Source organism: Lytechinus pictus, chromosome 18 (genome assembly GCF_037042905.1).
Source record: "Lytechinus pictus isolate F3 Inbred chromosome 18, Lp3.0, whole genome shotgun sequence".
Taxonomy (NCBI): Eukaryota; Metazoa; Echinodermata; class Echinoidea; order Temnopleuroida; family Toxopneustidae; genus Lytechinus; species Lytechinus pictus.
In genome coordinates, this window is record NC_087262.1 from 13,554,808 (window position 1) to 13,698,986 (window position 144,179).

The 144,179-nt window shown below is 36.7% G+C and overlaps 7 protein-coding genes and 1 long non-coding RNA gene across 15 annotated transcripts in view; 6 read left to right on the forward strand and 2 right to left on the reverse strand.

Moving 5' to 3' along the window:
- Positions 1-8,286: 8,286 nt before the first annotated feature.
- Positions 8,287-24,987, forward strand: LOC129281927 (uncharacterized). The gene is made up of 4 exons (XM_054917852.2): positions 8,287-8,299; positions 9,284-9,476; positions 22,606-22,781; positions 23,055-24,987. The coding sequence occupies exons 1-4, from the start codon at positions 8,287-8,289 to the stop codon at positions 23,279-23,281; spliced, it is 609 nt and encodes a 202-aa protein (XP_054773827.2). The 3' UTR covers positions 23,282-24,987.
- A 9,277-nt stretch (positions 24,988-34,264) lies between these two features.
- On the reverse strand, positions 34,265-38,257 carry LOC129281939 (uncharacterized). Of its 2 annotated transcripts, none has more exons than XR_010296502.1 (4): positions 38,210-38,257; positions 36,312-36,413; positions 35,776-35,895; positions 34,265-35,286 (listed from the first exon to the last, which is right to left on the reverse strand). It is a non-coding gene; the product is annotated as an uncharacterized LOC129281939 (long non-coding RNA). The 2 variants fall into 2 exon arrangements; XR_010296501.1 differs by having other exon boundaries at positions 38,206-38,237.
- Positions 38,258-44,800: 6,543 nt separating this feature from the next.
- On the forward strand, positions 44,801-57,389 carry LOC129281486 (synaptotagmin-15-like). The gene is made up of 7 exons (XM_054917417.2): positions 44,801-44,804; positions 45,354-45,505; positions 46,869-47,021; positions 47,985-48,155; positions 54,201-54,327; positions 55,873-56,055; positions 56,555-57,389. Exons 1-7 carry the CDS (start codon positions 44,801-44,803, stop codon positions 56,680-56,682), a joined length of 918 nt encoding a protein of 305 aa, XP_054773392.1. The 3' UTR covers positions 56,683-57,389.
- A 7,400-nt stretch (positions 57,390-64,789) lies between these two features.
- Positions 64,790-77,770, forward strand: LOC129281485 (uncharacterized). Its single transcript, XM_064113455.1, has 5 exons — positions 64,790-65,342; positions 69,277-69,451; positions 73,790-73,887; positions 75,752-76,291; positions 77,525-77,770. Exons 3-5 carry the CDS (start codon positions 73,858-73,860, stop codon positions 77,768-77,770), a joined length of 816 nt encoding a protein of 271 aa, XP_063969525.1. The 5' UTR covers positions 64,790-65,342; positions 69,277-69,451; positions 73,790-73,857.
- A 26,952-nt stretch (positions 77,771-104,722) lies between these two features.
- Positions 104,723-116,208, forward strand: LOC135153074 (carbohydrate sulfotransferase 15-like). 2 transcript variants are annotated; one of them, XM_064112927.1, is made up of 5 exons: positions 104,723-104,802; positions 111,370-111,680; positions 112,301-112,445; positions 113,736-113,971; positions 114,709-116,208. In XM_064112927.1, the coding sequence occupies exons 1-4, from the start codon at positions 104,724-104,726 to the stop codon at positions 113,927-113,929; spliced, it is 729 nt and encodes a 242-aa protein (XP_063968997.1). In that variant the 5' UTR covers position 104,723; the 3' UTR covers positions 113,930-113,971; positions 114,709-116,208. The 2 variants fall into 2 exon arrangements, with proteins under 2 accessions (XP_063968997.1, XP_063968996.1); XM_064112926.1 differs by having other exon boundaries at positions 113,736-116,208.
- A 526-nt stretch (positions 116,209-116,734) lies between these two features.
- LOC129281484 (arylsulfatase B-like) lies at positions 116,735-130,170 on the reverse strand. Of its 6 annotated transcripts, none has more exons than XR_010296434.1 (10): positions 130,008-130,170; positions 127,632-127,923; positions 126,985-127,171; positions 126,176-126,372; positions 125,448-125,655; positions 124,809-125,058; positions 123,223-123,431; positions 121,323-121,462; positions 117,365-119,573; positions 116,735-117,004 (listed from the first exon to the last, which is right to left on the reverse strand). XR_010296434.1 is itself a non-coding variant. In XM_064112933.1 (10 exons), exons 3-10 carry the CDS (start codon positions 127,911-127,913, stop codon positions 119,448-119,450), a joined length of 1,599 nt encoding a protein of 532 aa, XP_063969003.1. In that variant the 5' UTR covers positions 127,914-127,923; positions 129,305-129,488; positions 130,008-130,100; the 3' UTR covers positions 116,786-119,447. The 6 variants fall into 6 exon arrangements, 4 of the variants coding, with proteins under 4 accessions (XP_063969003.1, XP_063969001.1, XP_063969002.1 ...); XR_010296433.1 differs by having other exon boundaries at positions 123,214-123,431; positions 130,008-130,108; XM_064112933.1 differs by adding an exon at positions 129,305-129,488 and having other exon boundaries at positions 116,786-119,573; positions 130,008-130,100.
- Positions 130,171-134,014: 3,844 nt separating this feature from the next.
- Positions 134,015-139,836, forward strand: LOC129281378 (peroxiredoxin-like 2A). The gene is made up of 5 exons (XM_064113456.1): positions 134,015-134,197; positions 134,610-134,744; positions 135,751-135,865; positions 136,378-136,660; positions 139,294-139,836. The coding sequence occupies exons 1-4, from the start codon at positions 134,015-134,017 to the stop codon at positions 136,527-136,529; spliced, it is 585 nt and encodes a 194-aa protein (XP_063969526.1). The 3' UTR covers positions 136,530-136,660; positions 139,294-139,836.
- Positions 139,837-140,985: 1,149 nt separating this feature from the next.
- LOC129281166 (cytochrome P450 2F3-like) overlaps positions 140,986-144,179 on the forward strand; it is a 5,804-nt gene continuing 2,610 nt past the window's right edge. Inside the window, exons 1-4 of the mRNA XM_054917108.2 lie at positions 140,986-141,418; positions 142,450-142,761; positions 143,352-143,533; positions 143,844-144,179. The exon at positions 143,844-144,179 is cut by the window's right edge and continues 127 nt beyond it. Of these exons, the coding sequence (XP_054773083.2) occupies positions 141,052-141,418; positions 142,450-142,761; positions 143,352-143,533; positions 143,844-144,179 (1,197 nt within the window). The 5' untranslated portion in view covers positions 140,986-141,051. The remainder of the gene's footprint in view (positions 141,419-142,449; positions 142,762-143,351; positions 143,534-143,843) is intronic.

Here is a 144,179-nt window from a genome sequence, read left to right on the forward strand (position 1 = left end):
CTCTCTCTCTCTCTCTCTCTCTCTCTCTCCATGTCTATCTCTCCCTTTCTCTTCCCCTCCCCTCCCAAACCCATCCCTCTCTCACTCCTATCTCTAGTTTGTTCCATACGTCGAATTCTATATATCAATATAGGACAGTGCGGTAGCAAAGGGGGCAGGGACGATCCCCTTTATGATTTTTTGCTCCAAGTAATTCGGGAGCGATTAAAATTGAGGAAGAAAATGGGAAAAGGAGAAATAGTGTGAAAGGAAAGTTATAGGTCGAGTTATCCTATAACATCACTAAAGTTCAGTTTAGGAAAAATATGACATCGCCCTCAGGGTGTCTTGAACCCCCTCCCCCCCCCCCCCCTCTTCAAAATATTCGGGTACCGCCCCCTGTATACGGTAGTATCATTTTGATCGTCAGTTGAAGTGCAATTTAGCTCTATTCACCCCTCCCATTCTCCGTTCATACATATCCTTTTGCTCAGCCGCGTTTCGTGCAAGGATGAAATTAAAGGTAAACATTCGCCTTTCAGCAAAATCAATAAAATTAGTAGAAAGGAAAGTGAAGAGGAAATAGAACGCCCATGATCTTCAAAGACGCCACTTTTCTCTCTTTTGTGGCTTTATGAAACTTCAGTGATTGACATGCTCGTGTGATCAGTATGTTTGCTATTCTCGGCCAAGATTTTATTCATTTTACGTTTTTTGTCTTCTTCCTCCTCTTTTTACCAGAAAGGAAGGCTAGAAGGTATGGATGACTTGCATTCTTTGTGTGACTAAGTATGTAGATATCATACATGTAAATTGTCAGTGAAAAAAATAGAAAAAATGAATTAAAGTTTACATTTGTAAGGCCTAAATTCGTTTTTTTTTTTTTCGGTAGACAGTTGTACACCACATCATGAAAGTTAATTCCTGGAACGTAACTATTTTTCTCTTTATTTTTTGTTTTGTTTTTTGCATTGGGGATGCAATATATTCAAGAAAATAATGTAAACGTGAAAGCAAAACGGCCTAGGTAATTGCGATTGGGGAATTCGCATTTTTTAGACAACTGCACCTTCCGGATGGATATTGTAGGGATAAAATATAAGTAATTTTTGTAAAACTGTTTTATGTGGTCTATTCAATCTCCATGAACAATAGAAATTTAAAAGTCAAATTGCCAATGGGTGTCCCCATATTAACCAGCTATACTTTTGTAAAACGCCTTAGTACAGAAATAGAATGTAAAATATTGTATTGGGATTAGATGACACAATGTAGCATTAGAGAAATTAAAATGGATGATCTAGCGTTTACGATTCCAGTAAGGTAACTGACAGGACTAAATGATACACTAAGTTTCTTGGACGAAAGTTTAGCGAAAGTGATATAAACTTTGAATGGTGTTTATAGAACCAAGCCGTTAAATAGTTTGGTCTGTGACTGTTAACGGTCCGGTATTATTGACAAAACGTGGTTGTCTTATCGCAGATGTCACGTTCTGGAGATGTTGTCTTACAATCCTACAAATATCACAATACTTGATTTAATTAATGCCATTGTAAAGTAGTAGCGATACGTGATGAATACCAAAATAAAGCTGAGAGTATCTGCCCATGAACATGATAGACAATATACCTTCAAATGAAGATTTATCTAATACTAGTACTGTTACATTCCTTTTTTAAAGAATAGCAAAACGAGCATTGTAGACAGAGCCGAGACAGCACTCTCACACAATAACTACCACGGCGTTCTCCTGTTTTGATAAATGTCAGATCTTATTGCCGAACCTTCTGCATTTTGGCGGGAAGATGAAGAGTATCTTTCATTCTTGGTCGTCTGCTTTGTAAACGGAGGCGGAAATGAAAGAGACAAGGGCTGTACAGCTGAGTGTAACGAAAGTGTACTTCAAATAAATGTATTCATTTTCCGCATTGATATAAAGAGGTATCTTTAGAAAAATGAGCAGTGCTTTTCGTGTAGGCCTACAGGTAATTCTTAGACCACTACATTTTACAGTGTGAGGTATTGGATCCGAGATATAATGTTTCACTCTACATCACTTTTCATAAAAGTTGCCAACTTGTTCAATGATGGCCGAACTCGAGCGTAACGTGATTTTACTTATTCATGCACTATCTAATTTTTTGCATAATTTTAATGAGCTTATGACTTATACGTAAGTCCTACATATGTTGTTTCCGTGTAATTGGTAACATCTAGTCCACGAGAGGGCGCCATACCCGTATAAAAATATATTCATGGACAGGCTGGTCATCATATTCATCGAAGGTGGACCGGCTGGGAAAATACACAGATTTCGATCATATCACGTGACGCGCTATGTACCAATTGCGCTTGGCTATCTAATATAAGCTCATGCTTGTCAAATGGAAACCATTTCCCTTTTCCTCTCATAAATTAAAGGGATAGAAAAAAATATTGCTGAGTTCCCATGGACATGTAATGTGGCAAATGAGTGCCCAATCGATATAAAATGTGTATCGAAAAAGCTCGGATGTCGTGTCAAGAAATTCAGTAGGAAATACAACTTGAAATAGTGTTAAATCGGAGCTCGGTATATTTAATGGGGAAGTGCATGTTGTAGGTCCTATTTGATATCCAGGATCTTATTTTTTTTTAATAAAAACTGCATGGATGATACCCTGAACTTTGAGAACTGTATTTCGATAACCATCATCCCACCCTCCTCTTCCTCATCCTCCTACCATACCCAAACGACATTTACTTTAACACTGTCCACGTCAAGCCATTGTCCATATGACCATGATTTGCAGAGGGAATTGAAAGTAGGCATTTTTCCGCTGTCTGGTGCCTGGGTGTACATCCCTTGACACGTGAAACATGAGATTTTTGGAGTTCAAGTCAAGTTAAAACGCCTTATCCTTTTTCACTCGATTTTCTTCGCCATCTGATTAAATTGTTGCAGTACGATTGAGGTCCTGATAGCACAACTTCTGATTTTCAATTGGCAATGCACAAAACATTTAGTTTGTGGCGGGCATGATATGCATTTGAAAATGGTAATTTCAGTCGTCAGTGAAATTTTTGAGTATTCGAAATCATAAAGAAATATTTTTAAGACCAGTACATGTAGTTCTCTTTTGCAAATAAACACCGATCAATTTCATCCGACCGTTGTTATTTGTTCTTAGAACCATGCATAACATATTAATGAATCATTAGAGGCTTTCACACCAAACCTACCAGGTATTTTCGGGAAAGATTTTTTTGAGTTTGTTTAAATGTCCAACACATTTTATATTTAATTTACGGGTAATTTGTGATCGGATGAGTGTTTAAAGGACCTATTCTAGCTCTCGTTCCCGATGTATACAACCAAGTTTGTTTTTGCGGTTCTCTTTGATGGCATCCATGGTGCCCCACCGGTTGCTCTCTCATCCCAGTATCGTGTACTAAATAATGAACAAATTTATGATTGTGTTTATCGGGAGAGACTTGAGGAAGCGTCGAGCGCACACACTAGAGACCCGAAGATTATATTCCCATTACTGGTGGTTTATTAAAGACCACGTCCGCTTATCTTATTAAAGAGGCCGCTTCTCTTTGCTCCTTGCCCAGGTCGCCGTCTTTGCTGGCGATTTTGCTGCATAAATGATGTACCATTTCATCTGCCAGGGACGGCTCATGCGTAGGCTGTAAGGGCGTGGAGTGGATGTTTGCAAGAACTTTGGAACTCCTTCGGACTTATCGGAACAAGTATTCACCATTCCTTTCCCGAGATCCCCATGTTAGGTTTTACGTGATATCCGAGAGACTTTTAACCTGTAATATATTTGAGGCATCAATTATAATAGTTGCCTTTTTAAGGGCGCGCTATATAGTACCCTAGCTTTACTACCAGCTGCAGCATGTGCAATACGGGATTGGTGCATTCAACGATACCCATTTACCTAGCCTGGGTTGACTGCAACACAGTGCGGATTAATTTATTGCAGAACCTGTAGAAACCCGCACCTGTGAAAGGGTGGGGGGCTGCAATTTAACACTGAATCGAAAAAAGTTAAACAATCTTTGGTCATTATTTTAATGTTTCTATACTCTCTAAAAAAATGTTGATTAAAAATCCCCCAATATTGGCTATAAAGAGGAGTATGCACGTTCGTTGGGAAAAGATTTGGTTAAAACCATGCTCCGTTGGTACAGATATAATATTTACATTATGTAAACGGTGCGCATTATTTTTGGCAATATTATTCTCACCAACCATACATCATTGCTTGCCCAATAATTTGCTACAAATTTTTAGAGTGAAATATCAACCCTAAAGTCACAAATTATGCCACACGAATATATAAAGGGTTTGGTTCATCAATAAAATAAATATGAATACTCTATAACATCCTGGCTTGTTCAGGCGTCGGGTCGAGGACACGTGTCTAGCCTTCTCGTCAGTACAAAAAACCATGATCCCGACAAGTCTCATCGATTTTAGGGCAGCTATGCAAAAATATTGTTTGAACAAGTGTGGCAACTCGGTGAGCAGGTGTGTAATAATGAGATGACGAACACATATGCACCCACGTTAGTATCATCCACCTCTCAAACAGTTCCTCTATCAAAATGTAATGATACAAACATTATTTGGCGCTTAAAAGAAGAAAAAATAACTGTATTCTTCTCAGGACTCTTGATCATTATCAACATGATGTTCTTAAAAGACCAGGAAATTCTTATGAATTTGAATTCGGCTACCCTACTGACCACTGATATGGATGTATGATTGTGTTGATCCGAGCGCAGATCCATAGGGTTACCAAGTGGCACGTGCTGAATACCCCACTCCTTAAAATTTGCCCCGTATTCAGGGATTGCTTTTATTCAGAAGAATCGAAAGACCTTCTGTGTCATATTCTTTGACCTCCTGGATGCACTCCTGGACTGTATAGGGGACCTTGGAACATCCATATCGACTCCTATTCCGTTCTGCACTGTCAAGTCACTTCCTGATGCGAAAGGTTAACGACATGTATAGTTAGAATTCGCAGCTTTAAATTACATCTTGATGTTGAAAGTCGTTATAAAAATGGCAAACTATATACTAGAGGGCCATTGCAGAATCAGGGGTCATTGATTTACATAGCTCTAATGATGATCGTGTAGGGTAAATTCCTAGAATCCCATATCATCAATTACAAAACTTAGTAATATTACCGGCTTTCGGCAGAAGTTAGAATAGGACTCCGTCTTACAAAGGGATGCGATAAATTCCTATCGAACACATTTGCGGTTTGATATCAATTTGCTTATACATGTATATTATTTACACAACGAAAGATCCGCATTAGTATGATTTAGATTTGAATCTATCAAAACTCTATAAGGTCGTGTCCCAGATTTATATTTCCTAGTAGCGTTTTTTAGCCAAACCGTAAGTGAAAGGCAAAGATCGTATCTTCAACGTAATGGGATCAAGAGAAAATGTTATGGTAAGAGCACGAAGCTCTTATTGGAGAAAAACTGGGGCATGGAAATAACGTGATATAATGTTGTTTCTGCAGTCTGAAAGCACTTACTGCCATGGCAACTTAATTACACTTTAATTATAAATGGTATATTTGAATAAATCTCGCACCGAAAAGCCAGCCTCTATTCGAGTCTGGAAAGCGATCCGTTATCCTCTTGTTTAGATGTAAAATAAGTGGATCGTCAAAGCGAATGCTACCCATACTTCTTTTTAACCACTACTTAATTATGGGTGGAAAATTGCACATCAATTTTATCAACCGTTACCGATGACAAAAAATTCATGTTCCCGTTTCCCAAACATTGGGTATTTTTGCACTCAGCTCCATACAAGGTATTAGAGTGCTCTCAATTTAGTTTTCAGGGACTACACAAACAATGCCACTCATTATTATTATGCCCATCTAAGATCTTAATCCCAGGTTTCGTATATTTTGTGTTATGACGTTAGTGATCAAGATAACATAAGTTTGAACAATGTAATGCTATATTTATGTTCAACAACATCATTTAGAAATATGTTTTCATTTATTCTAGTTTGGGAAAAAAATCTGCCTTGAAAAAACGTTTCATCGTAATAGTTATTCACACGATCTTTTAAAATGATGTTTCGATTTCAAATTTTGACAGTTACACATCTACGGTAGATAGTTTCAAGTTACATGACAGTAATATTCAAGGTCCACGTTTCATTTCATTTTCTTCTTCTTTTTTTTTCATTTCATATAAACAACATCAGAGCAAATCTTGGCACATTAAACAAAATAAAACCGTTTTAATGAATTTATGAATTTCAGACTCTTGTTTGACTATCAAGCTTCAGAAGAATTCACCTCTTCGATACTCTTGTGACCTTTGCGTCTGAAGCATGACTCCTACGTGGGCACGAGGCTGTCAATATAGGCTCGTAATCACTAGCGAAGCGCTACGATAGTAATACCTTAAAATGAAGTCTCTGTGGCTTAGACATGGTTAGAAATGTCATCAGTATGATCTGGGTATTACCTAAAAGTGGCGATATTACAAACGTGTTCCCGAAATGCCACGTCGTAATTAGGAGTGAAGTTAAACCAAATGTTGCCATGCTAGTAAATCCAGAGTCTTGTTTGTTTCATAAAGCTAGTCATCAGAAACGCACGACTTTATGCACGACATGTGACCTGAATCTGGTGTCAGATCAGGCAAGTGTTTCATGGAAAGACTTGTCGAGTATTTTATCCGAAAAGTTTTACTTTTGTCCGACAGTTGTCAGAGGAACTGTGCTTCTCAGCCAATCAAAATCAAGGAAAGTTGACGTCTCTGACAACTTTATCATTAAAAAATTTGATGAAACGCTTTTCCGATTCTTAATCATTTTGAAGCTGAATTCCGATATGAATTTTTGTGCTTACTTTGGCAAAAATGCCTTGGTGCTACAGGAAATTAGGTCCCGTTCTTTTTTTTTTCGTTGAAGATTTCCCAAGTTTTCATGATGTTGACACTTCAACTACTGCAGTAAATATAAACTTGCTGTCTACGAACTTTTTGGTGTATTTTACTTATTTGTTGTGAATTCTGAATTCAGCCTACGTCGTTCGATCCCCCGCAGATACGAATTCAATCTTTCATGGTCAAAATGGAAATGAAAAACGTATTTAAGAACACAATCAATATGATCATCCTCAAAAGTTCTCTAGATATGCTTAAGACAATAGATAACAAATGCAAAATGGATTATTGTCTTTCCTACCCGTGATTTGCTAACTTATAAATAGAACCACCACGGTAATAAAATTTCACTTGGACTGTGAAACTTCATATGTCTTTTTCTCGTCGCTGCCAGAGGATACGTTTTAATTACACAGGATGAAAAAATATGATGTCTCTGTTGCTTGGTGTTTTCTCCTTGTAAGACAAGAAAAACGGAGCCCGCGGGAAGGTAGTAACCTGAGAGCCTCGGATGAATTTATGAGCATCACTAAGATGACGTTCTGATATTCTCCCGTCATTTTTTTTAGAACCCACACTCCTTATCTTCGGCTTACTCTTGAAGTCTTCGAGTATCTTTTGAACCTTCCATCAATCTTATGCTTGCGATAATATTTCTCTCTATATGGATGCCTGTGATTTTACACTGTAAAAAATGAAGTGCTAATTTAGCACTTACAGTGCTTGTATAGTGACTGCACTACCAGTGTTGATTTTCTAGTTCAAATTTGAACTAGAAAATCAGCACTAGTAGTGCAGTCCCTATACAAGCACTGTACGTGCTAAATTAGCACGTCATTTTTTACAGTGTATTTGCTTTATTTATTGTTTCCCTTATCGTGAATGTAACTAAAAATTCAAAGAGACATTCGCCATGCATTATTTGGAAAAGAAAATTTACAAGATTACTTTGTGACATGTTTAAATGCATATTCATCCATTAAATTTTGAGTAGTCTTGTTTTATCATACTTATCTAATATACATGTAGACTATCTTATAATTATTTTGAAACCCATGAAGCTTTATATCCATTAGACCTTACCAATAATGTACTCTTCACAGAGGGAAATAACACTTTGTTATTTTCTACACTGCAAATTGCAAGCCGGACAAATAGTATAGCAGTTCTCATCCCTCCGTTATAAAACGTTTGATCTCATCGACCTCCAATCCTGATTCTATTTTCTTGTTATATGCCCTATAACTTTGACAGCCTTACTCAAATCTGATTTAGTCTTCCCTGATGTATTTAATTTGAGAGTTTGGGTTTGTTTTACTTTGTTTATTATGTGGTAAACCAGGGGGTAATACGAGCCAGAATATTTGAGCCAAGATGGGACCGCAGAGTACGCGAATGGGATAAGCTTACCCCAGTCCTCGCCAGGAGGCACCGGGCGTGAAGGGCGGTAAAACGTATATTAACAGGGGTTTGGTATCAACGATGTCAGATGCAAATTAAACATATCGATTTCCATAGTAGTCTATGAAGCTACTGTCACACCAATGAAACCGACTCTGTAGATCGATCAAAATTATTGCGTTAATTCGAGTGGCTTATAATTGGTCGGGTTGGACTCGGGTTTCGATGGTGTGGCTGGATATAAAGACAGATGCATAAGAGGGTGGATGAATTAATAGGGATGTACTTGCTAATTGCAATATCTTCTAGAAATATTTTTTTTTTTCAAAGTGCTTTTTTAACCGCAGTCGTTGATGTTCTTGTCCTCGTTGTTGTAGAATTGCCCAACATTTGACACCATTGTCGATAAAATATCAAAGTTGTTCAAAAGTTGCTTTATACAAATATATTGCATTCCGATGGTTCGGGCATTATCTGATTTCATTTTATATGTGTGCGTGTGTGCGTGTATGTGTGTGAGAGAGAGGTGGGGGTGCTTGTGTGTACGTAAGTGGGTGTTCGGATGTGCGTCCTATCTTGTTTTGGACAGGAACTTCACTCGCTATCAAATGCTTGGGTAATGAAATATGATAAGCTTGTAAGAATGATTTTAGATGCCAAAATAGTATATCTCTCACACAAACTTATAATCCGTTTCTGTTTGTATATGTATGTTTTTTTATTAATATTGATTGATTGGTTAATTGATGTCATTGGGTTTTTTCATTTATTGATTGATTTATTGAATTGAATGTTTGTTTGATTGATTTATAAAGGTTTATTTAATTTGTCAAAATTTTTAACAATAAAATTACAAAGTACGGAAAAAACAGAACTTAAAAAAGATTATCTTAAATAAAAAGTATAAGTGACATTTAAACCTGACCTCAGAGACTAACCATCAATTCTCTTGTTCTTTTTTTCTTTACAGTCCCCGTTGCGGGCATCATAGTCGGATCCCTCTGCGGCGCCGTCGTCCTCGCCGGTCTCGCCTTCCTCCTCTACCGCGTTTATAGGAGAAAGTGTGGGGCGCGGATGCGATATGAAAGATTAGGTGGGATGCAAAAGCAGCCGGCGCCGGCCGTTCAGATCGACGGCAAAAGTCTGGCGACGCCCTCTGTAAGGTATGTATGGTTAGTGTCCCATTTTTGGCGTGATCAGGTTTGCCACTAGACGGTTGATGGTTACAGACCATGTCTATACTGCTATGGATGATTATAATTACTAAGACTATAATAGACGTTGATCCACCCCCCCCCCCCCCAATAAAAATGTATAAATAATTGAATGAATAAACAAACAAATAGATAACTAAATAAATAAATAAATAATAGTAATAAATATTAAAATAGCAGCAATAAAAATAAATGATTAAACTAATAATATTTGAATAAATAATCAAAAAATAAACAAATCAATAAATCAAATATAACCCAATAAATAAAAGTAGATAGCTAGAGAAAATATTACAATTAATGCAATAGGTAAAAAAAAAAGATGAATACATAAATAGATAAAAAAGTATTTAAAAAAGTGGACATTCATGCGTACGATTGGGCTTTTAAGGCGTTTCCGCCCTCTTATTACAATTAATTTGGAATTAATTTAAACAAATAGCTATTACAATGGAAATTTGAAGCCCAAAACGCTATCAACATGATCAAAATGTCTGTTACATGATCATTAAAAACAAAATTTTGAAGTGTATAGTTTTCAACATTTACCCCTCATCTGGTCATTGTGAAAGACAGACTTAAACCTATGAAAGTAGTTATTTTCAAAAAAATTGTTGATGGTGACTGTGAAGATAGTGCTGATGGTAATAATAATGATTAGAAATAAAATGATAATGATAATAATGATAATATTTACTAGGAAAAAATAACCATGACAAATGAATATATTACGTTCTTGATATATACTCAAACGTTCTATGAATTAAAAATTTTACCTTATATTCTACCTCACGTTTACCCAACAAGCATAACTTTGGTTTTGTTCTATTATTTTGCATATACGCATTGCACTTCTTTTCAATCCTGTTTACAATCTACACTGTCATAATGTATTTTTTGTGACGTGCAATAGTACAGACTGCAAGAAAGGGAAATCGTATTCTGAAAGCTAATTTATAAGAGATATATGGCGCTTTTAAAAGATTAGTTGCGTGCCAGCCAAGCAAGAAATCAATTTCGTCAATTATGAAAAATTCAGTCGCAAGATGTCTCCAGGCAATGGCGACAATCGGCAAAAGTGCAATAAATATTTTCACTGGTCGAGTAAGCTGGAAAAGAAAAGGATAAGGTGGAAACGTCAGAGCGAGAACATTATACAGATTAAATCTCTTCTGAGCACAAGGACGATTTCAAAATCTCGAAATAATATTTTTTAAGAGGATGATGAATATCCGACTGTATGGTAAAAATGATATTTACTGCTTAATGTTTCAGATATAGAGGGAATATTACGGATCTTCATTATTTTGTGTGTATTATAGTTTGTTATTACGTATATAAAACCATTTAGTGGTGCAAGAAAAGGCTAGTTTTCTTCTGCAGGAGTCGCCTATATAGATGCAATATCAAAGCATATTGCGCGATGCACCAAAATCCTGCGCTCATTACTGATGTGCAAATTTTAATTTTGAGAACAGAAAAGTGAAAGTATATTTTTATGAAGTAATCTGGCTATCACACCGGTTGCTGTTGTTGTTTTTCTGCCATTTGAAGGTCAAACCATCTGCTTTTCTGATCATGTGACCTTTTCGGGGTGTCCGCAAGTCTCTCTTGCCCATCTTTTTAATAACCTTCAGCAAACTTTAATAATTTTCAAGAGCTGCCTCAAGAAGCACAGAAAGGTCCGCCATCTTAGGTTTCCATTCCTACTGTTATTTTTAATATAAAAACTCATATATACATCGATCCACGCCAGTGAATATGTATTTTTGTTTTCGTTGTTTCAAAGAAATATCGCCCACTCGCCGCTTACAAACAACCTACATTTTCACACCTTGTATAACGCCAAATAAGCCACGTAGATTAATAATTGGTTGAGTAGAATTCTGCAAAAAATAAACTTGATATTTCTTTCGTTTATTGAAAAAGCAAGTTGGCCTTTTTCAGTTGCTACTTTTGTTTTGTTTTTGCTTTTTTTTTTTGTTGGGGGTGTCAAAATATACTTGCCTCTCCTGTCGAGGTACGCCATCGCATAAACTCACATGATCATACAACTACTACTACTACAGTAGTAGTAGTAATAGTAGTAGTAGTAGTAGTAGTAGTAGTAGCTAGTAGTAGTAGTAGTAGTAGTAGTAGTAGTAGTAGTAGTAGTAGTAGTAGTAGTAGAAGTAGTAGAAGTAGTACTAGTAGGAGTAGAAGTAGAAGTAGAAGTAGTACTAATAGAAGTAGTAGTAGAAGTAGTACTAGTAATAGTAATAGTAGTTAGTAGTAATAGTAGTAGAAGTGGTAATAGTAGTAGTAGTAGTAATAGTAGTAGTAGTAGTAGTAGAAGTAGTAGTACATGTAGTAGTAGTAGTAGTCGTCGTTCTAGTATTAACAGTAGTATTAGTAGAAGTAGTAGTAGTAGTAGTAGTAGTAGTAGTAGTAGTATTAGTAGTAGTAGAAGTAGCGGTAGTAGTAGTAGTAGAAGTAGTGGTAGTAGTAAAGTAGTATAGCGTGGAACTTGGAATATCAACAAGCATTGAATACCCTTTAAATTCGGTAGGCAATGTTTTTTAATCACTACAGTATAGAGCACGATATTAAATCAGTAATTAATATCATATACACTTGCGCTTTCAGGTTTTTCATGCGAAATAAGCGTGGAATACATGCATGCAATATGAATAATAACCATATTTAGCGGGCAAAAGGGATAATTGGTAATCTTACGTGTAATGGTCATGACAGTAAAGAGTGTTCCTGCGTGCAACAATCATGTCAAGTGCATGCTGAATACAGTAGCCTACAAATATAAGGATATTTTCTTCTCGGCCTGATGCAGTCAACTTGTCTAAGACATTTTTTTTTCTTGTTCTCTTTAAATCCTAACAATAATGCACTTGACGATACCCAAAATCTTGCCTTCCTGCATTATTTGAATATTTTATTGTTTCCTTATCTCTTAATTTTCCGCCATTTTGGTGCTTATTTGAAGCTTCCATTGATTCATAATAGAGGGACGCTTCGTTTTTGTTTGTTTTTCTTTTGCAATGGAGGGGGGGAACAGCCTAAGATATTTTTCAAAAATATTGTTACTGTTGCGAATTCCCCCTAAGAAAAAGATGCGCCAAAGTTTTGCTCGAGATCCTATAATTGAAATTTCAAAGGGCAGAAAAGCCTCCAATTGCAATATTAACGATAATAGTCATTCGTATCATTTGCAAAACAAAATTTTTATCATATCCTTTTGCATTGTGCATTCAAAAGATCGAGCGCCTGAATGCAGAAGGCCCCATTTCTTAGACTTAATTTTATTGATAATAATAATGTTAGTTTCATTAGGCGCATAATAATTGATACTAATTCTTTATGCGCTTTACAAGAAAATGTATGAAACTAAACTTTCACGATGACGGTCTCCTACGTTCATTAATTTTTTTTTTTTTGTTATTAAAATGTGTAATTTATTATCACAACGTTATTTTGGATTCATCAAGTATTATGACTATATTGTTTATAATATGGATTATTTTGATATTTTGAACGCAGTAATAAAATACATGTAAACAAACCTATATACAATCTACAGAAGCTACACAAGTTCAATAATAACTTAATAGCTTGCAGCATGTATACGTCTTAATAACATTCATATTGGTACGACTCGGCAGAGGAGCGAACCCATGACCTTCCCATCATGAGGCGGGCGCTCAACCACTAAGCCACAATGTCCAATTCGCAATTCGCCTTGGTTGTTTAGCTACCTTCCATACCAGTTTTTTGCCAATAGCTCCCTCCACATTTCCGCCCTCACCCAACACTGCAAAAACTCCGGTGTTGATTTAACTCTAGCCCGGAATCTATATATGTCCACACCAGAAAAGTATTGAAACAACACCAATTTGGAATCAAACCGATGCCGTTTTAATACTAATTGGTGTTGTATAAGCACCTATCTGGTGTTAGACCAAAACGAAACTGGTGTTGTTTAACACTTCTATGGCGTGGACATAATATAGATTCCGGGCTGGTTTTAAATCAACACCAGAGTTTTTGCAGTGTAGAAAGACTCCTGCTTACGCATAGATAGATAATTATTGATTCTATCTCCCTGGTAATAATTAATCATTCAAAAGCAAATGATATGATTTCATTACTCCTCCGCTTTATCGAGCGCCCTGATCATCAACGATAATTGGACCACGCTAGGAATTGCGCTTCACATAAAAGTACGTGCAAGTTATTAGTGGCTTGATTATGTTAAGAGAAACTGTGTAATTTTATGGGGCCCGGTACTGCTTGCGCTGTGTTCTATAAACCAGTTAACTCTATTATTGACTTCTTCTGTTTAACTCTCGAATTCCCGTGATTTCTATTATTGAACCTAAGTTTGAATTTTGGAAATGATTCCATTATTTTGATAAAGTTGAAATAATATCTTATAGTGATTTTAGAATCTTGTTGTATTGGTGTCTTCCTATACAATTAAATTTAATTAAATCATTACGAAGGAATCGTAAGAATTAGATTGGATATAAAGCAAACAAATAAATGCAATTAAGGTTGCAAGTTCTAAAACCAAAGAATCCAAAAGAAAATGCAAAACTGTAATACAAATTAATCAGTTGGTGGACCAAGGGGGTAGGGTGAGGGTTGAAACAACACACCACAAACACCATTACCATCAATAAAGCGTTTTTAAGATCCAGTCATCGTATTTTTATCTACCTGCATGTACAATGTCCACTCCCTAGGGAGTATTTTCATTACCGAGCAGTGAAGGTACTCATATTGCAAAGCTAACGCCATTGACACTCACCTCTCACTGTAGTAGAGAGTTGTAGTGTTGATTGTATCCTTAGTATACGACCTCCTAGTCATATGATCACACAACCCTCTGGTGACTGTTTCATTTTCATCGAGTGGGAATTCTTCCGATTTCAGTTCCATCAATCCATTAAGTCTAATAGGTCAATCAGATTTTTAGAAAAAAGGTTCGGCCGTAATCTCAACCCATTTTCCCGAGGCTAATCCATTTTTTAAAGGTCGTTCTTATCCCCGTCTATTCGATCCATCTTAATCTGTAATTATCTTTCAGAATCCCAAAGCCTGTTCTATAATCCCAACCATCTGAGGGTCAGAAGAAAATCTATCATTTGTTTTCAAAGACCGATATCAAGAGTGCGCCCTCAGATAAAATACGTACAATCAGTGGCGTACCTGGGATTTTCCACAGGGGGGGCAAAACCGTCCGCCAAAAAATTTGACAAGCAAAAAAAAAAAAAAAAAAAAAAAAAAAAAAAAAAGGTCTTCGATCACAAATAAAGGATTTCGTACCGGAAAAAAATTGACAAGCAAAAAAAAAAAAAAAAAAAAAAAAAAAAAAGGTCTTCAAGCTCGTCAGGGGGGCATTTAAGGTCTTAAAGCTCGTCAGGGGGGGCAAAAAGGTTTTTTCAAGCCCGTCAGGGGGGCAAAGATACGTTTTTGCATGGGTTGTGACTCGTCAGGGGGGGGGCAGAGTGCCCCCCCTGCCCCCCCCCCGTAGGTACGCTAGTGCGTACAATCCAATGTTAAGGCCACAGAAACAGGGGTGAGGGGACTTCAGCCCCCCCCCCCCCACACGTACACTTTTGGTTGTGTATGAAAATGTAGAAATAGACATTATATTGTTTTTAAAGGTCAAGTCCACCCCCCAAAAAAATGTTGATTTGATTAAATAGAGAAAAATCAAACTAGCAAAACGCTGAAAATTTCATCAAAATCGGATGTAAAATAAGAAAGTTATGACATTTCAAAGTTTTGCTTATTTTTCACAAAACAGTGATATGCACAACTCAAATGAGAGAGTCGGTGATGCCCCTCACTCACTATTTCTTTTTTTTTATTGTTTGAACTATACAAAAAAAATTTTTTTTTTGATTTGACAATAAGGACCAACTTGACTGAATCATATAGTATTAAACAATGCTGATTGCACATGTTCATTGAGGAATTAATCGTTGTTTTACTCGACAATGAGGTGAAAAATAGAGTATTCCCTATTTCATATAATATAATACAAAAGAAATAGTAAGTGGAAGACGTCATCAGTCTCCTCATTTAAATACCCACCAGGATGTGCATATAACTGTTTTGTGAAATCAAGCAAAACTTGAAATGTCATAACTTTCTTATTTTACATCTGAATTTGATGAAATTTGAAGCGTTACGCTTGTTGGATTTTTCTCTTTTTATTCCGATAAATTTTGTGTTGGGGTGGACTTGTCCTTTAATGGTCAGCCCACCCGGAGCCCACCCCCAATTTAGAAACCCTTCCGCGGCCCTTGTGTTTATAGTATTTTTCACATTTTTGCCATAAAATAATGCCAATGTATGCTTGTCACGTTTTGCCCTGACTTGTTGTTATGAAATTTGGGGGAGTGGAGAGTCGATATTTCCTTTCCTCTGTTCATATCAACTCTTGCCGCTTTTGTTTCTTCAAACCATGGGTCTTCATAATAAGGTAAAAGGGGCCAAAGGGGTAGGCGATTATTTCAGGTGTCGTATTCTTGTGGTTAAAGGACAAGTTCACCCCAACAAAAAGTTGATTTGAATAAAAAGAGAAAAATCCAACAAGCATAACACTGAAAATTTCATCAAAATCGGATGTAAAATAAGAAAGTTATGACATTTCAAAGTTTCGCTTAATTTCACAATATAGTTATATACACATCCTGGCTGGTATGCAAATGAGGAGACTATGAAGTCATCCACTCACTATTTCTTTTGTATTGTATTATATGAAATATAATTATATTCTAATTTTTCTCCTCATTGTCAAGTGATACAACGATTAATTCCTCCCTGAACATGTTGAAGTAGCATTGTTTAATACTATATGGTTCAGTCAAGTTCCTTATTGTCAAATTTATAAAAAATGAAATATTGTGTAATTCAAACAATAAAAAACAAAAGAAAAAGTGAGTGATGGACACCATCGACTGACTCACCTAATTGTGCATATCACTGTTTTGTGAAAAATAAGCGAAACTTTAGAATTTCATAACTTTCTTATTTCACATCCGATTTTGATGAAATTTTCAGCACTATGCTAGTTTGATTTTTCTCTATTTATTCAAGTCAAATTTTTCTGGGGTGGACATGACCTTTAAATTACTAGTACCCATATTTAAAGATACGAGAGGTTCGTATGTTCAAAATCCCGCAGAGGCACGCTGTTCTTTAGCATGTTTAGCAAAGGATTATTCTCGATTGCTCATGTTTATAATATTTGGAATAGGTGGCGTCTGACAGGGCTGCTGTTTAACAAAATAACAAAACGCGCATTATTTCTCGCGACTGAGGATCAACATATATGTATATCTTGTATTATTTAAGTGTCAACCTTAGAAAGTGAACATGGCCTTTCACCTTTTCTAGTCGCAAACAACACAATTTGTTTCCCTTTAGCTGTGTAGGCATTTGTTCTGATTTTTTTTTCCTATTTATAAGTTATACATGTAAAAAAAAATCTGTCTTCCGGACTTTAAATACATTTTTTCAGACCAAACAAGCTTGTTGACAAGCTCCTTAAATCTATAATTTCCACTCGTGAGCCAATAAAGGGCTTCCGTCTAATATAGAATGACCGTTTCGTGTAAGCATGGGAACAGCTAGTATCGATTTCGAAGCTCTCCAAAGATTTTGTTTGTCCCGGGTCTTTTCCAGCAAACCACCTGCTCGTAAAATCCATAACACGACAGAATCTTAAGTAGGAAAACTGTCACATTTTATAAAAAGAAGAAGGATAAGGAGGTGTAGCCCGAGTGAGAACTAAATGACTGAGAAAAGGAAATAATGAAAAATGACTGCAAATAATCCCTTCCTCATGTTTTTCTTCATGCTCTTCAAGTGCTTTGTTATAAGACAATCCAAATTCTCACACAATTTCTCGAAGTTTATTTTTACCTCCGTTCCCCTTTTTTCAGTTTTCCTTTCCCGTCTTTCTCTGTCTCCCTCCTCTCCCTTTCCTAATGTAACTCGACCCTCTCCTTCTCTCCCACTCTCACTCTTGTTTTTGCATCCCCAATTCTCCTTTTCTCTTATGTCATCTAATTCTCCTCTTTCCCCTCTTTCCATCCCACTTCTCATTCGCGCTCTCTCTGTCCTCTATTGTTTAATAGAAACATCTAAAGTGAAAATATCATGTTTCATCAGAAAGTCAAATTAAAAAAATATATATAAAAATATATATCATTACATTTCCCACACACTCACCATGATGATTACATTTCATATTACATGCATTACATTATATGAATAGACTCTGTTAAGCAAAATGTATACTCTTCTTTATAGAAATATCCTGGGATACACTCGAATCTTTTTTCAGACTATCTAGCAAAGATATAGCTAATTCAATGACGTCAAACACTAATCATGAGAGAAAACGCGCGTTCAATCTTACGAAAGAGTCATATTTCAACTTTCTCTCCATTTATCCCCTTTCCCTTTTCCCTCTTTCTGTTCATAAAACTTGCTTTTCTTTCTTCATGAGGCGGAAGGCCATCGCCGATGGCTTTCAACACGAAATAGGTCAAGTGATCATGTGCTTGAGATTTCTTCCTTTTTCCTTTTCTATCATTTTTCACAACGACGGTATTTTTGTGTTTCTTTTTTCCTATACCTACGTGTGAGGAATCGCACTAGATGCTATACGAGGAGGGTAGTTATCTTTGCCGAGCTGTGGAATGCTTTTGGGTGTATTCACGCGCCAGAGATGCTCAGCCTGGTGTTAAACTGCAGGCAATGCAGCAAAGCGTACTCTATTTGCTGGTAAAATAAGCACGCGTATTTATTTACCAAAGGCATTTCTTGTTTTGCCTGCTTATGGCTACCTTCCCTGTAGTATACATGACTTTTGTATGCAGTCTCTCCAATATTAACGGTGATACAGGCTACTGCGCATACCTCCTGAAACTATCATTAGATCTGGGGCCTGTCTTACAAAGACTTACGATTGATCCAATCAATCATAGCTCTATGGAAATCCATCAGTGTCATAATTTTTTCTAAGGAAATTTGCAAAATGTCCTTTGTAAACCATGGAGAACACATCAAATTGTCAAGAAATCAATGAATTTATGGATATACATTCATATCTAGAAAATATTTTGAACAAACATGCATTTTTACATGTTGACTTTGCTAGCTTTCCATAGTTGCGATTGATCAGATCAATCGCAACTCTTTGTAAGACGGGCCTCAGGTCTCTACTACGTGTTATTTGTCTTTGATGATGTTAACTTTGGCTGGTTATAAATGTTTCAGGTCATTGGCCTTATACCTCAGTCACATTTGCTGTACGGCGGCCTGATACGGCGAGTCGAAAACGGCCGTATTATTCATTCATAACAATATGCAGGTATTACAAAAATGTTAAATGTTTTTCGACTCGCCGTACGGCCACCGTAGAACAAATATGACTGAGGTGTTAATGCCGCAGTCACACCAACGAAACCGACCCTGACAGACCAAATTTATTACGTTAATTATCAGTGATATACAATCGATTGATGTGGAGTCAGTCTCCTTGGTGTGAACGTAGCCTTATTGGAAGATGTCTTCATGCCTTACCGTCGTTCCGTGTTTGATAATGGTTTCTTCGATTTCCTTTATCTATTTGCTTTATTTTCGCCCAATGTCTCTAGTTTATCTCCGTAGTTTATAAGCCTGTCCTACACTCTAAAAAAAAAGTTTACCCAATATTGGGTAAAATGGGAACATGCATGTTGGTTGGGTAAAAAGATTTTCTACATTTTACGCAATGTAGCGTTCAAATAGCCCAATATGTGGTAAAAAATACCCAGCAATCATGCATGTTCCCTTTCTACCCAATATTGGGTAAAATTTCAATGTGTTTTTAGAGTGTATATCTATATGTCTACCTTCTCAATGAGCCATAACCCCGCTCAACCTCTTTACATCTGTCTTATTATTCACTTTTTACAATCAAGAAGCTGTTCACTCTGAATTTCACATAGACCATTATAGTCCGTCTTTTCCATTTCTTCGTGTTTAAAATTTCTATTTTACCACGTCCCTCTCCCCCTCCACCATTCCCCATCTCCCCCCTTCCCTCTCTCACCCCCTCTCTATCTCTCTCCCATTCTCTACCTCTTTGTTTATCGATGGCGCCCTGCCAGAGTTGGAATCAGCTGGAGACGCCAAAATCTGTACGACTATTTATTTTCATCTTTAATCATTGTAGGACTACTTGGATTTTCAAGGTTATAATATCAAGAGGATTTCTTTTGACTAGTATAAAAAAAATCATCTGAATTGTCGGCACGCTCGCTTTGCTCACTCTAAATATATCCGAATCACTTCAGCGTATACAATTTTTATTCAGCCCCCTTCCAAAAAAAATAAATTATTGCCCCATCTTTCAATTCCCTTTCTCACTTCCTGCCATTCCCTGAATATCCTTTTCCTCATCCACCATCTTTTCCGAATCGATTGTTCCTTGTTGCCGTTTTTCCCCGATGTCTTTTGATAAATCCTCAATGTGATTACCCTAGACAGAATTAATCTAATTTTGCGAGAGATATCGGAAAATCAAGCCTCGTGGCGACTTTCTTGCAGAAATAAATCTCCCCAATGAATCTTTATCATTCGCTTGCGAGACAAGGGATTGTATCGTCAATTAAAAGGGGTTTAAGGGATTGATGTTCCAATATTTCGCCAGCATGTACCTTGATACATTCCTTCAAGAAAAATAGGGTGTGCCGTATACGGCGCCTATCGTAGAGCTAGGCATGGCGATGTCCCCCATAATTAGCTGCATTCGACAAGTTCACGGAAATTTGGGTAACTTGGGGGCCCGTTGCACAATGAGCAAGATGAGTTGTGCCTAATTGCAACTCACACAATCAAACGCAAGGCCCAAGGGCACGCTTTCGGTTGGTTGAAAAAATAACTTGCAATCAAACGCGTTTTCCTCTTGAAAAAAACACACACACACACACAAGCGCGCAATGAGGATTGGCAATAAAACTATTCCAGTCCATGGAAATGATTTTTTAATAAGGAGTGCTGTTTTGGAAAAAAAAATTGACCAAAAAAGGGGGAAAAGTGTTTCACTACAAAATGAAGATGATTTGGATCAGGACAAATTCGACAAGCAAGCCAAAAAGAAAATAAGGTTTCCATTATAAAATAAAGGTAATTTTGGTTTAATTCATTTCTTTATAGTAGATTTCCAGGTGTGCTGTCGATAGTGTTTAACACAGGCAGCATGCCCAGGACCGTAAACTCTTCCCTTCGTTAACACACACAAAAATAATTATCACTCGTTTTTCACTCCTTTTGGTAGTGCCGTAAAAAATACTCAATTTGGCGTGAATTTAGAGTGAACATACGAATTATTTAAATAATTTTAACTTAAAAAATGAGTGATATTCACACAACAAGCAAAATTTACTCTTAATCGAATGATCAACTTCCCAAAAGGAGTATATTTTTCACTCGATTTTTTTTTCAAGAGAGAGAGAGAGTATATAACCAAGGCCTCTTGGGTAGTTCAATTGCATTGTTCACGATTCATTCTCGGTTTCTAAAGTCGATAAAAGCCAGGTGCATTCACGGGAGATACAAGACTCTTACTTAAAAGAAATCAATTTAATCTTACCTTTCCGAGCATTGCACTTAAAGACTGGATCGTTGAGATACCAAATAGGTGTTGGCGAGGCCTTTACAGATATCGACGCTCACTCTCTTTTTCTACATCTGGTGCTAATAGCACGCATTCAGCGCAGAAGTGATCTCTTTACACTCAACGAAATCACTGTTTACGTTCGAAGATGCTGGTTGTATACTTAGTCTTTTCATTTTCAAGTAATTGAGTGTTGTGAGAAAGTTGAAAGCAATGGAACAAAGGTTTGTTTCTTGCTACACCACACCGGCCAGCCTTAGATCAAATCCTATGGTTGTCTTTTCCGATCCCAACTGTTAATCCATCCCCGTTTTATAATATGATTACTGATTGTGATAAGCAGTCAATTGTTAATTACAGATAAAATAAATTAATAAGATTAATCGGCAGGAAAAAATACACCCTCATTGCCGTCTTGGAATCGTTTTCTTCCAAAATTATCCCTAATATTTATTTCAGGTGCAATTTGACTGTTCTTAGGCTATCATGTCTATAGGCCCAGACTGCCAGAAGCACCACCTAGAAATATTGTATCTTTGTCATCAAGCCGTACAAGTGGTGTTGACGACCCGTCGCGTTATCGATTCTAATGGCATTGAACTTTATCAGAAAGGGGTAGAAAATAATTAATATCAGGTGGCATTACATATGTATCATTTTGTAATGATCAGTTTCTCACAGTCCGTGTAGAAACTGTATACACCATCCAAGTTATCACATAATTGTATATTTTATGTTTATTCTATTCCAACACGGTTAAACACACTTTATTGGCATTGCTCCTTTGACTTGGTCTTTTAACTATCATCAACCTCTTTTCCTGGTATAAAAATCTCTAGAAAATTACTTACACAATCACCTCCCCCCCCCCCTCTCTCTCTCTCTTTCTCGTGATCCTTTACTCTGTAGCTCTTTACGGTCGGGTCATAACTCCTGACCAAAGAATTTGACGTGTACATTTGCTAAAAAAAGAAAATTAATTTCATTTCCAGTATTCCTTCGAAGCATTTTCCCCATATTTTTCCCGTTAGATTTCACATATTGTCATTCTCAATTTGTTTTATTACGCCACCATTTATATTTTTATTATTTCCAAACTTTATATCACGCTGATTCTCTTGAAAGTAGTCAACTCTGCACCCTATTCCGACTCGTGGGCCATTTTAAAAACCCTCGTCGGGGACATTGTCTTACTCTGAAAGTGATATCTATGTTGCAAGTGACTATTTAGTGGTTACCGGGGTACAAATTCAAAATTCAAGATTTATTAATTCCGTTCGAAATAAAATACGCGTAAAAAAATACCACGCTGTGTTTTTTTTTTCGTGTAACAATTCTTTCGTTCCACATGTACTAACCGATTGACCTTTCCATAAACCACTTGTTCTCTCTCAATTGCAGTTTAAAGACCGTACCATTCACCCTTCCACCTGCCCCCATCCCACGGGAGCGCATCGGGGGCTTCACATTCCCCCCTCCGGCCTCACCCATGCCTGACATGCTGGACCAGCCGGACATGAGAGGATCGGCCGAAAGGAGGCCCTCGGTCACCATGGAGCGGAGGCCGTCCTACGCAGGTAACCATGACAACGTATTAGCCATTCTGTGTTTATGGCTCACAAACTACAGGTGATGTTGTATTACCTTAAAACATATTCCGCATATCAAAATGTTTTGTTTTATTATTTTTTTCAAAAATTTCATTGGTAACGATCTCCACTTCTTTATGATAACTGGTTGTATTTACATTATACATATTGTCAGGAAAACAAACATCGGTGATTTAATTTACAAACTATTTTTACTATCCACCCATCTCCTTTGTTTCATTCTGATTTTTACTTATCCAGGATGCCAAGTCCCCATCATCAATCAAGAACAGCAAAAGGTCATCTCTTCGTCGTCGTCGGCGTACGATCAGGAGATCGATGGACGTCGCGATAGCGTGGGTACCCTTAGCCTATGCAGCGCGGATTCCACCGAGGGAGGTTCCCCTACCCACAATACCAGTTCACCCCGGACAAACTCCCGCAGACCGTCCGCCACGGATATCATGAGTCCGCCAGTTGGTAAGTGATCAAAGAACCCAATTAAATCACATTCACACTCATTTTATATTATAGCCCTCAGGCATATGACGTCATAATCTCATATCGCCCTCCCTCAGAGGATATAGGAGTACGCATGCGAAGCAATGGCTTCAGCCTCTAAGATGGCGGTGAGATGACACCATTGTATAAGGCCTAAAGTCACTCCAAGGGACCCAACACCAAACTGACCGATGATAAGCCATTGAAGAAAACGTAAAAGCTTTGATCGGTTTATGGTCGTTTGTTTGATGTGACTGCAGTATGAGCTATTTCAAACAGGGCCGTTTCATTAAGCTTTGCGCAATCAGGGCGGAATCATTTCGTCCGCGGAAAATTTGACAAGCAAAAAAAATGGTCCTCACTTTCAAAAGAGGAGAGTAAAAACGGCAAAATTACATTACAAATTTTGAATACATCTCTAAAAAGGGGGGCACATCCGGCCCTTTGGATCCGCCACTGAGTAATTTGTAACATGAAATATGATGTCGAACATTTTGCTTATTTTGACAAGTGAAAGTATTTCAATTGAGCACAATTGGATTTCACCTATTTCACTTCATGTATTTGACGAATAATGTTTTTCTCATTCACATTCCAGTTCATGGAATGAACTTGATTGAGAGTGAGATGATTTTTTTTATAGGATAAATTTGTTGGTAATAAGCTCTGGAATGTAAAACGCAAATACTACCAAACAGATATCTAATGTAGATATGAACTTATTAATTTCAGCCCAAAAAGTAAAGATTATAATGTTATACTTTAAAATGGTGGTTCGAGTTCATGGGATTAGCAGCCGATCATTCCTATGTGGAGGGTGTGGCAGGGAGCGGAGGCAGCAACAATGCAAAGGGGGCAAAGGTTCTGTTAAAAACCCCATCCGGTTCCTGAATGACGATTTTGGTGGGTATTTTCTTGAAAAAAAGAGAATTTTCTTGAAAAAAAAAAGAGAGTTTGGGGAACCTCTCCCTCCTCTCCTCACTCCACCAGTTCATGATTAACTTTAGCTTTCCCTAATTGTTCCATTAACTCTTTCCTATCTTACATTCATAATTTTGAATGCGTCACAATGCGATTATTTGGCGTTTTCCATTGCGGTAGCTGCAAAAAGTTGTATTCTTTCTGATGGAAAACATTGTGATTACATACGAATTACCTTGCCCAGCTCTCTGTTTCCCATCCCTTTATTAACTAAATAACTAATGCATAACCCTGTCATAATATCATTAAATATCGTTGAAGGAGGGAACATCGTGGCCTCGTTAGACCTTTTGAACTTTACCGCCGAGCACATTTATTGCATCATGAAGGCACATTAGACTCTCAAGGGCGTATTTAACCACTTAATGAAACAATTTATTGGAAGATGATACGATAAGGCTCAAACAGGGGCGGTACGAGAATACGCTGATTAGAAGGGGACGAACTAAGTATGAACACATAATATTTTTTCTCAACTGAATCGGGGTTCGGTGGCAGAGCGTCCTTGGTTTGATTACCGGTCGAGTCTTACCCGGGACTTACCAAAGTCTTTTTTCTTTAAAATTTGACCCATTGCCTGTCTGGCGCTGGACGCATAAAAATGGAGAACGTTAATGATAATAATCTTCTGAAGGGCCCCTGGAGATCAGTTCATAACAACTGAAGTGGCAACACTGAAAAGACTGACCATTGTATCAATAATAGGAGTGTATTTACACGGCCTAGTCATGTTTAAAACTCTCCTTTCTTCTTCCTCCCCTTTCCTTCCTCTTAAATATTTTTCCCCCCTCAAATTCAAAGACGGGAGTCACCTCTGGGCACAAAGCTACTTGGGTTTGGACCCCTATTGTATAAGCCAATGTAGATAAGGAACATGAAAAACAAGCTAAGCAGTGTTTTTGTTCGTTAAAAAAAATATAATCGTTTCCCTATACCCGCTATTATAACAAGAATAGAATTTCACGTAGTTTTAAGGGATTTTCAATTATGTATTTGCTCTGAGAAAATTACATGCAAGTATTTGCAGTAGCCTATAGACATTCCAGTGGAGATCACTTGAAGAATTCGCACGAATACTCCACAATGCCCATTTGCTCTTATATGGGAATATTGCATTTAGAAACTTCAGAATGCAAGACTATGAAAATTTCCTGTATGAGCCAGGACACACTTGGGTAGTTATCTTAGAATATGAGGAAATTTCATATAAAAGCAATAGTAAAAATATAGAACTGTATATCCGAGATAATTTCATCTCTGTTTGGGGGATTTATTTTTTGCTATAGCTGGCATCTAGGGGGAAAGGGGGTTGACATGTGGGAATGGAGAACAGCAGTTTTGTGTTAATTTCACAAAAAATAATCGCAATCTAGGTTACGTAGTAATCATAATGCTTCATAATATGAACAGCAAACATTTTTTTCCCAATATTTTGGGCATTATACTAAATAAAACTAACAGTGCTCACATCAAAACAAACGATCCATGATAATACGATAAACTAACCAGATGAACCTCGACCTGAAAATAATCCAGGCTAATAGTTGAAGGAAATAGGCTTCTTTTCGGCATCGTCAGATCTATTTATTACGGTACGCCAAGACTCAACCCATGCGTGTACTGCAGTATACAGAGCAACCGATTTTGTTTTCATATTCTGTTTTTAAAAGAGGTGGTGATGACGTAGGTTGTCTGAGCTTGTGTATGTCTTGCATGCCTTGTATATCTTAGCATTCGGAGAGGTCTTCTTCTTACCTTCGTCTTCTTCACTTGTCGTATTTTGAAGTCACCATTTTTCGGAGCCACACAATTTGCACAAAAAGTATACGATATCACGTTTTCGAACAATCTTTGGTTTGACATTCACTTACAAAATGTTGCGTAATTTCGGAAGCGCGTACCCGGGTGTCGCAAATGTGGTCTCAAAAGATGTGCAAGACTTGAAAGTAAAAGGTCTGCGAGCGGCGCGGTTAGAAAATTTCGCGCGGAAAAATATTTTGCGAATTTTTGAGGGGATCACCAAGGCCCCCCCCCCCCCCCAAAAAAAAAAAAAAAAAAAAATGTCCGAACTTTTTTAAAAATAATGATCAATGACATCGCATAATAGCTTGTCTGGATCTTGGCGATTGACTTGGCGATTGACTTTGAGGTTGATTTTTACGATTGATTGCATAGATTAATGTGTATGATCAATCGTAAAAAATCACCTTGACGAGCAATTGCTTAGTTGTATGTCACAGGGAGACAGGAGCTGCATTAGCCAGTATGAACAGTGGTGTAACTACGGGGGGGGACAGGGGGCACGTGCCCATCGGCTGGCAAAAAAAACCAGGGGAAATGGAGAAAAAAGAGAGAGAAAGAAAAAGAAACGTATTGAGGGAAGAACAAATTATAAGATATGATGAGATTATGTGATATGTATGCTGTCCATGAATTCCTAAAAGATAATCTTAAAAAAAAAAAAATAGCCCTGTTTGGGGTCAATATACATGTAAACAAAAAATATCAGCTCGTGCTTCGCGCTCGCATTGTTTGTTTGGTGAGACAAGTATGAATCATGATTACAAACATTTGCTTATAATATTTTTTAGGTATGAATAAAAAGAAATCTGCTCGCGCTTCGCGCTCGCATTATTATGATCAATGAGATACATTGAGCACGCTTCGCGCGCCAAATAAGTGTCTCAATTTTTTTGCTGGCGCCCCACAATGCCGTGACCCGCGGTACGCCACTGACTCCTAATATGTCGAGAGATAACGTTGCAATATCATACTCGAACATATAGGATCAGAACATTCTAGCTTCTAGTGCCCTGTCAGCATCGTTAGTAGAGCGGTACAGGAATCATTAAAAACATTACACGGAGCACTGGCTTTATCACGCCTTTTAATGCCAAGGCCATTGCGGACCGGTTTAATTTCAGTCGACTCTATCACGAATGCAGATGAAGAACACGCTTTTATCCTTTTCTTCTGTAAGACAATATCCTTCTCGGCTGAATATCGCAAAAGAAATGGAATACATGAGAGAGGTTTCCATAAATTATTCAGTTTTCATTAAAAGTGATTTATGGCAATGTCAAAAGGACAGGTGGAAGGTGCATCCTGATTATCAATGAAGACACTCTCTTTTTTGTATTCTTGATGCGACTCACAGACTGGGTGCAATGAATTCATTATTATGGCTCTTGTTTCAGAAAAACCTTGCACGCCCCCATACACAAACAACTAGACCGAGATTAATGAAACAAGGAGGAGAAGAATTATTTTTATTAAATCCATATCGGTGAACCAGTTGAGGGGCTTTCAATATTGCTCGTGCGATCGTTTGCGATCATTTGGTCACAATATATGTTGCACAGAATCGCAACGGTTGTAAGCAGTCGCACCAACAATATTGTGAAAGGGACTTTTGGGGTTGACAATAGTTCCGCCTGGTAGTCATTTAGTTCCTTCTCATGGATATTCTATGACATTATTTGATGTAGTATTTGATACCAGTTACAACCCTAACTCGTATAACAATATGGCTGTAGGAGATTTCAGAACGTGCAATTCTATTCATCTCTTCATTTGCATTATTTTCAATGGGGTGGTAATTTCTTATATCAATAAAATTGAATTGATATAAAAAATAATAATACCTTTAAATAACAACAATATTAGCACTGGCGCGCACGAGATCAGTAATATGACCCTTCTCCTCCCCACCCCGACCATGCCCATCCTCTCCCCCACACATTACATCCGGATAATCACCTTCAGACTCTGGTAGTACTCAAATCGTCTATAAAAAATTAAAGCAAATTCTTGTTAGGAGGATGTATTATTAAGGTCGCGTGACTGCCTCCTTGTCTAATTTCAGAAGTGATTTTTTTTTCAATTTGTCTATTCGTGGCCATGGTACTTGTTGCCATTCTTTTTACGCCTGAAAATCCAATTAATTCTTATGAAGGATATTTTCATGTTAATAGAAATGACCCAGAATTCTGAAATAGAAATTATTTTATATTACTCTTGATCTAGATAATCTAACTTTTCACACCTGCTTTCGCACACTCTAGTTTAAGGCCGCAACTGAATTAATTTATGCTTGTCCTCGTTTTTCTTCTATTTCCTTTCTCCTAAAATAATAATAATAACAATAATGATAGTAACAATAATAATAGTAATGATAATAACAACGATGATAATATAGGTATATTTACCCAGGGAAGCCACTTTAGTTCTGAAAACTGTTTTCCCAGCGGGCCCTGCTATTATTACATGTATCACATCGGCTTTTGCTGGGCTGCCTAGGCGCTCAAGCATTCAAGGAATTTCTTCCTACCAGGTACCCATTCACCTCACCTGGGTTGAGTGCAGCACAATGCGGATAAATTACGCCATGACTGGGGTTCGAACCCACGACCCTCTGTTTCAAAGTCATGACCTCCTATATCGGTGGTCATATTGTTATTTCTACTGGCCGCCATTCCTCTGGTTTGAAATCATTGTTTTACAGTGAATTCACCTTTTTCTATTTTATCTGGGTTGTAAGGTCCTAATTGTTGCATATTGTGTCTGTGATGTGTTTAAAAATGGGTGCCTAAAAAATTACACATCAAGCTCATTATCTAGTATTTCAAAAATATACGAGTGACCTGAATCACCATCACAATGTGACATCATATACTACATGTGTTTAAAATATTGTTTCCAGCAGAGAAAGTAATTTGATTCTTTTCCCCCATCATATATTTTGAGTGTCTATGTGATTACCTTTTCCTTCTTATTTTTAAATCAATATGGGGAATGGTGTAATACAACACACGTCAAAAGTTTTTTGGGGGATTAGAGAGATAAACATCATGTTCATGATTACAATGACTTAAAACAGTGCTTCATGTGTCTTATTGTAAATCTAAAAAAATCAGCATTATGGTGAGATTATGAGATATGTATGCTCTTCATAAATTCCTATAAAATAATCCTTAAAAAATAAATGAATAAAAATAACCCTTTTGGGGTCAATATACATATATACAAGACTTTTTTTTTTGGGGGGGGGGTTAACAAGACCTCTGTAACGTTTTGCCTACCAAATGTCTTTAATACTAAAATTTGATGATTATACTTCAAATTCCTTTTTATAATAAACAGTTTTCACCATTATTCACTGTGATCATATACATAGATTTTAACAACTACTCTATCCTTTGCTTACGATTTAAAGATGTATTCCAAAAAAGGACTTTCCTATTTTAAAATGCAACATGCGGTGATTGATATTGGTGAGTACCATATAATCTACTAATTAAGGAAGTACAGTCACATTCGGCTGACCTGTACAATGTTTGTGAAAATCTACAAAGTTCCAATGAAAATTATCGGATTACAGACATCAAAACTACGCCGAACATAGCTGGAACTGGGACAGAATTATCGATAAATAAAGCAGGAGGTCTTTGCGCGACAAATAGCAGATTTACGACACCGATGGCCTTTAGATTTGTATTGAAATATACATATACAATATCTATTGAACCAGATGCTCCTCATTTTCCCTATGCATATAGTCTCTGAGGATGACTTGAAACGCTTCCATAAAATGCCACCATTCTTGAATTTCCGCAAGAAATGTGTCTCGCATATCTCGACAGCATTTATGCCCTCACCTTCTTTTAAGACATTATCCTTGTTTATGTCGTCTGATTTCACCTGCCTTACTCTTAATGTTCCCTTCATCTACTTGACTTCAATTTCAGGATTGAAAAACAGTGACCCTGCTCTTTAAACCATTTTCCCTATCTCGGATTTGATTGGGACGAGATTGAATTCCCTGAAGAGCAAGGAAAAGTAAAATCAGTTTCACTGAGTTATTAAATAGGATAGGTTTACATAAGGTATAATGTATACTCGTATTTCACCTGCTTATAAAAGATATTCGCTTAAGGACTGCAGGATATAGAGGGGCGGTGCTGTGGTATTTTAATACGCGGGCAAAACAACCAATAGATGACGTCATAATTTGTTCATGTAAATAACAGGAACAATATGCATTTATGCGACCTCGACCACTCTTGTGGATATCTTACTATCTTTTTAATATCATTTTCTTCTCACCCAACCCCCCCCCCCCCTCCTCCTACTTTCTTCATTTTCACTATTTGAAAACTTATATGGGCGGTCATCCTTTACATACTGGTTTGGTGACATACCTAAAAACAAGATATCGAAATAGTGGATGTGTTTAGACAACTGTTGGCGTGCTGAAAATTTAAACGTGCGCTCGCATAATCAGCCCCCCCCCCCCCCGACCCCTCATTGCTATCGCTCCGTTTTACTTTTTTCCCCCTAGCAGTTGAATCGAACATGCCCATATTGTATCATAATGTATTGATCAACAATTATGCCCAGTTCCTAGTTTTATGGGCCAGAGTTTCTGCATTTATTGCATTGCCAAAATAAATTTCCAATACAATGTAACAATTTATAACAGAGGAGCGATAACAAAATTTCGATATAAATGCAAAATTGTAAGCATGAGATATTACAAAAGAAATGAAAAAAAGTGCAGATACAAACTATTATACGAAAAATCTAATGCTTGAGCCTGGCAGACAAAAAAAGGCTGGAAGTTTCCAAGACTAACGTCTGCCTTGTTTAACCTGGATATCAAGCCCCAGTTTCTCTAAATGCGAGGTATAGATTACCCTTTTCACATCTTCATGCATACTGCTGTATATTCCCTTCGCGTTGGATGCCCCATTGCCTTCGTAACCGAATCCACCTTTTAAATAGGATTTCTTAGAACGATGATATTCTTTCACCGTCTGCAACCACTTGGAGGACAGAAGCACATAATAAGCCTATATCATTTAACATCTACCTCAGACTACTCTTGATTATATTCACTAATTGACAACGGTAAGGAGAGCGAGAGACTGGGATAGCATTTCATGAAACAAATAGTCAATAGACAATTTTGCTCTGAGCCAATCATGCGCATGGGTTTCAGTAGCTTATAACATAATATTTGTTTCATGAAATGCTCCCAGGTGAAATAGTTTTCGCTGCTTCTCTCAAGGCTTTGCAAAGGTGGATATAAATGAGGTACAGGAATTTTCGCTGTCTCTCCCACCGAGCTAGGTGTCGCAAGGGTAGCTAGAGATTTGGTACAGGAATTTTTGCTTCTTCTCTCAGGGATCTGCAATGTTTAATAGCTAGAGTTTCGGGTTAAAAAATATTCGCAGCTTCTCCTAAAGTTTGCAAGGGGAAGCAGTAGATTGGTTACGAAAATTTTAATTGCTTCTCCACTATAATTTGGTTCGTTTATATGGGAATTACCAATAATAGTTGGTTGTTTTTAGCTCACTGAGAACTTTGAAAAGAATTCGGATTGTCAAATCGGAATATAGAATCGTGTCATTTCTGTAAATTCCTCTAAATGTCTATCAACCTACGGTTTAAGATAAATTCCATACTATTGCAACATTCGAAATCGAATCAGGAATATAGACGGGGTTGTTTATATTCCTATGAATATGGAAATAGATCCGCAATTACTTTCTTTGACAGCATTAAAATTGGGTTTACGTACGCGGTATCTCAGGGGACTGATTCCTTCGTGAGATATGAGTTTAAGTGGGGCTCCGCAGTAACGTATGACAGTCAATTAATGGTAATTCCATGCATCTCTGCCAGCTACAGACATAAATTGTTATAGATGGGACTAAATAAAGTGTGTCAGTTCACATAAGAGCTTATCACCCGATAGGGAACATGACAAATCTCAGCTGATATTTCAGATTGAAATGAAACTTTCATCTGGGAATCGCAATCCATTGTGCAGTCGCAATCGATATTCTAATAGAAAATGTCAGAAAACGATGCCACATTATATCTATTAATTTCATAAGATGGGTCAGGGGGGTAGAGCGAGGTGGAAGTCCTTTTTTTCAGGAAAGTAAGCTATGAAAGATACTGCAGTAGAGTGCATCATGCCACATTTGACAACCGCTCCCTCCCCCACACACACACGGTTTATTGTTTCGTATAAAGTCATTTCAATGCAAATTTATTGAATGTGATGACGAACAAAAGAAATAGGAATTTAAACTGACCATCCCCCGCACACATACCCTCACACACTCATTTGACACTTTGTATCCTCAGATGCCTAGCAATCGAAATCCTCACGATTACCCCCCCCCCCCCCTCCACACACACACACAATGGAAAGACCGTGCACATGATGATGATTCCTAAATCGAGATGCCTTTGGAGACCATTCTTACCCAAATTTAACAGGCCTCTATTCATTGCATGAAACTAAATAAATTGATATATACTTGTATGGGAAGACAATTCTGCAAATATATGTTCCTTTGTTAGGATGAGGCACGCATTACACCCCAAACAAGCCCCCGAAGCTACCGCCATTTTGTTTAATCCATTAGAAGCTAAAATAAGCCCTCATTAATATTAATTTCGTACGATGCTCCCTCGTCAACTGTGGTTTTGTACGTGTATCAGACAATACGCACATCAGCGCAATGACAAAGGTCAACTTGGCAAATTCATTAATGTATTCATTTTGTTACGCGCTCGTGACGCGAAGGATTCAGCGAATCAAGCAAGCGCAAATCTGAGACGATACGTTGCGCTCTATAAAGTATCGATATCACAAGCGATATCATTCAAAAACAAAGCATTGTTTGTATTGCGTCTTATAGGCCTATGTTAATTCTAAAAGGGAAGATGAAATAAAAAGAGTAGATCAAGTCTTGATTAGGTAAAGAGGTCTCCATTGCCTTTGCCATTCCCAAATTGTCACATGTTAAGATATACAGCAATCTTAGTTTTTAACAAATGTAAAGAATCAATATTAATTAATCAATATTAGGGGGGCCTACATTATACAAGCTCTGCTTTTCAGTTGGCCCTTCATCCTTTTCAATTATTTATATTTCGATTTGATAATTGTCTATTGCAATTTTATAATGTTGTCAATTTTTGTATGTACTTCAAATGTGATTATATGTTACTTTGTCAATTGTATCATAATTGTAAATATGAAATTGAAAGTGGAAAATAAAATAATTGAATTGAAACTAGACTCTAAATAGCCGGCAGAGGCCGCCGAACGGATCAAAGGGGGCTGTTGCACTGACCCAAAAGTCTTGTTTTCTTTTTTTTTTCTAGGGGGGGGGGGCGGGTGGGGGCAGAACATGGTTATTACAATTTGATGGTAATTTTCACTGGTTGAGTATGGTTACTGAAAAAAATAACTGTCACCACTAATAGAGTACATTTCTTGTTACAAATTTCGAGAAGCAAAAAAAAAACTTTTGTTCAAGGTATAATACGTAAGGGGCCGGCCCCCTCATGGATCCCCGTGCCTGTTTTCTTCATCTGGCGTCCGTTTCATAATGAATTACAGCTATTTAAACATCGCTTTTATTGTGATTACCGTGGTAACCTAGATTATGATTGGTTATAGCAGTTACCATCGTAGTTACCTACGATGGTAACGGCTATAACCAATCATAATTACCATACTTCTAACTCATGATGAAACGGGCCCCAATTTATTATGTTTAATACGTTTCCTGTCCCCTTTATTCTCCAGCATTTCTTGCTCTGTTTTTCCATTTGATAATTTTCCCACTCACGTTCTTTTGGTGCCGCCTTTCTCCTACATATATTTCCTTCTTCTTTTCCCACTTGTTATCTGTCTCCTAGCTGGTTTCCATAAATCTCATCTTATTTCTCTTCCACCCCTTTGTTCCTACTTCCCACCATTAATGTTCTCTTACCCCTCCCCCTCTAAATGATCTCTTCATATGTGCCCCTCCATTTCTTTCTCATCTCTTTTCAACCCCCTTCTCATCACTCTTTCTCTCGATCTCCATCTCATTTTGAATTTTGCCAATTCCAAATCCCTTTCATTTTAGCTCTGTACAAATACTATATGAATACAAATGAAAGACATGAAGGCATTTTCTGGTTAGTTGTGAATTTTATTAATAGCCAGAAAAAATATCACATTATCAGAGGATTTAGCCTTACTTTTTTTCTTAAGCGTATGTTAATACTTTGGATCGAACGAAAATGTTTTTTGTATGCAGGGGCAGCGATCCTGGGGGGCACATTTCCCCCTACTTTTTGAAGCACTGAAAAGTGCCTTTAATTTTATGTAAGAAAAATGCCCCCTCACGAACGTGTACTGTGTCCCTTTCACCTGACGAGAACCTGTTTTAGGTGTTACCAAGTGCTCTTCCTTGTATGCAAATTTTTACCAAAAAATGCCCCCCCGAACGTGTTTTGTGCCCTTTCATCTGAGGGCGCGTTTTATGTGTTAAAAAGTGCCCCCTCGCCTTCTTGTAAGTGCCCTAGCTTTCTCGAATAACTGCCCCCTTTTACCAAAGAAAAGTGCTCCTAAAGAACTTGTTCTGTGCCCCTTTCACCTGAGGACCCGTTTTATGGTCACCATGACGAGTGCCCTTTGAAACAAGAAAACAATAAGGAAATCATTTGTGCATTAAGTTTAATAATTCATGTGAGTGGGGGTAGATAAGCAGTTTCGTACACTACAGATGGAGGGGGAGGGGGGGGGGCTTAAAGGACTCTTGCCCCCCCAAAAAAGGGTGAAATATATCATTCTGAAGATTTTGTCGAAATCTATCACAAAATTGGATTTTCTTTTTAAAAATGTCAAAATTTTGCTCTCTCGCAACTTCTTAAAAATTTCACATAATACAGCATTTTCCCTGTGCCCCCCCCCCCCACTTTCAACTTCACTTCGCCGCTCCTATTTGTATGTTTATAGCTTCTCCTTTTGCAATCAGTTTTAATGAAAATCAACAGGAAATTTCATACTTCATGAATTTGGGGTTGTGATAACAATAAATAAAAAAAAATTGGACTTGAAAAAAAAAAACTTTTCCATCTTTATCAAGTGCTTCCTAAGCTAAGTCACTCTTCAATTTGTTGGATTTCTTGAATGAAAACATCTGTTACACCAGTCCTGCAGATTGAAAAAATAGAGAAAGAAAATCAATGAATTTAAATTAAAATTGTCATGATTTGTAAAACTTAAATGTTTTAAGAAAAGTAAGACTATACATACCGGTATATATATTTCTTCATCACATAACATAGGAAATCTTACTTCTACTAATTATAAACTTGTACTTCTACAAAGCATATCACTTAAACCTGTTCTATACAGTTTACATACCACTCTCCATTATAACAACATGTACTCTATAAAAAAAATGTCAGATATTTCCTATAAATATTAATATATGAACTAACATATATAAATTATATATAATAGTCAGAATTAAAGTTGATATGTTTTGTTGCACAGAATATTTTGATCTGCGAATAAAAACGACACCTAACTATAATCTAAAAACAGAATTGAAATGGTTTTTTCAAAGGCAGGTCTATTTGTTGCCTAAAAAAATTGTGAAAACCCCCCATTATTAAAAATAATCACTAATTAACTCACTCATATAACTGCTGTAGGTTGTATTTCTCTTTGTGGTCCTATCACTGTTCTATTAGGCCTACTTCACCAATTGTTTATCATCATCAATCACCTCCATGGAAATTGTAGAGCTGCATCATCCTATTGGACAAAATGTAAAATAATAAGATTTAAAAAAGATTGTAAATCTACAAATATGAAATATGAATATCACACTAAAGAATGAATAAAATGAATTTTATAAAATATAAAACATGAAAAATAAATATTGCTTTGTTTATAAACAAATAGGAAATAAAAAGGCCATTTAAATAATAGTAGATCAAGGACATGACCTTATTTTATAAAGTTGCCCAAGGTACATAACTTTTGGCATTGGTTCTATTTTAGACTCGAGAGAGTCGAGAGCCTGTATATTTAAGAAGTGTATATTCAGTATAGATCCTACCTCTTAGCAGTTGCTAAGGTTATTTTTATTAAATGTAAACATGGTTAACATTCATTTCAATGCATGTAATGTATCTGTAATTTTGTATGGGTTAGTTTAACTTTTATACCTGGATGAGAATCTGCAAAATGATGCATGCACTTATGATCATCATGTTTAACCATAGGTACCGGGTAGACCTCTACTGTTTTTCTTGTTCTTCAAACTCAACCTGTTTGTGAAAGAAAATAGAGAACAATAAGTGTCAAGTGATCTCTTTCATGGCCGTATGTACACTGATTTTACAGAAAAAAACAAGATTTTGCAGAAAGCAATAACAATCAATCTGTAAATTCATAAAACAGGAATTTTTCTACAGAACAGGTCTGTTTAAAAAGGGGAAAATGGTGTTTTATTTAAGGAAATTTGTAAGGTTCCATACACCAAATACGAATTTCCTGTAATTTTACATGATATGATGTAAGATTATGCAATCTGGTAAAATTACAGGTGTTCTCCAGACTCTGCTGCAGGAACTTCTTAAATTTTAAGGATAAATTTTCTAACACTGTAGGGGGAGGGGTTTGGGTGGGAGCTGAAATGTGAAAACCTTCATAAAAAAAAGAATTGCATGAAATCCAATTTAGAAAATGCAAAAAACAGCCCTAGGCAATATTGGTTGCTTCGCCTTCGGGCCCTCGCTTTCTGAATTTCAGGTTTCTCTAAATTTTTCACATGTCTGCCCCCCCCCCAAAAAAAAAAAATCTGCATCTTTTTATTCCGAATCATAATTCATTTGATTTTAACAACATAATTTCATAATCGCATGCACTAGGTCTAGATCTATTTGTAAAAAAGTATAGATCTAGTCCAACCAGAATCAGTGCTTCGTGACAGCATTCATGTATCTAATTTCTAAATAAGGTCTAGATCTAGACTATCGTCTTTTATCGATAAACTCTCGATCTATCTATCTAGACCTAGAATGTAAAGCTAACCCTTCGATGACTTTACCTAGATGTATATCGATTTAGAAATTTTTGATGTCTGACTTTTATTCCTGGCTAAACCTTCACTGCCATTGTTGACCGAGAGTAGATCTAGATCTCCTTGGTCCACTGACAGTCATACTCGTACATGTAAATGTAGTCGTTTAGGCCCAGACCTACAACAGCCCAGACCTACAACATCTAGGGCTAGGCCTAAAATTTTAGACCTAGATCCTAAGCCCTGGGGGTACGCGTCGAGGGTTGGGAAAGTAAAAGTTAGATGACTAGATTTGAATTAGGTAGGCCTAGATCTACTACAAGCATCGATGGATAAAAATAACATAAACTGATGAAGTAAAATTAAGAAGCAAGACTAGGCTCTGTTAACCATGTTAGAAATTAGATCTTGATCTATTGATAAGAGTAAGACAAACATGCAGAGCAGCATGTTATTTCTAATACCGAGTCTAACTATATATTATAAATAACAATAAGAATTAAAATGGGTGGGGGGCTAAATGCAGAAGAAGCCTGAAGTTATGCAAAATAAATTTGATATCTGAAACTGACGAGAATCTAGTGAGGATTGACACAATGATGACAGGCATATCTTCTTCCACACTCCGCTTCACAGTTTATTCCTGACTGAGTTTCGATCTACTGAAGATAGATGCAGATCTCCCTCTAGATCTAACGTTATACAGTGTACAAAAAGAAGCTTCATTCTTCTTGTTTTAATCAATCGTGGGCTCCCGGCCCGATTTTCTCTCGATGCCCAGCCGGCTAGGAGCCCGTACAAAATACATGTGGTTGACACAGCGGCATAACCACTGAAAAGCAACATACAGGCTGCACTGGGCCGGGCGACGATGACAATCTAACTTCAATTTCAAAGACCAAATTCTGCTTTTCTTTAGCAGAAGAATGATAGCAAATTCTCTAATTAGTTAAAGAAATAACCTAAGATCACAAAATACAGTGTGAAATGTGTAAATAGTCCACTGAATTAATGTGGTTATATCAATTTATACGTACTCACCGGAGTGTTCGTAGGTCCATTTTTGTGTAAAAAGAAAAGTTTCCGAATGAATAAATTAGATGACGTAATGAGGTCAAATGAATAATTAATTCTGTAACACGATACCACTAGTATCGATGACAAAGAATCGGGGAAATCGCGTATTAATGACGCTCCTAGCCAATGAAAAGGCCGGATTATGAATATCTTCATGCTCATGAATGTCAATGAGGGCTTATTTTTGTCTTCAAATGATCGCGGTAGGCGGAGCCTAATCTCATTTGTTTTGTGCTGAACGCGCACGCAGCTTTCGGTCTAGTAATATATTATAAGGTCTTTGACCCCAAACCTATGCTACAGCCACACAATCGAAACGGGCTTCCAAACCGACCCATGGTGTGTCACTGGAAATAACGTAATACACTGTAAAAAAAATAATAGGTAAAATTTTAACCAGCACGGGGTAAATATGTGTCCAATCAATTTAGGGCAGTATTTTACCCAATGCGGGAGCATATTGCCCAGTAATGTTAAAAAGATATGCAGCAATTACTTTAGAATGGGCAAAATTTTCATCACACCGGATAAATAAAAATGCCAAAAAGAAATGCCCAACGTTTGTTGGACACATAATTATATATCCTCATGGAGGATTTTTACCCAATTTTTTTTAGAGTGTAGATTTGGTTGGTCTGAAGTCAGTTTCGCGATGTGACTGTGGTATTGACCTTTATAAAGTTAAGTAAGCACTTATTGATTCCGATCTTGCTTAGTGCCGAGGGCAGACCGTAAAACTAACACCTCCCAAAAACATGTTTGCTTTTATAACTACTGCTCCGTGCTACAGCCACACAGGTGAAACCGAATCCAAAGCTATGACGTCATTATCACTGAAATACCACCGGTTGGTCTAGGCCTCGAGTTGGTTTCGTTGATGTGACTGTAATGAATCCTTTTTTTTTTTAGATAAAGGAGTGCAATGTAACCTGCGATTACCATCTGCTCATAGTTTCACTCACTTAATAAGCTACTTAATTCATAAGGAAATTAGTGGAATATTAGTGGTCCCATGATAGAACCTTGTGGTAGGCCAGAGTTATGCTGCAGCACGTAATATGCAGCTTTAGATTGCTTAAAGTTTTTGACAACCTAAGAAGATTCCGAATGCCGATGTATACGTATGCTCTGTTAAGTGCGATACTTTTCATTCAATGCAAATTAAAATAGAGTAATACTAAGTCCATAATGCATTCATTCATTACTAGACAGCAAATAGATGAAAAACATGAATAGGCTGTACATACGGGAAAAGAAATGTGGCATTGAAAAGAATCAGTAACTTCTACTCAATAAATGCTTCTATTCAGTCGAGCAACGCACGTTATATATAAATAGAATACAATTTACTGATTGCAGGTCAAGGACTTCTTTTGACCAGACTCTTGGTGTATTTTTCTTGATATTTCCTATGGCATCACCGGCCTAGCCACTTAAGATATCTGTACAAGTCTCATTCATTTCCATTATTGTTGTACAGCAAAATGACACAATATAAATTATGTTATGTATTACATCTGTTAAAGGTCTGTCCCACCCAAATGTTTCAGCCAGCATATGCCGACTTGTTGTGCGTGTGGGCAGTCGTTTTATCCTTTATTCACATTTCCTTACTGTAAGCATTCCGATCCTGATATCAATAATAGTGTATTGTTAACAATAAATATCAAGAATTCAAGTTCTGTATTAAAAATCGTTGGTGTGTCTGTTTGCTCATGTGACGTTTGCTCCGGTCTTAATATCTCAGAGTGCACAGGGTTAGACAGAGCTGCCAAATAGTACGATTTTGTCGTATTCCGTACGATTTTTCACTTGAAATACGACACTAGGATTTTTATAGATAAAATACGATTTTTTTTGAAAATATAGCTATGGCAAGGCTCGACATTACAGAAATACACCTCGGGCAATCATTAATGAAAAATGTTAAATTTTGGTGGCCCGAATCGGGCAACCAATAATTTTCAAAGTAGCGCAATTTTTCCTCCGATTTTTCACGCATTTATCAACTTTATACAGTTCAAATTGCAACCAATTCATCATGCGCCCTTTTTGTTGATCTACACACAAATACACACACACATGACAGTACATAGCCTTACCGCTATAGCATACAGTAGCTATTATCCTGCCGGCCGGCTGGCGTGAGCTTTGCATGAAACCACAGCAGCTACATGTAGCTATCTGTGCGCTAGCAGCTTATTCAGATTCGGGGAGCTACGATACGAAATGTTGCTGCTAAGAAATCTTCCACAGAACTTTGAAAATCTATGTCAAAGTCACATTTTACACCAATGAAATGCCCTTCTACAGTCCAGATTACTCAAATCTGGTGTAAACTGATTATCTGCAAGCATTAAAAACAGGAATTATGACCTCTCTTTTGACTCAAAAAGACCGATTTCCAAATGTGTTAATACACATAAAAACACAGGTGAGTACATCACAGTCCCACATGTGCATTTGTATGTATGTTGATACTTGGTTTCTTTCGAAGCTGCGTCTTTTCTAGCAAAAAATAAGCAGACAGTTTCTTTCTTTTTTGTTTATAAATGACTTCTTAAATCACTCTTCATAAAGAAAATACTTTGGGAAGGCATTTCATTGATATGAAATGTGAATTTTTCAAACATTTTGGCAAACAAAGTAAAGGACTTTTCTCACACCTTTTTTCCAGATATAACTTTTACAGTTTTTTTTTTTTTTTTATTTTTTTTTTTGACAGTGGTTAAACCATATACCCCTTCCCATTGAATATGCCTGATTAAAGAATATGTTTCTACTAAAAAAATAATAATACAAACGAAATAAAGGTTATAAAAATAGAAATGTGTCATCCCCAAAAGGTGAGTGAAAATTATTTGCTCAATTGGCTTAAACTGTTGCTACATACAGCTGTTAAAAAATATTTGTAATGGCTTCTCATTTTTTCCCCTTTCACCATTTTTATTAATTTGTTTTATTAATTTTTTTTTAATTTTCTTTTGTTTCTTTTTTTTCTTTAATTTTTCTTTTTTACTTTTTTACTTTTTTTCCTGTTCTGTTTTGGTGGGGCCACCAAACTTTAATATTGGGCCACCAACAAAAATAATTTGAAGGTTTTGGTGGCCCGAACGGGCCACCACCAAACGGGCCACCACCAAAAAAGTTAATGTGGAACCTTGCCTGTCGGATGTAAAAATTACAGTGAGCACAACAAAATAATGAGATGTATAGTAGGAAAGTACACGACGGGTATGAATAGGATTTTTTGCCTAAAAATAGGATTTTTGGGGTGAAATAATAGGATTTTTGGTCAAGTGTGGTTGGCAGCTCTGGTTAGAGTTGAGATTGCAATAGATTTTTGGTTCAGAAATAGATGTTTGGGTTCAGTTAATGATTAGGAATTATCTAGTTTCGGAGGTTGGGATTCATGTTTGGCTCAACGTACTGATTGTCCATCGGAGCAATTGTCGCCAGAGGAAATGTGATAGAACCAAAGGCAATTCTTGATTTCAAGGAATGGGGTTAAGAAAACGGCTTGCTATAGACTCGTAAGTCGGCATACGCTGGCTTAAAGTTTTAGGTGTGACAGCACCTTTAAATTGACCGCTTCAGTCAGCACGCTGTGACTGAGGCCAGACTTGCAGCCAATGGAACTCATTTATTCTTAAAGTGAAGTTCAAATACATGCATACAAAGACAATAAAATCACTACTTGGTTAGGCTGCAAGATTTTTTAATCAGGAAAAAAAGACTTAGGACGTGTAAAAAGAAAGATAAATTAACATTTACCATGTTTACAATTGAAAGTATTAAGAGGCCATAGTCTACTTTAAGTCGTAGGCAATTATACGATTGCCATGACATCAATTCGATTGAAACCTAAGTCTACATAGGACATCCAATGTGTTGATTACTTAGTCTAATAGATTCTGATACGCTGGATTACCAAAGTACAGTTCGCAAAGTTTGATCGTTCATATGAAAAGCTATGTTATTATTTTTTGTTACTATTATTAAAATCTTATCACAGAAAAGTCTCGCATTGTTAAGGAGGGCTTACGAGAGCAATGGGTACTTGATTGAGATGAATTATGCAAGAGTCGATTTAACATCAAATAGATTTTTCATCCTCTCGTCAATCGCTGTCAAATTGTCATGATTGTTCGTTCAACTTTTCATGATTCTAGGCTAATATGTAATATGTATTCTTATTCTCTTCATTGTCTGGAAAAAAAAATCTGCTTTAAAAAAGGATTTAACCTTGGGGGAACCACAAAACATTGTCCTCCCATCCTCTCTCCATCCACCCAGCCCTCTCTCGCTCTATATCTATCTTTCTTTATATCTATCCATCCATCTATCTATCCATCTATCTATTCATCTATCTATCCATATATCTATCCATCTATCTATCCATCTCTATCTATCCATCTATCTATCTATCCATCTATCTATCTGTCAATCTATCTTTTTATCGATCGATCTTTCTATCTAAATCGATCTCTCTATTGTCCATCACTCTCTGCCCCCCTTCCCTTTCTCTTTCTTCCTCTTTATCCCCTTTGCTCTTTCTCTATCTCCCCTCTCTCTTACTCTTAGGTGTTTATACCTCCATGTACTTTTCTTTCAGCTATGGCGGGTTACGATGTACAGCTGTTCTCGACACTTGAAAGCAATGCATTTGTTCTGTAAGGAATCGAATTAAAATATAAATAGCAGGTTAACTTAAAAACAAATAAAATCCTCGTCTACACCTTTTCACTGTATGCAAGATATTACAATCATTTCTATTCTGATATTTCAAAACGTCGGTAAGAATGTTCAACCTCGGAAATCCTAGCTCCTTTTTATTAATGATGATGATGATGAAAATGTTGATTTCGAAAATCATTTTGAAACAAAATCTGTAATGGTAGTAGATTGTTTAACACATGGAACTTTATACCTATTCTGAAATGGTAAAATCTCTGATATTATCAAGTAATCATGGCCATTCGCAACAGTAAAGAAATACATCGAGCACGCAATTATCTAACACGATCCTCGGGCTTTTACGAGTTAAAATTTTCAAAATCTTTTTCAATCTCCACATAGGCGGAGTAATAAGAATATATAATGCAAATGAAATTTATATGTTACGGTTTGTGATCTAGTATCATCCTCTCCATCGATTTACCAAATTGAAACACAAAAAAAAAGAACTAAAACAATGGAAAGAATTTTCTATTTGATTTAATCTCACCCATTCACGTGCATTCGATCACGCTTGCGTGCCGTCTAGGTCGTTTTATTATTTCTAAAATGGATACAACACACAAACGAACTGTACGTGGGGCCAACCGTTTTATTTTTTAAACTTAATGATGATTTATGAAGTGTTCCATTATTCTATTAAGTATTGCATCTCATTAGCAACACACAATTGCAAGCATTCAATTTATTTACATAAGAAATCACGTATTTTGTCAACAAAACAAAATTCTTGATATAAAGAAATTTAAGTAATAAAACGGCTTGAAATACGCCAAGTACGTCGGCATACACTTGCTAAAACGTTCAGGGGCCTGTTGTTAAGAATAGTTGCAATCAAACTCAAATTCTAAAAATCATTCATATCTTGATTTTCAACCAATCAAAAGCACGCATTCGGGACTTACGCTTGATATTTTGACTGGCATTTAATCACAACTGTTTCTGCAACTTACCCCAGGTGTGACAGCCGCCTGAGTGAGTGTTGAAGTTCTTGTCAACTGTTTGCTGTTTTGAGCATGATCCTAATTCGAACACTGAATATTTGTTGCCATTTAATAGACTGTCAGCACGGATAATACCTAAAGAAGAATAAATGAACTGGAAATTATTCCTGCATAGTATGATAAGGGAATTTAAATTGCCTATTATCCTTTAAAATTATTCGAAAATAAGATTACAGGAAATGCACTTTCTCGATGCACTCCACGGCGCCTCTGCTTTTCGGAAGTACATAATCCGATGATAACATTGAGGAAGTGCTTTAAGCATGTTCAGTGGTTCGTAAGTCGTGGTAAACGTCACTGGCGTACAAAAAAATAGAACAAGGAATCATTATGTAAGCAAAGGGAAAATTGTAAAATATTATATAATTCCTTTAATATTATGTCAAAATTTATCACAGAATTGTAGTTTTGTTTCAAAAAGGTCAACATTTGCTTTAATCATGTTCTAATCGAATAAATTAAAAATTGGGGATGCCTCGTAACCGGTTAATCATGTTTATACTCCCTTGGCCTACAGGAAGTTGGCCTCCTTCTGATACAGTCTCCTATCATATGTGCTGAACTCATTTGTTCTTAGATTGCCGTTTGGTTATACAATTTTTGATCTAATACCCACTTTGTAGTCGAATTATCCTATAGTCCCAGTTGGCATGGTTGCTCAGTTTGTTTTTTTACTCCATCTTCTGATTTTTTTTGTTACTTTGTCTCCAGGGTAGATCCTTGACAAAGCAGAAAAAATCAAGTAGAGATATTTGATTAGTTCACCTCACCCCTATAGACTAAGTGGTGTTGGACTCAGTAGATATTTGACGAAATGGGTATAGCCTATTTGTAAATTATACAGAATGTTAATTGGGCTACATGGCCATCATACCAGTGGTTAGTAGACGAACTGGTTGTAGACGAAGTAGCATTTATCGTAATGAGGTAAATTGGCACCGGCAGGAAGTAATTCCTCAAAAAGGCTGTGAGCACCGGAAACGGTAGACTGGCTGATAGCCGGGGTAATATAGGAGCGCCTTGAGCGCCTAGCAAGGTGGATACGTGCGCTATACAAGTCCTATATTATTATTGTTATAATTATTACTATTGTTGTTATTATTATTATTATTGTTATTATTTTTATTACTATCATTATTATTATTATTATCATTATTATTATTATTATAACTATTTATGTGGGGTAAATTCAAGCGGAAAATAGACGACGCGGGTGAAGACCAAATTGACAATTTGCCTTCGTAACCACATCTTTCTAATATTTTAATTAGTCTTATCATGTTTCAATAACTCGTCGATATTAATGTATGTCTTTGTCTCTTCTCTCTCCCCCTCTCTCTCTCTCTCTCTCTCTTTCTTCCATACAGGTGCCTTCGTACTCGGTGGTCTGAATCCCGAGCTCTACAAACTTCAAGACGAGGAAGAGGAGTCCGATTTCGCCGACGACCATATCGGCCGGATATGGTTCGCTGTGGAGTACGAGCTCGAATCCGAACGCCTTGTCGTTTCTCTCATTAAGGTATGATAGTATAAAATAAAACACGTCATGGAGGGCATAAGTATGAATTTCAAATACGAGGTAGCTTTGGAATAGTTCTAATACACCCGAAGCAGAGACGAGGGTGTTTGGACTGTTTTACATGAACAAGCGTGTGAAAAATAATGTCATCTGCGAGCAAAATGAAATATAAAATATGCTTGATAAAATAGGTACGTGGATTCCTGTTATTTGATAAACCATCCTAACACCCCACCCCCCCCCCCCGGAAGTAAAATGACCGGTCAATAGGACTAGCCGTCATTAGTACATGTACCAGTCTTTAGCACGTTTTCCTGGAAGCAAAAATAAATGACTGGTCACGTGATGTATTTTCAGCCTATCCTTTGATTAGGATCCGTTTTGCCAAAATCAAAATATCATTTTAAAAAAGGCAAAATTTTTCGCCAGCTCCTCACTTTTTAGAATTATTCTTACATACGCAATGTTGTGCCACCTATACATTTATGGATTATTATACACCTCCTGTCAATAATTAATATACATTTTTTACAATCTGGAAGGGGAATCTAAGCAGCCGAGTTTTCGAGTAGATAAGATCACACTTTATCACGTGAAAGTGAAGCATGTCGCGCCAAGGTGGAACATCACGAATACAGCCACGTTTCCCTTTGTTTAAGAGTTCCAATTGATTGTTCCTACAAACCAATAACGTTGCAATAATGCCCTGGTTTAAAACGCTATCAATATAAGAAGCGCTATATCACGTGTCCCGTTTATGTAGTTAATAATATTATTGTTTTGTAATATTATTATCATTATCACTATCATTATTATTATTATTTTTATTATCATTACTATTATTATCATGATTATGATTATTATTATTGTTATTAATATTATCATTATCATTATTATTATTTCAATCTTTTCTAAGAAGTGTATTTAATTTTTTTAGCAAATTTCTCGAGTGAATCCTAAGTCAGATAAATAAGGCGCAAGATATTGCTTTATAAGTAGTGGAGAATTATTTAAGCAGGAATATTGAAGAAAGAGTTGTGTAATTTGCGTTTAATTAAATTAAATTGAAAAATACAAGCCATAATGGTCTTTCCAACTGGTTGAAATCAGGGGAGTGTTAGATGGAATGACTTGTCGAACGTTTTACATGTTCTTTATTCAAAAAGTCGCGTTTTATCTGACAGTTACCATAGTAACAGTGCTTCTCAGCCAATCGAAATGAAGGAAAACTTGTCAGACAAAAATGTTGATGAAACGCTACACAGATTGCGTTCCACCGTTGCTATTTCTTCCACGATACCCAACGTACTAATGGAAAATATAATTATCCGGTTTCAATGGGTTTTTTTTCTTCAAAATCCAGTCCAAAAACTTACCCAGCAGGACACTAGGCAGTGCCAACCAGTGCGATCCGCTGGTGAAAGTCTTTCTGCTTCCGGAGGAAAGACGTCACCTCCAGTCAAAGGTCAAACGGAAAACTTGCAACCCCAAGTTCGACGAAAGCTTCGTCTTCCAGGTATGTAGTGTTGATTGTATTATTCACCCCACTACAAGGTGATAGTAAGTAATAGTTACCGTTGGTTAAAGTCACGTGACGATTCCCTGCAGGAAAGAGCACCGTGTCGCAGTGTGTCCACAATGTGGATGCCTCAACAGTGTGAATGTTCACAGTGTGATCACAAACGATTAAAGTGATCTAATTTTACAGACACCTCTGTAGTTTAAGTGTGCACAATGTGTTTACAGGGTGGACTGTTTGAAGATGTGATTCACACTGAAATGCTCTGATTTAACTGTGTAACGATGGTATCATAGTGTATTACACATTGTATTTCAAATTTTGAAAACACTTTGGGACAGATTGAGTAACAACGTTCTGAAGAGAAGCTGAGATAAGATAGCGTATATGACCATATCGCCAATAAAGTGATAGTTTTCCAAGTAATGAAGAAGGATTAACAAAAAGGGGTGAATGAGAAAGAAGGTCATGGCCCTGCATGGGAAGTGGAGGTGCTTTGGGTGACGCACCCGAAAAAAGTGCCTTGGGGGTGCTGCGTGTATTATTCTCCATATGCAGCACCCAAAGATATACTAGAATATGAGTACAAATGGAAGAATGTAACCAAAATGAAAACCTTTTTTTCTTTCTTTTAAAATTTACATCAGCACCCCCAGTAAAAAAATCGTTCCCAGGGCCCTGAGGAAGGCTATCATAATTAGATAGACAAAAATCACAACATCTTTAAGTCTTCTTGCCCCCCCCCCCCCCCTCCTCCCTCCCCCATCACATCATATCCAATAATGAAACCTTCTATGTAACTTGAAAATCATAAGTGAGAGTTTCATTATTATTTTAAGTCGAGCAAATCACCCTTTTCTTGAATTCTTCGAGATTTTGATTTTTCAAAAAGTTAGCGTAGTTAATCAATACTTTTCTGTGATTTTTCATATTGAATAAGAAATCTCTCTTTGATCGCAGGTTACGTTCAAAGCGTTGCAGCAGCGCACCCTTCGTCTCTCCGTTTATGACGTAGATCGCTCCAAGAAGCACAGGCTGATCGGCCACTGTACCTACCCTCTCAAAGACATGGACTATGAGGCTCATCAGAAAGTTGTCATGTGGCTGGATCTGGAGAAGGAGGTCAATGAGGTAGGTGAAGAATATCAGTGGTTTTGACTGACCATCGTTATAAGCTACCGAAATCCTTAATATTTATTGGCTTAGAGCAAATTTGTCAGTGAAAAATCACTGCCAAGATGCTTCATGAAACACGATGTGAAGATTGTTCTTGATCTTGTTTTTTTCGTCTTCCATTAGCCTCTGGGAACGACAGAGTGCTCCTACAAGCAGGGATAGTATATGACTAGACTTACAAGTGGTTAGGCCTTCAATTAAGTTGTGTAATTGCAGGAAGGGCTATAAGGCTGTAGAGAGGGAAGAAGGGGAAAGCTATTACTTCAATTGGTCGGATGACAGTGGTTTTGAAAACCCCAGAGTACCGACTCGCCTATCCCCGTGAGCATATACCGTTACTGCGCCCTCACCACATCCACCCCATCCACACATGCAACACACACACAAACACACATCCTCATGCACTCATATCATCCTACAACCAAGGCGCCTACATGACTGCAATTTAACAAAGCAAAGTTTTATTCAAGCAGCTGTCTCTTCCCGAAGAAGCACAACAGAGACTACAGCTGGAGGACAATGATAATAATGAATATTACATTTTTATCATTGATTTTAAAGACTTTCTCTTCACTTGTCTCTGCTACTGCTGGCGATTGTTTTTATCTGTGTTTTGGCATGCTTATTGTAATCTTAACAGTGGATGCTGTACATTGGATTCGAATCGTCGAACCTTTGATTGGTCAGGTAATTAACCACTGTAGCACGATATCTCAAAGCGACTGACTTGAATTATTTTCACATCCAAAATCGATACGGTACAAATTTGATTCCTTGATCAAGATGACAAGCCCTTCAATGTATTTTGCCGATATCCAATTTCTAACTTTCATCACAATCTGTCGTGTACCTCTTAGGAACTTTATCTTAGAGCACCTTTTAGCTCAGGCATGTTGAGTGATCTCGGTACCTTTAGTTCTTTTTAGGATTAACGGATGAACATAACGTGTACTTCAGATTGACATGTATTCGATACACTTGACAAATGGCGTAGGACGTCGGCTCGTTTTGTAACTGACTGGAGCCTTTGCGATCTTGAGTCTCGAGTAGAAAGATTCTCACCCGGCCATTGAGCTGTGCAAGCTCTACCAGGCATGAAGTAGCAATGACGTCAAGAAATTAAAGATTTCTGAAATAGTGCGGCGGAAACATCTGCAAGTGAAGAACATGATAGATACACTTCTTCTCTGAAAGTGGCAAGGTTAGACGTGGGCATACAGACGTCCTTGTGCTTTGAGGGTATACCTAACGACGTGTGAGCACTTTGGTCACTTAGGACAAGATATAAGCCTTTGGGGCGTATTATCTGGTTATGTCACGCCGTGTTCAAGCACCACTACACAACTAGGCATGTAGTTTAATTCATACATAGCGAGATATTGGCACAATATAGTTGCATAATAATGCGTGTCCAATTGTATTAAAATGTATACTCACATAGAGTCTAGCATTTTAATTGCCCAAAAGAGTGCAATTGTGGAACCCTGTAACAACGGCAGAAGAAATTGAACATCGCTATGCATATGTCACAGGCATCAGTTAATGTAACAAATTAATTTTCTTGTTTTTTTTTATCAGATGTCGATTTTATGCTTTCGATAGGCTTTATTGTCTCTTCACTCAATAAACAACTATAAAGTATTATGGGGTGAAAATATAAAACATTTCATGAATGTTTAATTTTTTCAGCTATTATATGGCCATGTTAGCAATTGTACTGTTTACGGGTCAAACAATTCATGTGATTTCCGACTCACAAACTCATTTGTCCTTATCATGTGCAATATTTTATGGACATAATATACTCGATGTTGAACCCTCTTTAGTTGAAACATAAATAGAAATCCCTTCTCCCAATAATTTTATGCATTAAATGTTCCCACGGCGCCATTCATTTTAGATTACTCATGAACCTTGGAAATTGAATCCATTTATTGAATTATGGATCATTATTGAACCGTCCAACGCCGGAATTCAGCCCATTTCAAGTCATTAAATGTGCATGAGGACAGAAATCCCTTCAATTGCACTGACCTTTGGGGAAGATAGGAAGCGATTAACAAGTCCAGGCTGCGTACTGGATTCGATTAGTGGGCGGGCACCAGATGACATGGAAATGATTTCCCCGCAATCTCTTTTCTTCTTCCACCCCAAAGTAGTCTTTCCCACTTCCCCCAATTTTTATGGCGCGCAATTTCTGACGTAGCGGTTGATCTGGACGGACACTCGCTTTAAGGTCGAACGCCGGTTTTATAGCTAACTGTCGCGTAGGACAGGCAACACCTTGAGAACACTCTCGGCAACGGGATGTGCCCATTGCCAGGCTTCGCCAACAATTCGAGGGTATGATCAGCAACGGCTTACTGAGACAAACAGTTCCTGGAGGCGAAAAAGAATTATTCATGAACACGTTCAGTGAATCGATAAGGTGCCCCAGAAATCCGGGCTTCCTCCGGAGAAGATCACCTCGGAGATGACAGTGCAATGCCGACAGTTACACCACCGAAACCGACTCCAAACCGATCAAACTTATTACACTGTTTAAAATGGCGTACCATTGGTCGGTTACGAATCTGTTTTGTTGGTGTGACTGTACATAGCAAGCATGAAGGTGGATTTATGGACATAGTGGAGAATGATGGAGCAGAAGAAGAGTGTGACGTAAATGCATTTAAACAGGGTGAAACATTGGAAAATACTCAATTCAATTTCTTATTCCATTTCCATTCAAACGTAATACAAAGTAATATAAATAAGGTACAAATCAAGGGATTAACATTAAAAAAAACACTTAAAATAGAGCCTATGATTGTGGAAATGGGGATCAAAGTCATGCCTGTAAAGTGAGGATCCTGCTTAAAAAATACTGCCTGGGTACTAAAAATCGTTTATGCGTATACAAGAAAGGGAAAAAATTGGGGGGGGGGGGCAACCGGTGGAAATAATAAAAATAATAATAATATCGGCATATTTACCCAGGGTAGCCACTTCAGTTCCGAAAACTGTTCTCCCAGCGGGCCCTGCCATTATTTTTTTTCAGACCGGGATAATCGGTATTTTGAATTACATACCAGGGCCCCGTATCACAAAGCTTAGCAATGATCGTAGAACATTTTTCTACGATTGATTGCATTGACTACAATGTACAATCAATCGTTAAAATCAAGCGTACGATTAATCGCTATCCTTTGTGTTACGGGACCCAGATGCCGGTTGAGTCACACGAGGAGGCCTCCGCATTGAAGAAAGTGTTGCACATTAGACAGAATAAAAAAGAAGAAGTAGAGAGGAAGGACAAGACACATAATACGAGACAAGACATGAAATGTCAGGAAAAAAAGAACATGATAAACAGATAAGAAAAGAGAGGAAAACTCAGTAACGAAAGGGCTGACCACTGACTATTTTAATCTGGTGAAAAAAAATCACACTTAGTAAAAGCATGTACCCTAGATTTAATGAATTGAAGTTAAGTCGTGATTAATTTGGTTGTGAATAGTGACCAGTGTAACTAAAAATTAATTATTAAATAAATTTAATAAGTCTGGATAGTCATTCAATGAATGTGTACATTATGTTTAAAACGATGTATATCAAATAATATGTTCCCTAAAAAATAAACTGAAATTAGATAAAATAATTCAAGCTCAAGAAAACATGTATTTCATTACAGTTACAAAACAAGTTATATAAAATTGTATATTATGTAAGGTTGGTAACACGATATTTGGACATAGATGACATAAGTGATCGTTATAAGATGAACTGATATCTACAGTCAGGCATTCAAGAATGTACTTGTTTCACCATCGATTGGGAATGTTGGATTATCTGATCATGGACATGAAAATTAGTGAGATAATAACGCTAACAATGCCTGCATGGAATGCATTAGACATCTTAGATAGATACTGAGTGGGAAGTATACACCACTAATGGGGGCTGTGTTACTTTGTGATTAGCTTTTCCACTGTAATTTGTAGAGCATTGAGTTGACTAAAATAGTGGGGATAATTGCATAATGTTCATGTCATCCTAGATAATGATTCAGACCTTGCACAATAATTGACAGAGTGTTTTCCAAGCAAACTGGAAAATGGCACAAAAGATATGGCCAAATCATAATGGAAATATTCATTGAAGGAGTTCACTCAGAGTTGAACGTTAGAAACGTGACTGGTGCTAGGTCATATATTTTGTTTCTTTAAGACACACCCAAACGCCTAACTTCCATCTTGCACCCAAAGAAGAGTAAACATTGGCTTCCAATACTTCTCGTTTACTAACAGTTACAGTCGTGTACATGTGCATATCAAACAAGTACATGTATCATGTATGTACATGAAAGAAGGGAAAGAGTATACCATCATGCCATTTCGTCCCTTCCTTGAACCACATTGGTAGATGCATGTTCGTGTGAATACGTTGATAAGACGAAGAAAAATTGTGCGATAAATCATTAACCCTGACAATTTAGAAATTCACAAGTGAATGGTGGGGATTCATCGAAAAAGAATACTAATGGTTAGTAAGGAAATGAAAAGAGAACGTTTGAAAGAATGAGAATATTAATAGATTGTGAAATGTACATGAAGTATATGGGCGACAAAATGTGGACAAAAATTAATACAAAAATAAAAGCAGCGATATAAAAAAGAATATAATAGTAACCAGTAAAAAGAATCGGTTATCATAAAGATCTAAGGGTTTTCAAGAAAAAAAACATACGAATGATACGATATAGTAATTAAAAAGGGCAAATGATGAAGACACTGGAAATAAGGAATTAGAATGGCAAGTCAAGAATGTGTCAAATTGCGTGGTAAAAGGGACTGTCAACAATATGTTCACTCCTATGTTTAGGTTGAGCGTTCAGCGACCCTATCGCAATCTCTCAATTGACGTCACCATTACAGCCACCGAGGGAGTCAACAAAACTATATCCCTTTTTCCCCAGCCTCTCTCTCCCTCTATCTAGATATATATATATATATCTCTCTTTACTAGATTTATCTCTCTATATCTTTATCTCTCTATCTATTACTTTATCTGTCTACCTCCCCCTTTCTCTCTCTCCTTTTCCCCTCCCCTCTTTGTCTTTCCTTGCATCTGCCACAAACGATTTGCTCAGTATATTTCTTCTTAACGGTTCATTTTTGCATCAATACATGTCATTTTCCTATCCACTGCTATGGAAGTACTATTCCCTTGGTATTTTTCTGTCAAAAACTTGCACATGATTTATCACTTTAACCTTAAAAGGTTTCTGTCAGTGCATGTTTATAAAGAGAATCTGGCAGGACATTGTCCAAATAGTCCAGCCGGCCCGGCGCCACTGTCCAGTATATATTACCTTTACTTAACATGATTCTTTTGTATTGAGCATTCTTGATTTGCATTTGTATTGGCATCATCAAGCACTTATTTCCGAATCATTGTTTATAGTAACATAATTGCTTTTTATGTAAAGTTTTCTTTGAATGTTCAATGGATTCCCTATCGTGATTCTTTCAAATCTTCTTTGACTGACATCATCATGTCTTTATTTCGTATTGCTTTTTAGATTATAATTGCGTTAATGTAAAGTTTTTGTTAAAGTCCAGTAGAATCACTTTTTATTTTTTATTCGTCCTTCTGACATTACCAATCGTTTATTTTTGCCATATTTAATATAATCATATTTTTCTTAAGCCTATTCCTTATAACTATTAAACTCAGTAAAGTATATTTGACTTTTCATGCATTAGAAACCTCTATCACATATCGTGTCGTAAATGACATTCATGTGTTTTGTTCGCAGCATAATTTTGATTAAATGTTTCAAAAGTAATTTACAAACTAGTCTTTCAATTTGTCTGTATGGTTGTTTCCTAATGCAAATGGTTCTTTAGAAACCTTAATCTGTCATCTTAACCCATATTTCACTATAGGATTGAAGGGTTCCCTAAGGCTATGCTTTGTCTCCTATATTATTCCACTTCTTCTCTTTTAATCTAACAGCAACCTGCATCTTCGGAGACGGGCGATATCCACTTCTCATTAAACTACAACAACACAAACGAGCGACTAACTGTAGTTATTGCTGAAGGAAGAGGTTTCAAAATGCTCGATGCCTTTCAACATGTCGGTAGGTTGATGCCATAATCATTTTTTAAAAGAATATATACGATTATTTTTACAAAATAAACAATATATATATATATATATACAACTTCAGTTTTGCAATGAAATCTGGTGACATGATAAATTTATAACGTGCATTTTAACATGTCTGCTTCCAAAAGGTAGATTCAACTCGATTGAATTCAAGTAAACATGAATTTTCTCCCAATTGGCCTACTTTTACATATAAAGCCTCATAAATCAATTATAGTTCGAACATGAAAATAAAAAGTATGAGTACAACATGTACGTGGGTGTGTGTTTACTTTTTGACAGTCATTCGGACCCTATGAAACTTTTTGTAAATGTTAACTCCAAGCGCACGTATTCTGGGATGTTTTGAAATTGACTTCTACTGTAAGGTTGTATCAATTCTAACGTTGAAGTGAGGAACCTACGGTATAAGAAGACTATAAAATTCAATTCCACTCATAGAAATTTACTTTTTAATCTACACCTATTTTCTATTAGCCGAATCCTGGATGTATATCTCGTTCACTACATGAAAAGTATTCCGTGGCACGACATACCGACATATATATATATATATATATATAATATATATATATATATATGTATATATATATATATGTATACATTTACATATACCTTTGTAAAAAAAAATGTCTCAAGTGTCGCTAAATGCGTAGGTAGACTTTGGTCCCATTCGCAGAGAATGGCGTCTTGAAACCAATCCGGGATTTCCTGTAAATGTAGCTGGTTCCTACTTCAGCTTGAGTGCCTCAGTTAACGGTCATAAGTGTTTTGATGAAAGGGCGGATCATTAAGCCATGTCCCTGAGTCTTGACTATGGGCAATTACCCCCCCCCCCCCCATCCGCTCCCTCTCCCCGTCCTCACTCTCCATGGCATCCTCTGCCATTATGCTACAGTCACACCAAAGAAGCCGACTCCAAACCAACCACTGGTACGTCATTGGAAATAACGTAATGGATTTGGTCGGTCTGGAGTCGGTTTTGCCGGTGAGACTGTCCCTATGGCCACCATTGCGATCTTCCACGCACTTCTCTCCGTTGCAGCAGGGATTCTTTAAACAGTCCATGGAAACGGCACCAAGTAAAGCAGTTTGATTTCAAGCCAGAAATTCACACCCACTGCCATAATTATGACTCCACTGCTTGTTAGTCCTTCCTTGGATACAATTGATAGTCTTCTTTCATTTCTATCATCTACAAGTACAAATAAATATAAGTTAATCGGGCAGAACTTAGCATACTGTACAGCCTACCTATTTGCAGCCATCAGGTCTACAATTAGTAATAAAATGAGCTTCATTGGAACACCTATCGTCACAACCTGCTAGCTGAATTATGAATGATCTTATACTGAGCGTTAACCACTTCTCTCGAAATTGGAACTAGCAAATTTGTTCAGCCAACATGAAAGTGACCATCATTTTTGTATTCAAAGTATGTTCGTAACCCCCTCCATTTCAAAATCGCTCCGCGACCCCCATTAACTTCTTCTTCTTTATTCCCTCTGACTAACAGATAGCTATGTCAAAGTAAGTATGATGAACATTGGAAAAGTGGTCAAAGCCAAAAAGACGGAGGTCGTCAAGAAGAATCCCTCACCAACCTTTAACGAGTCATTTCATTTTAAGCTTCCACCAGATGGCCTCGACATGTACAGTATCTTAGTGGCCGTTATGCAGCACGCGCCTGGGGTCAAAGGTGAGTTGTGTCAACGATGATGATGATGATGATGATGATGATGATAATGATAATGATAATGATGATGATGGTGATGGTGATGATGATGATAATCAGGATGATGATGATGATGATAATTATGACGACTATGTTGAAAGTACTAATAATGTCAATTGGAACAACTATATATCAACCTAACGTAGTGTCAAACTAAAGATAGGCCTTACCAGAACTTTTCTGCCGAATTGGAATTGATCTTAAATAATATAATATTCTGTGTACAAGTTGATAAAAAAAATATTTGGAACTTTTATATGCTTTATACGCGTTAAGTTATTTAATTAGAACATTATCTCTAGATCTCATCTAGTTTTAATTCAAACGAGAATTACAGCATGCCGAGACAATGAAGTTAGTGTGTGGCAATTGTGTCACTTCTGGGTAATGCCAGCATGGTTCTTCTGATACATATATGTACCATCTCTATTTCTCCTCTCTCTGGTGATTTCTTTTTTTCCAGGTGACAAGCAGATCGGCAGAGTGGTCGTCGGTCCTTTCATGTACGCTCGGGGAAAAGAATTGGAGCATTGGAATGACATGGTCAGTCATCCCAAAGAGTCCATTTCACAGTGGCACTCCTTGACGTGAATATTAGAACTTTACTTTTTACCAAACCCTTTAGGTACAGCGACGGAGCAGGCCCCGTGTATGACCATCTCTGTGTACGACCGACCGCGTAAGATAGAGCAAGGAGTTCCAGGTGAAAAGAGTGAATATGGATGATAGAGAGAGGGAGGAGTGAAAGAGAGTGAGAAAATTAATTTTGTTAAAGAGCAAAAGGTTGTGATTGAGAGCAGAGACGTGGAATACAAGAGTGTATGAAAGTGACTGACATTTGAAGTTTCCAGTTGTTTCTGGATACGAATGGATACTTTTGGGGAACAACTGGCTGTATGCTTTTGGTGACGCATTACTCGCTCTTCGGCCTACCCTGTGGACACAAATTGTAGGACGCACCTCCAGAGGACCCAACGTAACGTCGGAAACGTTGATTCCAGAACCTGAACCAGTCTCCTGCCCAATTCTCTATCCCATCTTAAATAGCATATGAATGTTAACATGTTGGATGATTGTGAATAAAGTGGGATTGAAATGCCGTACCTTTTGAAACCATCAACCAAGACAACACTGTGACGTGTATCTTGACATTATTTACAAAAGCGTCATACTCGTTGAGCTCCTCTACCGTACCATGAACTTGTAATTTCAATGCCTGTACCAACATGACCAATTATTCAGGACGAAGTCACCTATTTCATCGACAACGAAAGCGCCAACTGAAAGTAATCATAACGAAAAAATGAAAAAGATATCTACATATACTTCATTCTGTCGATAGGATATTTTTAATTCATTGTAGATCAACTTGAGTTACAAAACGCAGGTGATTCGAAAGGACAAGCCATGATTCGTCTGAGTTAACATGTCTCACATGTTACTTGGTCAAAGACATGAAAGAAGGAAACATTGGTGAGGGTTATAAAGTACAGCGGGGCTGAACTTCCGTCAACTATACCACACAAATATTTGTTTGTAAGACCGCCATCGTGATCAGGGGGGCGTTTCATGAAAGGACTTGTCGGACGTTTTATCCGACAAGTCCCATTTTATCCGACAGTTACCATAGTAACAGTACCTCTCAGCCAATCAACATCAGAGAAAGATGTCAGATCTGACAACTGGTCGGATGAAAATGTTGATGAAACACTCCCCTGGATACCTTGTCCTGAATATGCCAGAAAGGAAATGAAGATATTGATCCGAATAAAGGAACATATTCCCGTCGGTATGATCAACTTATTACAACGGTTTCACAATCAATTTAATGTTTTGGATGAAAGAAAGGGTTGCAAGTCGAGAGATTTGAAAGAATCCCTTTGAGCAATTCGACAAAGTACGGTAACGAGATTCTAAAGAGATCACTGTTTTGTTGACCTGACCAAAGATAGGTAACTGTAATGGGCAAAGCCGAAGAAGAAATAATGGATCATTTATTGAATTTAGTAGGGAAAGAAGTCTAAACGGACTCCCTGTGTTGATTATATTCCAATAAAATGGTTATAAACCTCTCTAGTCATCATCATTTTCATATAAATCTCCTGGGGCGAAGTTGGTTGATATGAGTATTGGATAAGTACGTGCAGTAAAGATGGCATGTGGAGTCATTACAGTACTTTTTGATTAATTTCCATGTTTGCCGTAACTGTTTGGGAGCGGAGCAAAAGTTTTGAAAGGAACGATTATGATGATAGATTAATTTTATAAACTCACGTTCGTATATTATAGTGCTTTGTTTTTTCGGAAATAACATGATTAAATTTGACACACTGCTTACTGCTCGCAAAGGGGCTGCGACTGGCAATATCCATCTGCAGACAGGTTTCTTTTTTTCATCAGAATAGAACATGAAAACAATAAATTTCTGACAAACTGAGTGCGCACGTTGGTATAATTGTTTGGAGATCAGTGCCGAATTTTTTGTGTCATCTTTCAGATATAATATATAATAGTGAAAATATACATTTGATCAGCTGATAACCCGTTTGCCACAAGAGTTTCGTACAAGTTTCATATATAACACAGCTCTCCACTTTCAGATCATATAAGCTATCTGTATATAGGGCAAAATTATTCCACTTGACCATGTTCATGATGTTGACTAGTTGAAGCGAAACTTAATTTTTTACTGTTTTGTGAAGACAACATAAGCTTAGAGATTTTTTCGCAGGTTTATTTATTATCAGCGACAACTTATGTTATAATGTGGCAAGGTTCCGTGGTATTACAGCCTGTCGTAGATGGGGCTCTTAAGTTTTTATATGCAGAGGTTGAGAACTTTACTTATAGATCATGATCAAACGTGTTTATAGGTTGTGTCAGTCAATGGCGAGCGTTTTTGTATTAGGCAAGTATTTAACCTTTCACTTTTCTTGGGGGCATATATAGATCACGTCATGTTTTCTGGCTATTACAAAATCACATGGCGTTTCCTTTTAATACTCTATTGCTTCTTTCTTATTACCTGTCCTTTTTTTCTCCTTCTTTCACAATTTGAAAACCATAGGGGACTGTCCCTTGTTGCGCCGCCATTATTCGGCGTAGAAAAAAAACATCCCCCACCGCCAGCACTTTATTGAATCGTCTTTCCATGGACCTACTAGGTCCATGGTCTTACACAGTGAGACCATAAGACATACAAAAGGGGAATATCGGCTATTAGTTTTGTTTTTTTTTCTGGTTAAGACACAATATGGGCGTGGCGCATTTACAGTTAACCCCCCGCCCACGCCCCTATCCCCAAAACAAAATGTCTGGACTTAATTGATATTTTGATATATTATCTGTGCTTAAAATATTTTAAGATGATTTTAGTGACTCCGCCGAGGATTTGGTATTTTTAAGGGAATTTTATTCGAATATTATGAAATGCTAAAGACACGTTGAATTCGTAGCAGAGACATACCTTTTTCGAGTATGTGTAAGTAATATTTACTTTGTAAATAAATGAAATTGAAAAAAAGTATATTTTAATTGATTATTGATGAATGATGCTCTGGATGAAATGGATGAAATTATGACAATGTAAGCATTTAGATATTGAGTGTACACATTTTAAAATGCATTTTTTTTTCAAGAAAGCTTCCCAATAGTGAAGTACGTTTCACGGTACACCATGTATCTTTCTTGCCCAAGAAAGATACATGGTGTACCGTGAAACCTACGACACTATTCCTCTTCGCCATGGAAACCTTCAGAAGTTACAAGAAAGCTTCCCTTTACATAAAGTTCTTTTGATGTTCTATGTCATGTGTTTTTTCATTGATTAATGGATTCAAAATATTTCATTTCATTTATTTCTTATTTGCATGTTTCGCCAAAAAAAAATATGTTACCAAATTTGCGATTTCTGATACAGGGGGCATGTTTCATAGATTTGATCGCTAAGCTAAGCATTCCTTTTTAAACCACTAAAACATTACAAGACACTGATGGCATAAAAATCTCTCCAACTATTGCTTAAAACAAAAGTGCGATAAAAAAATGTTATAATCACAGCTGTATTTATTTTTAGCGCTGGAATATGTGTAAATAGAAAGAATGATAAATAACTTTGTGAATTCAAAGTTAACTGCTTCATTTAAATATGATTGAAAACGCAACGTAGATGTCGATATTTTAATTATTTATATATTAAGGCATACGGTTTGCGTGGTTCCTTGAAACCTTAACAAGTTTTTGGCTCATGCATCCAGCGTTTATTGTTCGTAAAGTTACAAACTGTTCCAAATCATATGACTGGCTGAAATATGTCATGTGACTAGTCAAAATCATGTAATTGAAGTCCGCAAGTTTTGTCGTTTCTTGTTATACTGACATATCAAAAGATTGTACAGGAAATATAGATTTTAAAAAATTTAAAGAAATAACATGAACAAATGCATTGAGACAAAGAATTTAGTACATAATTATACTTATGTGATATACACGTGAATGGAAGAAGTCTCTTGAGAAAAAATGGTTGTTGAGCGTTGAAACCTTGTTTTTCTCACCTTTATCAGTGCCGTTTACTTCCGTCTAATAATTTTCGTAATACGTTATCATTCAGTAACAAAATCGTGCTGTTATTTTACTTGTCACGACCGGTAAATAGAATGGAAGCATGGAAGACCGTACCTATGATGTCCCCATGCAGTGAAAATAGAAATAAAAAGAGGGGGGCAGTAAATTGTATTGCTGTATGCATGCGTGACAAAGTTATTTCCAGACACCTCTTAAACGAGCTTTTCTCTTTGTGCAAATTAACCCCATTAACAACTTTTTCGCGGGCTTCATTTACACTTTTTTGGCCCCTAAACAAGTTGTCGCAAACAAGGAGGAAAAGGCTTTGGAAAAACATACCCTAAATACTTTTGGCCCCGTGATTGACCACAGATCAGTCTTTCAAAACCACCCTTTTTGTGAAAATCGGTGTTTTTGATACCCTGAACGAGTGCACGCGCAGCCCGCGTCTAAAACTGAAAAACACCACTTTCAACGCGTTTTTTTTTTTTTTTTTTTTTTAATGACGCATGTGTACAGCAATATATTTGACTACCCCCTTCCCCAGAGTAAATGATGACAAAAAAAGAAAATTAAAGAGGGAGAGGAGAAGAACATACAAATATTCCGTTTTCAAATGTTTTTCCCACACGTCATGCTGTGCCCTTTTTATCTTATATTTTGTGTGTGGGGGGAATAATGCGTTTGTCTTAGAAACAGTATGATAATAGGTCAGCATGTGACAGGTTCTTTAGTTTCGTTAAAGTGATGTTTGATAAAGGTACGAACTGGAAGAAAATAAAAAGTAGACGTTCATTGACTCCCTTGTATCACATCAATCAACCGCATATTCGGTTAAAATAGATCATGTTATTTCCTATATATGCTGGACGGTTTAGGTTCAAACTAATAAATGTTAAAATCAGTGTCATGTAATATACCTGTCGAGATCATGTCTTCTCAGTATACTACCCCATCTACGACAGGATAAGGATAGCTAAGAAATTATGCCGAAGAAGCAGACCAGTCCTCACAAAAATATGTGTATATAAATATTTTCGACTGACTGGGAATTTATTCTTTGCCGGATTCAGGGACGGCGGCTGAGGAGGGGGCAGGGGGGCATCCGACCTTACGATTTTTCAAACAGTGAACAAAAAGGAAGATAAGGAGGGGAAAGGGGGGAAAAGGGAAGAAACAAGGAAGAAGAGTTTAAAAAAACAACTAAGGCTTGGGTTGTGTAACTGTAAGATACTCCTGTAAGTCAATTGAAAAAAAAAATCCGTCACATTCGGTCATCTTGCCCCCCCCCCCCCCCTCCATCCCCTTCCCGTCAAATTTCCTGGTGCCGCTTCTGATCTTATTATTAAAGGGGAATCCAACCCAAATAAAAACTTGATTTTATAAGGAAAAGAACAATCAGACAAGTTGATCGGTGAAAGTTTGAACAATATTGGACAAACAACAAGAAAGTTGTGAATTTTTAAAAGTTGTAAATATTGGTAATCACTATACTCATGGAGACTTCAAATTGGCCGCATATGGGATGTCATATAGTGATGTCAGGCAAGGACTACTCTTCCATGTACTCCAATACATATTATGGCTAAAATGTCATTTTTCCCAAAAGTTTTATTTCAAATTATATTTTTCTTTCATGAGGACATAAAACAATATACTACCTGGGTTATATTTAGATTACTGCCCCAGGGGAATGGGTACTTAGGAGAAAACTACAAATCCCTGATAATAAAGTACATGGCCTATGGGAAAGTTGTCCTTGCCCCTTGTCATAATTTACTTACCCAGTTGCCAATTTGAAATAAAGCAGCTATAACTTTCTTATTGCCTGTCCGATTTCTTTCAAACTTTCACCATTCTATTTAATTTATTTTTCTCCTTCCCAACGCAACATTTAATGACCAAGGCTGGATTCCCCTTTAAATTCAACCAGTACAGGAAACGAAATCAGAAAGTAACCGAAAACATGCGATCTAGCTTAACTTGGCCGTTCTATCTTTTGCTCCCCTATTTGGGTTATTTTTTGTTTGTTTACGACCTCGCTCTATCGAAATAGAACTGATGACATTCCATATTCCATGTATACAGTATGTTCCAATTTTTAAGTTACATATACATATATGTACATACCATTTTATTGTATAGTTGAGAAATGATATATAGGAATTGATCTCGAGGTAAACGGAAAGACTTTACAACTCTGTTTTGAACATGTCTGTTCCAAAAATTATGTATTTATACAACTGAATACATTTAGTTTATTTGTTATTCCATTATTGATATATCTGTACATGAAAGGATGTAACAGAAGCAATGTTTACATTCACTAAATTTTCGGTGCTGGACGCTCTTGAAATTATGTCAATTTATCAAAGAGATATTTCAAAAAAAGAAGACATATATATATAAATATATACATATATAACCTTGTATAAATTCCTTAATTGTAATATATGTTTATATTCTAAAAGCTATCAGAGAGATCAATATGCATGTGTGTATAATATATATGTAGTCGAATGCCGAACAGTGAATACGATGAGTATAGTGTACCTATGTCTGAAGATAAATGTAAAATGTGTGAATATTTTTACTACACTGAAAATATTATGTAAATGATTTGTGTATAAAAACAAGAAAAGTCGTGACTATTAAATAACCCATTTGTCAACAAGCTTGAGAATAATTGTACAGGGTATTTATTTTGATTGATTTTAGATATGAATGAATGAATGAATATACCAATTTTGGTCATTCAATTCAAGTGACATTTTTTATATAAAGTGTACAAATTAATTTAGTAATAATCAATAATATATCAATATAAAACATAATTGCATTTGACCCTGTTTTTGTTTTTGTTTTTTCCTTTGGAAGAAACATTTTTACACCACTGTTGCCAAGGACAACCCCCCCCCCCCCCCACCGGGGCCACCATGCTTCAGAATTACAGATTTTGACAGCTCTTCATTTGCTTTGTATACAATTTTTCTGATCCCCCCCCCCCCATTATCTTTCAAATTACATCTTGCCTCCTTCTGAGCATAACATATGCCATGGGAAAATATAATTTACACCACATATGTCAAGGTCGGGATGAGATAATGTGAAATATGTAAAAATAAAGGGGAAAATCCGAAAATTTGTATACAAAACAAATGGAAAGTTGTCCACAAAATCAGCCATTTTGAAGCAAATTTGCCAATAGAAAGTATAAACCGATCTTAATGAAACAATTTTCAGATTGCTCTTCTCATTCTATATATTCTTTCTGGTAAAATGGATTCTCTCCTTGTATTTTGGTTTCCTTTAACAACGACTTCCTGTCGGGATTCTTCCTGTCAGGTTTTTTACAGGTGTCCTTGAACTGTAATTTGAGTATTTCGAAAATTAAACCAGATCTAGCCTGATGACCAGCAAAGTTCACAAGTAGGCGATATTGATATCATGAATATATATTACCACTTCGTACGTTTTCGCGTATCAATATATCATTATTTTACTATTATATTGAGAACCATGGTCGCAAGAATCCAAATAATCTCCGTGCGTTAAACATTGTGAGGAAATAAGGACAACCCGTCGAAGTTATACCCCTTATCTTGTAATATCAACATATTTTAAAGATCAAATTAATGGAACTACAATAGCATCAAATGATAGCGCGAAGCGCAAGCAGAATTTTTTGTATATAATGACTCCAATCAGGGGTATTTAAAGACAATGTTTTAAAGGAATCCATGAAAAGTATACATCTCTCACCATATATAGTCATCTAATGCTAATGCCAGTCCCAAGCGCTTGCTAATTTTGTTAGAATTGCATCTAAACACATGAAACTTTTGTAGTCATTGTAATCATGATTATCATTCGTATCTCACTAATCAAATATAGCGAGCGCGAGCTGAAAATTAATAAATTTATCATCCTCGAATCCAATGACATATGGATGTTGCAGGCATTACTGTCAATAAAAGGTTGGTTCCGATGAGATCAAGTCACAATAACGAAACCGAAATAGATGCAGTCTTGCATTCTACTCGCTATTCGCTTACCCCAAACTGGGAGATGGTATCAATAACGTAGTATTTACATTATGGTATCACCCAAGACTTTAAGCATAGACTATTATATGCCTATATACCCACCATACCAGCGTACACGCATAGTGTCAATAAATCATATAGGCCTCGATCGTCAAGCAACTTCAAAACTCGCGTCGATTTGTCGTGTGTGTGTGTCGTGTTTGCTCACGAAACCTTTCAATCTCGGGAAAATCTCTTTTCAGTCTTAGGTGTGAAAAAAAAAGTGTTTTATTCAAGTGATCCAGTCCTAAATGCAACTGTATTCTAGTCGTCGACAAGATCTAAGATACATAAAGCCGGGGTTTTAACCCACCATCATCATCTCAGCATCATCACCTCGATCTATTACGCTATATCAAGCGTCGTTCGCCTGAAGTCGGCCGGAGCGGGAATTGTTATGGTTTGTGACAGGTTAATGAATACAGCCTTGAACCTAACCGTGTGAGATAATCCTTGTAGCAATATGTTTATGGTATTACTTTTGTAAAGTCCTTTCGGCATGTGTACAACAAATCACTGGAATTAGCCAGGTGCCTCAAACATCGCGGGACTTCCGTCATGTCCGTGTAGACAGGGAGATGTGCTAATATATCAATATTTAAGGTCAGTATACGTTTGTTTTTATTGAAAAAGGTAGACATATGGCCTATATTTTTGATGTCCGGTATATACGCATGATAGAGGAGAATACTTGAAACCCTTTGAGGGTTATGATAATGATAACAGCAACGTATGAATTGCCTACGAGTATGTCTGCCGCACTCAGCCCCTATTTGTATTTTGAATTTAGTTTTGCAGAGGTCGGAGGATTGGAGTAAGGCATAGAGGCCTACTTTTTTTTGTTTTTGAGATGTGCAATAATGTGATCTGGATCAGTTTTAAAAACTCAGAATAAGTTTTGGAGCTAGGGTAAGCAATCAAAATTTCAACACCAAGACCAACACCGGACTTGAAATCACCCATTGGGCGATTGCAAGTTCAATGTTGGTGTTGGTGTTGGAAGCACATTTTGAATTGCGTTTCCTACCTCCAAAACCTACTCTGTGTTAAAAGAAATAATCCAGATCACGATATTGACAGCTCAACACCTAGTGAGTGACTTTTCAGGACCATCTTCATCTTATCTTGGGTGTTATACTCATTTAAAAATTGACCTAACACCAACATCAAGAGGTCAACACTGAAATTGAAATCACCCAATATCCCAGTGTAAGGTTTCGGTGTGACTGACACTGGATAATCTCCGGCAACTATTGCTCCGATGAAAAATCTTCACGTTTCAGTTTCAGTTTGGTCTATTTTCATATCTCACGAAATATGCTACAATTTAATATCCAACAAGAAAGAATCAATCATTAAAGATGAAATAATACAATACATTACAATAATTCAATATGAATAAGACAATGGTAAAAATATTTACATATTCCAGATTAGAGACAGATATATTACATAAAAATTAGAATATGAAGGGTTAACTATTAAAAAGAAGAGCTTGTAATTCACATTTTCCATGCGAATAACTTTTAAGTATTGTCAATTTGTTTGGTCGTCATGCCGGTTAAGGCAGACATAAAATCTGACCTCCGAAACCCAACCATAATCTGTATCTTTAACATTATTCTAAACTAAAAACTTTATTACAATCATAACTTTAATAACCCTGTGCCCTCTAAGATATTTAACGGATGCTCCGGCCTGAAAATATTTATATCTGTCTAAATAATATAGAGTAAAATTCGCAAAGCAAAATGCTGAAAATTTCATCATATCTGATAACAAATGACGAAGTTATTGAATTTTAGAGTTTAATACTATATTGCATGTCTTCATGAATATTCATTAGATGGGCTGATGATGTCACATCCCCACTTTCCTTTTCTCATGTAAATACATGCAATCATATTTCTTTTCATTCATTTTCATACATGTGTGAATGATATCTTTGATAATTATGTCTCCCTTGTAATGAAATAAGTTGCAGAAATGAATATCTAATGCACTTAATCATTTTTATTCAATTTTTTTGGCACTTGAAGAAAAAAAATTAATAAACCTAATTTCATACAATAAATACAAAAGAGCAAGTGGGATGTGACATCATCAGTCTGCTCATTTAATATTCATGAAGACATGCCTAGGACGGCTTCACCGGAATAATGCATATCTTTAAAATGCCATAACTTTGTTATTCCTAGTCCGATTTTTATCAAACTTTCAGTTTTTTGTGTGTCTGAGTTTTCTTAATCTGTACAAATCATATTATTTTCAGCCTGGAGTACCCCTTTAAGATCGGAGCAAATGTCGCAGAAGCAAGTGTCGTGACACCCTGATACTGAAACATTCAGAAGACCCAAGGTTTACGCGATATTATCATTATCTCTAGTGAAGTTTCTATTTCTTAAAGTATTTTTTAGAATAACTTAAACCTCCGACTTGTACCTACAAGTTCACATTCAGTGAGAAGATCACCCCCCCCCCCCACCTTCCCTGTTGGCTGGATAGTAACAGAATTGGCATCAATTTGACCCTATTTCCTGATAGATCGAAAGTTGTTGTAACTGTCCTTTCCTGTGGTCATATTGCACGCCTTGCATGATAATTTTCGCCTACTAAAGCCCCCATCACACTTATTATGTTTGACCACCAATTGGTCATTTAAATCTACTTCCAACATCGTTCGAGAATACCCCTCGAATGTTTTGAACATGACCAAAACCTTCGGGACGGCCAAAAGAAATGACAAAAATATTTCGAATGCACTCAGAGTGCAGTCAGAATATTTAGAATGCCCCTAGAATGTCCAAAAACGTAGCACGAATTATCAATCTGACTCCATTGCGGTTCATTTTGATTAGTGTATGATGATACACCTGGTCAATTTACTGAATTTCAACTCCAGTTTGATGAATTCATAAGTTCCTCCCAAAAATTTCTAGATTTTTTGAATATTTTTTCTTTCCAGCTTCTGCTCGATTCCTGCTGATTCCGAATAAGTGCGACGGGGGTATAACGGTCGACCGCAAATTCAATTTCAATCGCCTACTGTTCATATAATACATGTACTTCTACTATAGAAACATTTCAAAAGGCACACTAATAATCATGCTCTTGTTTCCAAAGTGGAATCGTAATTTCCTGGTTATTGCTTGCTGGATGCACACACTGTAAAAACTGTGGTGTTAAAACTGACACCAGTTGGTGTTAATAGAGGACCACACCCTCTGGTGTTAAAATTACACCCTAGAGATTGAATATAACACCAAAGAGTGTACATGTAACAACCAAAGGTGTTGCAATAACACATATAGGTGCTAGACTAACACTGTCAATTTAACACCGGTGTAAAATAACTGGTGTGGTCCTCTATGTACACCGGTTAACACCGCAGTTTTTGCTGTGCACATCTTTTAATACATTTTCTTTCAAAATACAAACCAGTAGTGTTATTCAAAATTGCAACATATAACTATGGACAGTGGCGTACGATACCTAAGAAACCTTATCAGGAGGGGGAAACATTTTTTACAAGCCCCCCCCCCCCCCCCTACATAAAAGGGTCATCACCATTTTCGGATGCATTTTCCACACCTAACTTTTCTGACAATGGAGTAAGCAAGCAAAAGGTCATCGAAATTCTGTAAGCATGGTAAGAGGGCGTCAGTATGCAGTATATACACTGTTAGAAAAAACAGAAGATTTTACAGAAGAACAATTAAAAAAAAATTACAGAATGATATATTCAAATTATTCAATAAATTGTTATGATAGGAAAGATTATCTACAATATTTCTATAATTTTACAGAACAGGTCTGTTTAAAAAAAGGGGGAAAAGGTTTGTAATTTTACACAAATGCATGTAAGATTACACAGACCAGTAAGATTATAGGTGTTCTCGGGAGTTTGCTGCAGGAATTTTGTTTTTTGTAAGTAAAAATTTTCAACAGAGTACGGTAGTTACTATTCCATATATTCAGGAAAATAAAAACTTTTACATGAACTTATTAATGTTTCAATAAAATAAAGGATGTTTTTTTTTAAGAACAACCATTGGTTCATATTTTTGGAACTTACTGTATTATAACTATATAAATCGTCATAATTTCTGCACTTTAATTTGTAAAATAATTAATACAATTGTGATTATTTTACAAACTGATCACAGGTATTGTTTCCATTTTAGATAATTTCTTTAACAAAAAAAGAACAACCGCGAGTTTATGTAGAAAACCAGGTTGTATAAAGATTTATGAATCTACTACCTTCTATTTGTGACTATCTAAATCGTCATAACTTATGCACATTAATTATTAAACTTAGATCCATGTTTTATGGTAGCTATGTGTATCTGTATCATATTTCAGCTCTCCGGGCAAGCTAATAATCTAATAATGATACAAAAAACGCAATTCAAAGCGATTAAGATTGAGTTTGACCGTGACATCCGAGCACTAATTGGTTTATCTCTTACATCTAGACATTCAACACGTTTCAAGAGTTGCAATAAAGAATGGTTTCTAACGTTCTTTACATTAGATTCCATATACTGATCTGGCATGGACGAACATCAATGCCACTCTTTATGATCATTATCGGGAATTGGTCGGTTCAGAACTCAACACTCATCGCACTATCATAATGGCTGACTTTGGCTAATGTTGCCAATGATATGGGAGGAAGGAACTGACTCTGGACAGGGAAATAAATGCAGGTAAGGTAAATGACGAATTTGACATTATTTTCCCTTTTTTTATCATTTGATACTTGCCCAATACAAGTTTAAAAAACACGACAGGTTGTTCGTCCATGAAGAAAATCTTAAGCCATATTGATTTGTGGTTACTGTATGCTGGCCTTTTGTGTTTCCAAATACCTATTACAAAGGAAATGAAATCTCGACCTAATAATGGTAGTTCCAGTTACGTAATGACTACTGTTGCCCATTGAACGCACATTCAATTATTTTTTCTTCTTCCTTTGAATGCCTTCTCTCTCTCATAATATATGCCCCCTCTCTCCCCTTCCTCCCTCTTACCCCCCCCCCCTCTCTCTCTCTCTCTCCCTCCCTCTTCCCTCTCTCTCCCCCTCTCTTACACCCCCACCCCGTCTATCTCTTTCTCGTTTTGCCTAATTTAAAGTTAGTTCTACTGGATTCTTCAATAACCTCAATTTCATCAAACTCTTTCTCGTTTTGCCTAATTTAAAGTTAGTTCTACTGGATTCTTCAATAGCCTCAATTTCATTATAGAGAAATGGAAATGAAAGAGAAGGAAAAATAAATAGAATCAATTAAGATTCACCTGAAAATAAAAATAAAAGACTGCCAAGAAATAAGCGAATGCACAATGCGAATATAGATCGTCTGTATAATTCATTTTAATGCAAACTAATTTTGTCGAAGAGGGACACAATATATATCGGCACATGTCAATGAATCAAACGGATGTTACAACCAGGAGCGGTACCACGGGGGGGGGGCAGGGGTAACCGTGTCCCCTTATGATTTATCAAAAGGGGTAGTAAGATGCAATAACAGTAATGAAAGAGGATTGAGTCACGTAACTCTTTCCCCTGACCAACTGCGAACAAAAATATGACGTCACATTAGGTTGTCTTGCCCCTCCCCTATCAAAAGAAGCCGGACGCCGCCTCTGATCGCATCTTTGACATATAGTTAATCGCTAATCATTTTTCTTTACTCACTGGCGTATAGATGTTCGAATTGGGGACATGGAATTGGGGAAAACTAAATAAACCCTATTCCTATTTTTTACATTATTCTTGCCTCAAGCGAGGGTTCGTGATATATATATAGGCTCCATATTACTTACCTGAATGGTACATGTTATGTATGCAGGATTTTGCAGTATCCATATCGGTGAAAGCGAATATTATAAAAGAAAATTGTAGAAATAAGATTATAAATAGTCAAGTTGGCAGCCATTTTGTTTATGCAAATTAGGTGGTAAAAACATGAAAAATTGGCTTGGGAACCGGTCCTATCAGATTCAGCACATTCAAATTAGGTGAAATAGACCAGTTCCCAACTTTTACCCCCAAATGCTTCTTGAACTCAAATTTTCCCCATATTGGTCTTGCATGTCTACAACTTAGTTTATTACATAGGAGACGCATTATTCACACATGTATGAATTTAAAAAAATGAAACAATTACGATTTTATGTAATATCATAAGAAAAAGGAAAGTGGGAACGTGACATCATCAGCCCATATAATGAATATTCATGACGACGTGCATATAACTAGTTTCACAAAAAAAATTGCTAAAATTTAAAATTCAATAACTTTGTTATTTGTTATCCGATTCTGATAAAATTTTCAGCATTTTGCTTTGTGAATTTCACTTTATTTATTTATTTAGATATAAATATTTTCAGCCCGAAGTACCCCTTTAAGATTGGAGCTTGATGGAAATTGATGGAGGCCTCGAAAGGAAGGTGCAAAGAAAACAAGACTTACACTGCAATATATCGTAAAGGTTGCGCCTGAAATTATAATTAGCTGACATGACACTTTATGAGAATCAATTAAACAAACAGTAAAAAAATGTAGCTGCATATTTCTGTCTCAGCTAATTAAACTGTGATATTTAGTCAAATATTACAGTCTTTTCTTCCCTTGAGTCGACCAGGAATCAGAGCAGGGTCATGGAGATAATGGCGTTAGCATTAAGAGAGAAGAATGTCGGTTGCAATTAATTAGCATGAAATCGATTTTATACTTAGGCTGATAGAGGAAACCTATTGATGGAAACTGCATGAAAACTGACACTATATATGGCGGAAAATCTATGTAATATAAACAGTATAAAGTAGCGTTAATTCGGACTTGAATTACAAATTGGCCTATACTGTAGTAGTAACAATAATACATAACGCGCCAAATCCACCCTGCAGAGTGCCCAAGGCGCAGTGAAAAAAAAGAAGAGAGATCAAATAGGAAGTTTGGATAATAGATATGCAATAATGAATTAAAGAACTTGGGAAGTAATTGACAGTTGAGCGTTTGAAGCACTGAAGAGGAGGGGAGGGGGTCGGTCGCCCTCCCTCTTAAGCGCCGCCATCGGTTTAAAATAGCACTATATTTATACTAGTCTGTGATATTCATTTTTGTGGGTAACACACCACGCATCGCGCTGGGGCGTTAATAGAACGACTAGTCTATGATAATAATTAAGATACAATAAATTATCCCTGCTATATTATTCCTCATTAACAAAGTAACGTTTTCCTGCCACCACCAAATAAATCACCATTAGTCTAGATTTGGATGTTAGTAGTTATCTTACACGCCAATATGTGACGAATAATTGTAGGGTTTACATCACAAATAACTACTTACGGCCATATCTAGACTATATCACTATCACAGACTGACAGATCTGGTGATTTGACTATGAAGTTGGATATTGAGATCATCTGTCAATGTAATTATGTAGAATATGTCATCTAATTTTCAGATTTGCGATTTCGTGCTTCCCTGCATTTTGAGCGACACTATTATTATTTGGAGACCAAACGTCTTCCATTTTTAATGACACAATCAATTCAACTAGAAATAACGCCACCTTCCACTTCTGATTTCAGGCCTGCCCGCTATTGCTGAAGATCTTGCACAAATTACATCCAAATATTTGCTCATTAAGCATTGCTTTAATGCTCATGATATAATGATATTAAAGGGCAAGTCCACCCTAACAACAAGTTGATTTGCATTAAAGGGATGGTCCAAGCTGGAGATATATATATCTCGATAAATAGAGTAAGATTCACAAAGCAAAATGCTAAAAATTTGATCAAAATAGGATAACAAATAACAAAGTTATTGAATTTTAAAGATTTACATTATATTGATGAAACCGTTCTAGGCATGTATTCATGAATATTCATTAGGTGGGTTGATGATGTCATTTCCCCACTTGTTCTTTTGTATTTTATTATATGAAATTACGTTTATTCAAAAATTTTCTACCAAGAACTAAAACAATTGGATTGACCACTGATTTAGTGCATTAGATATGAATTGCTGCACTATAGGAGACGCATTATTCACACATGTACAAATTTTTAAAAAATGAAACAATTACGATTTTATGTAATATCATAAGAAAAAGGAAAGTGGGGACGTGACATCATCAGCCCATATAATGAATATTCATGACGACGTGCATATAACTAGTTTCACAAAATATTGCTAAAATTTAAAATTCAATAACTTTGTTAGTTGTTATCCGATTCTGATGAAATTTTCAGCATTTTGCTCTGTGAATTTCACTTTATTTATTTATTTAGATATAAATATTTTCAGCCCGAAGTACCCCTTTAAGATTGGAGCTTGATGGAAATTGATGGAGGCCTCAAAAGGAAGGTGCAAAGAAAACAAGACTTACACTGCAATATGTCGTAAAGGTTGCCCCTGAAATTATAATTAGCTGACATGACACTTTATGAGAATCAATTTAACAAACAGTAAAAAAAAATGTAGCTGCATATTTCTGTCTCAGCTAATTAAACTGCGATATTTAGTCAAATATTACAGTCTTTTCTTCCCTTGAGTCGGCCAGGAATCAGAGCAGGGACATGGAGATAATGGCGTTAGCATTAAGCCGGAGAGAAGAATGTCGGTTGCAATTAATTAGCATAATTAGCATGAAATCGATTTTATACTAAGGCTGATAGAGGAAACCTATTGATGGAAACTGCATGAAAACTGACACTATATATAGCGGAAAATCTCTGTAATATAAACAGTATAAAGTAGCGTTAATTCGGACTTGAATTACAAATTGGCCTATACTGTACTGGTAACAATAATACATAACGCGCCAAATCCACCCTGCAGAGTGCCCAAGGCGCAGTGAAAAAAAAAGAAGAGAGATCAAATAGGAAGTTTGGATAATAGATATGCAATAATGAATTAAAGAACTTGGAAAGTAATTAACAGTTGAGCGTTTGAAGCACTGAAGAGATATAACTGCCCGGAGACGTCAAAATTATCGTAAAAATGTCGTCTTCCTCTATTTACCCAGCAGGCTCAATCCGCAGATCTTTAAGGAACAGCAAATCGGCAACTAACGATATAAACGGGGAAAACAACATGTCTTTTTACTCTCGACATAAATTCAAGGTAAGTGAACGTAACTTAAATATTGTTCAGTGTGACATCCTTTTTTTTCGAAAGACAAGTTCAATTTTTTATTTATACTCTTTGCTAAATAGGAAGTAATTACACGGATATCATTATTTATTCAAATGTTAATTTTGGCAGAGTGGTAAAATGTTATTACATAGTCTCCATCTCATATATGCCTATTCTTCTGTCTGGTATGCTATTTCAACCGTGTCACATTCTCTTTCTGTATCCCCCTTTTCTTAATTCTGTGTTATACATTTTGCTATTATCTGGTAGTATAAAGTAAAAAATAAAAAAGTGATATTTAAAAGGATAATATCCCGTCCAGTCTCATTAGTGTTGCATTTAAAGTAAATAATTGGTGTTCAAACGATTGTTGTTAACCCTCTTAGCCCATGATTCTATTTCATTATTTAATATCCAATTCTGTTTTATAGGCCTATCATTCATTACTTTTTTCTAGATATTCATTTAGAGAGAAATCTTCGATCAAATTCCAACTTTATTGAAACAATACCTATAGGATATAACCATATCATATGGTTATAAATCATTATTATGTCAGTATACGGTTGATGGATATCAAACACTTCGATCAACTTAGCTCTATCCATATTTGAAATGTTCATGTACACTCAACGGGTTACCGCCATAGTCGTGAATAATGATTAATGTTAGGGGGTGTTGTAAGGAAATATTGCAATCAATGGTAAAAATTATGTTGCAATTTTACAATTGATAGATCAATTTTAACTACCAAATCAGATTACTTTTTTTCAAGAAGCAGTTATAGCAATCTACCACATATTCGCAATTATTTGCAAGTTTTTTTTCTTGCAACACCCCATAAGTCTAAAGTTTAATGAGAGTGGAACAAAACGAGCTGCTGCTTTTTTGACTGTTTGTCAGAATGAGAAATTCCAGTACGTGGTATAGGATCCAATTTCAAAGTAAATCAAATTCATATGGATGTGGAGCGTTGTGGCCCAGTGGATTAGTCTCCGGACTTTGAAACAGAGAGTCGTGGGTTCAAATCCCAGCCATGGCGTAGTTTCCTTCAGCAAGAAATTTATCCACATTGTGCTGCACTCAACCCAGGTGAGGTGAATGGGTACCTGGCAGGAATTTATTCCTTGAAATGCCGAGCGCTGGTGGAAGCTAGCCGCTTGAGCTACAGCCGGGGTAATAATATCCAAGTCCTTTGGAAGCGCATACAGACGTTATTCGTAATGTGTTACGCGCTAGACAAGAACTGACTATTATTATATATATATATATATATATATATATATGCGTCATCTATCTTTAGTAAACTAGTTTGATGCGCAGAGTAATACAGGGGCCGCGGAACGGTTTACAAAGAGGGGGGGGGGGGCTGAGCCAAAAGTGGAGGGGGGCTGACCATGATGAAATCACAATCATATGGTCATGTTTAAGTTTTGCACACGGTTTTGGAAAAAATGGGGGCTGAAGCCTCCCCCCCCCCCCGCTTCCGCGGCCCCTGTAATAATAAAGTAATTAGGAGTACACTTTTTTAAGGAAAAATATTAAACGAAAACTAAAATGAAACAAATGAGATTTTAGACTTGTTTGACGTAACGAGTAATTCCGCTCTTTAGTGACATAGCATTCTAGAGAGATGTCACTGAAGTCAGATGTACAATTATTGTTTTCTTCTAAATTATTATTTTTACTTTATATGATCAGCTGTTAGTAACTGGAGGAGCGATTATTTATTGAGGTAATGTATTATGAGATTGGGTCTTGCGTGTAACAGGAGATTGACCATGCATTGATTATAAAGTCAGATTAAACGAATCCATAATCATATTTCAATAACATTACTTCTCTTTTGCAGATACTGTTTACGTTTGCGGGAATGATAACGTACTTTTTCATGGCGTCTTTCACGTGGGAGAGCAACGTCCCCCAGCCAATTCATGTACCTAGTAGGGCAACCAGTCACATCAATATCAGTTCTTCCGCAATGGATTCATTAAATCAAGGACGAGACGTCCGAACTAAATTAAATGGAAACACCACACAATTGAATATTACCAGGGAAGAAGCAAAGAAGGCCTACTCTGGTCCCATCGTAAAGAAGTACGTGGCTGGTAGGGTAGTTAAGTCACGGAGACGTCCAGACATAGTGGCAGATCACCTACGACAGGCAAAGCTGACAAGACGGAAATTTGTAGCGGGACAGGCTAAGTTCTCGAGGACTGCTCCAAGTGTAGAACTCGGTCAAATGAATTTGACAAAGCTGTCGATGGATTTTCAAGAGTCCAGACTCTATTTTGAAAGGATGATGGCAAAGAACAATGAACGTGGGATCCGAGCCCCGGTCAATTACACGAGATGGAATATCCCTAAGGATTTAAGAGAACTGGCACCAAGGGTAAGTAAGCCCTTCTTTCCTCCAAGCATGGGTCCTACTTATGCTAAAAGAAATATAAGCCTGCTACCATGGAGCTATCATTAGGGTTAGGGTTAGGCTTAGGGTCTGTAATAGCTCTATGCTGCTACAATGATTTGCCTGCCTAATAGTTCTGGTTTTTTGTATCATTACAAACCTGGTTTTCGTTTATGCCTCGATAGGATGTAAAGCCATTTGTGCAGATGAATTGCATTCTTACACACAGTCACATCTCCTTTCCTAGCAATTGGGAAACATTTCCAACCACTAGTAACACTAATAACATGCCCCTGCATGCCCCTGTCCATGTTGTCAGAGTCCATCTAGTAGTGATAAAAATCGTTATACCCTCTCCATTCTAAAACGTCGAGTGTCTGTCAGGATGGCACAAGATGCAATTTCGTACGACATTGGTATGACTTGGCCATGGATCAAACTCATTTCCTCCCGTTCACGAGGCCTGAACCGGATGTCTTTGTTGTTTGCATCTTCAATGGCAATATTCTTAGAATAGACCATTTGCTGAAATTCTCCATCTTATTGAAGAATCTTTGAATGTCTTTGAAAGGAGGGTCCAGGCTGGAGATATTTATATCTCAATAAATAGAGTATAATTCACAAAGCAAAATGCTAAAAATTTGATCAAAATCGGATAACAAATAACGAAGTTATTGCATTTTAAAGATTTGCATTATTCCGGTGAAACAGTTCTATATGCATGTCTTTATTAATATTCATTAAGTGGGCTGATGATGTCATATTCCCCTTTGTTCTTTCGTATTTTATTATATGAAATTTGGTTTATTAAATAAATTTCTACCAAGAACTAAAACAATTGGACTGACAACTGATTGAGTGCATCATTATTTATTGCCGCAAATTATTTCATCATGATGGAGACACATCATTTACACACGTATGAAAAAATGAGACATTTATGATTTCATCTAATAACATAAGAAAAAAGCAAAATGTGGATGTGACATCATCAGCCTACCTAATGAATATTCATGACGATGTGCATATGACTGTTTTCACAAAATATTGATAAACTTTAAAATTCAATAACTTCGTTATTTGTTATTCGATTTTTATGAAATTTGCAGCATTTTGCTTTGGGAATTTTACTCTGTTTATTTAAATATAAATATTTTCAGCCCGGACCATCCCTTTAATGAAGTTTTGCGCAAAAGCTATCTTATCACCCTTTCACAGTTATTTGACCGATTCCCGCGAGAGTACCTGCCTGACTACAAGAGTCCGTGCTGGAGAAACTCGAATAACACCAACAGCCAGCCTAGGTGCCTCCCATACTTCTTCATCGGGGGATTCCCCAAATGTGCCACCACTGATTTATGGGGCAAGCTAATGACCCATCCATCCATGGTCAAAACTACCAAAGAACCACACTGGTGGACAAGAACTCACTTCGAAGGTAAACATTTTTGTTTTCACTTTTAGTTATGTAACCTGAAATGGAAGCATTTGATCAATATCCCCGTTTTGGTAAATATTTTGGGCCAAGATATTACGAGCATGCGGGGGTGGGGGGGGGGGGCACAATAAATTTCGAAATGCTCGATTTGTTTAAAGATCTTTCATGCAACGTCTTCAAGACTTCATTCATTAGTAATACAACTGTAGGCCTATTCTTTTTATTTTATGAAACAACTTCAATTCATTTCAAATAATTACAAATTAAACATATGATGATTTTTATTCATGTACATTTAGTAAAGATACTACGAGGCGTCGTTTATCTAGTTGCCTATTCAATGGCGCATTTAGAATTTTTTTTAATGATAATTCGCTGTTGGATAAGCCTGCGCCTAAGAATGCTATTATGGCGCAATAGAAATGCCGTGGGTTATCATCATCATCATAACCATTACGAGCTTTACATAAATCACCATCAAAAGCGTTTATTACAATACAAAGGAGCTGCAATCTAAAAAAAAACGAAGAGCTAATCTAGCTCTTGAAGAGCGTGTGTAGTGACTTCACTTCGGAGTGCTGATTTGTCTAGTTCAAATTTGAACGAGAAAAATCAGCACTCCGAAATGCAGTCACTATATTTCCCCGCTCTTTAAGAGCTAAATTAGCTCTTCGTTTTTTTAGAGTGTGTGAGGCGGACGGATAGGCCTCGTCATGGCTCGTTCGCACCGACTCCAGCCCGATCAAATTGATAACGTTATTTCTAATGACGTAACAGCGTTCGCTTTGGAGTTGGTTTCGTTAGTGTGACCGTAACACCGTGGAATACATGTGAAAATGGTCATGAAAGATGCACTGCAAAAACTCCGGTGTTGATTTAACACCAGCCCGGAATCTATATACAGTATGTCCACACCAGAGAAGTGTTAAACAACACCGGTTTTGCTATTAATCTAACACCAGATAGGTATTTATACAACACCAATTAGTTTTAAAACAGCATCGGTTTGATTCCAAACTGGTGTTGTTTCAATACTTCTCTGGTGTGGACATTTATAGATTCCGGGCTGGTGTTAAATCAACACCGGTGTTTTTTGCAGTGTGATTGATGCTCCAGTAAGAAGAGGAAATGAGGGTTGCGGGATTTCCGACATGACAATCATTCTTGATAGGCAGATCCTGTAGTAGTAGGTCCATGAAGGGCAGATCATCATATTCCCAAAATAATCTCGAGTTCAAGGACCGTGTTCGAGCTGTGCAGTTACGAATATATATTTGTTAGTTTTGGGGTGGTTTTCTGATAGCTATTGCAGATTGCAGGGGCGGAATTCAGAGTCGTACTTTTACGAGGTGCAAATCTGCGCGAAAAAAAATTGCAAGCGCCGCCTCGTTTCAATGATTTTAATCGTACATCATTATAACCTTTGTTTCTACCCGGTATAAGCACATTATGGCCCATTCATTGAAAGACAAAACTACATGTACTGTGCATAGCTTGTCTTCTAAGTCCACAATGAATACGGTTCATGAATTTATGATTTAATCGGAACCATGGCAACGAGCTCAATCGATTAGCGCGCCTCTCAAACAAACATTGACAATATTGAATCCCCTTTTATGACGGAACTTAATAAGTTGATAAGTTCGTTATGTGGAGGTCGTATCTTGAACATGTTGAAGGCAGGCCTCCGTGCCGTTACCTGGTCGAATCACTTACACTTATTAAAAAAAACCTAAAAATGTGCAAAATTAAGTTTGGGTTTGAATGTAAATTGGATGCTTGACAACATATACTAGTCTGTAATGTGGCCAATTTTAAATAAAAAAGACTAGTTCGTAGGAAACAGGTGAATTTTCATTAGCCAAATTCAAGATAATAGAGCTCTTCTGGAAACGATTTGATCGTGTTGGGGGTCAATTGAATTACATACTGATTTACAGGTGTATACAAAATGATCTTTTACTTCCTGCCTAAACTTTCCTTTTAATTATGGAACTGTTTAGGGCAACGACGGACAATGTGACTTTTCTCAAAAGCATACACTGTTTAAAAAAACCTGATTTTACAGAAGAAAAACTAAGATTTTGCAGAAAGCAATAACAGAATCATTTTGTAAATTCATAAAACAGGAATTTTTCTACAATTTAAAAAGGAGAAAATTGTGTTTTATTTAAGGAAATTTGTATGATTCCATATACACCAAATACCAATATCCTGTAATTGTACATGATACAATGTAAGATTACGCAATCTGGTAAGATTACATATGTTCTCGAGACTCTGCTGCGGGAACTTCTTTTATTTTAAGGATAAATTTTCTAACAGTGTATATAATGGATTAAATTTGATCACTTAAAATGAGCAGAGATGATTACGCGGTTAAATGAGGATTTTTCACCGACGCAAATCATGAAATTGTGATCAAATTGAAATTCGAATTCTAGGTTATTGCAAATCAAGGCCACACGATTCCTAACGAAAAACGATCGAATATGGATGTCTATTATGATAAACCAATACTGGAGACCCATCATTGGAAATGATTCGGAAAGGTGTCGCTCGAATGATTCCGCAAATTGGCAATATATTTCCCTCGTGGATGAGTAAAAACAAATCCTTAATGACCCAATGATGGAAGTGTGAACGATGGAGGGGGAGGGTATGTTTGAGCTGTAGAGTTCTGGTGGCACAGTCAACCTTCGTGTCATTGTGAACAACACCAACAATCATGCAAATATAGCACCTTTTACCACAAATCAGTAGCGTAAGGAGGGGGAAAAATCGGCTCGCTGTAAAAATGGCAGAGGTAAAAATGGCAGAGGTAATATTGGCAGAGGTAAAAATGGCAGAGGTAATAATGGCAGAGGTAAAAATGGCAGAGGTAATAATGGCAGAGGTAAAAATGACAGAGGTAAAAATGGAAGAGGTAAAAATGGCAGAGGTAAAAATGGCAGAGGTAAAAATGGCAGAGGTAATAATGGCAGAGGTAAAAATGACAGAGGTAAAAATGGCAGAGGTAAAAATGGCAGAGGTAAAAATGGCAGAGGTAAAAATGGCAGAGGTAATAATGGCAGAGGTAATATTGGCAGAGGTAAAATGGCACGGGTTATAATGGGAGAGGTAAAAATGACAGCTCTAGGTAAAATATGGCCAGTCTTGAACCCCCATGCAATGAACTGTCAAAAAGCCCCCGCATGTACATACATTAAATAACAAGTGCATGTCACGGTTAGGAATTTCATTATCATTATGTCTTCATTGGCCTAACAATGCTACTTACGAATTCGTTGGAGGTGTACCGTGAACACTTTTTAAAAAGAAATCAAACAACATATATTTTTTCATTCAATTTATCAGGAGCAAAATGAAACTGCACTATTCTCATTCATCATTTTATTACATTCCTTTTTGTCTGGCTGGTTTTTTTATATCTAAAGTTTTGCCAGGTTTACCGATGCAAAAATGAGGAAGAGTAGACATAAGAGAGGTGGAGAGACAGAGAGGGTTAGGGGCGGGGAAAAACATAGAGAACATAGCGGGGAAAGCTTAGACGTTGAAATTATCACGAATGATTATGGTTAAATATTATGTCCTTATTTGTAATGTCGCCTGTACTATTCTTTTTAAATAATTGAATGACAATAAGCATGCATTCCCAGGCTTGGCACTGAATATGTAACTGATTATGAAAATCAATAATAATCTTGTTTTGACTGGTAAACCAATTTGGAGTCGATTAAGGGAGACCGTCTGGTTCAGATTCTTTGCATAAAAGAAGACCCTGAAACTTTACCACTGCATCCAATATGATATAAACGCCTTGATGGTCATAACCCTTGGAAGCGGAAGTACTGTTGGATATTTTGTACACCATAAGCAGCACCCTCTTGGTAATTAGCTTGGTATGCTAAAATGTAGAGATTTGATACAAATCTCTGTTATTTTTCAAACAAGAGAAAAAACATTGTTTATTATCTAATTGTTATTATTTTTATTGTAATTCTTTTTCTGACCTAAAAGAACTTCATTTAGTTGAAATACTTTTTTGTGTCATTTTCCCCCTTAACCAAATCCCCTTTCATTTTGGAGTATAAACTTTTTTTCTCGGCTTTTTAACAAACCGGCACCTCACTTTTCACTAACTTTTCAAAAGTAAGTGATGCTCACTCAAGCGGAAATATTTTTCGACAGTTATATCGTCATTTGCTTAAATGGATCTGTACCAATGTTAAAATGTGGAAAAATCTTCAGGATTTTACATGCGGGGGCTTTTTGACAATTCATTGCATGGGAGTTTAAGACTGGCCATATTTTACCTAGAGCTGTCATGTTAACCTCTCCCATTATAACCCCTGCCATTTTACCTCTGCCATTATTACCTCTGCCATTATTACCTCTGCCATTATACCTCTGCCATTTTTACCTCTGCCATTATTACCTCTGCCATTTTTACCTCTGCCATTTTTACCTCTGCCATTTTTACCTCTGCCATTTTTACCTCTGCCATTATTACCTCTGCCATTTTTACCTCTGCCATTTTCACCTCTGCCATTTTTACCTCTGCCATTTTTACCTGGCACCAAAAAATCAAAGGGGCTAGACATGGGTAAATTCATTTTAAATTTTTGATACAAAAATCTAATTTTGTGACAGATTTTGACACGATATTCAGGAATAATGTCATATTCACCTTTTTCCTTTCCTTTTCTCCATTTTTCTTGGCCGTGAAAGTTTTGAAGATTCATTGCCGCAAGCCCCCATCTGTACGCCATTGCCATCAATACTGTCACTATTACAACTTCTATTCTACTACTACTTTTATACTACTACTACTACTACTACTACTACACTCTAAAAAAATATTAGGTAAAAGTGTGTAATTATGTGTCCAACCAACATTGGGCATTTTTTTGTATCCAGTGTGATGAAAATTTTGCCCATTCTCAAGTAATTGCTGCTTATTTTTTAACCTTACTGGACAACATGCTTCCCGCATTGGGCATGATACTGATCCGAATCGGTTGGACACATAATTACCCTCGTGGTGGTAAAAATTTTACCCAATATTTTTTACAATGCAGTATTAGGTTTTATAATGCAAATTCTGTGACTTTTTAGGCGTTTTAGACGTTCCAATCAACATGCTCACAATTTTATCATAGTGTACCTTCAAATTATTCCTGTTCATCCACGCAGATAGACTTCCAGTTCCCTATGTGCGGTACTGGCGTACAAAATTTTTCGCGACCAACAAAAATGGCAGAGGTAATAATGGCAGAGGTAAAAATGGCAGAGGTAAAAATGGCAGAGGTAAAAATGGCAGAGGTAATAATGGCAGAGGTAAAAATGGCAGAGGTAAAAATGACAGAGGTAAAAATGGCAGAGGTAAAAATGGCAGAGGTAAAAATGGCAGAGGTAAAAATGGCAGAGGTAATAATGGCAGAGGTAATATTGGCAGAGGTAAAATGGCACGGTTTATAATGGGAGAGGTAAAAATGACAGCTCTAGGTAAAATATGGCCAGTCTTGAACCCCCATGCAATGAACTGTCAAAAAGCCACCGCATGTACATACATTAAATAACAAGTGCATGTCACGGTTAGGAATTTCATTATCATTATGTCTTCATTGGCCTAACAATGCTACTTACGAATTCGTTGGAGGTGTACCGTGAACACTTTTTAAAAAGAAATCAAACAACATATATTTTTTCATTCAATTTATCAGGAGCAAAATGAAACTGCACTATTCTCATTCATCATTTTATTACATTCCTTTTTGTCTGGCTGGTTTTTTTATATCTAAAGTTTTGCCAGGTTTACCGATGCAAAAATGAGGAAGAGTAGACATAAGAGAGGTGGAGAGACAGAGAGGGTTAGGGGCGGGGAAAAACATAGAGAACATAGCGGGGAAAGCTTAGACGTTGAAATTATCACGAATGATTATGGTTAAATATTATGTCCTTATTTGTAATGTCGTCTGTACTATTCTTTTTAAATAATTGAATGACAATAAGCATGCATTCCCAGGCTTGGCACTGAATATGTAACTGATTATGAAAATCAATAATAATCTTGTTTTGACTGGTAAACCAATTTGGAGTCGATTAAGGGAGACCGTCTGGTTCAGATTCTTTGCATAAAAGAAGACCCTGAAACTTTACCACTGCATCCAATATGATATAAACGCCTTGATGGTCATAACCCTTGGAAGCGGAAGTACTGTTGGATATTTTGTACACCATAAGCAGCACCCTCTTGGTAATTAGCTTGGTATGCTAAAATGTAGAGATTTGATACAAATCTCTGTTATTTTTCAAACAAGAGAAAAAACATTGTTTATTATCTAATTGTTATTATTTTTATTGTAATTCTTTTTCTGACCTAAAAGAACTTCATTTAGTTGAAATACTTTTTTGTGTCATTTTCCCCCTTAACCAAATCCCCTTTCATTTTGGAGTATAAACTTTTTTTCTCGGCTTTTTAACAAACCGGTACCTCACTTTTCACTAACTTTTCAAAAGTAAGTGATGCTCACTCAAGCGGAAATATTTTTCGACAGTTATATCGTCATTTGCTTAAATGGATCTGTACCAATGTTAAAATGTGGAAAAATCTTCAGGATTTTACATGCGGGGGCTTTTTGACAATTCATTGCATGGGAGTTTAAGACTGGCCATATTTTACCTAGAGCTGTCATGTTAACCTCTCCCATTATAACCCCTGCCATTTTACCTCTGCCATTATTACCTCTGCCATTATTACCTCTGCCATTATACCTCTGCCATTTTTACCTCTGCCATTATTACCTCTGCCATTTTTACCTCTGCCATTTTTACCTCTGCCATTTTTACCTCTGCCATTATTACCTCTGCCATTTTTACCTCTGCCATTTTCACCTCTGCCATTTTTACCTCTGCCATTTTTACCTGGCACCAAAAAATCAAAGGGGCTAGACATGGGTAAATTCATTTTAAATTTTTGATACAAAAATCTAATTTTGTGACAGATTTTGACACGATATTCAGGAATAATGTCATATTCACCTTTTTCCTTTCCTTTTCTCCATTTTTCTTGGCCGTGAAAGTTTTGAAGATTCATTGCCGCAAGCCCCCATCTGTACGCCATTGCCATCAATACTGTCACTATTACAACTTCTATTCTACTACTACTTTTATACTACTACTACTACTACTACTACTACACTCTAAAAAAATATTAGGTAAAAGTGTGTAATTATGTGTCCAACCAACATTGGGCATTTTTTTGTATCCAGTGTGATGAAAATTTTGCCCATTCTCAAGTAATTGCTGCTTATTTTTTAACCTTACTGGACAACATGCTTCCCGCATTGGGCATGATACTGATCCGAATCGGTTGGACACATAATTACCCTCGTGGTGGTAAAAATTTTACCCAATATTTTTTACAATGCAGTATTAGGTTTTATAATGCAAATTCTGTGACTTTTTAGGCGTTTTAGACGTTCCAATCAACATGCTCACAATTTTATCATAGTGTACCTTCAAATTATTCCTGTTCATCCACGCAGATAGACTTCCAGTTCCCTATGTGCGGTACTGGCGTACAAAATTTTTCGCGACCAACAAAAATGGCAGAGGTAATAATGGCAGAGGTAAAAATGGCAGAGGTAAAAATGGCAGAGGTAAAAATGGCAGAGGTAATAATGGCAGAGGTAAAAATGGCAGAGGTAAAAATGACAGAGGTAAAAATGGCAGAGGTAAAAATGGCAGAGGTAAAAATGGCAGAGGTAAAAATGGCAGAGGTAATAATGGCAGAGGTAATATTGGCAGAGGTAAAATGGCACGGTTTATAATGGGAGAGGTAAAAATGACAGCTCTAGGTAAAATATGGCCAGTCTTGAACCCCCATGCAATGAACTGTCAAAAAGCCACCGCATGTACATACATTAAATAACAAGTGCATGTCACGGTTAGGAATTTCATTATCATTATGTCTTCATTGGCCTAACAATGCTACTTACGAATTCGTTGGAGGTGTACCGTGAACACTTTTTAAAAAGAAATCAAACAACATATATTTTTTCATTCAATTTATCAGGAGCAAAATGAAACTGCACTATTCTCATTCATCATTTTATTACATTCCTTTTTGTCTGGCTGGTTTTTTTATATCTAAAGTTTTGCCAGGTTTACCGATGCAAAAATGAGGAAGAGTAGACATAAGAGAGGTGGAGAGACAGAGAGGGTTAGGGGCGGGGAAAAACATAGAGAACATAGCGGGGAAAGCTTAGACGTTGAAATTATCACGAATGATTATGGTTAAATATTATGTCCTTATTTGTAATGTCGTCTGTACTATTCTTTTTAAATAATTGAATGACAATAAGCATGCATTCCCAGGCTTGGCACTGAATATGTAACTGATTATGAAAATCAATAATAATCTTGTTTTGACTGGTAAACCAATTTGGAGTCGATTAAGGGAGACCGTCTGGTTCAGATTCTTTGCATAAAAGAAGACCCTGAAACTTTACCACTGCATCCAATATGATATAAACGCCTTGATGGTCATAACCCTTGGAAGCGGAAGTACTGTTGGATATTTTGTACACCATAAGCAGCACCCTCTTGGTAATTAGCTTGGTATGCTAAAATGTAGAGATTTGATACAAATCTCTGTTATTTTTCAAACAAGAGAAAAAACATTGTTTATTATCTAATTGTTATTATTTTTATTGTAATTCTTTTTCTGACCTAAAAGAACTTCATTTAGTTGAAATACTTTTTTGTGTCATTTTCCCCCTTAACCAAATCCCCTTTCATTTTGGAGTATAAACTTTTTTTCTCGGCTTTTTAACAAACCGGTACCTCACTTTTCACTAACTTTTCAAAAGTAAGTGATGCTCACTCAAGCGGAAATATTTTTCGACAGTTATATCGTCATTTGCTTAAATGGATCTGTACCAATGTTAAAATGTGGAAAAATCTTCAGGATTTTACATGCGGGGGCTTTTTGACAATTCATTGCATGGGAGTTTAAGACTGGCCATATTTTACCTAGAGCTGTCATGTTAACCTCTCCCATTATAACCCCTGCCATTTTACCTCTGCCATTATTACCTCTGCCATTATTACCTCTGCCATTATACCTCTGCCATTTTTACCTCTGCCATTATTACCTCTGCCATTTTTACCTCTGCCATTTTTACCTCTGCCATTTTTACCTCTGCCATTTTTACCTCTGCCATTATTACCTCTGCCATTTTTACCTCTGCCATTTTCACCTCTGCCATTTTTACCTCTGCCATTTTTACCTGGCACCAAAAAATCAAAGGGGCTAGACATGGGTAAATTCATTTTAAATTTTTGATACAAAAATCTAATTTTGTGACAGATTTTGACACGATATTCAGGAATAATGTCATATTCACCTTTTTCCTTTCCTTTTCTCCATTTTTCTTGCATGGCCGTGAAAGTTTTGAAGATTCATTGCCGCAAGCCCCCATCTGTACGCCATTGCCATCAATACTGTCACTATTACAACTTCTATTCTACTACTACTTTTATACTACCACTACTACTACTACTACACTCTAAAAAAATATTAGGTAAAAGTGTGTAATTATGTGTCCAACCAACATTGGGCATTTTTTTGTATCCAGTGTGATGAAAATTTTGCCCATTCTCAAGTAATTGCTGCTTATTTTTTAACCTTACTGGACAACATGCTTCCCGCATTGGGCATGATACTGATCCGAATCGGTTGGACACATAATTACCCTCGTGGTGGTAAAAATTTTACCCAATATTTTTTACAATGCAGTATTAGGTTTTATAATGCAAATTCTGTGACTTTTTAGGCGTTTTAGACGTTCCAATCAACATGCTCACAATTTTATCATAGTGTACCTTCAAATTATTCCTGTTCATCCACGCAGATAGACTTCCAGTTCCCTATGTGCGGTACTGGCGTACACAATTTTTCGCGACCAACAAAAATGGCAGAGGTAATAATGGCAGAGGTAAAAATGGCAGAGGTAAAAATGGCAGAGGTAAAAATGGCAGAGGTAATAATGGCAGAGGTAAAAATGGCAGAGGTAAAAATGACAGAGGTAAAAATGGCAGAGGTAAAAATGGCAGAGGTAAAAATGGCAGAGGTAAAAATGGCAGAGGTAATAATGGCAGAGGTAATATTGGCAGAGGTAAAATGGCACGGTTTATAATGGGAGAGGTAAAAATAACAGCTCTAGGTAAAATATGGCCAGTCTTAAACCCCCATGCAATGAATTGTCAAAAAGCCCCCGCATGTACATACATTAAATAACAAGTGCATGTCACGGTTAGGAATTTCATTATCATTATGTCTTCATTGGCCTAACAATGCTACTTACGAATTCGTTGGAGGTGTACCGTGAACACTTTTTAAAAAGAAATCAAACAACATATATTTTTTCATTCAATTTATCAGGAGCAAAATGAAACTGCACTATTCTCATTCATCATTTTATTACATTCCTTTTTGTCTGGCTGGTTTTTTTATATCTAAAGTTTTGCCAGGTTTACCGATGCAAAAATGAGGAAGAGTAGACATAAGAGAGGTGGAGAGACAGAGAGGGTTAGGGGCGGGGAAAAACATAGAGAACATAGCGGGGAAAGCTTAGACGTTGAAATTATCACGAATGATTATGGTTAAATATTATGTCCTTATTTGTAATGTCGTCTGGACTATTCTTTTTAAATAATTGAATGACAATAAGCATGCATTCCCAGGCTTGGCACTGAATATGTAACTGATTATGAAAATCAATAATAATCTTGTTTTGACTGGTACACCAATTTGGAGTCGATTAAGGGAGACCGTCTGGTTCAGATTCTTTGCATAAAAGAAGACCCTGAAACTTTACCACTGCATCCAATATGATATAAACGCCTTGATGGTCATAACCCTTGGAAGCGGAAGTACTGTTGGGTATTTTGTACACCATAAGCAGCACCCTCTTGGTAATTAGCTTGGTATGCTAAAATGTAGAGATTTGATACAAATCTCTGTTATTTTTCAAACAAGAGAAAAAACATTGTTTATTATCTAATTGTTATTATTTTTATTGTAATTCTTTTTCTGACCTAAAAGAACTTCATTTAGTTGAAATACTTTTTTGTGTCATTTTCCCCCTTAACCAAATCCCCTTTCATTTTGGAGTATAAACTTTTTTTCTCGGCTTTTTAACAAACCGGCACCTCACTTTTCACTAACTTTTCAAAAGTAAGTGATGCTCACTCAAGCGGAAATATTTTTCGACAGTTATATCGTCATTTGCTTAAATGGATCTGTACCAATGTTAAAATGTGGAAAAATCTTCAGGATTTTACATGCGGGGGCTTTTTGACAATTCATTGCATGGGAGTTTAAGACTGGCCATATTTTACCTAGAGCTGTCATGTTAACCTCTCCCATTATAACCCCTGCCATTTTACCTCTGCCATTATTACCTCTGCCATTATTACCTCTGCCATTATACCTCTGCCATTTTTACCTCTGCCATTATTACCTCTGCCATTTTTACCTCTGCCATTTTTACCTCTGCCATTTTTACCTCTGCCATTTTTACCTCTGCCATTATTACCTCTGCCATTTTTACCTCTGCCATTTTCACCTCTGCCATTTTTACCTCTGCCATTTTTACCTGGCACCAAAAAATCAAAGGGGCTAGACATGGGTAAATTCATTTTAAATTTTTGATACAAAAATCTAATTTTGTGACAGATTTTGACACGATATTCAGGAATAATGTCATATTCAAATTTTTCCTTTCCTTTTCTCCATTTTTCTTGGCCGTGAAAGTTTTGAAGATTCATTGCCGCAAGCCCCCATCTGTACGCCATTGCCATCAATACTGTCACTATTACAACTTCTATTCTACTACTACTTTTATACTACTACTACTACACTCTAAAAAAATATTAGGTAAAAGTGTGTAATTATGTGTCCAACCAACATTGGGCATTTTTTTGTATCCAGTGTGATGAAAATTTTGCCCATTCTCAAGTAATTGCTGCTTATTTTTTAACCTTACTGGACAACATGCTTCCCGCATTGGGCATGATACTGATCCGAATCGGTTGGACACATAATTACCCTCGTGGTGGTAAAAATTTTACCCAATATTTTTTACAATGCAGTATTAGGTTTTATAATGCAAATTCTGTGACTTTTTAGGCGTTTTAGACGTTCCAATCAACATGCTCACAATTTTATCATAGTGTACCTTCAAATTATTCCTGTTCATCCACGCAGATAGACTTCCAGTTCCCTATGTGCGGTACTGGCGTACACAATTTTTCGCGACCAACAAAAATGGCAGAGGTAATAATGGCAGAGGTAAAAATGGCAGAGGTAAAAATGGCAGAGGTAAAAATGGCAGAGGTAATAATGGCAGAGGTAAAAATGGCAGAGGTAAAAATGACAGAGGTAAAAATGGCAGAGGTAAAAATGGCAGAGGTAAAAATGGCAGAGGTAAAAATGGCAGAGGTAATAATGGCAGAGGTAATATTGGCAGAGGTAAAATGGCACGGTTTATAATGGGAGAGGTAAAAATAACAGCTCTAGGTAAAATATGGCCAGTCTTAAACCCCCATGCAATGAATTGTCAAAAAGCCCCCGCATGTACATACATTAAATAACAAGTGCATGTCACGGTTAGGAATTTCATTATCATTATGTCTTCATTGGCCTAACAATGCTACTTACGAATTCGTTGGAGGTGTACCGTGAACACTTTTTAAAAAGAAATCAAACAACATATATTTTTTCATTCAATTTATCAGGAGCAAAATGAAACTGCACTATTCTCATTCATCATTTTATTACATTCCTTTTTGTCTGGCTGGTTTTTTTATATCTAAAGTTTTGCCAGGTTTACCGATGCAAAAATGAGGAAGAGTAGACATAAGAGAGGTGGAGAGACAGAGAGGGTTAGGGGCGGGGAAAAACATAGAGAACATAGCGGGGAAAGCTTAGACGTTGAAATTATCACGAATGATTATGGTTAAATATTATGTCCTTATTTGTAATGTCGTCTGGACTATTCTTTTTAAATAATTGAATGACAATAAGCATGCATTCCCAGGCTTGGCACTGAATATGTAACTGATTATGAAAATCAATAATAATCTTGTTTTGACTGGTACACCAATTTGGAGTCGATTAAGGGAGACCGTCTGGTTCAGATTCTTTGCATAAAAGAAGACCCTGAAACTTTACCACTGCATCCAATATGATATAAACGCCTTGATGGTCATAACCCTTGGAAGCGGAAGTACTGTTGGGTATTTTGTACACCATAAGCAGCACCCTCTTGGTAATTAGCTTGGTATGCTAAAATGTAGAGATTTGATACAAATCTCTGTTATTTTTCAAACAAGAGAAAAAACATTGTTTATTATCTAATTGTTATTATTTTTATTGTAATTCTTTTTCTGACCTAAAAGAACTTCATTTAGTTGAAATACTTTTTTGTGTCATTTTCCCCCTTAACCAAATCCCCTTTCATTTTGGAGTATAAACTTTTTTTCTCGGCTTTTTAACAAACCGGCACCTCACTTTTCACTAACTTTTCAAAAGTAAGTGATGCTCACTCAAGCGGAAATATTTTTCGACAGTTATATCGTCATTTGCTTAAATGGATCTGTACCAATGTTAAAATGTGGAAAAATCTTCAGGATTTTACATGCGGGGGCTTTTTGACAATTCATTGCATGGGAGTTTAAGACTGGCCATATTTTACCTAGAGCTGTCATGTTAACCTCTCCCATTATAACCCCTGCCATTTTACCTCTGCCATTATTACCTCTGCCATTATTACCTCTGCCATTATACCTCTGCCATTTTTACCTCTGCCATTATTACCTCTGCCATTTTTACCTCTGCCATTTTTACCTCTGCCATTTTTACCTCTGCCATTTTTACCTCTGCCATTATTACCTCTGCCATTTTTACCTCTGCCATTTTCACCTCTGCCATTTTTACCTCTGCCATTTTTACCTGGCACCAAAAAATCAAAGGGGCTAGACATGGGTAAATTCATTTTAAATTTTTGATACAAAAATCTAATTTTGTGACAGATTTTGACACGATATTCAGGAATAATGTCATATTCAAATTTTTCCTTTCCTTTTCTCCATTTTTCTTGGCCGTGAAAGTTTTGAAGATTCATTGCCGCAAGCCCCCATCTGTACGCCATTGCCATCAATACTGTCACTATTACAACTTCTATTCTACTACTACTTTTATACTACTACTACTACACTCTAAAAAAATATTAGGTAAAAGTGTGTAATTATGTGTCCAACCAACATTGGGCATTTTTTTGTATCCAGTGTGATGAAAATTTTGCCCATTCTCAAGTAATTGCTGCTTATTTTTTAACCTTACTGGACAACATGCTTCCCGCATTGGGCATGATACTGATCCGAATCGGTTGGACACATAATTACCCTCGTGGTGGTAAAAATTTTACCCAATATTTTTTACAATGCAGTATTAGGTTTTATAATGCAAATTCTGTGACTTTTTAGGCGTTTTAGACGTTCCAATCAACATGCTCACAATTTTATCATAGTGTACCTTCAAATTATTCCTGTTCATCCACGCAGATAGACTTCCAGTTCCCTATGTGCGGTACTGGCGTACACAATTTTTCGCGACCAACAAAAATGGCAGAGGTAATAATGGCAGAGGTAAAAATGGCAGAGGTAAAAATGGCAGAGGTAAAAATGGCAGAGGTAATAATGGCAGAGGTAAAAATGGCAGAGGTAAAAATGACAGAGGTAAAAATGGCAGAGGTAAAAATGGCAGAGGTAAAAATGGCAGAGGTAAAAATGGCAGAGGTAATAATGGCAGAGGTAATATTGGCAGAGGTAAAATGGCACGGTTTATAATGGGAGAGGTAAAAATAACAGCTCTAGGTAAAATATGGCCAGTCTTAAACCCCCATGCAATGAATTGTCAAAAAGCCCCCGCATGTACATACATTAAATAACAAGTGCATGTCACGGTTAGGAATTTCATTATCATTATGTCTTCATTGGCCTAACAATGCTACTTACGAATTCGTTGGAGGTGTACCGTGAACACTTTTTAAAAAGAAATCAAACAACATATATTTTTTCATTCAATTTATCAGGAGCAAAATGAAACTGCACTATTCTCATTCATCATTTTATTACATTCCTTTTTGTCTGGCTGGTTTTTTTATATCTAAAGTTTTGCCAGGTTTACCGATGCAAAAATGAGGAAGAGTAGACATAAGAGAGGTGGAGAGACAGAGAGGGTTAGGGGCGGGGAAAAACATAGAGAACATAGCGGGGAAAGCTTAGACGTTGAAATTATCACGAATGATTATGGTTAAATATTATGTCCTTATTTGTAATGTCGTCTGGACTATTCTTTTTAAATAATTGAATGACAATAAGCATGCATTCCCAGGCTTGGCACTGAATATGTAACTGATTATGAAAATCAATAATAATCTTGTTTTGACTGGTACACCAATTTGGAGTCGATTAAGGGAGACCGTCTGGTTCAGATTCTTTGCATAAAAGAAGACCCTGAAACTTTACCACTGCATCCAATATGATATAAACGCCTTGATGGTCATAACCCTTGGAAGCGGAAGTACTGTTGGGTATTTTGTACACCATAAGCAGCACCCTCTTGGTAATTAGCTTGGTATGCTAAAATGTAGAGATTTGATACAAATCTCTGTTATTTTTCAAACAAGAGAAAAAACATTGTTTATTATCTAATTGTTATTATTTTTATTGTAATTCTTTTTCTGACCTAAAAGAACTTCATTTAGTTGAAATACTTTTTTGTGTCATTTTCCCCCTTAACCAAATCCCCTTTCATTTTGGAGTATAAACTTTTTTTCTCGGCTTTTTAACAAACCGGCACCTCACTTTTCACTAACTTTTCAAAAGTAAGTGATGCTCACTCAAGCGGAAATATTTTTCGACAGTTATATCGTCATTTGCTTAAATGGATCTGTACCAATGTTAAAATGTGGAAAAATCTTCAGGATTTTACATGCGGGGGCTTTTTGACAATTCATTGCATGGGAGTTTAAGACTGGCCATATTTTACCTAGAGCTGTCATGTTAACCTCTCCCATTATAACCCCTGCCATTTTACCTCTGCCATTATTACCTCTGCCATTATTACCTCTGCCATTATACCTCTGCCATTTTTACCTCTGCCATTATTACCTCTGCCATTTTTACCTCTGCCATTTTTACCTCTGCCATTTTTACCTCTGCCATTTTTACCTCTGCCATTATTACCTCTGCCATTTTTACCTCTGCCATTTTCACCTCTGCCATTTTTACCTCTGCCATTTTTACCTGGCACCAAAAAATCAAAGGGGCTAGACATGGGTAAATTCATTTTAAATTTTTGATACAAAAATCTAATTTTGTGACAGATTTTGACACGATATTCAGGAATAATGTCATATTCAAATTTTTCCTTTCCTTTTCTCCATTTTTCTTGGCCGTGAAAGTTTTGAAGATTCATTGCCGCAAGCCCCCATCTGTACGCCATTGCCATCAATACTGTCACTATTACAACTTCTATTCTACTACTACTTTTATACTACTACTACTACACTCTAAAAAAATATTAGGTAAAAGTGTGTAATTATGTGTCCAACCAACATTGGGCATTTTTTTGTATCCAGTGTGATGAAAATTTTGCCCATTCTCAAGTAATTGCTGCTTATTTTTTAACCTTACTGGACAACATGCTTCCCGCATTGGGCATGATACTGATCCGAATCGGTTGGACACATAATTACCCTCGTGGTGGTAAAAATTTTACCCAATATTTTTTACAATGCAGAATTAGGTTTTATAATGCAAATTCTGTGACTTTTTAGGCGTTTTAGACGTTCCAATCAACATGCTCACAATTTTATCATAGTGTACCTTCAAATTATTCCTGTTCATCCACGCAGATAGACTTCCAGTTCCCTATGTGCGGTACTGGCGTACAAATTTTTTCGCGACCAACAAAAATGGCAGAGGTAAAAATGGCAGAGGTAAAAATGGCAGAGGTAAAAATGGCAGAGGTAATAATGGCAGAGGTAAAAATGGCAGAGGTAAAAATGACAGAGGTAAAAATGGCAGAGGTAAAAATGGCAGAGGTAAAAATGGCAGAGGTAAAAATGGCAGAGGTAATAATGGCAGAGGTAATATTGGCAGAGGTAAAATGGCACGGTTTATAATGGGAGAGGTAAAAATGACAGCTCTAGGTAAAATATGGCCAGTCTTAAACCCCCATGCAATGAATTGTCAAAAAGCCCCCGCATGTACATACATTAAATAACAAGTGCATGTCACGGTTAGGAATTTCATTATCATTATGTCTTCATTGGCCTAACAATGCTACTTACGAATTCGTTGGAGGTGTACCGTGAACACTTTTTAAAAAGAAATCAAACAACATATATTTTTTCATTCAATTTATCAGGAGCAAAATGAAACTGCACTATTCTCATTCATCATTTTATTACATTCCTTTTTGTCTGGCTGGTTTTTTTATATCTAAAGTTTTGCCAGGTTTACCGATGCAAAAATGAGGAAGAGTAGACATAAGAGAGGTGGAGAGACAGAGAGGGTTAGTGGCGGGGAAAAACATAGAGAACATAGCGGGGAAAGCTTAGACGTTGATATTATCACGAATGATTATGGTTAAATATTATGTCCTTATTTGTAATGTCGTCTGGACTATTCTTTTTAAATAATTGAATGACAATAAGCATGCATTCCCAGGCTTGGCACTGAATATGTAACTGATTATGAAAATCAATAATAATCTTGTTTTGACTGGTACACCAATTTGGAGTCGATTAAGGGAGACCGTCTGGTTCAGATTCTTTGCATAAAAGAAGACCCTGAAACTTTACCACTGCATCCAATATGATATAAACGCCTTGATGGTCATAACCCTTGGAAGCGGAAGTACTGTTGGGTATTTTGTACACCATAAGCAGCACCCTCTTGGTAATTAGCTTGGTATGCTAAAATGTAGAGATTTGATACAAATCTCTGTTATTTTTCAAACAAGAGAAAAAACATTGTTTATTATCTAATTGTTATTATTTTTATTGTAATTCTTTTTCTGACCTAAAAGAACTTCATTTAGTTGAAATACTTTTTTGTGTCATTTTCCCCCTTAACCAAATCCCCTTTCATTTTGGAGTATAAACTTTTTTTCTCGGCTTTTTAACAAACCGGCACCTCACTTTTCACTAACTTTTCAAAAGTAAGTGATGCTCACTCAAGCGGAAATATTTTTCGACAGTTATATCGTCATTTGCTTAAATGGATCTGTACCAATGTTAAAATGTGGAAAAATCTTCAGGATTTTACATGCGGGGGCTTTTTGACAATTCATTGCATGGGAGTTTAAGACTGGCCATATTTTACCTAGAGCTGTCATGTTAACCTCTCCCATTATAACCCCTGCCATTTTACCTCTGCCATTATTACCTCTGCCATTATTACCTCTGCCATTATACCTCTGCCATTTTTACCTCTGCCATTATTACCTCTGCCATTTTTACCTCTGCCATTTTTACCTCTGCCATTTTTACCTCTGCCATTTTTACCTCTGCCATTATTACCTCTGCCATTTTTACCTCTGCCATTTTCACCTCTGCCATTTTTACCTCTGCCATTTTTACCTGGCACCAAAAAATCAAAGGGGCTAGACATGGGTAAATTCATTTTAAATTTTTGATACAAAAATCTAATTTTGTGACAGATTTTGACACGATATTCAGGAATAATGTCATATTCAAATTTTTCCTTTCCTTTTCTCCATTTTTCTTGGCCGTGAAAGTTTTGAAGATTCATTGCCGCAAGCCCCCATCTGTACGCCATTGCCATCAATACTGTCACTATTACAACTTCTATTCTACTACTACTTTTATACTACTACTACTACACTCTAAAAAAATATTAGGTAAAAGTGTGTAATTATGTGTCCAACCAACATTGGGCATTTTTTTGTATCCAGTGTGATGAAAATTTTGCCCATTCTCAAGTAATTGCTGCTTATTTTTTAACCTTACTGGACAACATGCTTCCCGCATTGGGCATGATACTGATCCGAATCGGTTGGACACATAATTACCCTCGTGGTGGTAAAAATTTTACCCAATATTTTTTACAATGCAGAATTAGGTTTTATAATGCAAATTCTGTGACTTTTTAGGCGTTTTAGACGTTCCAATCAACATGCTCACAATTTTATCATAGTGTACCTTCAAATTATTCCTGTTCATCCACGCAGATAGACTTCCAGTTCCCTATGTGCGGTACTGGCGTACAAATTTTTTCGCGACCAACAAAAATGGCAGAGGTAAAAATGGCAGAGGTAAAAATGGCAGAGGTAAAAATGGCAGAGGTAATAATGGCAGAGGTAAAAATGGCAGAGGTAAAAATGACAGAGGTAAAAATGGCAGAGGTAAAAATGGCAGAGGTAAAAATGGCAGAGGTAATAATGGCAGAGGTAATATTGGCAGAGGTAAAATGGCACGGTTTATAATGGGAGAGGTAAAAATGACAGCTCTAGGTAAAATATGGCCAGTCTTAAACCCCCATGCAATGAATTGTCAAAAAGCCCCCGCATGTACATACATTAAATAACAAGTGCATGTCACGGTTAGGAATTTCATTATCATTATGTCTTCATTGGCCTAACAATGCTACTTACGAATTCGTTGGAGGTGTACCGTGAACACTTTTTAAAAAGAAATCAAACAACATATATTTTTTCATTCAATTTATCAGGAGCAAAATGAAACTGCACTATTCTCATTCATCATTTTATTACATTCCTTTTTGTCTGGCTGGTTTTTTTATATCTAAAGTTTTGCCAGGTTTACCGATGCAAAAATGAGGAAGAGTAGACATAAGAGAGGTGGAGAGACAGAGAGGGTTAGTGGCGGGGAAAAACATAGAGAACATAGCGGGGAAAGCTTAGACGTTGATATTATCACGAATGATTATGGTTAAATATTATGTCCTTATTTGTAATGTCGTCTGGACTATTCTTTTTAAATAATTGAATGACAATAAGCATGCATTCCCAGGCTTGGCACTGAATATGTAACTGATTATGAAAATCAATAATAATCTTGTTTTGACTGGTACACCAATTTGGAGTCGATTAAGGGAGACCGTCTGGTTCAGATTCTTTGCATAAAAGAAGACCCTGAAACTTTACCACTGCATCCAATATGATATAAACGCCTTGATGGTCATAACCCTTGGAAGCGGAAGTACTGTTGGGTATTTTGTACACCATAAGCAGCACCATCTTGGTAATTAGCTTGGTATGCTATCAAATCTCTGTTATTTTTCAAACAAGAGAAAAAACATTGTTTGTTATCTTGTTATTATTTTTATTGTAATTCTTTTTCTGACCTAAAAGAACTTCATTTAGTTGAAATACTTTTTTGTGTCATTTTCCCCCTTAACCATATCCCCTTTCATTTTGGAGTATAAACTTTTTTTCTCGGCTTTTTAACAAACCGGCACCTCACTTTTCACTAACTTTTCAAAAGTAAGTGATGCTCACTCAAGCGGAAATATTTTTCGACAGTTATATCGTCATTTGCTTAAATGGATCTGTACCAATGTTAAAATGTGGAAAAATCTTCAGGATTTTACATGCGGGGGCTTTTTGACAATTCATTGCATGGGAGTTTAAGACTGGCCATATTTTACCTAGAGCTGTCATGTTAACCTCTCCCATTATAACCCCTGCCATTTTACCTCTGCCATTATTACCTCTGCCATTATTACCTCTGCCATTATACCTCTGCCATTTTTACCTCTGCCATTATTACCTCTGCCATTTTTACCTCTGCCATTTTTACCTCTGCCATTTTTACCTCTGCCATTTTTACCTCTGCCATTATTACCTCTGCCATTTTTACCACTGCCATTTTCACCTCTGCCATTTTTACCTCTGCCATTATTACCTCTGCCATTTTTACCTGGCACCAAAAAATCAAAGGGGCTAGACATGGGTAAATTCATTTTAAATTTTTGATACAAAAATCTAATTTTGTGACAGATTTTGACACAATATTCAGGAATAATGTCATATTCACCTTTTTCCTTTCCTTTTCTCCATTTTTCTTGGCCGTGAAAGTTTTGAAGATTCATTGCCGCAAGCCCCCATCTGTACGCCATTGTCATCAATACTGTCACTATTACAACTTCTATTCTACTACTACTTTTATACTACTACTACTACTACTACTACACTCTAAAAAAATATTAGGTAAAAGTGCTCCATGAGGGTAATTATGTGTCCAACCAACATTGGGCATTTTTTTGTATCCAGTGTGATGAAAATTTTGCCCATTCTCAAGTAATTGCTGCTTATTTTTTAACCGTACTGGACAACATGCTTTCCGCATTGGGCATGATACTGATCCGAATCGGTTGGACACATAATTACCCTCGTGGTGGTAAAAATTTTACCCAATATTTTTTACAATGCAGTATTAGCTTTTATAATGCAAATTATGTGACTTTTTAGGCGTTTTAGACGTTCCAATCAACATGCTCACAATTTTATAATAGTGTACCTTCAAATTATTCCTGTTCATCAACGCAGATAGACTTCCAGTTCCCTATGTGCGGTACTGGCGTACAATTTTTTTCGCGACCAACAAAAAAAAAAGAGAAAAGAAAAGAGAGAATGGTGAAATAGGATATTCTATATCACAAAATTGGATTTTCGTAATAAAAATGTAAAATATTTTACCCACTCGATTCGCTCTCTCGCCACTTCTTCTAATAAATTTTACGCGATACTCCATGTCTAGCCCCTCAAAATTGTTTGGCTCATTGCGCATCTGGTGTACGACACTAGCGTACCTAAGGGGGGGCAGGGGGCAGACTGCCACCCTGACGAGTCACAAGCAAAAAAAAAGGAAGCGAAAAAAGGGAAAGAAAAAAGAAAAGAGAAAGGAAAGAGAGAAAAAAGGGGGAAGGGAAAAAATAAGAAAGAGTTTAAGAGAAAGGGGAAAACAGAAAACTGGACTGCAGACTGTCGGAAAAAATTATAAACTGTCTGGCACACGGGGTGTTCCAACTGATTCGGTTTTTTAGTTCCACCATCTTTGTCGGTAAATGTCAATTAAACTGTACACTTTTATTGGTAAATTGTGATTTTTACGCAATGCGACTTTTAGAGCTCTCTGTAACGATAGTGAGGACGGACTGGGCTGACCTGGGACAGGAAAAGGTAGAGAACTGTAATTATAACAATAAAAATTTCGCTCGCGCTACGCGCACGCATCAATTTTTTGTTGGATACCTAGATAAAGGTCTAGTTTTCAGGTTAAAATATCAAAAATTTTCAGCTCGCACTTCGCACTCGAAAGTGCTTATAATATCCAGTTCTTAGGCCGGAATATCAAAAATTTCAGCTCGCGCTTCGTGCTCACGGCTGTTTAGGTATATCCATCCTGTTCATAATTAAATGAAGTGTTTAGAATGTCCGATTTTCAGGTCGGAATATAAAAAATCAAAAGTATCAAAAATATATTATTAGAAACCAATTAGTTCACGGTTACAAAAAAATGCTTAGAATATCAAGTTCTTAGGTCGGAATATCAAAAATTTCAGCGTGAGCTACGCACTTAAAATAAAATTCCATCCTGTTCATAATTAAATGAAGTGCTCAGAATGTAAAGTTTTCAGGTCGAAATATCCAAAATTTTCAGCTCGCGCTTCGCGCTCCCACCAATTAATTGTTTTTAACTACCATCTTGTTCATAGTTTTTTTTTTTTAAAAGGTGCTTAGAATGTTCACTTTTCAGGGGGGAATATCTCAAATTTTTAGCCCGCTCTTCGCGCTCGCATTAATTAATTTTTCAGTTAGAAAACAATTCATTCATGGTTACTAAAAGTGCTTAGAATATCAAGTTCTCAGGGGCGGAAATCTCTCCCAAAAGGTAGGGGGGACACAGGGGCGGATCCAGCCTTCGCCAATAGGGAGGGGGGCGGAAATTTGTTTCAGCCATTTTTTCCCCGATCGGCAGCTCGAAGATGATTTGTGTTTGTTTCTTTAAAGGGGTAGTCCTCATTAGTCACTTCTTAGCTTTATTCTTATAAATTCATATATAATATCATAATCCTTATTTATATGATGCTAGCGCGAAGCGCGAGCTAATTTTTTGGAAATTTTGTGTATTTTTTCCTAAAATTCTGGGCAATGTTTATTATCCTGAAAAAAATGTGTATGCAACTTAATAATTACTACGAACGCAAAGCGCGAGTAGAAATGAACTGATGGAAAAGATACCTGTTAAAGACTGCGTGCACTTAGCTTTTAACAATCAAATAATGCGAGCGCGAAGCGCGAGCTGATTTTTTTGACATTTTCACCTAAAGAATGGAAATTAGGTAATTTCGAGATTTAGTCCTTTAATATTTACTGAACGAGACACTCTATTCATGTTTTGTAAATCATGAAAAGGATGAGTATTGATAATGCGAGCGCAAAGCGCGAGCAGAAATTTTTATATACGTTTTGAACTGCTACCTGTTGAAAAGGTTCCTGTTAAGGTCTGCTTGCACTTAGTCACAAAGGCGTTACATATTTCAACAATCAAAAAATGCGAGCGCGAAGCGCGAGCTGAAATTTTTTGAAAATTTCTAAAGAAAGAATGGAAAATTTCAATCAACTTTTGTAATCATGAATAGGATAGCTATATAATTCAACAATTGATGCGAGCGCGAAGCGCGAGCAGAAAAAAATTCGAGATTTAGACCTAAAAATTGGCCACTCTGTTCATGTTTTGTAAACAGCCATAGGCTGATCGAGGGCTTTTTACCGTGTTTGAATAAAATAAATCAATCAAAATCAATGTTTTGTAAATCATGAAAAGGATGAGTAATAGGGGGTCTTCCTACATTAATAATGCGAGCACAAAGCGCGAGCAGAAAAAAATTGTTATTGTGATCTGAAACTTGATAATGATTTAAATAGAGAACAAGTTCAGTATTTGAATAAACATGCGCGCGCGTGTTTCATATTTAGACCTAGAATCTAGGCATTCTAAATACATCTTTAATCATGAAAATCATGAAACTTTGATATTCCGATCTGAAAAAAGAGTCAATTACAGCTTTATATTTCAAGCACTTTGTAGGAAAATTGTAAGATGGATATGGATCGCACTTAAGAAAAGAGCTAAAATTTTAATTATTATTACTTTGAGTTTTGACATAGGACTGGGACATCCTTACGACATGTCATGAAAATGATGACTATCTTCCTATTCCTCGTGCTAAGCGCGAGATGAAACTAAAGGGACAATTCAATTTTAATATCATATTTAGTAATGCCTAATGAGGGCGCGAAATCTGATGAAATTATGGCATAAAACTGGACATTTCATTTTGTAATTATGAATAGGATGTATCAGTTAATATATTTTTAACCATTAATGCGAGCGCAAATCGCGAGCTAAAATTTTTGATAAACTGTCATGAAAAGGGGATTTTAAGTAGTTTGTTGTATAATCAATATTTAAACTTACATAACTCGCCAATCAAAATGCCAGCGTGCAGTGCTAGCTGATACGTCTTGACAATCAGACCTGAAAAGGGATATTTTGAAAACTTTATGGAATACACGAAAATAATAGGTACCTGATAAATCAAAATTTGCGAGCACGCAGCGCAAGCAGCAAATGTTTATAAAATTATTCAGACCATAAAACTGACATTTTTACAGAGCACTTTTAAAAAATCAATTTGTAAATCACACAAAATAATGAAAGTTCGATTTGTGAGGTGAAATATGTTTTGCACATAGACTTCCAAACTTGATATTTGAGCTCCATATTGAACAAGATATGTAAATCACCTAACAGACAATGCGAGCGAAAATTTTATATAGTGGCACGAAAGATTATTTTTATTTTCCAAGTCTTCCCCTCATCTTATTTTATGCACTCGTCGTCCTTCTCTTCTTTTTCTCCTCTCTTTTCCCTCCTTTTTTTCCTTTTTCCTTCTTTCTTTCCCTTTTTTTCTTTTTTTGCTCCGCCAATAGGGGGGGGGGGGCCTCGGCCCCCTGGATCCGCCTATATGGGGACAAGGGGCGGGAAAATTTGACAAGCAAAAAAAAAAGGTTATCATCCCAAAAGTACGGTCATCTCATCCCAACTCGTCCCAAAATACATGTTTTATTTCGATTTAGAATGATATATTTATTACCATCATAAAAGACAAAAATAGTAGGGGGGACATTTGATATTGTGTCCCCCCTACTATTTTGAGTAGGGGGGACACGTCCCCCCTGTCCCCCTGGGATTTCCGCCCATGCAAGTTCTTAAGTCGGAATATCAAAATTTTTAGCTCGCGCTTCGCGCCCGTACGACTGTTTAGATACCCATCCTGTAAAACTGCTTAGAATGTCTAGTGTCCAGTTAGGAATATCTTTTTTTTTTAAACTCGCGCTTCGCACTCGCATAATTTATTAAGGAAGATACCCATCCTATTCATAATTAAGTGTACAAATGTATGGTTTAGGTCTAAATTTTTAGAAAAAAATTCAGCTCGTGCTTCGCGCTCGAAATTATTATTTTTATATTATTATTTTTCACTGATTTCAATGTCAAATACCTCTTTTATAAGGTCTCCGAATGAGCGGAATTTGGAACATGATTCAAACACCTTCAAAGAGGAATAAAAGAAGTATTAGTATTTTGATATAAACATTGCAATTACCACTTGATTGGAAATATATCGATCACGATCCAATACATTTCATTTCTGGAATGATATACAAATAAGAATTAATTTCGACAATAAAGTGCAATCGCCCGATAGCAAATATCAGTGTAGTAGCAAGATCCCAACTGTTTTATTGGGCACCCCCTGGGTAACCTTTCCCACCTTCAGTGCCACTGTCAGACCTACACATCCAAACGTGTATGGGGGATGGGCTGCAAAATACAGGGCGACGAGGACTGCGAGGTGCTCAAATATCCTCGTGTATTGGTAATTTTATGACTGAAGGTATAATTTCTGTAAAAAGGCTAAATAATGATCGAAAAAAAAGTGTGCTCGCTTCGCTCGCTCGAAAATTAAAAACTGTGAAGTTGATATTTGGGCAATTATTATCAGCCCCCCCCTCTTGAAAAAGTTGTGCCTATATATACGTCCATGCCTACTACCCCCCCCCCCACCCCACCTTGCTCATCCTTGTCGCTTGCCCCCCCCCCCCTGACGAAATATGCCAGGTACGCCACTGGTGTACGGTGCACTCTTCAAACACACAAATTATATCATCAATAAATAAAATGAACAGTAAGGGTCCAACGAGAGATCCCAGGGGTACTCCCTTCGAAATGATACTTTCTTCAGATAAAATTCCTCTGTGTTCTTCTGTTCGTCAAATAAGTTTTGAACCAATGCAATCCATCCCGTGATATACCACTATGTTTGGATAAGAGAATTGCATGATTGACCAGGTCGAAAGCCTTTCGAAGGTCTATACATTTGTTTCTACCCGATTGGTAAAATAGCAAGTTTGCTTATTTGTAAATAACCAGAGGACCGGATGTTTTTCTCCGGAGAACCCATGATCACTAAATTTATCGATATATTTTTTTTAGATTGCAATGCGCACTATTAATTTAGGATTCAAGTTTATGAATAATAACGGAAATTTTATATTGCATGCATTGTTTTACTTTAATTTGTAAATTTATTGATTATGTATGAATGATATATGTTTGTTGCAAATAAGAGAAAATAAAACTGAAACTGAAACTAAAATCTGGTAATTAACGAATAGTGCTGGCTTTATTTATTCGTTTATTGTGTTTAATTGCTGCTTTTCTTTATTATAGTGCAGACATTTCCGACCAACTTTATGTTATATATTTTTTTATTTCAGGTAAAATGATTGACAATTACATCCGACGATATGATACTTTAGTGAAAGAATTGTCTAGTAAACATCGCAAGGATCTCATTACATGTAAGTATGACACTTTCCAGAAAATTATTTACAATATTTCCAAAATCACACCTAGTCATTTTACTGTCTAACATCCCCAGTTTTCCACTCAGGGGGTATCTGAGGATACACTGTATGAAATATAAATCGATCACGAAAGCATGATATATAATCAAATGGTTAGGACCAAAATAGGAAGCAGAGGCTTGTAAATACATTGCGAAGTAATTGCATAAAACAATGACATAAAGAAATAGAAGTGGATCATGAAAATACATACATAATAATTGAAAAAAATCATACAAAAAGGGACCCACACAAATGCACCCTCATGCACACACACCCAGTGCTCGTACCACATCACACACATACATAAACACACCCAGACCTCAAAAAGATCCTATAATTTTTAGGAGTTGTATTTTGCAAAGTTTTTAAAATCTAGATAATGTAGGACTTGCCTTGATTGAGCTATATAATTTGTTCCAAAATGTTATACCATTGTAGGAAAGAGATTTTAAAGAGGAGGTTAATCGTAATTTTGGAAGGTGAAATTGATTTTTCTGACGAGTTGTATAAAAATGAATTTTATAATCATGAGTGAATATAATATTGCACAAATTTTACAGGAAACATTTTGTTTTTAATAAGGTACATGAATATAAATGAATTAAGAGTACTCATTTCCAGAATAGGCGGGATATTTTGTTGCTTAAATAAAGGAATAGAGCTTGAGTTGACATTTGACATGTTTGATTTACTAATAAGTCTAACTGATTTCTTTTGTTAAATATGTATTATGTCTAGGTGGGAAGTGTATGTATTCCCCCAAATATGATTACAATAATTGACATATAGATGAATAGTATGATAAATGATTTTAATACATTCCATGTTAAAACAAATTTCAACTTTCGTAAGATACCAGCACCTTTAGCAATAGATTTAGATAATCAAACATTTGAAGAGCAATCGAGATATTCATTAATTATAACACCTAGACATTTAATATCATGTAGCTGTGAGATCGGGACACCATCAATTAATAATTTGTGCTTCTTGTTTCCATCCTGTCTCGTCCTGTTCTGTCCCATTCTGTACAATGTGTTTTTTTTTTTCAAATTGTTTTCTGTCCTGTCTTGTCCATTATAATTTCGATATGCACTTTCTGAATCTTATTATTATACATATACAATGTGTATGATATATATTTTATTAATTTGACATGATAGTTTAAAAGTAGTAGATGCATTAGTAGTAGTAGTCAGTAGTAGTAGTAGTAGTAGTAGTAGTAGTAGTAGTAGTAGTAGTAGTAGTAGTAGAAGTAGTAGTAGTAGTAGCTGCAGCAGCAGCAGTAGTAGTAGTAGCAGTAGAAATAGTAGAAGTAGTAGTAATAGTAGTAGTAGTAGTAGTAGTAGTAGTAGTAGTAGAAGTAGTAGTGGTAGTAGTAGTAGTAGTAGTAGTAGTAGTAGTAGTAGTAGTAGTAGTAGTAGTAGTAGTAGAAGAAGTAGTAGTAGTAGTAGTATAGTAGTAGCAGCAGCAGCAGTAGAAGTAGAAGTAGTCATGGGAATAGTAGTAGTAGTAGTAGCAGTATCAGTAGTAGTAGTAGTAGTAGCAATAGTAGTAGTAGTAGTAGTAGTAGCAGCAGCAGTAGTAGTAGAAGTAGTCATGGTATTAGTAGTAGTAGTGTATTAGTAGTAGTAGAAGTAGTAGTAGTAGTAGAAGTAGTAGAAGTAGTAGTGATAATAGTAGTAGTGTAGTAGTAGTAGTAGTAGTAGTAGTAGTAGTAGTAGTAGTAGTAGAAGTAGTAGTAGTAGTAGTAGTAGTAGTAGTAGTAGTAGTAGTAGTAGTAGTAGTAGTAGTAGCAGCAGCAGTAGTAGAAGTAGTCATGGTATTAGTAGTAGTGTAGTAGTAGTAGTAGTAGTAGTAGTAGTAGTAGTAGTAGTAGTAGTAGTAGTAGTAGTAGTAGTAGTAATAGTAGCAGTAGCAGTAGTAGTATAAAAAACACCTTTACCATTACTCTCACCCTGGACAGCTTATGAAATAGCTTTTTGTGTGCAAAAACCGTGAAAGGCTATAGGACCATCTCGATTGAACCAGAAAATATTAAAAAATGGTAATTCCACATGTTCAGGGAGGAATAAAACTTTGTCTCACGTGACAATGCGGAGAAAATTAAACTACTTCATATTTCATAATAAAATCCACAAAAAAGAGTGAGTGGATAATGACATCGGTCCAAGGCCTTTTTACCGATCAGGGTGTTGTTTTGTGAAATCAAGCGAAAGTTCAATGTCATAACTTTCTTATTTTTTATTTGATTTTGATATAAATTTCAGTGTAATGCTTTGATTTTGGTCTTTTAAATGGATGGTCCGGGCTGAAAATATTCATATCTAAATAAATAGAGTAAAATTCACAGAGCAAAATGCTGAAAATTATAATAAATAACAAAGTTATTGAATTTTAAAATTGGTTAATATTTTGTGAAAACAGTTATATGTATGCACATTGTCATGAATATTCATTCGGTGGGCTGATAATGTCACATCCCCACTTTCCTTTTTCTTATGTTATTACATGAAATCACAATTTTTTCATTTTTCATACATGTGTAAATGATGTGTCTCCATTGTGATGAAATAAGTTGCGGCAATAAATAACTAATGCACTTAATCAGTGGTCAATCCAATTTTTTTAGTTCTTGGTAGAAAAATTTTGAATAAACATAATTTCATATAATAATATACAAAAGAACAAGTGGGGAAATGACATCATCAACCCACCTAATGAATATTCATGAATACATGCCTAGAACTGTTTCATCAATATAATGCAAATCTTTAAAATTCAATAACTTTGTTATTTGTTATCCTATTTTGATCAAATTTTCAGCATTTTGCTTTGTGAATTTTACTCTATTTATTGAGATATATATATATCCAGCCTGGACCATCCCTTTAATGCAAATCAACTTGTTGTTAGGGTGGACTTGCCCTTTAATATCATTATATCATGAGCATTAAAGTAATGCTTAATGAGTATTTGGATGTAATTTGTGCAAGATCTTCAGCAATAGCGGGCAGGCCTGAAATCAGAAGTGGAAGGTGGCGTTATTTCTAGTTGAATTGATTGTGTCATTAAAAATGGAAGACGTTTGGTCTCCAAATAATAATAGTGTCGCTCAAAATGCAGGGAAGCACGAAATCGCAAATCTGAAAATTAGATGACATATTCTACATAATTACATTGACAGATTATCTCAATATCCAACTTCATAGTCAAATCACCAGATCTGTCAGTCTGTGATAGTGATATAGTCTAGATCTGGCCGTAAGTAGTTATTTGTGATGTGAACCCTACAATTATTCGTCACATATTGGCGTGTAAGATAACTACTAACATCCAAATCTAGACTAATGGTGATTTATTTGGTGGTGGCAGGAAAACGTTACTTTGTTAATGAGGAATACTATAGCAGGGATAATTTATTGTATCTTAATTATTATCATAGACAAGTCGTTCTATCAACGCCCCAGCGCGATGCGTGGTGTGTTACCCACGAAAATGAATATCACAGACGAGTATAAATATAGTGCTATTTTAAACCAATGGCGGCGCTTAAGAGGGAGGGCGACCGATCCCCGCGCCAACCCCCCCCCCCCCCTCCTCCTCCTGAATTTCAAGAAATTGAAGTAGAGGGGAAAATGTAAAAAGCGGGAGGGAATTGAGAATATAGAAGAGCATAAAAGGAGAAATATCCACTGTAATTCAATTCAGTAAAAACAGGTCGTCTCCGCCACCACCCCTCACCATTAAAACACACTATAGCGCCACCACTGGTGTTACCCGCTGGGTGTTACTCATTATATTAAATGCCAAAAACAGACAGTCTCATATCGTTATTCTGAATGAACTAATGACACATCCGCAAAGCTGCGATACAATTTGATCCCTATGAACTTCGAAGCGATAAAACATATGCATCGTTTCGTATCTTTATACTTATAGCCGGCACATAGGCCTACTTCATCTCCATGTGTGACGAAAGAATAGGCAATGACAGATCTAAATAAGCGTAACGGTATTCTCGCAGCATGGACCTACTATATGCCCGCAGGAACCGGGGAAGGATTTTCAAAGTGGGGCTAGGGCAGGAAGGGGGGGGGTGCGCTGGTTTGAAAATTTGATGCAAGATAATATATAAATTGCTCAGGGGAAATCGCTGCTGGGAATCGAACCCTGGACCTCAATGGTGCAGCGCTCTGCCACGGCTTACCTTTACCATTTCATGACGATTTTACTTTGAATAGAGACATTCATAGCTATCCTACTAGACATTCATTTGCTTTTCATTTATTCACTCCCAGGAGCGCATTAGCACATAAATCAATAACATATGTTGGACCATGGACCTGCTACTCTGAGTAGTAGGTCCTTGGTTGGACCTAACATTTGGAATTTGAAATATATTTTTTGTCCATTAGATATACGAATTTGTAACAATATCATTCAAGAAGAATATGAATGATTTATATCTATCCAAATACTGTTAAATTATATTTCTCTAGATTACTCTCAAAATTGAGGTGCATGATGATTGTTTTTGTTGTTTTTATTTAAGATGTGAATGATGTCTATATCTTAATATGCTATGTGGGTATTATTTCAGTTATAGTTTTAATTTAATATTTGTTCCGGTTTTAATAAATGCTTATTTCGAGCGATGTTTTAGTTTAACGAGTAACTATCACACTATATAATTTAAAGGACTCGATCTGCACTTCAAACATTTTTTTTAATGCTTAGTTCCTATTGTGTAATATTATTATTATTATCAATGTAACATTATATTCTATCAATTTATTTATGCAATGCATGGTGAAAAACAACCAAACGGCACCTTCCCGCAATAACATGGTTACTGAAAAAATAGTGTGATGCTGAAGCCCCCCCCCCCCCCGCGGTTCCGCAGCCCCTGTCATAGGTCTATACAAGATGTTTCAATCTTCTGTAAATATTCATTCACATCTTTAAAAAAATGATAAACCATATATTCTTTGCCCATTAATTCTGGATAATGATTACGCTCATGCGGGATGTTCTCCGCGACGAAACAGTGGGAGCGATAATGCATGGGTATTAAGATGGGTGGGGGGGTATCAGGAAAATTGACCGTGATCTTTAAAACGATGTTAACCCCAAGGCCATATATTGCGGTGTGAATTATTGAAGACAGTAAAACATCGTGCCAGAAGGAGATGATTGAGGGATAAATCGTCAGAGATTGTCACATGGCACGACTCCGAAGGGATATTCAAAAACATCTTGGAGTAATATATCGCACAATTATCGTAATGGGGCTTACATATACGGCGCTATGCATGTTTAAAGAGAAAGTCGATTCCCATTGACTTATATTTCTCACTTATCAGATTAGAATAAGACGCAGATCATGGAGACTATCTATCATGTAAGGAATTCTTACAAGGCCTATTTGGTTACCATGATATCCGAATCTTTTTGTAATCATATTGAAAGATAATTAAAAATATAAGGAAAAACAAACCGTTTCTTTTCGCCCTCTCCTTTTTCTTTTTAGTCGATCGATCCCCTCCCTCCTCCCTTTATCTCTCTCTCTCTCCTCCCCTCCCTCTCTCTCTCTCTTCCCCTTCCCCTCCGCCTCTTATATATCTCTCCCTCTCTTTCTACCTTTTAGTTACAGACATGTGTTCACTGGCGGATCCAGGGGGGCACAGCCGACCCGTTCGCCCCCCCCCTTTGAGAGGCACAATTAATTTTTTTTATGTAAAACTGCCGTTAAAACACCAGTGTGCCCCCCACCCCTTGAATACGTATATATATTTTTTTTTTTGCTTGTCAATTTTTTTTCGTGGACGAATTAAATGTCCATATTTTTTGGTGAAAACCTTTTTTTTTTTGCATGTCAAATTTTCCTCAGGTGAATGTGCCCCCCCTATGGAAAATGCTGGATCCGCCCCTGGTAGTTATACAGATAAAGATATTTAAAGTTTAAATAGTAGATTTATACTTTTCCCTTTTTTACATTGATTATAAAAAAATACCAATGTGTGCCTGTAGTGGATACCAACTTTGTAATCTTTCGGCGGAGCTAGCTCTTGGCGAAGAGGATATTTCAGGTGCAGACCCGCGACGCTTCTGAAGGGGTTGTATTAGAGCACATTATTTGACTACCCCCCCCCCCCACACACACTCACACACACGCAAAATATAATTACTCATCCCCTTTTAGATATGGTAGTGCATAACCGACGTTTTATGTTACTTGAAATTCATTGGCGGCACTAAAGAGGGCGTCACGCCTGGCGTGGGAGTTTGCCCAGTTTCCCCCTAGTCCACCCCCAAATTTATATTATTTAGAGTATACACGTCCATCCCCCTAACATCTTTGTGCACTTACTTCACCCCCCCCCCCCCCTTGGTGCCACTGCTGTTGAAATTAATCAATAATCCATATTTCATTTGTTCATTCAGTTATGAAATGTACATTAATATTTTCTTGCTTGATTATTTCTCTAAAAATTATCATTGTGACTCGCTTTGCAGGTGACGCATCTGCATTGACATTCCAGGACAACAAGGCATTGAAAGCTCGCCTACCCTCAAACTTCAGGGGTGAGCTGAAGTACGTCACCGCTGATTTCATCAGGGCCGCCGTCCCCGACCTCAAATTCGTCGGCATCATGCGAGACCCGACGGCGAGACTCTATTCGGCGTACCTGTTTTTTGATGAGAGCAAGAAGGCGCGTAAATCACCCGAGGATTTCCACGTCCGCGTCGTAAAGGCGATGGAGCAATTCTACAATTGTGTCAAAAAGCACGAACTTCATTTTTGTACATACAATCAAGTCGTACCAGTAAGCACTTTATTCGTTGTCGTTTTATGTCACTGCCATCATGATCATTATCGTGATTATAATTATGGTGATGATGATATTAATAATAATGATAATGATGGTGATGATGTTGGTGGTGGTGATGATGGTGATGATGAGGGGATGATGATGATGATGATGATGATGATGATTATGATGATGATAATGAAGATGAGGATGATGAAGATGATGGTGATGATGTTGGTGATGATGATGACGTTGACGATGATGATGATGATGATGATGATGATGGTAATGATGGTAATTATGGTTGGTGATGATGGTGGTGGTGGTGGTTTTGAAGGTACTGATAATTGTGATTATGATCTCAAATATATCAATTCAGAATGTGACAGTTTCGTGTTCCGTCTTTATCTTAAAAAAAAAAAATATTTGGGGGGTATCAAAATGGGTCACAAATGTGTACGGTGTCTTTGAATATGCAATTTGGACACTTGTATTTTGTCACTTTTTTATCATTACTTTTTTTCTTCACTTGAGTGATTTAGAACATTATCTTCTAAATGTCATTTCAATGATGCCCAATTTCTTTCTGTCATTATTACTAAGATTATTTGTTTTATTCATTTGATCACTCACAGCACATAAATACAGGATGTTATTCGTTATTCATCCGAGAATATCTGGCCCGGTTTCCTCGGGATCAATTTTACTTTTTACGAACAGAGGACTGGTCCAAGTACCCTGCTCATTATATGAAGGACATATTCTCATTTCTAGAAATCGGTAAGCCTCTCTTGACTTTTAAACAGGGCCCTGGGGACGATGTTCTTTTAAGGGGATGCTGACGAAAATTTGACAAGCAAAAAAAAAAGGGTTTCAGTAAAAACGAAGGCAAATATGTTGGCCCCAGGAAATTTGACAAGCAAAAAAAAAGAAGTTTTTTACTACAAAATGTACGTAGTTCATTTCGGTTACATTTCTTCTAATTTTTATACCTGCCAGATTTCCATGGGATGATGCCCATCTGAAAATATCACACGAAGCACCCCAAAGGAAAATCTTGGGGGTGCTTTAGCACCCCGCTTCCCAGGGTCGTGCTTTTGAACAAAAATATTGATTAATAATTGGTATCTTTACAAGGAATAGGAAAGTATCGTTGGCTATAAATCCTGCGAATTATGTGAAAGAAATATTTTCATTTCTATAAATCGGTAACTATTTACCTTTTAAACCTTGATATCGTTACAAGGAACGGGGGACTATCAATGGCTAAAGATCATATATATATATATATATATATATTTATATATATTATATATAATATACTTTCATTTTCAGATATTGGTGAGTACCTTCTGACTTTTAAACAAAATTTAGGCCAGTAATTAGGCTGTTCATAATTTTCCCCGTAGGCCAAACTGATAAAAGTTTGAAAGAATCGAAGATGAAGTAAAAGGAAAATAATTTATCAAAATGGAGAGTGTGCCGATTAAAGTTTTTATTGGCTCAGAAACAACCGATAAGGCATTGGGGGAAAAAGCGATAAGAATGATGCATTTTAGACTTGGAGGTAAAATGAGAGCTGATTTGTTCAAACACGTTGTTAAATATATTTCCATTGAACAGTATAAAGTTTTAATTTGAAATTACGCTTGAAACTAATTTGATCCGGTCAATTATTGCTAGATTTCTCTGAAATGACTGACGTTCAATATACGCTCTCGGGTCGGATGCGATCAGGAAGAGCAAGCAAAGAGCGTAGGTGGATGGGTAAATAGCCAAACAATAATAATTCCCAACTTTTTTTTAAATGAGTAAATGTAAGAAATAAAGAGCTCCAAAGAAAATAAAGAGTCAGTCACCCCCCCCCCCCCTTACTTCCTGTGATCCGACATTGCAGATTGAATGGAATTTTTGACTGAATCTCTCTGCCACCCCACCCCGCCCTTTTTTTCCATACCTCTGTCATTCACCTCTCCCCTCTATCAACACCCTCCCATCACTTCCTCTTATCCCCCCCCCCCTCTCTCCCTCTCTCTTCCCTCTCTCTTCCTCACCTCCTCCTGAACGTAGATCCTATGTCTGAAGTATTCCGACAAAAGGTGACGAAAGCAGGTAACCTCAATCGGAGGAAAGTACGCGACAGAGCCCTTGGCCCAATGTTGCCTATGACACAGAAGCTATTGGATGAGTTCTACCGACCTTGCAACGAAGATTTAGCCAAACTTCTCAACGATGAAAATTACCTATGGCACTTAAAGACATGAATATGTGAAATCTGGGGCCCATTTTCACAAAGACTTACGATGGTAATAATTGAAACCTTGATTGTGATTGGTAGCTGAGCCCTGGTGGGTGTTTCATAAAGCTGTTCGTAAAGTAACGCACAACTTTACGCACGACTGGAACATGAACTTAGGTCCTAACTCAATACATAAGGATATATCACTTGGCATGAAAAAGGGTTACCAGTCGTGCGTAAAGTCATTCGTATCTTACGAACAGCTTTATGAAACGCCCACCTGGTACCATGGTAGTTGCCATAATGACAAAGTTAAGACAGTTCATATGAAATGGGCCCCAGAAGATTATATTGATATGCTACATGCCATTATCACTATATTTATTATACATGTATCAGTGTATAGCATATTGCTATACAGTGCGTCCCAGAAAAAACGAAACCGAGATTAAGCGATGATTTATCATAACTTAATCACAAATACAATAGACAAATGAGCTACCAATGTAAAGCTTAGAATCTCCTCTTTCATCTGATATTATTTAGATTATTTCTCATTCATGCATGAGTGAGCAAAAACAATTTGAAGAAAGGATACCAAAAACTCATTTGGCGGGGGTATCTGAATTTCAAAAAGAAAATCACATGCCTAAAAAGTTCAATATCTGCTCTTTTATTTGATACCTTAATCACAGAAAATGGTCAAGACTCAAGAAGTAAAAAAAAGTTATGTTTATGTTATGTAGTTCCCTCGAAACAATGCTTGTGTCTCCATAATTTCATTAAATAAACGTGTTTTCACAGGTTTCCCACCGAAGCTATCGCACGGTTAACAAAAGACTTAATGCATGGCTGATCGTCAACAAAACGGAGTCTCGAGTGAGTCTGGGCGATAGCCTGTAAAACCTCTTCATTTTATGAAATTGTTGAAATTCAAGCCTTATTTCAAATAACCAGAACTTTGTTATTTCTTGACCATTTTCTGTAGAGGTATCAAATTAAAGAGCAGATATTGAACTTTTTGAAAATGTGGTTTTCTTTTTGAAACCCAGATACAGCCCGCCAAATTACTTTTTGGTATCCCCTCTTCAAATTGTTTTTGCTCACTCATGCGTGAATGAGAAATAATCTTGGTAATTTCAGATGAAAGAGGAGATTCTAAGCTTTACAATGGTAGGTCATTTGTATATTGTATTTGTGATTAAGTTTTGAAAAATCTCGGTTTCGTTTTTTGTGGGACGCACTATATAACCATGGTTTTACAAAAGAATAAAATCAAAAGCGCAATATTCATGTACAATCATAATGCTCTGAAATTTCAAAAAATGTCCATGCATTACGAAGTTCGTTTTATTCCTTAAAATAATTTGTGGTCATGCATCCCTATTTGGGAGTTTGTTTCAATCACTATACTTATTTACACTAAGTGGTGTTATTGTTAACACCCAGGAGTTATTTAGGTTTATCACTGTTATGTGCATTAATATACAGATCACCGATTTATATCAACTTGATTTACATGCTATTTTAACAGTTAACACAGATTAATATCAATTTAATGCTGACGCCAGATGGCGCTATATAATAAGACATTGAAGTGCCATATTTATTAACGATAGTGAGCCATTGATCAAACCTGGTCAAACCGTGTCCAGTAGTGTCATCTCTCTCCTCCCCTCTCCCTCTCTATCATCTCCCCCTCTCTCTATCCCTCCACCTCCCTCCTCTCTCCCTCCCTCCCTCCCTCTCTCTCATATCATTTAGCCTACATCAAGAAATGACAATATCGTGACTATATCTCAAATGGTTATCTGTGAAATGCATCATACTGGTATTTATTTCACATAATACATTTTTTTAATTAAAAAGTACACAATATGAAAATGTAAAAAAAATATATATATTCCTCAAATATGTTATGAACGTATCATAACAATTTTTTTTCTCTTTTTAGGCAATCAATGAAAAAATGCAATAGTGATAGTGGACAGAAGTAGTAATGGTGAAAAGCCTGTAGCAAAGAGTCTCTCATTCCTTTCACTTAAATCAATTAGCGAAATAGTATCTAATGTAAGCCTATATCTTGGAAAGAGTAATGGTTCTTGAATTACAATGTCAGTTGCAATATTCAATATGCAATAACTGTCAGGAAGATCTATAAATCACTGAAAATATTAATCTCAATGGTGTGTAAACATGAAAAAAAAAATCTTTATTCCATGATTACAAAAATTTTACTTTATTTTTCTTGTCGTTGCTGATGCTACGATGAAGGTCTGACAAAGCTTGCAGCCTTGAAAGTGAGAGCTTACCAAAAACGGGTAAATTTTTGTGCTTGTGGAATACAGAACGTTTTCTCAAGATCCATATAATTTATTAACAGAATGTACTACATGAAATAATCAATTATATAAGATTTTACAATGTCTGTTGCTTTGAGAGGTTAGAGTGTTGACACAAACATATCTCTCAAAGATAGCAGGTTAATAAATTTGGTTTAATATCTTTCCAGGGCTGTATGACCAACTCATGTGAAGCATTCAGTAAGAGCAGGCAAGACTGCCAGAGGCATTCCACTTGTTTAAATTTTTATCCTGAACCAAACAGATGACTTGGACAAATTATCTGCACCTCTATCTGTAGTGTATTCATCAACTTATTGAACAATACACTTTTGGTAGATTAAATCCATTCATCAATATTCTATGTGAAATTTTATTACCAACTGTTGCAGATGTTGCAAAAGATTTCTGAAAATAATACATGTATCATACATGTATTATTTTCAGAAATCTTTTGCAACATCTGCAACAGTTGGTAAAGTATGTATTAACGTCTTTCATAATGTTCTGAGTCATGTGTTTACATTTTTTTTTCTTTTGGTAACTATCACCTTTCCTTGTATCCTGTTAGAAGTATGCCTCAGTTGTTTGTATATGTTTACCATGCACAGAATATATTGAGTAGCCAAAATTGATTTTCTTTATATCTACCAAACATTCATAAAACTATTCCTTTTCATCACTGTAACAAGAGCATGAAAATATATTATATATTGAATGTAAATCGCACAAAAATCAATTTGGTGTCCCTAAGAGATCTAAGAGAAAAGATATTCACGACTTGATGTGCGTAAGTTTTTCTTTGCTAAGCGAGTGATAGGTGTATGAAACAGTCTCCCAGAAGATGTAGTTACTGCTTGTTCAGTGATTGCATTTAAGAATAGACTGGATAAGCATTGGGAGAAGGTTGCCTATGATAATAATGATTTTGAGCGATTTTCGATTTTTATGTGTTTTTAATGGAATTTCTTGCTGTCTATGATACCCCTGCCACCCCTCCCTACCAACACAAGTCGTGCATCTAATTTTGTCTGAAGCAGCAATACTGCAATAGACATTCTACTTTGATCGATGAACAGGCTTAGTCCTACAACATCGTTGGCGTAAACTAAACTAACTAATACTAGGACCCAAATTATTTGCATAACACACAAATCAGAGATCAATTGCAAGACAAGGAGGATACCATCATGTTATATATCAAAAGCTAGCCAAGGCTCCATGAATCTATGCAGAAAGTCTTAGGACACATTCTGCAATGTCTACATTACTTATCCTATTACATTTTAGGCTTTGGTGTAATTATTAGCAGTTGGAACTATTTATTGCACATAAAGGTTATCAGAAAAGACAAAGAGAGTTGCCTTTGACCACACTGTCAGTTCAGCCTGGCATCAATATTACATGAAGTGACGTTCCACTAATAAATTCAAATAAAAATTTGATATCCATCATGATATTTTCTGACTGGAATACATGCTATCAAGATTCATTAATTCAGCTTCAACAATGATCTGTTTTTGTTATACAGTAGAGTCTGCACTGATAACATCAGTAAAATAATCTCCAATGCCAAAGTTATTTCTTTCAAACAAGAATATGCCTAACAGGTGTTGTCATTTACATCTTCCAAGTCAAAGTTTGCTCAAGTCAGGGGAGCACTTCATGAAAGGACTTGTCTTGTTTTATCCCCCAGTTACCATAGGAACTGAGCTTCTTGACAAATCAAAATCGAGAAAAGTTGTCATATCTGACAATCTGTCAGATGAATAGTGTTGATGAAACACTCCCCCAGATTTCTATGATCTATAAGATCTGACTAAGGGAAAATCACAGGCCCCCGTCTTATAAAGAGTTGCGATTGATCCGATTAGTTGCAACTACAGCTGTATGGAAAGCCAGCAAAGTCAACTTTAAAAATGCACGTTTGTTCAAAAAAAATTCTAGATATGAATGTATATCCATAAATTCATTGATATCTTGACAATTTGGTGTGTTCTTCTTTGTTTAAAAAGGACATTTTTGCAAATTTCCTGTAGAAAAATTATGACACTAATGGATTTTCATAGATACGATTGATTGGATCAATCGTAACTCTTTGTAAGACGGGGCCAAGGTGTATTTTTAAAGTTAGGGCATCTGAAGAGTATTCCTTTTCAGTGGTCCTATTTACTGTACCATCCTCCTGAATGATATCCACACAGCAAATAGACATGGGTGCAATGGTACAAAATATTGCATGAGGCGAAAGAGTAGCCTATTCAATGTACCTTTTCAATTTTTCTATCCTATGAGATGGAACTACGCTGAATAGAATGACTCACTTGGCAAGCATTTGCCATTGTGTATTACAACACATCAGAAATTGAGGAATTCATGAAAAATAATAATAAATTTTTGTATGTACAGGCATCAAGAGTTTTGGAAAAGAAAACAGTGCAAACATTTTATGCGCACGTAAAATGACATCACAAAGGAATCTAGGAAATTTATTAATCACATGCACAGCCAGCCAGTGCAAAGAGCTGAATCTTTTGTTGTTTATTAATTGTGTGCAATGGTATGTTTTGGATGGTACTTGCGCGTTACTACAAATATTGTAGGTTTGACTTCCTGTACGTTCACGTAAAACAAAAGTAGGTATAAGTTGTATCTGGGGTGTTCAAATAATTTATTGTATTTTTATCAAAAAATAAAATTTCAGGAAAAGCCTGATTTTACAGTTATGACATACATGTAAGAAGCACCTTTCTCTTCCCTAGGAAGGATTCTTTACAGGAATTAGGCGACTGCTTTCAGACGTTAAGAGGTTGCTGACAATGTCATATTGCTACATTACTGCCTTTTCAGAGCTACCTGGGTTTAACTCCCAAAAGACATGACATAGATTTATATGTCATATTTTACCCAGGGTAGCTACTTCAGTTCCGATTACTGTTTTCCCAGCGGACCCTGCTCAACATGATAATGTTAGTATTACCCTTTTAAAAGATCACTGAACAGCATGCAAATAGTAGGTGAGGAAGCCTTTGATACACTTTCACCCTTTCAATGAACCTTCCCTTCTCCTCAGCTCTTTGCAACAAGCAGAAACTGAAAAATCAAGTGGAAAGACTCCAGCTAAATGCCATGCATAAGAAAATAAATCAAGTACTGGTTTAATAGTAGTGTACATTCACATATTTCAGTGTCAGGGTCGATTCATTCCCATGGCCCCCAAACTCCAAAGTGTGTGGCAGGATTGGCTTTGACAGTCTCATTTGGGAATCTGACAGGTACTGATGTCTTGTAATAGGCCTCCAGCCGACCAACAAGGTCTGCAACGACCTACAAGAAATGGATATAAAACAATGAAATTGATTTATTTCAAAGGTTATCTTACAAATTCAAGGTACTCATCAAGTCTTCTAAAAACAAAGGCTATGATAATAAGATAAAAGTGATTAGAAAATATCGAGTATAAAAATATGAAATATTAATAATGTCTAAGGTTCGCTAACAATAACATTATATGTTTCTCATTGTTTACTTCCATGCTTCCTCATGCTTTAATGATAAATAAAACCATTTTATCATTATTCCTAGACAGTTATGAATGATCTAAGTCTAAAATAAGCTGCTAAATAGCACCTGTAATGTTAAATATTTGTGTTACATCTGGCCCTCCAATAGTTTTATACCACCCAAGTTTGGAATATGGCCAACAGGTTTAACGCATGGGGTGATATTCTGATAATTCAACCTAGGTATAACCCTAGACTAAACTAGAATTTTAAACCATGCTACTATGGAATGCTAGCTTAACCCTAAAATGGCCGGGGGGGGGTTGAATCAACCCCCCCCTCAACATTTTCTGCGATCATTCCGCCGCGCGAAATTTTTTGACCGCGCCACTCGCAGAGTTTATACTTTTTCGATGCCCGGGTACGCGGTTCTGAAATTACGCAACATTTTGTAAGTGCATGTCAGACCAAAAATTGTTCCAAAACGTGATTTTGTGTACAAAGTCAATGCAAATTGAGTTTTCTCATCTTATTCATAAAGATATGATTATTTTTACTTTAAACAGCTGAAAGCAATTGATTTTAGCATAATTATGCTTCAAAAAAGTTGTGCAATAAATCTGGTGAAAAAAACAAAGATAAACAAAAGGTTGAAAAACAAAGAAATACATAAGAAATTCATAAAACAATAAAATACATAAGAAATTGATTTCCAAACCGAAGTTTTTTTCAATTGCCATTGTTAAGAATGCTAAAAAAGAATATTTTTACCCAAAATTAGCATTCTAGGAGCTTTATTTAGTGAATTAGAGCAAAAAGTATGATTTATGCATAAATTAGCATAATTAATTCATATAAAATAAAATCTCAATATTTTGGAAAGTTTTACCATACAGCCTTGTAGATTACATCGCACACTACCAGCGTGCAAATTTTTGCGGCGCTCGCGCGATCAACGGCCGAGATCTCAGGGGGGGGTTGAATCAACCCCCCCCAGCCACAGAACAGCCAAAAAAGCCCGGCCTAGTTAGGGTTAATAATTGTTCGTTCATATTTGTGGCAATATAATGTTCCAAATAATCAGTAAAGTAAATTATATATTTGTACTTTCCTATTCATTCCATTTCACAAACAAATTAATTTTTCGATAACTTTTTGTAGCAGGATGAGAATAATTTTGAATTGGCGAATAAGTTGACAACTGGCACTCCATAAAAGTGTGGTCTAATGGAAGAAACTTGTGATCAATTGCAACTCTATTTCCAGTCCCTAAATCAATCATATGTCATGTAATTAATTGTAAATTAGTGATTGATTGCTGAACCACTTCTTGCAAGAAGGAGTGTAATCTTATTAGTTACAGCTAAAATTGATCTATTAATTGTAAAATTGCAACAGAATATTTGCAATTGGTTGCAAATATTTTCTTGCAACACCCCCTAAGTTAACTGAGTTGACCAGGTTTCACTAAACCAAGGCTATCAGAATACCACCAATGAGTTATCAGAATACAGTATCTGAAAATGGACCAACTGCTTGGAGACCAAGTAAATATAAACCTGTTAAAGATTACCTCAGGGTGTTTATCTGATAGGTCGTTCTTCTCACAGGGGTCCTCCGCAATGTTGAAGAGCCACGTTAACTTCTCAGCAGGTGTAAGAGGTGTGATGGATGTCATGTTCCATTCCGGGGGTGGATACCAGCTGTTCCTTCCTTCAAATACAAAGAAACAAGACGGATTATTTGGTCTCTGTAAACAGTTACACCACAATATGGCTTCAACCAGTAAGTTATACAAAATATAAGAAGAAAATGAACAAGAACATGATAATATTATGATAAAAATATAAAAATAGGAACATAATAATAAAGCAAAAGTGATAATCAACAGTTTTAAATGAACTTGTATTGATCTAAATGCATGTATTCATGCTATAATTATGATAATACATGATAGTGTAGATGTGTAGGGCACAAAAAAAGTCCAAAGATGCTTGTAGTGCTACCCCAGCAACAGTTTCACCATAATTCCTAGCTACATCCTGATGGGGCCTGGTGCTCTTCTACCTGCTGCTCTGTTCACCGACAATTTAAGGGACGAATCCGGTCAGCTCAGTACTCTAAGTAGCTTTAGCTAATGAGGACACCAGCCCCTTACAGAAAGCCAATCAGACCAGTGAGAGATGGCAACAACAAAAATACGATGTGTACAATATACAACACTTTTTCAATTCATACCATTTCTATAAAAGTATATTTTTAAGTGAGAGCTTCGAATTATCTATTAAAATTTGTATAAGTTATTAGCATTCTGCATTCTTACATGAGTTTTGAGGGAAGGTTTTTGACTAAGAATTGATGTTATGATCTAAGAGATCATTTGTTTAAAGAGGATGTTCACCCTGACAAAAATTTTATTCTAAAAATAGCAGAAAAAATAATAGAATTATTGCCAAAGGTTTGAGAAAAACCAAAAGAATAAAAAAGTTAACATTTTTAGTATTGGATTTGTGACGTCATGTGCAAGCAGCTTTCCTACATATCATATGGCGCAAAATCAATGAAATGCCATTTTCTCAGACAACTGAAATTTTTTTTACTCTACCTTCAGTATATTAATAGACAAATCATTTCACACCCGTTCCTAAAATGAAAACAAAAAAGGTCATCACGAATATTAAAACATTGAAATTCATGCATTATATATTTTTGTTTATGATGTCACAAATCCAAAACTGAAAATTCCAATAGCTTTCTTAATCTTTAAAGGACAAGTCCACCCCAACAGAAAGTTGATTTGAATAAAAGGAGAAAAATCCAACAAGCAAAACACTGAAAACTTCACAAAGATCGGATCTAAAATAAGAAAGTTATGACATCTTAAAGTTTCGCTTAATTTCATAAATCAGTTATATGCACATCCTGGTCGATATGCAAATGGGCAGACTGATGTCACCCACTCACTATTTCTTTTGTATTTTATTACATGAAATATGCAAAAATTATAACTTTCTCCTCATTGTCATGTGAAACAAAATTTTAGCCCTCCCTGAACATGTGGAATTTCCATTAATTTAACAGTTTACAATTAAGTCAAGTTTGTCCTCATTGTCAAATCTGTAAAAATTGAAATATTGTATAATTCAAACAATAAAAAAAACAAAAATTAGTGAGTAAAGGACATCATCGACTCTCTCATTTGCATTCAACTGTTTTGTGAAAAATAAGCGAAACTTTAAAATGTCATAACTTTCTTATTTTCATCCGATTTCAATGAAATTTGCAGCGTTATGCTTGTTTGATTGTTCTCTATCGATTCAAATCAACAATTTTCTGGGTTGGACTTGACCTTTAATGAATTTTCCTCAAACCTTCCCCAATATTTTTTCTGCTATTTTTACAACAAACTTCTCTTCAGTGTGAACTCTCCCATTATCACTGTGCTAGTAAACCTAGCATCCCACCATCTCTACCGGGTCGTCCTGTAAGAAGCTTCCAATCTCCAACTCTGATGGCCGCTCTTATATATGTGGAGAAGTTTGCTGCCACCTTGGGGTAGACGCCGGACAGTGGATAGATCATGTCGGTTTCTTCATCAATGCCATAGCCCAGGGGATGGTCAGCCCGGATCAAGGGGTCAATGTTGTGAAGGAGTTCTTTCCTCGGGGAAGGTGTTCCTTTTCTGGGAGGAAAAAGTAAGATGATTATTACTTTTGATATGTATATATACAGACCTGTCAACCTTCTACAAAAAAAAAAAGTATTCTTAGAATGACAAAAAAAAGTATTAAAAAAAATCTGTCTCAAAGTAACATTCGCCAGGCTGTTGTAGTGAGATCAGTGAAAACACATGGGAAATGACTCTTCTTGAAAACTTGATAATTCACCCTTATAAACATGTGCTCGTAGGCAAGAATTTACTTATTCTTTTCTTGTAACAAGTAACTGGCCGGACAGGGATTTTTACCAGTCTGGGACAGTCGGACCGGCGCTAGTGTCACGCTCGATGTATAATACGTACTCAATGATCCGAATTTTTTTTTTAAAGTAACAAATCATACAAAAAAACTTGGTGTATTCATAGCAAAAAAGAGGAACAAATACTCTAAAAAGGGAACGGTTGGCATTTCTGTATATATATATATATATTTCTCCTCATCTTCCTCTTTTTCTCCTCATTTTCATCTTTTCCTCCTCACTCGCCTCCCTACTCCTTTCCCTAATCATTTTACCCTCTCTGTTGAAATCCATAGTTTATTGTTCCAAACAGGAATCACAAATAACAATCATCAGATACATGTAATTCATATTGCCCAATTTATCGTGGACCCGGCAGCCACTGAGCAGCACCAGGGCCCAGTAAGACACACGAAGGTTAGCGATTAATCAATCATTTGAAAGAACAATTTGGACTGGTTCTTAAACAGTCTACTGAGTACAATACACATGCAAAGATGAACTTGATTTTTCATCTAGCCATTTCATTTAGCAATTAATCGCTATCCTTTACAGGGCCCAGGTCAACGTTCTATCCCTTAATAAATCATCGAATGTCAAACAGGGTAGCAGCGCCTTCCATCTTTTAACGTCTTTTGGCCTGAAGCAGCTAGGCTAATTTTAGGCTTGAAGTCCTGACCTCCTCCACATCCTTCCTCTTCACCTCCTCCTCCTTTCCATCCTTCTCCTCCCATGACTACTCGTAAAAGTAACGTTCCCTTTCTTGAGGGAAAAGGGTGATTAATATTTCTTGTAAGCATCTATATTTTGTCTCCGTGTCTTTTTTTCCTCATTTTCCTCCCAACTCCTTCTTCTCATTCTCCCCCTCTCTTTCTTCTTCTACTTCTGCTTCATCCTATGCTGCTCCTTCTACTCCTGATCTTCCAACTCCCCCCCCCCCTCTCCTACTCCACATCCTACTCATCTTTTCTTCCTACGCCTCCTTCCTTCTTCTTAATAATTGCGTCTGTTAAAAGGAGGGGATCATATGAAAATACCTCCTTTACCTAACTTTTAAGCTCTCACACCCCCCCCCCAAAAAAAAAAGAGAATTTGATCTTACGTTATAGAGTCCCACATGTTATAGCTGTCAAGAGCCAGGCCGGCAGTGCTCCCCCCTGCCACGCCCTCTATTAGTGTCGGGAACCAGTCACTGATGTGCATGAAGTGTTTGCTGACGGTGCCTTGCATCTTAGCTGGTATAACCGGTCCAGTAATGAACCCGTTACCATGGACCCCGCCCTCCCATAGGGTGTTCTTGGTCCCCCTCAGGGGCCAGTTGTTACCAGCAGCATGAGGGGTTCCACCATTGTCTGAAGAAAAAAGAAAAAAGTAATTATGATGATATTAATAACCATCATCATTATCAAAATAATCATCATAATTAGCATCATCATCAGTATATTCGGAAGATTCCAAAGAAGGTTCATCATCATCGTCATCACCATCAACATCATCACCATCATCATCACCATCATCATCACCATCAACATCATCACCATCATCGTCACCATCATCACCATCATCATCACCATCATCACCATCATCATCACCATCATCATCATCACCATCATCATCACCATCATCATCATCACCATCATCATCACCATCACCATCAACATCATCATCATCAACATCATCACCATCATCACTGTCATCATCATCACCATCATCAGCATCACCAGTATCTATTGACACTAACCTGTTGTGAACACTAGAACAGTATCTTCCCAGAGTCCAGCCGCTTTCAAGGAGTCTACAATCTTCCCAACAGCTTCATCCATTGTGGCTACCATTCCTGCATAAATCTCCCTATTTTCATTATGGAAGTGAGCGTAAGGTTTCCTGTATTTATCAGGGACCTGCAGGGGTCCATGAACAGACTGAAGAGGTAGGTACAGGAAAAGAGGCTGTAGAGGACAAACAAAGCATCTTTCATTAGTTCTTACTTGGCTTCTGATCAGAGGGTTGTTTGTCTAAATCCCATGTCATGCCTTGGCCCTATTACATTCACAAGCCATAATGTGAACCATATTTAACTGGGCTATTTCGGACCAGGTTTATGCACATTTCTTGAATCACTTAAACTCAAGAATATTATCGAGAAAGTGCCAAATAAAGAAATCATGTTGCTGCTATGGTTCGGGCATCATCTAACCCTCAGTTCTATCCAGTAATAATTCAACTATTTATTAAAAGCTATAAAGCAACTCTTGCTTTATAACTTATATAGCCTGAATGGCTCGTAAAATTTGTGCTTTCTTTTCTTAGCTTAGTAAATTGTTGGTGATGAATTCTGTCATCTATCGAGATGCATCTAGTAATTTATGCAAGCGCTAGCTTCTGTCATCAGTGTAGGAGTCAGATCGAGGTTGACACGGAGCGAAGGCAGAAAATTTCGGACTAGATAGAGACATGATAAAGCAGTACCTGATTTGGATTATGCTGCTGTATCACCCTCTGGGCTCTTTCAGTGAAAACAAACTGTGAGTAGTTTCCTGTGTACTCCCACGCCACTCGGTCGTTGTCCCGAAAGTCAATACCAAGCCAATGATTTCCGTCTTTGAAATTTGGAAACGACCCGTGGCGGAAATGGGTCCAGTAGTCTTGCATGCCACTTAGGTACCCTATACAGAGTCATCCAAAAAGAATAAGTAAATTCAATACTTTATAATGAAAAGCAACATATAAACAGTGAAAAGATGACAGCATGCAGCGACCTATATACAGTCATCCATAAAAACTACAAAATTTGAGAGTTTATATTGAAAAGCGACATACATACAGCAAAAGGAACCTATTCTACGAAAAAACAGAAGGGTTGGTAGTTTGTATTATTTCAGCAACTTTCTGACATACGTAGCTAATACTAGGTTCATATCTTGCAAGCATTGCCTTTCAGTGGATCCCCTTATTTCCACCGACATATACATTTCATATCATAATGTGTTTTACAATTTAAATTCTTTTGTTGATAGATAAAAATAATTATTGATATTTGTGCACTTTGTTTATTATAAGTTATGATATTCCAATGAATGTATGCTATGTAATTATTTTCTATTATTTTCTATGGAAATGAATTTATAAAAATCTTGTATAGGCATTGGTTTACTGTTATATTCTCATATCATACAAAAAAATAAGAAAAAATTAAAAAGTAAAATACAATGAAAAATTACCACACATCCAACCCATCATTCAATGAACCTCTGTAATTCCCTTTCAATGGACCTTACCAAATGAAGAATCAAAGCCACGTTGGAGAGGCATGCATTCATTCTTGTAGAAGCCCAGATGCCACTTTCCCACCAGGTGTGTGGCATAGCCACTCTCCTTAAGCTTCTGGGGTAGTGTTGTCTCATTGAGGGGTAGGCAGTTGGGTTGAGGAGCGATGATGACAAAATGTTGAAGACCCGTATGGATCTGAGTAGATAAAATACAATCAAAGTAATAACTTCAGTCTTGATAATTGCTGCCTAATACTGTTACTCAAATTTATTTGGGGGCAATTTTTCATTTTGTTGGTTACATTTCCATTACACAATTGGGATTCATTCTATATTACACATGCCATTGCACACTTCACCCTTTGTGGGAAAAAAAAGAGGGACGAAAGCGACCTGTTAAAGCATTACGCTCCACAGTCATAATGACATGGGTTCAAATCCCATCCTTGATGAATGGTAGTATCAATAACAATATTTTGAGTTGTAAATTGATAACAATAGCGTTTATTCTGTTTACATCAGACCAGTTCTGACAAGAGTGAATTTTGACATAGAAAACAAGAAAGCTGACTGCTAATTCACCTGGTCTGGCGAATTTGATAGGGACTGGGCATTATAACGCCAACGGATTTGGCATGAGTTAATTTGTTTCATACCTGGTATCTGCCCGTCATTAACTGGCTCCTGCTCGGTGAACAGATGGGCTGGACATAGTAGTTTTCCAGCTTGACCCCTTGGCTGGCCAGTTGGTCCAAGATAGGTGTCTTGATTGTAGAATTGTGATATCCAATGTCAAACCATCCATAGTCATCAGCCACGATGAAAACAATGTGAGGGGGCTTTCCTGCCGCACCTTTGATCAAGCTGGTGGATATCAGAAGAGCTACTGCAAGAGCCTCCACCAGCATACGCCATTGATTAACCTTAGACATTGCCATCTTCTAAATCCTACAATGAAGCCCATGGAAAACAAGAAACATAAATTTAGAGCGAACCAAATCTCACTATCGACAGCAACCTAACATTCCTGGATGGATGCAGCGCATGGCATGAATTTGCCCTTCACTTTGTGTACTGAATTAGAAATTCTACTTCTTGTTCAGTGATGTGTAACCCAACAACTTCCGGTCTAATTGTACCATAGCTAGCGCTAGTCTCATCGCATCTGCTTTTGCACTGCGCTCTCAATCTCTTCTAACATTTTTGGGAGAAATCATTGTAAGACTTGTTACTTGTGTTATCCCTCTTGCTGTATTAAGTGGCGTACCTAGGATTTTCCACAGGGGGGGCAAAATCGGCCACCAAAAAAATTGACAAGCAAAAAAAAAAAAAAAAAAAAAAAAAAGGTCTTCAATCAAAAATGAAGGTTAATGTATCAGAAAAAAAATTGTCAAGCAAAAAAAAAAAAAAGGTCTTCAATAAAAAATGGAGGTAATTGTACCAGGAAAAAATTTGACAAGCAAAAAAAAAAAAAAAAAAAAAAGGTCTTCAAGCTCGTCAGGGGGGGGGGCAATAAAGGTCTTCAAGCTCGTCAGGGGGGCATAAAAGGTCTTTCAAGCTCGTCAGGGGGGCAGTAATATGTATTTTGTATGGGTTGTGGCTCGTCAGGGGGGGCAGAGTGCCCCCCCCCCCCCCCCGTAAGTACGCTAGTGGCTGTATTGCTAAATTTACATGCATTATTAGTTAAATACCTTCTGCTACTGGAAGTTTATAGGGCCATGCACGTAAATGGCATGAGCTACATCCAGTAAATTTTGGTTATTGCTGATAGCGAGAACTCAGGGTTCAACAATGCAGGTTGCAAAAATGAACCAGTCTGTTAAATAAAAATATTAGACCCAAACACTTATCAATTGTACAAGGTTGCTTTATAACATTTAACCTTTTCTTCAGGTAGTAGCCCCTGTGTGATGAAAGCAGTACAAATAGTATCCTATAGATCTACTGCATGTATATGACTTAGTATAAGACTTAAGAAAGCATTTTTTTTTACAACCATACAATAAGGGCTGACTGTGTTTTAGAGACTTTGAAATTGACCACAAATCTTGAACTTGTATTTTTTCAAAATCTTGCCTCAATTTTTATTTAAAATAAACTAATCTAGAAACTATCGTTCGAGGCGAGATAATAAACTAATCTAGAAACTATCGTTCGAGGCGAGATTCGAACCTCTGTCAGCAGAACGGAACAAATCTTGTTATAGCGCATTGTCTTACCAATTTATTCCACACCAGTCGAGCTGACCGATGTGCTGGATATTACGCTATGGGGGGAATAAAAAACTCATTCAAGAAAATGACCTTACAATTCATTTATAACAACTCACCTTACATTTCACATTGTTTCACGGCGTTTCCACCCTTCTATCAGTCTCAAAATTGGTGAATTAGAGCCAGTATCGGTTTCCTCACACGACTATTAATTCACTGCCGATTAAAAAACATCGCAAACTTCTTCTGTGTTGAATTCCTCCGTTCACCGGAAAACTGCGAGATAGAAGCTTAATTGGTCTTGGAAAAGAAGTGAAACATTGTCATTATGAAATGTAAGATGAGTTATTTCGTTGTAATATAAAGTCATTTTCTTGCACGAGATTAAATTTTCCCCCCGGGCTATGCTATGCCTATGGCTATGGCCTAGGCCTATGGCTATGCCTAATAAAGTGACACCTTTGTCACTCAGCATGCTCAGACTAGCAGAGCTCAGAGCGAGTTTAACTTTTAGGTCTCAATGTTCGGGTAGGGCCTAGGCGTAGCGGTAGTGAAGTGGAGCCTACAGCCCTACACACACGAATATCGCTTGAGCCTCAAGCTCAAGAGAGGTATCCCCCCCCCCCCCCCCCTTCATCATAGAACTCCACTAACATCGATTTCAATACATGGGGAATGCACACGCACAATTTCTTCCCAATTTTTTTTTCAAACGAATTGATCATGTTCTATTGCAGTGACGTCCAACAAAATCGAATCCACCTTAGAACTGTTTAAAAAGTAAACAGAATACACGGCAAGTCGGCATGCTATACTCACACTGTTAGTGTTAGTATTGATGATCATTGAAGGGGATGTTTCAGAACTCAAGCAGGGAAACTCCCCAGCTGACCCTGTGACTGCGCCTGCCCTGGGACCTTCAAGATCGTGTTATGCAAAACTAGTCTGCTGGCACAGCCACTTAAAAAAACTGTTAGTCCGTGCCCGGGGGCCGTGCATGCAAGCAGCCAAGTACAGACTCATATTTGTCACTTTAATAACCAATAACATGTCTATAGAATAGACGCCAAAAATTGCAAAGGCTGAACGTGGTAGAGGCGTAGAGCCAGCCCATAGAGATATAAGTAATATATATCTATGAGCCAGCCACAGTACATAGTGAATCTAGTCTCACTACTTCTCGATCTAGCTGCATTGCGAATTGAAAAAAATAAATTAAGGAGCTATACTGCCCGTACGTAGATTAGCCAAAACGACAATCATCAATATGATATTGGAAAACTTGACCAAAAAGAAGGAAAGTTTTTCACTGAAATTAAGAAAATAATAAAAATAAATAGAAAACAAATCATGCAGCAGGCATCCCTCCGGCTCCCCATGAGCCAGCTCGATCACACGGGGCTCACACACACATACACAGTTTGCATGACCCCGGGGCACTCACACTCTGACTTTTAAGACTATATTATTCATTGGGACTGAAGATCGAGGAACTAGTAGAGTTCCATTTATTTGCATAATTACATAAGTGCTAAACCGTGGCAAATATTGATCACCATTCTTTACAATCGACGTTCAGCATACAGGACACAGAACGGTAATAGAGAAGTTTCCATTTATCCTGTACGTGGTCTCCTTCAAATAAATTGGACTTACATATATATAGCATACTGCGGGGGAAAAACATATAGTGTGAGTATATCCTGTTACAAAATATAGAGGCAAATTCATAATATGCATTGATCGGCGCGCGGGTTTCAGACTGGTCTCATTCCTAGGCCTATTTGGACTACAAAGTTGGTTTTTAATAACGGTAAATGATCATACACCATATAGGCAGCACGGTCAGCAACCTCTGGAAATCGATCAGGTTGGTATACCGAAATGTGAAATTTGCCCCATATTACCTTCATTTTTGGGAGTGATAACTTTTTTTTTCTTGATTGGTTTTCATTTTTCATCTATTTACGATTTGTGTGTTTTTTGTTGTGGGGGGGGGGGGATGGGGGAGCCTTGTCAATTTTTGTCAAAACTAACCCCCTAATAAAAAATTGTTCCCAGGCCCCTGCTATTGTAATTCCTGTGGGGTGCAACACGAGCGTCGGTAAAATGAAGTGGCTTATATTATCACATATCCCACAGTGATATATCCTTTCTATAAGTATGATAGTGTTTTGTTTGATATTTTATTGTATTCTCTTCTTTTATATTATTATATTCTGTTTGGCATTCTATTTCATTCTACTGCATTGTACTATATTTTACTATTAATATCACATTATGTTATATATATTATTTTACATTATATCATATTATACTATACTTTTTATGTATATATATCTATAATATAATATATCATATAAACTATTCCAATTTATCCTTGACAGCTGACTGGATGAATGCGCGTCACATGATATTCAGAGGAATATTGCACCCGTGCAATAGCAAGTCGACTATTAAAATGAAATTTGTTACGTTATATTCCATTTTACCGTAAAACTTTATTTCATTTTATGATATTATATTCCAGTAGCGTAACGAATATCAAAAATTTGAGGAGGGTATATGGCGTATCGCTCAAAATTTACTAAAAAGTTGCGAGCGAGCAAGCAAAAATTTCAACATTTTTATTCCAAAATATCAATAATTTTGTGATAGACTTTGACATAATATTCAGGAAATAATATTATATTTCATCCTTTTCTCTTTTTTTTTCTTGGTCTTGATTTTTTTTTTTTTGGGGGGGGGGCGGGGGGGGGGCAAGAGCCCCCCAAGCCACCCCCCCCCCCATCTGTACCCCACTGTTCTATTCTATCGTAATTCTATCTCCCCTTCTTTCTCCCTTTCTATCTTTTAATCCCAAACCGTCTCATTTCTCTCATATTTCTCTCTCTCCATCTCTCTGTGTCTATCTCAAAGAAAGATTATAATTATACACAGAAGGCTGATAGATAATTTCTTTCACTGTCTTTCATTATAGGCCTATATTATGTTCTCTGGAATAGCCCTGTGTAATCCTCTGTGAATGTCATTTTCAACAATAATGGTTTGTTATGTCGTTATTTTGTTAATAGCTAATCTTCTATCAAAGGTCAAGTCCACTCCTGGACAAAATCAAGTTGATACGAACAATAGAGAAAATCAAATCAAGCTTTACTATGGAAAATGTCATCAAAATCGGATGGAAAATTGTTTTATTTGTAACTTTACTTTTTTTCACAAAGCAATTAATGCACAATTATGCACATTGGGGGTACAATGAGAGAGCCCGGGATGGCACAGATTCATTTAATAATAATAATGATAATAATAATAATAATAATCCAATTCAATTCAATTCTTTATTCCATTTCCATTCAAAACATAATACAAAGTAATATAAAGTAATACAAATCAAGTACAATATTACAGACGAGCATTCTTACTTCGTAAAACAAACAAAAACAGTATAATATTGAGCATAAATGGAAATGAGGAATAATAAATGGAAATAAATGGAAATAATAATAATACATAGGATTTATATAGCGTCGTTTCCATTTTGATTAAATGTCTCTGTATTTTTCTTACCATGTATTTTAATTGATACCCTGCAAAGCATGTGTAATACAGTTTTTACTGCGATACATGCCTATTGAATAAACCATGAAATGAAATTAAATGCTCAATGCACTTAGTAGAAAGCAAAACATAAAAGTAAAGAGAACTTAGAGAAGTATAAGAAAAGGTACATTATAAATAACTTAATACATAGAAAAGTTCGGGTTTTTTATCACCAATATTGGTTACAATATGGAGCGCTGAGACCCAGTGGATTAGTCTCCGGACTTTGAAACAGAGGGTCGTGGGTTCAAATCCCAGCCATGGCGTAGTTTCCTTCAGCAAGAAATTAATCCATATTGTGCTGCACTCAACCCAGGTGAGGTGAATGGGTACCTGGCAGGAATTTATTCCTTGAAATGCCGAGCGCGTAAAAGCTGCTTGAGCTACAGCCAGGGTAATAATATCCAAGTCCTTTGGAAGCGCATAGAGATGTTATTCATAATGTGTTATGCGCTATAAAAGAACTGACTATTATTATTATTATTACAACAATAACAATTCCATACACTCACGGAATAAAACACTGTTCTACACTACAACGAGGAAGAAATCATAATTCGAATATATAACATAAGAAAAGAAATAGTGAGTTGGTGATGTCATGGGTTCCCTTAGTTGGCATTTTGGTCTCAATTTTTTGGAGGCCTTAAAACTAATAGACACTAATATTTTTCTCTATTTTAGGCCTTTTCTACTCACTTTTTCTGTCTTAATGACAATGTAACTTAATATCCTTTCATACATGAACATGAAATTCAATGTCTTTATTAGGTCACAGATGTACTTTGATCACGACTTCAAAATGATCAGGGTTGCATGGCCAACGCGATCTTTGCCCACGTTAAAAAAGTAAAATTTAATTAAAAATATATAATATGTTGCTGTGTTTGTAGAGAGCGCTGATAATATAAAGTGTTGACCTCAGAATCATTGTAAGTATTGACTTTGATGATACTGCACTAATATTTTTTCTTTTACTAAATTGATTAATTATAACGTTTTCTATAATTTGTGCTATACAGTATAGACAGAGTGTTTTACCAACTATATCCACAAAATATTGTCTGTATTAATTAATGAATTCATTCATTGATAAATTGATCGATTGATTGATTGATTGATTGATTGATTGATTGATTGATAGATTGATTGATTTGTTGATCGATCGATTGATTCATTGATTGATTGATTCATTCATTCTTTCATTCATCTCGCAGAAGATTATGGCCGCCGGTACGAACCACAGGTCAACCGAGGCAACGGAGCCGTACCTAGCCGATGCCACCCTTCAGATTCTTGGGGACACCCAGCTCTCAAACCTCACTTTCCTAGAAGGATCGGAAGTTGGTAAGAAGCTTTTCAAAGCGAAAGATCTCTGGAGGGACAACGGAGCCGTGGTTCTGGCAGTGAGGAGGCCTGGATGATCCTTGTGTAAGGGGGTAAGTTACCCGGAAATTAAAGCTGTATAGGTATTGAAACTAAAACGAAATTTATACAGAAAGACACCCCCCCCCCCCCACAAAAAAGAGCTTAATGTTCAAACACACAACGTTTCCTTCTTTCACGTGATCAGGTTACCTAGATCGAGATATTCTAAGGAAGTTGCCCGGTAGTGATCAATTTGACGAAATAACTGGACAGAAATTAAGACCCCGGTGGGCGAAAACGTCCAGGCCTAGCCCCTATAGTAATTTGGCGGTTTTTTTTAACCGTGTCGATATCATTGATGATGTAATCGTATGTTTATGCTGTTATGTACAAGGATGGATCATAACTGTGCTGTCTCAATAATCTTCACTGGCTTTCTTCTCCTTATAGGAAGCCAGAACGGTTTCCTCCTTGAAGCCAGAGCTGGATGCCCGGGGTATCAAGCTTTATGCTGTTCTCCGAGAATCGCTTGGCTACCAAGACTTCCTGCCTTTCTTTGATGGCGAAGTTTTCCTTGACACCAAGGTGAGTCCGAGGTTCCGTCAACTCCTATACTTCGAGTCATCGATCATGTCGATCTTTCCGTTTACACTGCTATCACTATAACAGCACCTACCCTCATCAGAAGCGGATCTAGAGGGGGGGTTGGGGGGGTTGCAACCCCCCCCAAAAAAAAAAAATCTGGGGACCATTTTTTAAAATCTTATCTTTTTTTTTAAACTTGTAATGCAAGAAAACGCCATTTTCACACACAGATTTTCAAAAATTTTCCCTACTGTGGGAGGGGGGACACCCCCCTCCCACACCCTCCCCCCTCGCTCGCTCCGCTCGCTTGGACTCGGTCGCTACGCTCCCTCGCATACCACCCCAACCCCCCCCCCTCTTTATAAAAAGCTGGATCCGCCCCTGCGTCATCCTCTCCTTTTTTTTACTATCTATCTATCTCTCTCCCTCTCTCTCTCTCTCTCACGTTTTTTTCTTAACACTGCAAACGTGGTATCAACAATGCACATAGAATCTTTTATTTATTTGATACAAGATGAAAACCTATATGTCTACAAGCTTTGCTTTTTAATAGGTTCCTCATATTTCACGATATTGTATTTCTTTGTAAAACACTACAACTATGTATTTTTTGTCATCTTCTCAAAATTATGTTCAAGATGTATGTTTTTGTGGAATGTGAACAAATAAATCAAATCAAAAAAAAAAAAAAGAGTAGTGTAGATAAAATGCCTTGCTCGAAGGCCGTGCCGGGAATCGAACTCGAACTCAGGACTTCCATGGAATAGTCGGGCGCCTTAGACCACTTAGCTACGGCACCTTACACCAACACGACTACGCACACACCATAATCTATCAACCTCTTTCATAAATCACCCCCCCCCCCCATACCTTCTCTAGTTACCCCAATCGTCGATGACAGACATTAACATCACCACCTTCACCGCCATCTTCTCCATCTTCAATTAACCTCTATTATTTACTTTGACTCTGAATATCAAATCCTGATTGATCCTATATCGTCTAGATGAAATTCTATGGACCAAAATTCAGAAAGAGGGGATTCTTCTCCATTTTCAAGAAAGACACATTTTCAGTCGGGTGGAAGTTCAAGAAACAGGGTATTCCTCTCAACTTGAAAGGTGAGTATAATTAAAAAAAAATAATAATTAAGTAAATTTGCCTTATCATATCGATGAAATCAGCCTTTGATAATTAAATGCAGATAGCGTAATTATTTCTAATATCGCGTTTTTTTCTTAAAATTTTGCAGCCTGTGAGTATAGGCTCTCTGTCTTGTAAATAGGATCTTGCTGCTTATTTCTCACACCTTACTTCAGATTTTCGTGTGCCTTTAGATTTAAAACGTTTTGATCATGTAAGAAGTGTATTTTCGTCATCATCTTTTTCTTTTTCTTTCCCATCTGAGGGTCATGTATAAAATTATACCGATTCAGGGATTGCGACCATTACTGGATTCAAAGTATCGAATCATTATAGTTATGACATTCTTGTTTATAATTAATGTGACACACTCGCAACTTTGCATTATTTGAATTAGGCCTATAGCGTTAATAATGTTAAATAACGTTATTTTTGTATGTCATTGTCCCATATGCCCCCCCCCCCCCCTCTCCCTCTCTTTCTGAATCAGGTGACGGTTGGACTCTCGGAGGAATCTTTGTCATCGGCCCAGGAGAGACGGGGCTCATCTATGAATACCCTAACCAATCATTCGGGGACATGGTCGAAACATCAAATGTCATTGACGCAGCTAACAAGATCAAACCATTAGCGGAAAAATAAGGAGAGGACTAAAACGTTCTGATTCTTGAAAGATTTATTATTCACTGATCTGCATCCCGCCGCTGCCACCACTAAAGATTGAATAATAATACTACAGTCACACCAATGAAACCAACCCCAAACCAACCAATGTCAGCACTAGCGAACCTAAGGGGGGCAGACTGCCCACCCCCCCCCCCCCCTGACGAGTCACAAGCACACACAAAAAGGAAGCGAAAAAAGGGAAAGAAAAAAGAAAAGAGGAAAAAGGAAAGAGAGAAAAAAGGGGAAAGGGGAAAAAGAAGAAAGAGTTTAAGAGAAAGGGAAAAAAAACTGGACTGCTGACTGTCGGAAAAAAATATAAACTGTCGGGCACACGGGGCTGTTCCAACTGAATCGGTTTTTTAGTTCAACCATCTTTGTCGGTAAATGTCAATTAAACTGTACACTTTTATCGGTAAATTGTGATTTTTACGCAATGCGACTTTTAGAGCTCTCTGTACAGATAGTGAGTACGGACTTGGCTGACCAGGGACAGAACATCTTTTTGGTAATGCAATTAAAACAATAAAAATTTCGCTCGCGCTAAGCGCTTGCATCAAGTTTTTAGTTGGATACCTAAAATAAATGTCTAGTTTTCAGGTTAAAATATCAAAAAATTTCAGCTCACACTTTGCACTCGCGTCAATTGATTAGTTAGAAACCAATTTGTGCGCGGTTACAAAAAGTGCTTATAATATCCAGTTCTAAGGCCGGAATATCAAAAATTTCAGATCGCACTTCGTGCTCACATATATATAACTGTTTAGGTATCTCCATCCTGTTCATAGTTGAATGAAGTGTTTAGAATGTCCGGTTTTCAGGTCGGAATATAAAAAATCAAAAATATATCATTATAGAAACCAATTTGTTCACGGTTACAAAAATTGCTTAGAATATCAAGTTCTTAGGTCGGAATATCAAAAATTTCAGCTCTAGCTTCGCAAACGCATAAAATTCCATCCTGTTCATAATTAAAGGACAAGTCCACCCCAACAAAATTTTGATTTGCATAAAAAGTGAAAATTTTAACAAGCATAACACTGAAAATTTCATCAAAATCGGATATAAAATATGAAAGTTATGATATTTTAAAGTATCGCTTAATTTCACAAAACAGTTATATGCACACATCCCGGTCGGTATGCAAATGAGGGAACTGATGACATCACTCACTCACTATTTCTTTTGTATTTTATTCTATGAAATATTCTAATTTCTCCTCATTGTCCTTGTGAAACAAAGTTTTATTTCTTCCTGAACATGTTGAATTACCATTGCTTATCATTTATGGTTCAGTCAAGTTAGTCCTTATTGTCAAATCTGCAAATATTGAAATAATGTATAATTCGAACAATGAAAAACAAAAAGAAATAGTGAGGGGCATCATCGATTCTCTCGCGCGTTTGCATGTGACTAAATTGTGCATATAACTATTTTGTGAAAAATAAGCGAAACTTTAAAATGTTATAACTTTCTTATTTTGCATCCGATTTTGATGAAATTTTCAGCATAATGCTTGTCTGATTTTTCTCTATTGATTCGAATCAACATGTTTACGAGGGGGACTTGACCTTTAAATGAAGTGCTCAGAATGTAAAGTTTTCAGGTAGAAATATCAAAAATTTTCAGCTCGCGCTTCGCGCTCACACCAATTAATTGTTTTTAACTACCATCTTGTTCATAGTTTTTTTTTTAAAAGGTGCTTAGAATGCCCACTTTTCAGGGGGAATATCTCAAGTTTTCAGCTCGCATCTATTAATTATTAAGTTAGAAACCAATTTGTTCATGGTTTCTAAAAGTGCTTAAAATATCAAGTTCTTAAGTCGGAATATCAAAAGATTTAGCTCACGCTTCGCGCCCGCACGACTGTTTTAGATACCCATCATGTCAAACTACTTAGAATGTCTAGTGTCCAGTTAGGAATATCAAAATTTTTAGCTCGCGCTTCGCGCTCGTATGATTTATTAAGGAAGATACCCATCGTATTAATAATTAAGGGCACAAAATGTATCGTTTCATGTCTAAATTTTTAGAAAAAAATCAGCTCGCACTTCGCGCTCGCAATTATCATTTTTATATTATTACTTTTAACTGATTTCAATGCCAAATACCTTTTTTATAACGTCTCCAAATCAGCAGAATTGGGAACATAATGTAAACACCTTCAAAGAGGAATAAAAGAAGTATGTTTATATAAACATTGCAATTACCACTTGATTAGAAATATATCGATCACGATCCAATACATTTCATTTCTGGAATGATATACAAAAAAAAAATTAATTTCGACAATAAAGTGCAATCGCCCGATAGCAAATATCAGTAGTAGCAAGATCCAAACTGTTTTATTAGGTACCCCTGGGTAACCTTTCCCACCTTCAGTGCCACTGCCAGACCTACACATCCAAACGTGTATGGGCTGCAAAATGCAGGGCAACGAGGACTGCGAGGTGCCCAAATATCCTCGTGTATTGGTAATTTTATGACCGAATGTATAATTTCTGCACGTTTCACATCATGTAAAAGGCTAAATAATAATTAAAAAATGTTCGCTCGCTTTGCTCGCTCGAAAATTTAAAATTGTGAAGTTGATATTTGGGCAATTATTATCAGCCCCTGCTTGAAAAAATTGTACCTATATACGTCCATGCCTACTACCTCCCCCCACCTTGTTCATTCTTGTCACTTGCCCCCCCCCCCCCACCCCCTGACGAAATATGCCAGGTACGCCACTGAATGTGAGGCATTGGAAATTACGTATTGAATTCGGTCAGTCAGGAGTCGGTTATTTGGTAAGACTGGAGCTTAAAAAAAAGAGAATACGTACGTCCTCATGGAGAATTTGCCATATTCATAACGAGTTTTCATTTTCAAACTGTTCTTGTTTCCGGGGGGAGGGGGAATCTTGTCATTTTCCTCGACTCTTATACGTCTTTATTTTATTTCGAAACAGGTATACAGTGTCCAAGTTTTATACATAGCATTGTTAATCTCCTGAAATATTAAAATTATTAAATAATTTGTGTTCATGTATATAATGATATATCAATTTAATATGCAATCATGTAAAATATATTGTTACTTCAAACAATCGCACAGTATACGTTAAATAGAAAAAAAACTATGATATTAATGACGGATCGATTTCAAAAGCAATTTGATGCAGAAATTGTCTCGAGATGTGCACTTCGTAGGTTTTTTTTCTGAACAAAATAGATTGTGCAATTGCTTAGAGTGAATGAAATCTGTTTTCCAGTGAAAATAAATGACTCTGAATATGATATTAGATTCGTCGTACAGTCTTCTGTCATTGAAATTGGATTGGTGATGACGATGATGCCATGATGATGGTGATGCTGCTGCTGATGATGATCATGATGATGATGATATTTATCGAATATTACAGTAGGAGCATGAGTAAACCTTCCGACCTCTGTTGATTTGATAGAGTCCAAAATTGGTGTTTCAGAATGCTTCAAAATTACCATTCGGTGGATAAATCTTATTTTATTCCCTTTGCGAACATTATTTTTTCTAAGTTACTAAATACATGCATAAACATCTCCTACATGAGGTGTTAATTTTAGGGGTTTATGATAACCATTACCCAGTCAGGAAGTAGACCATTAACCTCTTTTACTTTGATACAGTAAACATAATGTTTCTAAATACTTCGAAGTTATACCAACATGTGGATATTTCTTACTATAAAATGATAAACGTTCCTTGGTATTATGCACTGTTTCTTAATACAATATATATATATATATTTATAGAACATGAATTTTAAGTTGTTATGCTTTATAACCACTCGGTCTATCAGTAGACCATACACCAGTGGCGGATCAAAGGGGGGACACGGGCCGGATGTTTGAAAGTCATATTTTTAATATGAATATGCCGTTCATGCAGAAAAGTGCCCCCCCCCCCCTCCTTTTGAAAGTGGCAGCAAATATTTCAAATGGGAATATGTCTTTCTTAATTTGGATTTCTTCCTGAATGAATCGAAACATGAATAAATTTATCAAGCATTATTTGTTTATTTACTTTCGTATTTTTTAAAACATGGTATAGCCCCCTCAGTAGTAAGATACTCGTATTTGGGGGTGTATGATACAAAACAAAAATGCAAACGTAGTACAAAGGAAAAAAATTCATAAATAAGATGGCATTTTCAGGTAAACAGACAGGTCAATATTATTATTCCAATTATTATAAGTTTACACCTATATACAGTACGTTGATTTTAGGTAAGGGTAGGTTTTTAACCCCCCCCCCCCCCGGCCCGACCCACCCATAATCTATATCCCCAAACTGTCAAAGGTACGGATTGTATAACCGGCTTAATGAATGCCTCAATGACTTCTTACATCATGCATGCAAAACACCATACGTGCTTCCCCTGCAATTCACAATAACACCGTAATTCTTTTGGGTTCCATATAGACTCTTCCACACACAAGTAAACAATATATTGTACATTAATATTTCATCGCAATCAATGGCGGACTTTGCGATATCGTCTCTTCTCGGCACTCCGAGTCTATCTGTGCTGTTCGCTGCGGTCGTTCTATTACTTGTCTACTCCTGGATCGGTCCCAGGACGGGTCTGAGGCACCCCCCTGGTCCGCCAGGTCTACCGTTCCTCGGAAGTGTCTTCACCCTGCTTTTCTCGAAGCTTCAGCAGCATGAACTGCTCTTTAAATGGAGCGGGGAGTATGGCGGGATTTTCTCGTTTACCCTTGCAGGAGGCCGGGTGGTCGTCCTGAGCGACAAGGAGCTGATCCAGGAGACACTACAGGATCCTTATGTCAATGACAGGATCCCCTTCCCGGCATGCATCACGATCTATGGAAGAGAAAATACAGGTAAGGTGGTTGATTGTACCATTGAGGTGCCAAAAAGTTAAGTGAGAAAATAGTGTATGTAGTGTTTGGAAACGAATGAAAAGCGATACACTCAAAACTGAAATGAAAAAAAAAAATTCAATATCAGTCTTCTCGTTTGCCGTCATACCATATACAAACATATAGTCGCCTTCTGCATGTACAATCTCCTTTTCCTATGTAATCACTAAAATGACTGAACATTGTTGAACACTATTTAGTTATCATATCAGTAATATAGGCATATTATCTGATAAATAATAACAAAACTTGGCATGTTGTCAACAGATGATCCGTATCTACAAGCGCCAGGTGATATACTTTATTTTCAATATCTTCCTTCTCTGAAAGAACTTGTTTCTGATATGTGCCTTTTATTTGACAGCAGAATGAGAGAAGGTAAGAGTGAAGGGAGATAAAGAGAATGAGAGGAAAAAAGAGAAAGATGGATAGAAAGTGAAAGGGAGGCAAATTCTGAATAAACATTAAAATATCTCCCTTGAAATTCAAATCGAAATCCCTCTAATACACGAGACGATGGATTACAGGTATTGATATTTTTCTATTATATTCTATTGATCGGTGAGTCGTACTCTTCCGAATCAGACTACTCTATTGTAATTTCTCTATCTATTTGTCTGTTTGGATGGAATAAGTGCGTTTTCTAGAAATTTTTATAAACGTACCTCTTTATAAAATGTTGTAGTACAAACATGAGAAATAAAATATTCAGGACATAAGCTGGGGTCCAGAAATGAATAGCTGAATTTTCACATTCTGATGCCGGTGATGGATCGGTGGTGGTGGTGATTATGATGATGATGATTATGATAATAGCAATGATGATAATAAATCCTTAACTTTTTCATCACCATCATCATTATTTTGAGGCCTATTCATGATTGTTATCTTTATCAAAATGATATGACCACCTAAGAAATAATATATAGTATAACATCATCTATACCAAAAATAAGTAACAATGTAGATAGAAATCGTGTTCGTCTATGCAGGGATCGCCTTTGCAAGCGGACCGGTATGGAAGGAGCAGCAACGGTTTTTCCTGACCGTCTTCCGCAAGGTCAACGCCAGTGTCATCAAGTTTGAAGACATCATCCAGGCCCAGGGGCTTCGTCTCCTGGACGAACTTGAAAAACAGGAAGGACAACCTTTTGACCCTTCCGATCTGGTCATGGTGACCATCTCCAATGTGATCCTGAAGATAGTCGCAGGGAGGACGTACGAGTATGACGATCCCACCTTGCTGCGAATGGCAACCTGTTCAAATAGACTTGCCGACATCATTGGACCTGCTGGGTTGTTCGGTAATACCGATCTTTCATGCTGTTTCTCTGTCTCTTCCTCTACTAGCTCTCCCTCACCCCCCCCCCCCCCATCTTCCCCATCTCCCCTTCTCTATTTCCCTCTGTCTGTCTGTCTCTCTCTCTCTCTCTCATTTGTACCAGCTAGGACATGGCTCGCGCCAGACTATTTTGATAGGGGCAAGAATGCTTTCGCAATTGAATAAAAGGGATATTTCATACGACCCAGACCCCTCTTTTTGTATAACTCTAGTTTCTTTAACTTTTTTTTCTTCTTCTGTTTTCATTCGTTCACAACTTTGGTGAACTGCCCCCCCCCCTCCCCTTGTCCTTTCCACCTTATAGCGCTGGCACCAAAGACGCATACAGCAAACGGAAAAGAAAATCATAATCTCCTTAGATCAGGAAAATAATCATTTGAAGATAATTACGGTCAAGAATTCTTTTTAATACATTAAATCTTTTCTTAAACGAAGGGGTTTGGTTACTGTGTCTCTTCCACAATCATCCATTAGAGACATCAGGCATGTTAAGAAAAGGGAAATTCAAGCCCGGTTCCTCATTATGCTACCACTTTGACTACTTTAATTTAGGAATGATACCTGGTCTTGTTTCCTTACCCCTACCGGCTAAACGTCAATTGACTGATCTGATGAGAGAAATGGTAGGCTTTATCAAGGAGCATGTCGACGAACACAAGGCGAACTTTGTCCCGGAAGTTCTACCTACTGACTTCATGTCCTGCTACTTGAAAGAGATAGCTGATAGCTCCGAGGTACATAGCAATTATTGTCAGTCTGATATGTTGTACAATGCTATGATCAGGAGGTACTTTTAATTATACATGTTTAAAAAACATATATATTTATGCATTGCAGTGCATCCTACCTGAATTAAATAAAATCCTTTTTAGTGATTGGTTGGAATAGCATCATGTGAGCTAACATTACAGATTTTAAGTTGATGTAACATGGAAGAGTTATTATATGCGATGCTTTTTTCGCTTTTGTCATTCTTATCTTGTGAATGAAAGATGGGAATGCATCATCTCCTGACGAGTTTTGTACAAATATGATACCTTCTAGAATCCTGAAACAACATTCGATGACACGAATATGCTGCAGACCTGTTGGGATGCCATGTTTCCAGGCTACGAAACAACCATCTCAGCTTTCAGATGGGCCTTGCATCTCCTCGCAGGTCATCCCGATGTTCAATCAAGAATTCGTCATGAAATTTTCGACGTCGTCGGCCGAGACCGTCTCCCGGGGTACGGCGATCGTCAGAGGATGCCGTACATGGAATCAACAGTTGTGGAATGTCTTCGACTGAGGCCCGTCATCCCCTACGTGGCGCCGCACATTGTATCACGTGATAGCAAGATAGCCGGATATGACGTCAAAGTCGGCACAAGGGTCACG

What these genes read in the sequence shown, in the direction of transcription:
- LOC129281927 (XM_054917852.2), top strand. An exon ending in CTGGCGACGCCCTCTGTAAG is followed by an intron (nt 9,477 to 22,605) that starts GTATGTATGGTT and finishes TCTCAATTGCAG; the next exon opens with TTTAAAGACCGTACCATTCA. An exon ending in GCGGAGGCCGTCCTACGCAG is followed by an intron (nt 22,782 to 23,054) that starts GTAACCATGACA and finishes TTACTTATCCAG; the next exon opens with GATGCCAAGTCCCCATCATC.
- LOC129281486 (XM_054917417.2), top strand. An exon ending in TGGAGAAGGAGGTCAATGAG is followed by an intron (nt 48,156 to 54,200) that starts GTAGGTGAAGAA and finishes TTAATCTAACAG; the next exon opens with CAACCTGCATCTTCGGAGAC. An exon ending in CGATGCCTTTCAACATGTCG is followed by an intron (nt 54,328 to 55,872) that starts GTAGGTTGATGC and finishes TCTGACTAACAG; the next exon opens with ATAGCTATGTCAAAGTAAGT.
- LOC129281485 (XM_064113455.1), top strand. Translation starts at nt 73,858, where the DNA reads ATGTCTTTTTACTCTCGACATAAATTCAAG. An exon ending in ACTCTCGACATAAATTCAAG is followed by an intron (nt 73,888 to 75,751) that starts GTAAGTGAACGT and finishes TCTCTTTTGCAG; the next exon opens with ATACTGTTTACGTTTGCGGG. An exon ending in TAAGAGAACTGGCACCAAGG is followed by an intron (nt 76,292 to 77,524) that starts GTAAGTAAGCCC and finishes ACCCTTTCACAG; the next exon opens with TTATTTGACCGATTCCCGCG.
- LOC135153074 (XM_064112926.1), top strand. Translation starts at nt 104,724, where the DNA reads ATGATTGACAATTACATCCGACGATATGATACTTTAGTGAAAGAATTG. An exon ending in TCGCAAGGATCTCATTACAT is followed by an intron (nt 104,803 to 111,369) that starts GTAAGTATGACA and finishes CTCGCTTTGCAG; the next exon opens with GTGACGCATCTGCATTGACA. An exon ending in ATTCTCATTTCTAGAAATCG is followed by an intron (nt 112,446 to 113,735) that starts GTAAGCCTCTCT and finishes TCCTGAACGTAG; the next exon opens with ATCCTATGTCTGAAGTATTC.
- LOC129281484 (XM_064112930.1), bottom strand. Translation starts at nt 127,913, where the DNA reads ATGGCAATGTCTAAGGTTAATCAATGGCGTATGCTGGTGGAGGCTCTT. An exon ending in AGCAGCATAATCCAAATCAG is followed by an intron (nt 125,656 to 126,175) that starts GTACTGCTTTAT and finishes TGTCCTCTACAG; the next exon opens with CCTCTTTTCCTGTACCTACC. An exon ending in AGGACGACCCGGTAGAGATG is followed by an intron (nt 121,463 to 123,213) that starts GTGGGATGCTAG and finishes TTGTATTTGAAG; the next exon opens with GAAGGAACAGCTGGTATCCA.
- LOC129281378 (XM_064113456.1), top strand. Translation starts at nt 134,015, where the DNA reads ATGGCCGCCGGTACGAACCACAGGTCAACCGAGGCAACGGAGCCGTAC. An exon ending in ACGGAGCCGTGGTTCTGGCA is followed by an intron (nt 134,198 to 134,609) that starts GTGAGGAGGCCT and finishes TTCTCCTTATAG; the next exon opens with GAAGCCAGAACGGTTTCCTC. An exon ending in AAGTTTTCCTTGACACCAAG is followed by an intron (nt 134,745 to 135,750) that starts GTGAGTCCGAGG and finishes TATATCGTCTAG; the next exon opens with ATGAAATTCTATGGACCAAA.